We start from the raw sequence: 136088 nt of genomic DNA, 5'->3' as shown, positions 1-136088 counted from the left end.
TGCTGCGAGATAAAGTTGGGGTTGTGCATGCTAGGGTTCACGCCAGAGTACATCTGATGCGCACCTGGATTCCACATGCCTTGGGTCTGCTGCTGTTGATAGTACAGACACTGCTGCAGCTGCTGATGCATTGCCATCATCTTCGCGTCTGGGTGGGCCCCACCGCATTGGTTCTGGCGATACGGGTGCATGCCTTGCTGCTGCTGTTGCCGCCACGTAGACCCATCACCTCTTCTGTCGTTGTACATCTCTTTTCCTACAAACAGTGGCACTGTGATTGACAAATAGCGGATTTCCCTGCCGGCTTATCGCGCCTGGGAATTCCCGTCTGCTGCAGCTTGCAGTGGCAGAGGCTGGCTCGCGCACACTCCCACACTCGGAGATACGGATGTGCGGATGGCTGGGTGATCGAGCAAGGGGGTGGCAGCAGCAAGTCTTACTCTCTTCACACGCCGCACGCGCACGTGTGTGTGTGTGCACCAAGGCGAATGAAGCGCTTCTCCGACTTCCCTTTCTCCGAGTCTGTGGGTAGGCGCAGAGGAAGGGCCGCACAATCTGACGTTGGCCTTTCTCAAGTCCAAAGGAAGCAAGAGAGAACGAGCAAGAAAAGAGAAGAAAACACAACGACAGCAGGCAAACGAGAAATGTGGAGAGATCACTAAGATGCACCACACAGCAGAAGCACGACGAGCTTTACTTTGCAAAGTGAAGAAAAAACAACAACAGAAAAGCAACAACGTCAGTCCATCATTATTGTGTGTGTGCGCGGGCGCATGGAGTCGATTGGGCAGTTTATGCGTGCATGTGAGCGAGAGAGAAAGAGAGGAGGGGGGATAGGGCAGAAAGGGAGGTGGAACAAGTGCACATGACAGAGATACAAAGCAGTAAGAGCGAGACCCGCAGAGAACGGGTGCGAGAGGCACAGTTCAACGACGGGAGGGGAGGGGGAGGGGCAGGAGGAAAGATCCCGTCATGGCCATCTTTTAATCTTCCCTTCTTCACCTGCGTTTGTCCCTCATTTAGGCACGCAAGAACTAACCCTCACTCCCTACCGTTGTTGCTAGGGGGCTCGTGGTGCTGATCTACACAAAGAGGTAACGGTGGGGGGGCATTCACTTTTAACACGTCCATTCTCTCTGCAGTACAGCACATGACGTCAAACACCACTCGACTCCCCCACAGCCCTCTCACAGACCCCATCGCGGCGTGCGAAGCAGCGCTGGACACGCACGTTGCAGCAGTGCGCTGGCTCAGTCATCGGTGTACGGCCTCTTGTCCCAAGCTCTGCCCGCCCCTCGCTCCGCAGGCCGCCTCACAGCCGCTCTTATTCTGCTGGTCGCCACCGCCAGGCGTGGCTCGGCATTGGCAGGGGGTAGGGGGGCTGCCTGGCTTCGCCACACAGAGAGTGGGGGCACTGGGCCCTGAGAGGCCACGCGCTGAGGGGTGTCCCGGCCCCGCCGTCTTCAGGGAAGGACGAGGAAGGAGTGTAGAAGAAAGCAGCAAAAGGAGCAGTACAAGCGGGTGGGCAGCAGGGCAAAGGTGCCTGGGGGTGCACACCCGCCTGTGCCTGTCACCTGCACATACTTCGAGACGAAGCAGATGCGTCACACGAAAAAATAAAGTGAGAGAGGGAGATCCCCCCACACCCACACACACATACACACTCAAGGAAAGACTCCGAAGAGGCGAATAAAAAGGAAATGAAGTGCTTTACACATAAAGGGGGCTGTACACCGGATTTCTCAAACGCGCCTTCTCCTTACACAAACACACATACGTCGTCACATCGCACTCACGAAGAAGTGCTCTGGGCACACCTTTTGTTTCTGCTTGTGCTGGGCTCACTTTGCAGTTCGTAGTGCGTTTTCCCTTTCGTCCTCGTCGCTGGATTGATGGCGGCGTGCTAGCGGAGGCAACACCAGCCGATGCACGCTCCTCAGCTAGGAAACAAGCTTGTGTGCGGGTGTACGCAGGAGGGAGAAGTGAGAGGAGTTGTCGTCGTAAAGCGGGAATGGCCAAGAGAGAGCGAGAGCAAAGAACTGGTAAGGATGACACAGTAAGAAGAGAAATGAGGGCAAAAAAAAAACAGCAAATACACTCGCAGTAGTGGGGATGGCGAGGAGGGAGGGAGCACAGGCCTCCGGCCCTGCTCCCCACAACACAAAATAAAAGAGCGAAAAGGCATGTATTGCCTAACCCTTCAAAGATAAGAGACTTCACATTGATGCGCGGCTCTGGGCAAACAATCCAAAAAACAACAACGAGAGGGAGAGCGCGCGCGCGAGAAAAAAATAAAAAGGAGTTTCCCAACCACCCACAGACCGACCAGCATTTTAATGTCTGTCTGTCTCTGTCTCTCTCTCTCTCTGTGGGCATGGACGTGGGAGGGGAGAGAGGTGCGTAGAAAGCGGGAAGCAGCAGGCTAACACAGCAATGGTAGAAAAGATAGCCATGGGCACATTCAACGCAGAGCGTAGCCGCCAACATGGAACCCCCCTTTCCCCGCATGTGCGCATCAACCCAAAGGTATCATCTTTAAACTGACGCGAAAACACGTACTACATGGAGAGCCAGGCGACCGCAAAAAACTGACAGACTCGGGAAGTAATCAGGGAGAGGAGGAGGGCGAAAGGGAGGGGGAGGGGGAAGAGGGCTTGGCGTTCGTGGCAAAAGACACGCATATATATACACACACACACAGCCGAAGGTGAGATTCGAGTCCATCCATATCATGGATGGACTCGCTCCAGTGCGTGGACGGTAGCGACTTCGACCATCTTCTTGCCCCTACCCTACGTTTCCTCACCTCATGTTCCTGGTAGCTCGTACGCAAGCGAGGTATACGATTTGCCTCCGACAATGTCTCCTAGACCTGGTGTGATGCTCGCATTCGCCAAGTCGCGGAAACTTGACGTTGAAACGGCGTTCTTATTGCGCTGCGCCGGGGTCTTTTTTGCCGTTGGGGTGACAGGCGGCGTGATGGGGGGCAGGTAGCCACCTGGGTACACTGTCTTCGTTCCACGGGCTAACCGCTGCGGGGATGTCGGTGTCACAGGTACACGCAGCCTCTGCGCAGCGCTGGGAGGCCGACTGTACGTGGCGGGACTAACACTTCCGCGATCAATGAGTGGCAACGTTAGCTGTTGACTAGCGGCGTTACATGTCTTCACAGCAGAACCGCAGCCGACCGTCAGAGGTGCTGCGGGACCTCGACTCACAACGCCGAAAGTTGCAGGGGTTACGGTTTGATCCCGGTTGTCGCGGTAGACTCCCCTAGTAATGAAGGCTTCACCGTCCCCACCCATCATGGAGGTGCCGGAGGAAATCGTATTGGGGTTGCCACTGACCACCCCATATACACTCAGTGACGCGGAGGCGGCATCGTGAGCTTCATCGCACGGTGTTGCCAAGTAGGAATTGTGCCGACTTCCCAAGCCAAAGGAGCTTCCGTAGGCCAGCTGCTCCCCCAGCCCGCAGCCACCACCGTCGTGGTGGTGGCTAGAGCTGCTAGTACTGCCTCCATGATGCGATGTGTTCTGCACCGTCGCAGAGCGTATATCAGTTGCGTTGTTTACCCGACGTTGGCCGCGTCGGGAAGTGACGGCAGCTCCATTGCCCGACGGCCCCACGGCTGACCCCCGCGCCACCGAGATTGAGGGGCTACCGTGCCGCTCCTGCGACTGAGATGGAATAGATGGTGAGAGCGGGGGGTGAGGCTTCATCTTTACCGAGGTTTCCGCTGATTTGGTACTTACGTGACGCGGTGTGTAGTTCAACACAAGATCCCCCGCTGCCGCCGCCTCACCACCGTCGTTGTAGTCGTCGGGTACGTAGAGCAGGTTTATCCCGGCGCCGCCACCACCGTCCGGCATGTGTGACACAAACGATTCGTTCATGGTGAAACTGTTCATAAAGTCGTACTGGCCATACTCAAGAACGCTTCGACCCATTCCGGCGCTGGCGTGAATTGAGGAGCGCTTCTTCCAGCTGTGCAGGTGGGTCAAGTTGCCGTGGGCGTCGTTGTCGTTCCTGTGTGGGCTGACTGCGTCGCCTGAATCAACGCTCTCATCGTCATCGTCCGAGCCGAAGCCGGAGGAGCGCTCGCCTGTGTTGCACTCATCGCTGTTCGAGTCATCATCGCTACTGTCGTTGTCAGAGCTTCCAGAGGATGAGGACGACGATGCCACCTCGTGTGCTACCAACCTATGTACGGAAGTCTCGGCCACACCCCCAACAGCTCTTCGACCTCCGGTCAGCGCAGCTGGCGATGTTGCCTTGACAGTGGATGGGACACTGCGCTGTTGATGTTGAGCGCTGACTGCCACTGGTTTGTGCACCGCTGTGGCGCGTGGGGCAGGCGCTAGTGTTGAGTCCTCGGCATTGTCCTCGACCCGTAGCACCGCAAGATCACCGTCCTTGAAGTAGAAGGACGGCGACCGGGCTGAGTACTGCTGACGACGCTGCCGCACCTTCTCACGTGCCGCCATGGCCGCCTCGTCAAACTCGCGGTTATCGTTGTTCGACTCGATGTTGCTAGTGCTAGAGCTGGTGCCGCTTGCAGAGTCGTCGTTCTCGTCGTCGTTGCACGACAGGCCTGGGGAGTCGACGATGCGAGCATCACGCAGCAGGTTCACATCGCACCAGAGCTGCGTGAGAAGCTGAATGCTCGTCTCTTCTCGCTCAGTAGGTCTTCGAGAGGAGCGCTCCTTGTAGGCTCTCTCCGCTGCGCCATCCGTCCCGCTTTGCTGCTCAACGGCACGCCGCTTGCAGGAAGCCTCGATACCGATGGAGCCGATGGGGCCATAGAAGGAAAGGGTCCCCGTCTCGCAATTAGGGGGTGTCAAGGGAACCGACTGCGGCGCCGGCGGCGGTGACGGGAGAGCGTAAAACATAGAGTAGCTGTTGTGGCGACCAGAGACATGCAACTGCCCCTCATTCTGCTGCTGCTCATGCTCAGGGGAAGCCACACCGTGCAGCAGCTCTGGTGTCTCGTCGTCCGGCTGCTGAGCATCGCTCAACGGTGTTGATGTGTTCATCCAAGGGGTTGGGAGTATTGACGCTATGCACTCCTGCTGCGGTTGATAGCGAAAGTTCATGAAAGGGTTGAAGCCCAGACCGCCGCCGCCTTGCTTCGGGACCCAGCGAAACTGCGGCATCAGTGCCAGTCCAGTTGGTCCAACAGACGACGCGCCGCTCACGCTACTGCCAATGCTAGCAGTGAGGATGCGGTGCGGATTTCCTTGAATACTTTTTACAGCACCCTCGTATAGGGAACCGACGTGACCAATGCCGTGGTGGCGTTCCTGATGCGTCTGCTGCGCTTCCGCATAGCTATAATCGTCGACTCCAACCTCCTCGCCCATGGCGCCGTAGGTGTGGCCACCGACCTCTCCGTCATTGTTGTCGCCACTACTCTGGCCAGGCTTCTGGTGACATCCCTGCCGCGGCGTGAGGGACGTGAAGGAGGACGGCTGCAGTGGCCTACATTGCTCGGCCAGTGGCAGGTAGCTGGGGTGATTCGCGAAATGGGACTTCTGGTCTGGTAGAAGGTACTTGGAGCGGGAGGGTATCTCGCCTAGGCGATGTGCGTCGCCATTACTGACCATGTCATCGCGGGTGTGGCAGTTATCGCCAGTATCATCGTCGCTGTACACCGGCTGCATCAGGCGCTTGAAGACTTTACTCTCCGCAAGTTTCTGCCTCCACTTTTTCTCGCCCCTTGAGGAACCACTGTCTCTATTGATATGCTGGTGCGTGCTTTTCAGCGGCGACGTCGTCGTCCTGGGCGATCTGGGGTGTCTACCTCTGTCCTTCCGATCGCCTTTCTGCTTTCTGTCCTTCCTGTTCGCCTCGATCTTGCTGGCGGAGCGGCGCAGTAGCTCGAAGGCCTTGTTCATCTTCGAGGCCTTCTGCTTCTTGCGTGTCTGCCTCTCTTTGCGTGGCACTGGCAGGATGGTGTGATGCGCAGGGGGAGAGGGTCGGGAGGGGGAGACGCTAGTTTGCGTTCGTCCTATTCTTCGGTCACTGCTGCAACAGAGGTGATGCTTCTTGCGTGTGGGTGGTGTCAATGACGCGAGAAAAGAAAGAACGGGTGGGAGAGGTAAGATGAAGAGGGGGGAGGGGAGACGGCGCCAGCCAACGACGAAACCAAAACGAGCGTTGCACATTCGCCCACAGAAGGGCCCATAGACGTCACTTTCCATTCTGTAATTTTTTTCATCATCTTACACAACCCCTGATGACGGCGGGGCCGGGACACCACTCAGCGCGTGGCCTCTCAGGGCCCAGTGCCCCCCACTCTCTGTGTGGCGAAGCCAGGCAGCCCCCCTACCCCCTGCCAATGCCGAGCCACGCCTGGCGGTGGCGACCAGCAGAATAAGAGCGGCTGTGAGGCGGCCTGCGGAGCGAGGGGCGGGCAGAGCTTGGGACAAGAGGCCGTACACCGATGACTGAGCCGGCGCACTGCTGCAACGTGCGTGTCCAGCGCTGCTTCGCACGCCGCGATGGGGTCTGTGAGAGGGCTGTGGGGGAGTCGAGTGGTGTTTGACGTCATGTGCTGTACTTCAGAGAGAATGAACGCTTTGGAAGAGGAAAACCTCTTAGAAAAACACCTATGAACGCGTCCGCACCGACAGAGGAGAAGAGAAAGGGGGAAAGAGGGAAGTGAGTTGGCCAGACGCACGCACCCGCACACACACACACAAAGCACAAATTGCCTGCATGCCAAAGCAGCTGTGGGGGTGAGAGGGGGAGGGCTCACTGCGGTGCAGCTACACCACAGCCGCGACACACAGACACACCCATGTAAGTGTTCCCGTGAGTGCAGTGGCCGAAAAGAGAAAATGATCCCTGCATGTATTCCTGAGTCGCTTGTGCTTGGATGTGCGCGTGGGTAGTATGCGTAGGAGAGCTGTACTGCTAAGCAACAACAGAAGAGTGCTGTACAGCTGTGCCCAATAAATCCTCAGCAGCGAAAAAGAGTGGCGTCCAGAGAGAGAGAAAAAATACTCCAAATCAAGCAGAGGTGACGCTTTCCATTAAGTAATTCCTCACGATAGGGTGTGTGTACATACATACACATGCGTGTGTGTACCAGTGCAGATGCCGTGTCGGGAGAGGCGGTACATGGGGATAATGGGGCAGATTGGTAGAGAGCGAGAGACGAACGAGGGGGTAGTGAGGGAGAGGGGTAGTCAACGATGGCGAGTGAGGATGAAACGGAATGTGCGCACACCAGCGCCCCACCCTATACGCACCGTCTCACTACGCACCGCACCGCTCAGAGAGGCGGGTTATGTGCTGGCTTGGATGTCGGGCTTCTCGGGGGCACGCGAAGAAGGGAACGGGAAGGTTAGGGGGAGATCTTTAGGATTCACGAAACAGGTGCCGTGTCAGGGAGTCGGTATTCCCCTCGAAAGTTCTCTTTTTGCTAAGGGGGTACAGAAGTTGTCTGTGCAACTGGTTCCGCCGTCACCAACCCACACAGGCTTTCTTCATCTTCTCGGCACTGCCTTTCTGCGAAGCATTGCCCCTTCCCTTATCAGCAGCTCCACCGGGTGCTCCTGCTATTGATGCCCCATCCCCTTTGCCTTCTCCTGTCTGAAAAAAAAGTGTGCAAAGGCTTAAGGGGGTGGATGAGTGCCACGTGCGCTACAGCGACGACACACACACACACACACACACACACACGTACTTCTTATTGGGGATGAGAAGGGGCACATGGGCCTTTTTGTCCTTATCGGTAGCGTGAAATGAACCGAGGAAAACGTAAGAAGGACGCTATCAACGCACAGAGAGGCCGTACTCTCGGGAGTTTCCACGCAACTTCACACTATTGACCTACCCACACATACAGACTGGCGTATGCACACGACGCCGAAGACGGAGAGAAAGAAGCACACACACCCACAGACACCCACACGCAAGCAAAAGAGAAGTGTGTGCAGCGCACAACCGAATGAAAGTGCCTTCCTTGTGTTTGCGCGTGCGTGCGTGTGTGAGGCGATGAACAACAGCAACAAGAAGATGGAAGGCATACTAGAGAAAAAAAGAAAAGGGTGAGCAAAGTGCAAAGCCAACGGAGGTCAGAGTGAGTGAGTGAGTTACTCAGAGGAAGAAAACAAAGGACAATCACCATAGTGACGGCTAAGGTTCCCAGAACGCACCAAAGATGAATCGAATGGGCGAGGAATAAATGATCAAGAGGTCAAAGCACACCAAAGATATCCGAATGAACACCCACGTACGCAAGGATGTACACACAACATGTAGTTCGTATAATGCAAGAGTGGGTGCGCGGCGATCAAGGGAAGCAGGCGAGGGGAGAGAGAGAGCTAGAGGAAGGGACCATACACCCATGTTCCTGTATATATATATATGAGTGCGAATGCACCATGAGGAAGCCGAATACATAAAGAGAAATGAGAGAAACAAGAGATGCAGCGCACCTTTGTACAGACATGTGCAGGCGTACACATACATGTCTGCCCAGCTGCAGCGGCAAAACAGCAACAGCAACAACGACGACACCCCCGCGCACCCACAAAAGAGAAAAGAAAGCCGCGAAAGAAAGGTGATTCGATGCGGCAACAAAGAGACGAAAAAAGCCCCCCTCCCCCCACCCCACCACCACGACGGCGACGGCTGCAACGACACAGCCATCCTGGCAAAGGTAGTGGGGGAAACAAACAAAAAAAACAATGAAAAGAAAGCGAGAAACACTTTAACACAGGCAAGAATGACGAATCGAGGAGAGGGGTAAGAGGAAACAGCTCAGCACAAGATGGGGCAAGGAAGAAGGGAGGAACATGAGAGGGGAGATGACAGTGACTGCTGTGCGCACATAACGGTTAGCAGCAGAGAAACCGAGTTCCCCAACAAGCAAACAATGGAGAAGGGAAGAAGTAGGAAATGACGGTGGGGGAGGGGAAGGAAGGGGGAGAACCAGAAAAAGAGACATACAGAACAAGAGAGTGAGCGAAAAGGAGAAGACCATTGAGCACACATCAGGGGACGCACACGCACGCCCAGGAGCTTGGAATTTGCATGGCTTTAGGTGAGTGTGTGTGTGTTTCTGTGCGTGATGATAGGAGGACCGACGAGCTGAACTATAAAATGGCAAGCGAAGGCGCGAGAAAAAGTAAGAACGTATACAGAAAACAAGTAAAAAAAAAGGACACACATGCACGCACAGAGATGGCGGAGGTGCACGAATAGCGGTAGTAGAACTTGAGAGAAGAAGAGGTGGGGATGCGAAGAGTGAATGGAAAAGACTGGAGGAGTCGAGTAGTGGGAGCGGTGATGGTGATGGTTGTGGAGAAGAGATCGCGGGTCTTGAGGGGAATGGAAAGCAGGAAGAGTAGCTCTTTACACACACACGCTCCCTCTTCACTCGCTCAAATTACGTGTAGAAATACAGCCTCAAACAGGGTAGCTGCACCGTTGCTTGACACAACAGAGAAAAGAAAGAGACGTCGAACATCATAAGGTGCAGATCCTCAGATCTCAGTTCTTGCTCTCTCTCTCTCTCTACGTAACGCTTCTTAGATCAACTAGCGTGTTCTTTTTCTCCTGCCTTCATGTATATGCACATAAGGGATCCGTTGCTGTCTTGAGCTCATTTTTGAACAACGTCAAGGTCTCTATTTCTCTCCCGCTCGGCCTTCAACTTCATGTGTGTGGGACTAAGCGCCAAGTTCTCCCGGTTTGTTTGCCGTCTCACCTGCCCGTTTCGATTTTTATTTTTTTGTCCTCTTTCTCTCGCTGTCTTTGCCTACTCGATGCCGATCCATCCAGCGCACACTCGCTCTGTTCCACTCACGTGCCCTCTCCCTCTCTCCCCCTCCCCCTCATGTATATATACATGCACATGGGGCGGGGAAGGGGGAGAGAGGGAGAGCAGATACACACGACAGAAAGTAAAAACAAACAAAAAATGGTTGTGCCAGTGAAGTGAAAGAAAGATACAAAGGCCACCACCACGGGCTCGCGGAGGGGAGAGAGAGAGAGAAGCAGTGAAACCGACCAGAGCAGACACCGAAGAGAACATAAAAGAGTACGACACCCCCTCATAGAACAACAAGAGCAAAAATACACACACGCACGCCCAGGCACCAAAGAGAAGAAATACAGAGAGAGAGAAAATCACGTTAGTTGTTGTCGTCGAGTGATGGGCGGGGGTGGGGTGGGGTGCTGGTAACGGCTATGACAAAGCAGAGAAACGATAAAAGAGGATTTTCTAATGCACCAGAGCAGTCGCGGATACCAAAGAGGAAAATAAAAACATCCACCAACACAAGAGAGCAACAGAGAGAGAAGCTCATGTAGGGCTGAGAGAGGAAAGTGAAGAAGAAAGCGCGGAAGGACAAACAGAAAAGAGAGAACAACAACAACAACAGAAGAAGAAAGTGAATAGGCGTCTGAGGAAGAGCATTACATCGACCTCCTCCAAAGGGAGCAAAGCAAGTGGATGTCTACACCCCTGTGAGAGGGAAAGGGGTGAAGGGGGGAGAGAAGGTGGAGGGCACGTTAATGGAGCGCGCAAAATCAAAGTTCATTGAATCAGGTCAACTCCCCCCCACACGAAACAGTGACAGTGAAAAGAAAATAGAGTATCACACGGGAGGTGACGTGATGTATGAGGGGAATGGGCTGACCACTGGGGTGGGTCGGTGGCCTCAGAGTTAGGGCGTACCCAAGACAACGAGGTGGCGGTGGGGGGGGGAGGGAAGGAAAAGAAGATGGAAAAAGGAAAAGGAGGAGACGGATGCCCCAAGCGCAAAACAGAAACCACAAGCGAGACATGCGGAGAAGACCGTAACAGAAATGGGCAGAACAGAGAGAGAGGAGGCAAGAGAAAAACAGATCCAAAACACCGAAAGAAACTGTGCGCTGAGAGAGGGATAATAGGCGCACAGAGAGAGAGAGAGTAGTGATGAGTGAGAAACAAAGTAAGAAGAGGACGGGGAGAAAGGGAACGAGCAAAGCAAAGAGGCAGAGGGAGAGAGGGCGGAGATGGGTGAGGGGAGGAGGGGTGGCGGTGGAAAAGGAATAGCAGTCAAGAAACAAGGAAAAGACCCCATCGAAGAAAAAAGGGGGTCGAGGGGAGGAGGAAGAGGCAGAGAGAGGAGGAATGCCGGAGGGTGAAGGGGAGTGCTGCTAGTCGAGGAAAGCGCCTGCTGTCTTTCTTCCTTGGAGGAGAACGAAAAGGAGCAAGAGCGGTTTCTTCTGCATTCCTTCGCGTAGTCTCTTTCCTCGTCGTCTGTTGGGCTTTTGCTGAGATTGGGGGCAGTAGAACGAAGGAAAAGAGAGGGAGAGAGAAGGGCATATATTATGGGGTCAAAGGCTCAAAGAGGAGAACAATGGTCAGACACAAATCCCCGCCAAACGTCCACACATATATGACCAGTGCCGTTTGCACATTCATGAGGAAACATCGTAGAGTTAACGAAAGCACACAGAGAGGGAAAGGAAGAGAGGAAGATGGTTAGCAAGACGTACAGACCACACAGAACAGCGTACACCCACATACATGCACAGACTACAAGCCACACGTGAAGCGAAGATGGGGTGGGTGATGCGCTGGTGAAAGGCGGAATATGTGTGTGTGTGTGTGTGTGGGAGGGAGGGGAAGCTAGCTCAGAGGAAAGTGGAAACCTAAAAGGGGAGAAAAAGTCAAAGCAAATGAAAGCGTGGAGATCCAGTCACCATACACAAACACACACAGAACGGTGTGCGGGTGCGGCCGTAGGAGGGTGAAGGAGTCGTGTGTGTGTGCGCGCAGGGGAAGAGGACGAGGGTGAGGAGTAGTGGTTCAACCCGTCATTTCGTAGCGGCGAGAGTACGAAGGGAGAGAAGGGGGGTGGTGAGGAGGGAAAAGGAGAAAGTGTAGAAGGAAGACAGGAAATAAAGAGACGTCTATACAATGCTAAGGCACACGGAGGAGGCGGAGACCATCGCATTGGTGGTATCCGATGTCAAGCTGACGCATAGTCACACGTGTCGTCACACGCCGCGTTGTATCGACGCACTGAGGCAGTAGTGCTACGAAGAAAGAGCGAGGGGCAGTGTTGTGAAACCACTTCTCCTCCTCTCACCTCTCTCCTTGTAGAATCGCGACTCCCGTTCCCACATTTTTGCACCCGACTTCTGTCCGTGTCGTCCAAGTGGCGAGTTCCACGTCCGTCTCCCGTGTTAGTTGTTTGAAAGTTTCGTTTCTTCTTGCTTCAACGATGAGAGCATGCGGATACACCGGCAGAGAGACAATATACAAGTGCCGAAAATAAAATAAAACGAAGGAAACAGTGAGGAAGAGGGTGGGGGAGTGGGGTGAATCGACGCCTAAGAGCGAACAAAGCCAACCAACCAAAAGGAGCGAGGGCAACGTGAGGTACTTAAGGAAAGCGGTGGATGGGTGATGATGATAGCAAAGTCACGTCCGCCTAGGAGAAAGGAGGTAATATAGCAACGAAACGAAAGTGAGAAGCAACCCAGAACGCTAACAAGAAACAGAAAAAATGGGCAGCAGAGCACCCATCGAGCACACACACACACACTCCCACGCACTCAAAAAACAAAGAAAAAAACCACTAGAGAGCGAGGGACGCCCAGACGCAGACACCCACGCACAAGCGCTCCATGAGCGAGAAGCGCCATTGCACTACTAAACATGAGGATTCCTTAAGATGGAGACGCAAACGAGCAAATGCCCCTATAAAAAAAGGGGAGAGAAGCGGGAGAGGCAACCACCAAAGCAACAACAATAATAACAGCCAAAGATGCGTGAAGAGGTATACGCCGCGGGTGAGGTGCGCTATGCTCAGGCGAATGGGGTCGAAAAAAGAAAATAAAGAAGCGAAGAAACGTGAAGAGCGAGGAGGAGGAGGGGGGAGGAAGGAAGGGAGGGAGGGAGGCGGTTCAGGTAGTTCGCCACACGGAGAGTGGGAAAAGGGGGACTCCCCCACCCCCAAAGATGAGGCGAGATGCTTCACGAACACACAAGAGGGGAGAGGAGGAGGCGTTTGTGGGACACTACAGTCGTGATCGCGGGTGTACACATATGCGACGGTGACGGTGGCGGGAAGAGCGCACTGCAGGACGAGGGAGTAGGAAGAAGTGGAAGAAAGAGAGCGACAAAGGAGAAAAGCAACGCACACACACACACACACACAACTGAGAGGTCCACGAAGGCACAGGTGCACCACTCACTCAAGTACCGAAAGCGAGGGGGGAAAAGAAGGGAAAGACCAGACACACGAAAGACGACCAGCTCATGGGCAAACACAATTAGCTTAACGAAGGCCCAGGTGTGAACAGAGGTGAGTGGGTGGAGATGGGGACGTAACTCGACAGAAAGCAAACAAATATCAGTTAGAAGAGTAGACTCCTGCATACACGCCTATCCCTTTACACTCCATACACACTCCCCCCGATGCATGTGCCTGTTGTTTAGGGTGTCTGTGTGCGTGACATGGGCACACAGAAGCCTCGGTGCCTGCATGCTGCAGCTGCAAGGTAGAAAAGATGTTTTTTTTTAATCTATTTACAGCGCATTCAGTGTCCTACAAACGAGCTCTAAACTCTGCCCTTCCCGACGGCCCTCTCACAGACCCCATCGCGGCGTGCGAAGCAGCGCTGGACACGCACGTTGCAGCAGTGCGCTAGCTCGGTCATCGGTGCACGGCCTCTTGTCCCAAGCTCTGCCCGCCCCTCGCTCCGCAGGCCGCCTCACAGCCGCTCTTATTCTGCTGGTCGCCACCGCCAGGCGTGGCTCCGCATTGGCAGGGGGTAGGGGGGCTGCCTGGCTTCGCCACACAGAGAGTGTGGGGCACTGGGCCCTGAGAGGCCACGCGCTGAGTGGTGTCCCGGCCCCGCCGTCAAAGAGAGAACTGAAAGTGGGGAGAATGAAGCGCAGTTGCTCAATTTCCTCTTTTTTTTTTCGCAAGACCCAGAGGTAGCCCGAGGATGCTGAGTAAAGGAAGCCCTTAAGAAGTTTCGTTAAAGTGTAGGGAAGAGCGTGATAGAGCGACACGCGCAACAGAAAGTTACGAGGCTGGACAATTTGTACTTCGTCAGGGAGCTGCGAATGAGCGGTTGCATTACAGTCGGCAAACCACTGTGGCTCTGAAGGTTTTCTCAGCCCTCGGCTCGAGGCTCAGGTGTGAGATGCCAGTCTGCAATGTTGGCACGTTACAAGTGAAGCCTTTCTGGTTGCTGATGTGCTGCATTTCCTGTGTGACATCTTTTTCCCTTCTTTGCGCTTGGATTCCTTCTTCTAGTCCCCTTCTTTCAACGCCATGGCCACCTAAACACGAGTTCGCGGAGTGCAGATGTGTTGCCTGTAGCTCTACAACGATCAAACTATGAAGATCCCCAGGTGGTACGCACATACACCCGGCGATCAGCGACAAAAGAGAATGAATGCAGCCAAAGACGCGGCGGAAATGTAGCGTTGAAGACAGTTGACCTGCCTGCCTTTCCCCGTTTTGCTCGTCTCACTTTGAGGATGTTCATTTGCCACCCGTTCTCTCCATGCGCGTCCGCTTTTTCCGTTCTCTCCAATTCTTCTCCTTCCTTCCTTCCCACGTACGACAGACACACACACACACACACACACACACCACCACCACCACCACCACCACCTCCTTTCCCTTTCTCCCTCTCCTGGTAGCCCTACTTCCTGAAGTTGCGACGCAGACTTGTCATTGGTTTGTTTTGTTGTGCGCTCCCCTCTCCTCTTTTCACTTCTTACGTAGCGAAAAGTGCGGGTTTGTGGGCGAACATGCTCGCATGGGTGACGATGTGTGTGCCTTTACGGGAGAGGAAGGGGGAACGCACAGATCGTCTCCTCACCATTGTGTTTTTCTGCTTCTTCCTCGTCTGGATGTTTCCTACACCCCTGATGATGGGGGTGGGGTGGGTGGGTGGGGACACCTAGGTGTGTGGTATCCCAGGACTCAGTGCTTCTACGCTGGGTGGGGAAGCCAAGTAGTACTCCTACCCCTGCCAATGCCAGATCAGTTCTGGTGGTGGCAGGGTCAAGTACCTACGACGTGGGGAGGTCAGAGCAATGCATCGCTGCTGATGGCAGTGATGAAAAGAGCGCGAAAGCAAACCGCGTCGAATTCAAAAAAAAATACGAACGAAAGTAAAGTTCAATGACGAGAGAGATGAACTCAGGAAAAGAATGCAGAGAGCTAGAGAGGGAAGAGGGTTCAAAGATATACATACACTTAGCTAGGCACATGAGCTTCTGCGGATGACACCTGCCATCCACAGGAGAAGAAGTCAGCACAATGGGCAAACAGGCATAGAGACAAAGCCGACATACCCACAAAGAGGGTGGAAATTTAACGAAAATGTGGATAACGATGAGTGCACCGAGAGCTTGACAACAAGCTCAAACGAAGAAGATCACTACATGCACATGCTGAGATAGCATACACCCAGGAACACAAATAATCTGATAGCTAATGAGAGGGCAAGCGGTGGGGTCGGGGTGGCAGTAAAGATGCCGGCGTCCTTCTCTGTGTTTCTCTGCTTGAGTGTTGACCTGTATGCATGCTTGTGCCCACAGAGAGAGAGAGGCTTGATAGAATACCTGCACAGGTGCCAGGATACGGTGGGTACAAACAGCCAAACAATAACCACAATAACAAAAAATAAAGACTCATACGCAATCATAAAGAGAAGAGGCCAGGAGGCCGATAAAGCGACCAACGAAAAAAAGCCAAAGGAAGAACAAGGACGCACATATTTGGTTTACATCAATGTACTACCTCAGGATAGAAGGGGGGAGGCGGAGGAGGAGTAGGGCCATCGGCGGCGGCGACAGCAGCACGTAGAAAAACAAAAAGAGGGAAAGGAATAAAAGGAGCATCCTCATTGGCTTCCGCTCGAGTATATGCAGATAGAGACAGAAATGATGGGAGGCGATCGAAGGAGACATGGGGCACAAACATATTGGGGCTATATTACAAGGATACTCTACTCGCTTACCTTAATGCTCTCTTTTTTACTTCATTCTCAGGGAAACAGTTTGGCTCCGGTTGTCTTGCTTGACCACCGTTCAGTCTTTCATTTTTTTCTTTCTCTTTCCGCCGTTTGCTCCTCTTCCACACACACACGCACATTATTCGTCATCGAAAGAGGTTTCGAAGTGCCTCCACAAGCAAGCTGGACTTGCCCATACTGTTTCGACTCACGGTCCTTTTATTCTTGCGAAGGTTCCTGTTGCCCTTTGGCTGACGCTTATAGGGGCCCTCGCGGTCGAGGTGGTTCAACGTCCCTTTTGGCGAGTCTACCCAGGTCGAGTAGGCCAGCCCTTTCACCCACGAGTTGTCGTTGCCTACGGTTGTCTTGATGTGCTTCCCCGAGTTGGCGTCGCGTTGCTGTAGCTGAAGTTGTTCTTTGCGTCGCAGTACGGCACTCTTCGTCGGCCCAGAGAAGGTTTGGTGCTCGTGCGGCGCCCCTGCAATCTGCTGCTGCCGTCTCTCCACATCTTTGATCTTCTTGCCGTTCCTCAATCGTGTTGGCTCTACTGAGTTTGGCTGTGGACCACGCGCTACTGGCATGACATGCTGACCCTGTTGGACTTGCGAGGACGCCGGGGGCCAGTTCACGGGCCCTGGATTGCCAGACATGGCGCTCCAGTTCACTGGCCTGCTCATCCCATGAGCGGTGTTGGGGCTCACCGGAGGCGCCGGCCCACGGCTCTGCACATGCGGTGGAACCGGTCTAGGACCGGCAGAGCTACCGTGAGCTCCAGGCGGCGGCAAGTGCGGCGTTGTCATCGGAGGTCTCCTGTTGCTGTTGCTGTTCTTCTCCCCCATCAAGTGCGGGGGTGTGCTGTGCTGCGCGTCGCCGCTAGGTAGATGGTTTTTTTGCCCACTGAGGATGGGTTGTTCACCGCCACCAAGGGGCAGGTTGGAATACTGCAGCGGTGACATCCCACGCCATTCACTGTTGACGGGATGCCGCAAGACAGGCAGCGGACGGTCGTTGCTCTGTAACGAGTTTTTTGGCGAGTAGGTGGTGTGCTGCTGTGATCTACCACTACCGCTAATCCCGACTACGAGGGCCCCGCTACCTTCGACTCCGACTCCGCCGGCTCGACGAGCACTGGGTAGCCGCTCCATGAGCATTGACCCAGAGGAGTTCATTGACCTGCACTAATAGAGAAAATCAAAGACACACAAGGAAAAGGCCAGGAGCACGCCCTTATCGGGGGAGGGGGTGAGTGAGAAGAAGAAGGGCAAACCTCAGTCAGCGAGTGAGCGTGTCCCTGATCTTTGGCCGTGCGGGAGGGGCTGGTGATAACGTCAGTGCGTGTGCGTGTGTGTGTGTGGGGGGGGGGGGGGGGGGGGGGGAGGGAGGAGGTGAAAGGAAGGAGAGAGAGAGTTACGCACAGACCATGGGTGAGTCCGCATATTTGTCGCAATCGACTCAACCTTCTGGGTGGTGCCTATACGATCGGGTTGCTTACACCAAGGCCATACCGACAGGAGTATAGTGTGTCCTCGATACAGGGACATCGATGCGCATATAGGTGCGGTGTCTGCTTACTGACAAGAGTGCGGGGCCACCCGTTCGTCTCGTTTTTTTTTGCTCATCGAAGTGGAGACATAAAGAGGCTCGGGGTGAGCGGGGGGGGGCTCACTCGGGAGACGTGGGCAGCGAAACTAACAAGAGAAGGTGTCATAGGGTCACTGGGGCGAATACTCAAAGAAGATGAAAACTAGAAGCAGCATTGACGAAGTAGAAGAAGGAGCTCACTTTCGTTGGGAAAAGAAAACGCAATTATTCTCCCCGACCTTGCTGCACTGCTAATGCCCAGAGAGAGAGAGAGAATTATGCCAGAAAGGCTCAACAGAGCAAGCAAAGGAAAGGGGCGCAGAAAGGTTTCCCACAGCAACGGATGCACTCGCTTGCTGACTTAGGAAGAGGACAATAAGAAAGGCAAGAGTATAGAGAGAGAGAGAGAAGCTCGCTGTCAGCATTCACTGTCTATAAGTCACACCTTTATATCCACATATATATATATATATATATATATATATATATATGTATATATATACATGTAGATATTTGGTCGTTCTTGTGTGTATGTGTCACATCCGATGCGCCTACCATACGGCTTCGCTGCTGAATCACAAATGAGCTGAAAGATGGGGGCAAAAGAGAACCAGTAGAAGGGGAGGGGAGAGAGGGAGAAGAAAAGAGGCAAGCAGGGCATTCACACTAGAGAACATAAGAGCACACGCACACACACACACACACACACATATAATGAATCAGAAGAGCGGGCATAACGACAACAGTTGAAAGAGAAGAGAAAATCAGCTACTCGACAGAGGTGTGTCACCATAGCGGGCACACCTTACAGAACAAGCATATTTACATGCATAAGAGAGTGGGAAAACCTAAATACCAACTAACGAGGCGATCGCACAAGATGGGTTGGTGAGTTAGTGGGGTGGAGCTGAGAGTCAATGGGGTGAGGGAGGAGGGGAAGAAAAGAGCAAGAACCGCTGTAAGCAGCACAACTCCGAAGGGAGAAAGAGCTATGACAGCAGTGACTCCGCCAGACAAACGACCCAAGGAAGAAAAAAAAATGAAGAAGGGTTGACTGCTTGGCTGTGTATCGCCAAAGAGAGAGAGATGGGCCACACGGTGGAGGACGTAGGGTGCGAGCAAGTGGTGGCCTGAAATCCAGCCTACGGCTCAGGGCGCGGCCACATGGAATGGGTAGTTCGTGCTAATGGTGTTGTGGCGTTTGACTCCTTTCATTTCAGTTGTACGCTTTGAGTCGGCACGGAGGACGAAAAAAAAAAGGTCGAGAGACCGACCAACCAATGATGACAGTCCATGATGCGTCCAATCGGTGCGTGGCTGCTGCGTTGGCGACTCCTACGAGAAAGGAAGGGGTGGGAGAGAGAGAGAGACGGTTGCGCTCACGGTCCGTTGACTCTACTTAGAGCTATTTACGCACACAGGCACACCGCGACGGAAAGCAGGGAAGAAGCGAAAGAGGAATAGCACTAATGACGGTAATAATAAAACAAGGATCGAAGCGGCCCCAACCTGGTGTGACCCAAGTAAATGGAGAGGGGGATGGGGTTTATAGATGTGTGTGCGTGTGCAAACACAAGTTGCTCCTTGCTTCTCTCCTCTTGTCTCACGTTTTCTCTCTCTCTACGCCTTGTTAACGGTGTCCAGCATGGTAAGAGTTGAGGAGGGGAGCAGCGAAGAGAACTAGAGAAGATAAAGAAGAAGGAAAGAGTGTGCCGAGACGGGACGGGGCGGTGGATGAGAGAGAGAGGGATTGGCGACGGTGTGCGATCAACAACGAAGGCGGGCCAAACAAGAGGAAGGAATCTACAAGACAGACAAGCGGACCCCCCAGACGTACACTCAAAGTGAGCGCTGCACTGTGGGCACCAACGCTCTCTCTATTTGTCTGTGCTGAGGCCACCAAAAGAAAGGAAGGGGGAAGAGGTGCGTGTGCGCGCACGATGCTGTAAGTGACAGTGCCTCCCCTCTCCCTTCTTCCCTCCTCAACCACGCGCCGACTGCTCGGCGCAGTGGGCTGCGCTACTGAGGTCTGTATGAAGAGCTGCCGGAAGGACTTGAACTGCGCTGATGATGCTAGCCGGGTCGGCGCTGCTGCTGCTGCTGTTGGTGCTGGTGGCGGTGGCCCTCTGGCTCACCGGCTACATCTTGCGGAGGTGAAGAGTAGGCGACCTGCGGCACCACAACGGTGTGTTGTTTTGCGATGGTGCCTAGTCGACAGGGAATTTCACGCTGCTGAGGCGACTCAAAGCTGAAGAATTGGTGCGGCGCATCTTGCAAGTAGCCGTGTCGCTGCGAGTAGGACGGTACCCGGTTCGGCAACGGCGTCGCACCCCTGGAGCTGCAACGTACGCCTTTTTGAGCGCTGTGCCCCGCGCTCCAGCCGTCGGGGTGCGGCGGTTCCTCGCTGGATCTCGGCGACGCGACCGTGCTCGCACTCGCCGCTCGCAGCGAGCTCCAGCTCTGCCCCAGCACGAACTTGTGCCCCTTAGCGGTACCAGCGCTCTGTCGAAGGATCGCAGTCCCAATTGGCGAGGCAGACGCTGGACTCTCCAAGCCAAATGATAAGATTGATGTGCGCGAGGACAGCGGCCAGTGCGACGAGCTGCTGCAGCTGCTGCAAGCGTTCTCCAGCGCAGCATCGTGGTCTCGGGTTACACGACACCGACACGAAGTTGCACTCGCGACAGCCCGGCCGCTGCTACGACTTTCGCGTTTCCGCTGACCGTGGCTCCAAGTGCTGCTTCCGCTGTTGCCGCGTTTGCACTTCCTGTGTATGCCAGGATCCTTCGGGGAGGCTGTGTGCTCGGATGCCCTCAGCGGCGCGAGAGCGCCCGCACTGATGACCACAGCCGTGTCCGAGGGGACAGCCTGCATCACTGATGAGGCGCCTTGCTCGGTAGTGGTGTTGTTCAGATAGAAGGACGACTGGCTGTCCTCGCGAGATGAGTGAATAGAGTTGGTCGAAGAGGTGAGCATACTGGAGTACACGTCACTGTTCATGCGCCGCATACTGGCTCTGTAACCGGGGCTGCACGTCGGGAAGGCGACAGAGTGCAGTGTCTGTCCCGTGGCGTTGGTGAACGAGACGTTGCCCGGCGCGGTGGAGCGCGGTAGCTGCAGGCCCGTCCACGGCTCCCTGAGGCTACTGCTGCTCGTCAGCAGCTCACGGGTTCGACGCTGGCGGGAACGGGGTCTTCGACCTGCCTTGAGGTTCTCCGCTCTACTGGGCACATTGCCGGCTGCCACCGCACTCACCGAGTGCTGCAGCGACGTTGTGAAGACGCGTGACTGAGTTCTTTCACCCCCGCCGTCGCCACAAGTGCCCCTGTCCACTATCCTGTCTTGCTCCTTCAGCATATCAGGCCGCCTTTTCTCCGCCAAGACGGAGGGGTTGATCGGTGAGTGGGCAGAGAGGAAATAGGAACTGCGTCCGTGATCCTCGCTCCGTCGGATCACACTGTGGAACCGAAACGCCGCCCTCTGCGAGCCCTGCAGAGGCGTTGTCAGTGGCAACGGCGCTGGAGACTGCATTGGGTTGGTGCCTACACTCGGCACAACTGCCTTCTCGGTGGCCACTGCATCACTGCCACCTTTGTGGCCTGGCGTTCTGGCGACCTCGAATTCCGGCGACATCGAAGTGACCGTCCCAGCATCCTCGGCTTGTCTTTCCCACCCAAGAGAGGAGCGCAAGGGCTGCTGAGATGAGCGGCTGGTGGCCGCTGCCACCTTCGGTACCGCACCGGAGGCTATCAGCGGGCTCAATACGTGGCTGAGTGCGACGTTAGTTGCGCCAACACTATATCTGATTCGACAAGCACCTCCGTCGCGCTCGTCGTGGGCGGTGCCGCGACTTGCGCGCTTGCTAATGGTGCCGCTGTAAAGCTGCTGCAGTGGTTCGAGTGATATGGGTGTCATCTGTGCCTGCGGATTGCGCGGGGAGGTCGAGTACGCGGAGAAAGGCGCACCTGAGGCCACCGCGCCTGACTCGAGACCGTCTTCTGGCACCGATGGTGTCAGAAGAGAAGCAAATGCGGGTTCTGTCGAACAACACGGGCGACCGTTACACCCTCGCTCGTGGGTGCCCGAAGATGAATGTGTTCCGAAGGGTGGACCTTGAGGCATCAGCATCGCCGTCGCCGCCGCCGAGACAGGCAGCAACTGCGTGTGTGGTGGCACATCCGCAGTGTGGCACGTAGAGTCTGCTGTCAGCACTTCGCATGCAGATAGACGTGTCATACACGGCGTGGCATTCTGCCCCAGCGACAGGTGCGGGGCAGCGAGCGACGGCGCCCCCGCTGCGGCAACTGCGGTCTCCATCGCGGCGTGGTCGACGGATGCTCGCGCTACTGGAAGGGCACGAAGCACGTGAAGCTCAGTCGACGCACGAACGTCGGCGTACGCACTGCCGCTAAACAGAGCATTTACATTGGCTTCAAGAGGTCGTGCAAAAGTGTTCTCGCGCTGAGCTTCAGTGGCCTGCTCATCAATCGGAGAGAGTGCCAAGTCGGAACAACCCACCGACGCCGCCAAAGCGGGCCTGGGTGCCACCCCTACAGCCAAGAGCGCTGCTGTCGCATTTGAATTTGCACCCCGCGACAAATTGCCCAAGGCAATGCTCGCTGGGCTGTTGGGGTTGCTCATCGGCGGTGGCGATCCCCACCCCTTCGGAATTGCGCGCAGCGTTGGTGAGAGGGGGCCTTGCAGTGGTGCTTGTGGTTGAGGCAGCAGTCGCTCGATGGTGCCAAGGCCTGGCAGCCCAACCGCCAGCCCAACGGCCGGAAGCAAGCTGCCGGAGGAAACGCGTGTTGGCTTTTGATTTCTTTTGTGCTTTCCACCTCGACACTTGGTGGAGAAAGGGGAGATGACGACGGCGTGGTCCACCTCCGCCCGCGGCGAGTACGACCACTTTAAACTTGATACCAGCGGAGCGTGTGTATCGGTGCCGCACGTGCCCAGCAAGAGAGGTGACGGCGTTAAGGTACACGAGGGAGGTGATAAATAGCGGTGGTCGGTAGAGCTAGCGATGGAGAGGAGCTGCCCTGCTGAGCCAGACAGTCTCGAGTTGGGCCGCAATGACAGCGCTTGCAACTCGCCGGCGCTGGGACGTGTGTCCGTGTCGCTTGTGAGAGGGGAGGCGAGGATCGAGGCGGTGGCGACTGCTGCAAGGTTACAGTCCTCCGAGCAGCAGTTGCTGATGGGTTTCCGTGGCTGCTGCGGCTGCTGAGGATGCCAGCGGCTCGAAAAGCGTTGAGGGTCGTGTTCTAGCGCAAGGGTCCGGGGGTTGCAGGAACCCCTCGGCAGTGCAGCCGCTGCAGGGGGTGACGGCCTCCATTGCCTTTCTGCTGCCGTTGTGGGGAATGGCAGGTCTACTTTCGTTGGTTGGAAAAGTGGCACACCTGGCGGAAGCCTCGCCAGATGGTTCGAGCTCAGCTCAACATCGGTGCTCTCCTTACGGGTGTGCTTGCCTTCGAGCAATGGCAGTCTCGGGGTGACGAGAGCATCCTCCGCCTTCTCTTCCAGCGGCGACCCGCTCCGGACGGAGGCGTCCCGCTGTGCGCCTACTGCGGCGGTTTTGGCTTCCCTGAGCGACAACGAAATTGCCGTCGTCGGCGTTGTCTGTGGGGTGGTACTCGCTGGTTGCTGCAGAGGCTGCTGCTGCGGTGAGCTGGAGAGTCGTGGAGGATTTGGCGGCGCGGGGACGCGATGGGCGACCACCCGACCACCGCCACCGCCGCCGCCGCCACCGCTGTTGCTTCCATGATGGTGCCAAAATGCAGAGCACGCGATGAGGTACTCACCGCCTCGGTGCAGGCTGGTGCGCGGCTTATCGGAACGGGTATCCTCGTCGTTGGGGGAGGCGCTGAGCACATGGTCGTCACGTTCCTCGGTCATTGTAGGCGTTAGCGCTGCGGTGGCGGCCATCCTAGCGAGCGGCACGTCTAACGATTCCAACACGGGGGAATAGGATGGAGACGACTGGAAGGCGTTCTTTCGAATCGGCTGCGGAGTCTCGGAGGAGGCGTGCACTCCTGGCACAGCGTTGGATTCCACCCAGCGAACCGTCGACTGCCATAGGCGACTCGAACGGGCGCTGGTGGTCGACGCTGCAGATGGAATCCGCACGCTGGTGCCGTTGTCGCCGTCACAGGCGGCGTCCATGCTTGTGGAGGCTCGCATGATCACAAGGAGCGACCGTGCTTGGTTTATGTTTTCTTCCTCTGGATGCGCGGCCTGCGAGTTCTTCGTGCGTGTGTGTGTGTGTGTATAGATCTATCTACCACAGCACTGACACTCCAGACAGAGAAGGGAGAGGAGAGGGGGGAGAGAGAGAGAGAGAGAGTTTCCAGCGAAGAGAGAGGAGAAGAGAAATAGGGGGGAGGGGAGGGGGAGGAAGACACGATCGAGAGGAGGAAACGAAACGGAAAGGCAACTCCCGCACACCGCTACGCAGGCAAAGGGGTCCACAGCTCAAGCGGAAGGAACCAAAGAGATGGATACACAAGTGCCAAGAGCAGCAGGAAGCGGGAGGGGGTGGTGGTGGTGGTGGCGGGAGCGCAGAGGTAAAACCAGAGAACTCGCCATGTACATAAGCAGCGAGAGAGATCCTCCAGAGAAAAAGCGAAAATAAGGAGAAAAAAAAACGATCCCCGGCAGGGAGAGGCCTGCCGCCAACGAGGGAGACAACCACACTCAAAGGGAAAGACAAGGTGGCTCAATAATGATGTGCAGGACCCGCACACCGACACACACACACACATACAAGCAAGAGCGGTGTATTACAACGGCAAAATCGAAAAAAAAAAACACCGAAGGAGAGAAGAAAAGATGAGTAGTGAAGGACAGCCTATGAACCCCTCAGAGAGATGTAGAGAGCAATGAAGAGTGCTGGTAACGGTTGTGCGGATTTCAACGTGAGAGGGGGAGAACCCACGTCAGTACCCAGAGACACGCAAAAACCTAGCAAAGAGCTCCACAAAACACTTTTGCTTTTCTTGCTTTTGATAGTCGTTGGAGAAGATGTGCTGGCGAACACCATCTGCTGCTTTCTTTCGCCGCCTATGGGATGGTTTTCGTTGTGGCCTCTTCTCTCGACACCTTTGCGAGAAGCTGGAGTATAGCGAGAGTAGGTGGGAGGTTGTGGCGACGTGGCAAGGGAGCTAGAGGTAAGAGCGCTGCAGTCGTTATCGCAGTCAGAGGGGTGCAAGGCATGTGTTTGTAGGCACGTTGGTTCATTCAGAGAGGAGTGAGGGCAGAAGGGTGTAGGTAAGCATCCAAAAAGGCAGCCGAGAGAGAAAGAGATGCGATGCATTACGAATGCAAAACGCACATACACCAACATTGCGAGAAGCAGCCACAGGAAGCGGTGGGCCGCACGCGTGTGGGCACGTCAAAGTCTCTTCTTAAGAGCGACTTGCTCAGGGAGGAGAGTCACCCCTTTTTCTCCTTCTTCCGTGCCGCATCAGCGAGGCATGGCCTGATATGCCGCGGCACACTTATGCATTTTGTGTAGAAAGGTATCGCACTGGTGACGAACAACAGAGACGAGGAAACAGTCCAGCGGTGACTGACGGACACCCATGCCCAGCCCCCCTCTCTATCCCTCCCCTCCTCAGGGGAAAGTAGTGCAAACTCATATATCAGCCAAGAAAAAAATGCTGTAGGGAGGGGGGAAGGATGCAGCAATTATGTTCAGCGAAGCCGCAAGCGACCGAAGTGAGGCTTAGCGCTTGCGCGTACACACCAAACGTGCACACCGGGTAGAAGGGGAAGGACACAACGAAAAAACAAAACACGTGAGGGTGAGAGAAGCGCAGAGGTGCAACGGGGGCACATCCTCGAGGCACAGAGGCACGCTTGTGTCCAGTCGAAAACGAAACAAAAAAAGAGCTGACGTGGCAGTGCCGCGTGTTTCCTTCTCAATCAAGCATACCGCAGTGCCTTTTCCGCCTTTGCTTATCGTAGCGCGCGCCTTTCTCTCATTCGTGTGTTAGCTCACCGCTTCTCCAGCGCCTCGGAGAGCTCGCCCTTGTGATAGAGCGCGACGACGTCGTCATATCCGCCAAGGTACTTACCGTTGAGAAACACCTGCGGGACTGTGTGAACGCCGGTGCGACCCACCACTTCCTGGAAAACCTCTCGCCCGTTGGGGATGATGTCGATCTCCAGCGAGACGAAGCGGTGCTTCAGCTCAATCAGCAACATTTTCAGTTTGGTAGAGAACTGGCAGTAGGTGGCGGAGATGAGCACGATGCGGTTGCGGCGCAACATCGTGTCCAGGAACTGCGGCGCCCGTGCAGGGTCTAGAGCATAACTCATGGTTGGAGAGATCTAGCGAGGTATGTCCGTGTGTCACAGACTTTTTCGGCTTGCCCTCCGTTGTTCTAGAACCCGTCTCCTCTGAGATGTATGTGAGTTGGTGAGAGCGGAGGGAGAGAGGGCGCGCGAAAGGACGTTGGAGTGTCGGGGAAGGGTGAAGGAGGAGGATGGGGGAGAGCAGTGATGATGGTGGGTGCGCCAGAGATCAGAAGAGAGTGCGCGCGCAGTACTCCTCCCTCCTCACTCACCAGCTGCTCGGCCCCTCAAAAAGGATTATGAGGAAAAAGGGAACGACACAAACAGCAGTGCGTGGAGAGCGACACATATGCCTATGAAGAGGGGGAGGGGTTGCGTTGTAGGGCATAGCTGAGGTCCAAGGACGGCGAATATGTTTGCAGCGGTAGCTCACAGGAATCGTTTCCCTTTCCTCCGCTGTCTCAGGTGACGCTAAAGGCGCTCCCGAGCGCTGTGGCTGTCGAGAAGATCGTCGTTTCTCTATGCGCGTTGGTAAAGGTGCCAGAGGAGGGCAGGTGATTCTATCGACACGTTCTTTCTCAAGCACAACCTCACTCCTGCTTGTTTCTCCCGCTCAGCGCCTATGCCGTCATGCGAGAGAGAGAGAGACGCGAGAAGGAGAGGGCGGAGGAGTTGGGGGTCTCTACACTCTTGTCCTTACGCTGTGCCATTACAAGGAGCGAGCAGACACGCCTAAAAGAAATGTGTGAAAACGCACACGCCGACAAACTTGACTCGCAAACGCGCAGACGCCGATCATGTCCCCCCCCCTCTGCCATTAGTCGTGTTTATTGTGTGTGTTTTCTTCTTATTTTTTCCGCGGTAGGAGGGTAGGCCTCTGCATGGGGGTAGTGCAGACGGGATAATCAGCCGTGCAAAGGAGCGAGAGTGAGCAGCCGATGGGACTGCAGAGCAACACGGAGGCGGGCAGAAGGAACAAGAGGGAATCATCCTTGCAGAGTTGTCCAGAGTCACTGCCCCCCCCCTCTTCCCACTTCCTCCGCAACAGTCTACACCGGGACGTGCTGTCCCTCTCCATCATGACGGCCTCTTGGCTACTATGCCCTCCCTCCCCCTCTCGGTGTCACTCTTCCACATCGCAGAGGTACTCCGAGGCTGCCGACGACGACTCTGACTCTGACACGTCAAGGCTGAACTCTTCTGCCAGCGTGTGGTGCACCTGTGTGAATCCCAACGCAGGGCTGTCAAAAGGAAAGAAGCCACCGCCCCCGCCGCCTCCGTTCATCGCACCCTCGTGAAACCCCCTCGACCCGGCGGCGCCACCGCTGATATCACTCCCCGGAGACTGGCGCTGCAGCAGCGGAGACGGGAGAGGCCTCAGGAGACTGCTAGTGCTTGCCGATCGATTTGCGCCGGGCTGCGATCGGGTCGAGGGGGAGTTGAGTGCTGAGTGATGGTCGTGCTGCTGCACCTGCGATTGCCACTGCTGCCGCAGTTTGGGATGGGTAACAGGAGCCGCGATACTGCTGGCAGTGCTGCGGCGTGCCTCTGCGTGGCCGTCGCTGCTACGGTTGCTGTAGAGGACATCTGGGGTGGTGTCCTGCGGCACCGACGCTGGAGATCGCATCGCAGAGGAATTCGCTACCTGCTGCTGCGGAGAGGGAACAATAGAAGCAGTGTTCGTGCCTGCACGACTTGGTGTCTTCTGTTCCGGTCCGTGTGTGGCGTGCCCGGCACTCGGCACAGAGTGGAGGGGAGGCGGTGTTGGTATTTTCGAAAGAGTGGCCGTGCCAGCTGCATCCGATGTTGCTGCTGCGGACGTCGCTGAGGTTGCCGCGCTAGACTTGCGCGACTTGCGTGCGGGTGGTGCCGGCGTGGGAGCACTCTCGGTATCTCTGTTTGTGATTGTCGACAGCAGCGGAGGGCCTGCATCCGTTAGCTTAGTAGCGGACGCAGACGCGCACGCCTCGACCTCGTCTGACCTCAGATCCTTATTCTTCTGCGCTGCCTTGGCCGTTTTCTGCGTCGGCAGCGGCGACTTCTCCGTGGAAGACGACAGAAAGGACTTGGGCTGATCGCTCGGGTGCCACACAGGCGGGAGTACCGACGACTCCTCAGCAGTGAGATCATTATTGCGGCACCGCTTTCCACGCTGCTGCGGCTTCTTCGTGGGTTGAGATGAATCGGCGGCGAGTTCGGCCAGCTGCTCCGCAGGAGGTGCGCCGCCCACCGCATTGCCATTGGCCTTATTGCCGCCGCCTGAGCTGGTGCCGCCACGTGCCCTTTTCGTGCTCACACAGCTTCCTGCCGTAGCAGTCTCGTTGTCTTTGCCTTCCTCCGCGACTGCGTCAACGTGCACCCGTGAAGTCTTCTTGCGTCTCTCCGACTGCTGTTCCAGCTGCTGCTGTGAGGATTGCGGTTCTTCACACGCGACGAGGATGTCGGCTGCCACTGTGGCTGACGGCCGCGCTGAGGGAGGAATGTCCAATAATTTCTCCCTTCGCATCGCCTTAACATCGCCGACCACGCTCACAGTATGCCTAGAAGCCCCCTCCTGCTGCGGGTGCTCTTCCAGTGGCGACGCTTCCGCGAGAGGAGTTGGATTGAAGAACGTGGTGTTGATCAGCGGGAGGTTGTCAACGTCCTCTTCGACAGCCTTCGCACGTCGCGTACACTTTCTCTTCGTCGAAATCGTCCGTTGTCGCTTACTTTCTGTACTAGCACACCCGGCATCACCTGCAGGTATCAGTGCTGACGACGACTCTGCCGTCCCAGACATCGCATCCGCCGCCGCCGGAGCACTGGCAGCACTCCCCCCGTCTTGCTTGTAGCTCGTCAACTCATCTTCTTCTACCTTCGAGTGCTCCGCTGTCGATGCGGTTGTTGCCAGAGGCATCGGCGGCGAGACTAAAGTGACTTGCGTGCCTGACACGGATATGGAAGGCGGCGTTGGTGTTGCTACTGCTGCTGCGAAGGCTACCCTGGGCTCTTCCTTCACGTGCATGACCCAGTAGTGCCGATCTGCTTTCACATAGTAGCACCCGTCGGGCAGTCCATCAGAGGAGCAGACGCGGTAGACACTCTCGCGCTTCTCCTCAGCATCACCACCAATTTCGAAGCTGTTGCTGCCTGAAACGTTTCCCCCGGTACAATGACGGCTACTGTGGTGCAGCTTTGCCTTTCGCTTCTCTGCCAGGCAGTACTGTCCATCGCCGCCAAGAAGCACGCGCAGATTCACGACACCTGTCGTCAGAGCTGGTCGGCCACAAAACAGGATGCGCACCGCTGCGGCTTCGAGAGGGTGCAGCTCCATGCGTGACGCTGGTCGGTTGGCATGGGCCAGCGGCAATGGTAGGGAAGAGAGAGAGAAGGCGCTTTAATGAGCCCCTGGCGGGCAGTGGTGATGAGGGTCTGGTCCACGCCCAGGGGATGTTTGGCTCTGAACTACCAACCAACAAGGAAGGAGGCAGGGAAGGAAGAGGGCCAAATAAGGGACGGCGTTGAGCACCCGTGTCGGGTGTCCGCTTGCTGAGAGAGAAGAACGAGGTTCGTCTTCCTCCACTGGCACACTCACGCTTGGCAAGCAGCTCGATATGAAGGGGATCACGAGGGTGACAAAAAATCTTGAGAGGGCACAGCGCAAGTGGATGGTGAAAGAGGCACAGAGAGGGAAGGAGGGAGGGGGGAGGGGTCGTTCTCAATATAACAAGTGGCGTTGCTATAATCACAGCGAGCGTGCGCGCGCCTCTTCGCTCTTTTCTTTCTCTTGTGACCGGATTCCTTCTCTCTTTCCCCTCTCTCTTTGATTCCACCATACCCACACTGCGAGGGAGGCGGTAGAGGGTGGGAGACAGAGAGAGAGAGGACAGCGGCACTGAAAAGCCCGGGGGTAAGAAACACCTATGAAGAACACTCAGTCACGCACTTGCGTGGGGTTTATCTCCTCAGGCGAGCTCCCTGCATGAAAGGCGGTGCGCTGCCATGTTGCGGTGTTCGCTTCCCTATTTCATTGCTGTTGTTAGGGTGCTTCTCCGTTGCCACCCTCTGTGGCCTCAAGCGTCTGCCAGCAGAAAACCAGAGTAGGGATAGTCAAAGGAGACAGGGACGGGTAGGGGGGGAGTTCGGGTAAATTGCACCCACGCCCTCCTTTGTGCCCTATGCCGTACACACGCATGCCACGCCGTTCATAGAGGCTGACGGCCCCTTATGCCCGCTCCACGCTCCTCGCAAATATTGAGACGCAGATGCCCATGCACACCAGTGCGGTGTGGATAAACATACTTCGCTCATATCCACCAGAAACCTTGGCAAAACAAGACGAACCCATCGCTGTCACAACCGCCAAGCTCCACCGTACCACCACTGATTCCTGTCCCTCCTTTCCTCCCCTATCGCGCTCCACTGTTCGCATTATTAATTCCCCCACCCCACAAGCACCACTCGTGTGTGTGTGTGGGTGTGCGAAGACTAGTGAAAGAGGAAGAGAGAGAGAGAGATCGAACAGCGGTGAGTGTAAGGGAAGGAGAAAAAGGGAGGAGGGCGGGCGGGCGGGGGGGGGGGAGGGAGAGGACAAGACAGGTGAAGAGTGAAGTACGGAGGTGCTGGTGTGCGTTTGGCCCCTTTTGCGTGTGCTTTATTGCGTTGAAGAAGACGCAAAGAAGAATGCACATACACACACAGACGCAGACACGCATCCACAGGACAACACATATTCGAGGAGGAAGACGTCAGAGCATAACAGAGCAGAAAATATGCATCTCTCTCTCTTCTGCTGAGAGCGAAGAGTGACTTCAGTCGTTTTGTTAGGAATTTTGTGCTTTTATCTTCATGCGTCATCATGTCGACTCCCTCCCCACACATGTGCGTGCCCGCATTCCGCATTCAGACGCACCTCGTCTCGCTCGCTAGTGACACCGTAGTCCATTCCATCGAACTTCGCTCTACACTGGGGCAGAGGTCCGTCCCGAATGCCGTTAGCTTTCAGCCGACAGAACAAGAACACATTTGCTTGAGTTTTCTTTTGCCCTTGAGCTTGAAGCTCTGGCGACTTGGTTTACAGCACCTACTACACCACCCCACGCATGTCCTTATACCCACCAACACCAACACACACGCCTGCGCTGGGCAATGGATGCGAGGCGCACCTAGGTTAGCAGAGGGAGGGAGGGGAATTCCAATAGCAATGAAGAGAAAGAGGTGCAGGCGTTGATGGGGGCGGGGGAGGGAAAGGATGAGAGTCGAGGGATTGTGCATCTGGGGCCCCGCCTCAGGCTGTAAAGAGGAAGCTAGAGAATGGGGAGGTATGAGCGGAAGTCAGTTTGCGCATGTGCCACGCTTATGAAGGGCGATGCCGTTGCTCTCGCTGTATTTTTCGCTGTCTGAGCTGGCTGGAGGCTGTGGAGTGTTGCGGAGGTGGACTGGCAGTTGCATCGGTGCTTTTGCTTTTCAGCCGCATGGCTTCGTTTCCCTCCTTTCGCTTCTTTGTTTGGCAGTATGAAGAGCGATGACCTCTCCATCCCCTTGATGACACACACACACCACACACACGTACACACATGCCCAACAGTTGCATGCAAGGAGACGAGCTTTCCGTATGTGCGCATACGTCTGTCTCTCTGCCTGCATGTGTTTTGCTTTGCTTCTCGCAGTGAAAAGGCTGGCGGAGGACGTGAGAGGCAGAAGCAGAGACATATGCACTTATTTGTAGAGATCGATACCGACACACATACACACGCACACCCACACACACACCCACCCACACACACACACACACACGCACACAGACAACGAAAGCCTTCGAGTATTTGATGGTTAAGGCACCACAAGAGAAACACAAGGCAACGGTGGTGTGGGTCGGAGGAGTGCGATTTCTGAGGTTGGTGCGGAGGGGGGAGGGAGCGAGGGAGAATGAAGGAGGACAGTGGCGGCAGTTTTGGGGCACGTGACTTTCACCATCCTCACCTCTCCTCTTCCTCCTTACCGCGGCATGTAGGCGGGCGATATCCATGCATTCTCCGCCTGGCGACGCAGCCGTGCTTCCTCTTCTTCCTTCTGCAGTTGCTGCAACGACCAGGCTGACAGGCTTGACGGTGTGCTCATCGCTTCCAGTGATACGTGCAGCTCACGAAGCCGATCGGCTTCTGCCGCCGCTGATGCCACCAAGGATGGAGTTCCTGACGACTCGTTTAGCGTTGCCTGTGCGTCACCATTCGGTCTCCTTGCCGCCGGTGCTGCTATGACGCTTTCACGATCTAGCGCTATCACAGCAGCCAAGAGGTCGCGCGCCGTTTCCGCCGGCGACGATAGCGTCTCCTCCTCCCACGACTGCTCCATGATGACTCCCGAGAGAGAGGTAAGACTGCCTCGCTTGCCGTCATCAATAATTGTGCCATGCGCCGCTGCCGGCGTGCATCGTTTCCCCTCGCTGCGATACGGCGCACCCGCAGCCGCTGGAGAGACGGAAGGGCTTGAGGACACAGCGGTGGCGTCCTGGTCCGCCGCTGATGAAGCGAGCCTCTGCAGCGACTGCATGGCCAGGTCGACAGCCTCGTCGCTGCTGCTTCCGCTATCCGCCGCTGCTGCCGCAGTGCCAGTGGTCCCGTCCGCTGCAAGCAGTTCTCGTAGCAACGGTCCCGCTACCGCGTACGCCGCATCGCGTCGGATGCGCCGGTACGTGGCATGCATCAGCGTCTCCTGCTCTTCCGTGGTGAAGGTTGTTCTGGGAAGCGCGGCCAGCATTTCTGTTCGCTCGTTTTGTCGGATGCGCATCAGCACAAATATCACGTCCGCCATGGTGCAGCCGGCCTCATCGTTTTCCAGCATGAAGGTGACCATTTCTTTCGTCGTGCGAGGTCCCCAGCGAATGCCCTTCTCCCTGCAGAAGAGCGACATGGCGAGCTGCATGGTGCGGGAGCAGATCACTTCATGCAGCGGCTCGGCGATAGACACAGAAACTGGCGTGAATGAAGCAGGAACCACAAGGCCGCCCCTACTCCTCGCTCGCTGTTGCCATCGATTAAACAGTTCGGCAGCACCACGCAGCACTTCCCATTTGCGCGTGTGCTGGAGAGTCAGGATGTGGTAAACAAACATCGCGTGGACCGCCACTGGCATTGTGCCGTGGTGCTGGCTCATATCTTGGCAGAGGCGCCGCTGTAGCACGATACCCTTCGATGTCTGCGGCGCCTGCTGCAGGTGCTGCTGGACTGGGGTGAGAGAGGGGTGCAGCAAGCGGGCAAACACATCCGCGTCAAATGGGATCTTGTGCTCCTCCATGTAGGCGGCGTAAGCGAGTGCCTTGTCCAGCTTGCCCGCCGCCGTACAGATGTAAACCCACGCACTGTGCACCGCAGGGCTCATGTGCTGCTCCTGCTCCACCTTGCGAAAAAGCATGGAGGCAGAGGTGAAGTAGAAGTGATCCAGCGTGCAGTAGTAGGCCGCCCAGCAGAGAATATCCCGCAACACGGGCTCGGGAAGCGCAAACTGTTCCTCCGGCGGCTGCTGACGCGAGGAGAACGTAAGGCACTTCATGAAATCCTCGTAGATGACGTGCGGCATCGGCGCCTCGACGTTGCACATGACGTCCGTAAAGAGAAAGCGGTAGTCGTGCTCCATGATGATCTTCAGCGCCTCATGGTACGGGGAATGCAGCACAATCTCACGCAGTGCCTCGTACGGCGGACACCGCCAGAAGTCCTCCTTGTTGGGGAGGTAGCGCTCCACCTGGAAGGAGCTGGCGCTCTTGGTGGTGCTGCTGCTCACCTGGCGTGAAAGGTCCTGCAGCCACTGCTTCTGCAGACCCCCACTTCGCTCTGCGGCGAAAGCGCCCAAATCGTTCTCCGGGAAACCATAGGGGATGTCCGGTAGGGCAGCAGACCACTCTGCTGTTGCGCCGGGCGCTAGGCTCACTGTCTCCGCGGTGCTGCTACTGGAGATGGTGGTGCTGCTTCTAGCCGAGACGGTTGCTTTACAAGGGAACCCCGATGTCTCTGGGGAGGAGGTAGAGGATGCTCGCCGTATCTTTCTGGTCAGTGCGGATGTGTCCGTCTTAGCGGAGCGGCCGCTAAGGCAAGACGCCAACGAGCGGCGACAGCACACGACCGGCACCCAGGAGATCATCTGTAGCAGTCTGCGGTGTGTCTACGAGGGGGGGGGGAGGGGAGGGAACCCAAGAATGCCGACAGATGGTGGAGTACGCACACACACGCACACGTAAAAATACACAGCGGGCTAATGTGATGCGTGTGCAGGTGTTAGTAGTAGGCGAGAGAAGCGAAGCGAGAAGTAAAGAGGTGAGATATGATGGGTGAGGCAGTGCTGGCATCATGCTGATGAAGGGTGACGGATCCTGTGTGCTGAGCAGTGGTGGTGCCTTGCAGTCCGCTTTCTTTCGTTCCTTTTTTTTTTTTCCTTTGCCGCATGCCTGAGTCTGTACGCTAGTCGTCCACCAGCGCGACATGCTGAGTGATGTGGTGTGCGTTCTCGTCCGCGTTACCCTGCACGTGACTCTCTCTGTCCTGCTGTGCTCACCACGACTGGTGCAGTTGCATTTTCGGCTCTTCTTCATCGCCAGCCTCGTTGCAACAAAGCTGCACGTGAAGAGAGGAGAAGAGGAAAAAAACTCTCCTTTTCACCAGCCCTACCCCACCCTCTAATACCACTTCCACCCACGCTACGCACGCCGCGCGCATAGCAATGGTTAGACAGAGGAGCGAAAAGACAAGTAGTGAGGCGGGGGGGGGGTGCTTGCCGTAGTTCTGTGGAGTGAGTGAGAGAGATAGAGGGCGAAGGAAGAAGATGCGCCGGCAGCGCCACCAATGAGCATCCACACACTCTTTACGTCTGCTGTGAGGTCCAGTCTCCCCTCATTTTTGCTCTCTGCTTTCCACCCCATTCTCTCGCGCTCTCTCCTCAGCTTTTTTTTTCAGTCCGCCTCTCTCTCTCTGCCTGTCTCGTTGATTGCACCCCAAATTCGGCAGAGCAACGCAGAGGTTCTCAGGCCTACGATACGAGAAGGCACAAGCACGGCAGAGAGCGGAGACACACAAGCACACAGACCATCCATAAGGAGAGAGGGAGAGGAGTGAAGGTGTAGGAGGAGGTGGTGATGCTGGCGGTGTCACTCGAAGGCTGTTACCTCGGCTTCAGTGAAAACCCCTCGTCATGTAGGGTTGAGCAAAAAGCACACACGCACACAACACACAAAGATAAGTGCGCACGCACGGATACCCACGCGTGTGCACAGCCAGAGGGGGAATGTGGGGTGAGGCACAATATTAAAAGATGCTTCAGAAAAAAAAGAGCGAAACAGCCTCGGAAAGGTGTGGAGATCAACGAACAATTCATCGGCGAGACACACCACCTGACGTGCAATCAGGGGACACGTGGGAGAGGGAGAAGGTTGCAAGATGCAGGAGAGAGAGAGTTGACTGAGAAAGCTGTGAAGGGGGGAAAAAGAGTGGGGTGCAACCGCAAGGACACAAAAGAGAGCACACAAGCGCACTAAGGGAAACAACAACAAGAGCCCCACGCGGACAGAGCGTGCGAGGTTTATGAAGGGCGAGGCATGTGACATCACCGACAGGAAATGTCTGTAAAACGACCCCCGTATGCGCTCTCCGCTTTTCTCACTCTTCTGCACGTAGTCTAGCTGACCTTCTCTCTACCCATTCTTTGCCGCGCATCACCCTCTGGCGTCAGTGCTACTCGAGGCTCAGCACATCTGCCTTGTCAATGTCACAGGTGCGCATCTTGACCTCGAGTCGGTCGTACCACTGCACGTCGCCCTTTTCCTTGGCGTCCTTGGTCGGTGTCAGAACGAGCAGCGTCGGCACACTCGCTAGCTGCAGAGTCGGGTGCTTGCGGTAGGGATACTCCGGGTTGCCAAGATAGCCGGCGCGCTCAACTGGAAGCTGTAGGAAGATGGCGCGCTCCTCACCGTACTTGCCTTGGAGCTCTGCAAAGCGCTGTGCGACCTGCGGCTTCGCTGGGATGCAGTCCGGGCACCATGATGCCCCGGTCGTTGGGTCGGTGGAGCCGGTCAGGAAGATCATGAGAGCAAGCGGCTGCTTACTGTGTTGCTCGAGCAGCCGCTTCGTGATGACAGTGAGCTCCGCATCCAGCTTCAGCGGGTAGTGCAGAGAGAAGATCGTATGGCTGTTGGCGGCACCGACAGCTGTCTCGGCGGGGGCGTGCAGGCGAGCGAGGTACTCCTTGCGCGCCGGCTTCTCCTCCGTCTCTGGGCCGCGGTTCAGCGCGATCCACCGGGGCGCCTCCTTGAAGATGCGCAGGGTCTTGATGCACTTGCTGTGGTCTGTCGTGAAGCGATGGTACATGCCAGCTGGCAAGACGATGCAATCGCCAGGTTTCGACAGTAATCGAATCCACTTGTCGTTGGCATCGCGCACGTCAAAGTAGCCTTGTCCCTCGAGAATTAGCCGCACTTCATCGTCCTCGTGAGTGTGCTCCATAAAGTGCTGCTCCGCCAGAGCCTCAAACTTCTCGTCCCCGAGGGTGGCTGGGCTGAGGTTTACGACGTCGTAGCTGTGGTAGTTGAGCTTCTTGAGAAGCGGCTGGATGAAGCCCTCAATGTCGTCACTCACTTCTTTCGGGTCGAAGTGACGAAAGAAAACCCTCGCCTCACTAAGCGCCTCGTAGCTGCCGGGCACGTTTGGTGAGAGACGGTTCTCCTCGCGGCGATCCGCCACCTCCTCGGGGATGTACCAGCACTCTGTCATAGCGAGTGTGTATGTGATGCGTTGTCGAGTGTGTTGACTCGGGAGTAGGGAGAGGGGGCAGGGGTAAGTCGAAGGTGTTGCGGCGTCACTGGATTTGGTGAGGTGCAGAGGCGACAAAACAGAAAAGCAAGGGTAAAAAAGAGTCGGCAAGTACGCCACACACACGGAGGGAGAAGACGACGACAAAGCACCAATGGCGGCGGCGGGGGGGGGGAGGGGGTTGAGAGAGTTGGGCGAGTGTGTGTATGGAGAAATATAGAGGGGGCAAACATGTGGCATGAAACGTGGAAAGCGGGGTGACGGAGTGTGAAGGGTGCATGTTGCGAGGCGTGCGCGATGGAGGATATCGCAGGTGCCAAGCACACATGTGTTGCGCAGTGCATGACCCGAGAACTTTGTGGGGAAGGGCTGAGGGAAGGTGCTCAGCCGGAGACCGGCTCATTACAGCCCGCACCATTCCCCCGACTTCTGCACTGCATCATGAGCCATACATACACGCATGTGCTCGTGGCTCTGCTTGGACGAGGCGAAAAAAAAAGAAGAGAGACGTCCCGCAGGCTTTTCCACAAGTGATGACGGTTGATCGACTCCGCAGCCCACTTTTCGAGGATTCGTTCTGATGTTGTTGTTGTTGCTGTTTGCTTTGAGTGGTGGCTTGAGCAGCGCTGTCCTATGTGTAACACGTTGGATCCAAATTATGACGCAAGGCAAGTCAGAAGGCGCCACAAGCACTATAGCTGCTTTGCCTGCTGCTGTGTGTGGGTGTGTATGTGCATGTGTGTGCGTGCTTTTTACACACGTGTACACGTACACACAAACCTACACCCACCCCTCACACACACACACACACACACACACATGCACGCAGACGGAAATCAGTAGAATCAACCGAAAAGAGGTTGACAACAGCCACAGGAACACAGAGGGAGAGAGATGCGCACGAACGTTTTATCGGAGTAGGGGAGGGAGAGAGGGTGGTCGAGGAAAGCAGAGCGAAATTGTGTGGAGACTGGAGGGGAGGGTGTAGTTTGCCGATAGAATTCACACGACGAGAGAATATACGCTTTTGGTGTTGGTGCGTGTACGGGCCTCAGGCAAGATTGACTGCGTCAACTCAGATGAGCTGCTACAGCAAATAAAATGAAGAACAGGGAAACGTTGTGTGTGTGTGTGCGAGGGGGCGGGAAACATAAACGACCTGGAGGCTGTAATGGGAGAGAGAATGAAGGGGATATCATGTGCCTCCCCCTCGTCTGGCAGGGGTGGGTGGGCAACGCCCACCACATCCATAGATCAGCAGGTACACCCGCACACCCACATAAAATTCCTGTGCGTAGATGTGCAGGAGGACTGTGTGCGTGTGTGTGTGAGAGAGAGACAGAAAAGTAGAGGTAATCCCAGCGAAAAAATATAAGGGAGAAAACGAACCGAAAAGGAGGGGACTAAACGAGCAAAAAGCCCCGCATCCCTCATTGACGTTGTACTGCCTGAAGATGTGAGAGCAGGAGCGAAGAAAGAACGAGCGAGTCATCACCATCACAACCCAGAGAAGAGGTCTGGAAGGAAGGGGGGGGGGCGGGCGAGTGAGTGTATCGAGCCTCTCTTCCTTCGGGAGGGGGCGAGAGATGGAGCGTCGCCCTACCTCTGTGCCTTCGCCCACGAGCAAAGCAAGCAGTGCACAGGCAGCTTTCACAAACCCACGGGCACACAGAAAGAAAGAAAGGAGGAGGGCAAAGCAGAAAGTGAAGCATAGAACGACGACAACGACAGGAGAAGAAGCATCAGAGAAGGTGACAAGGGTGTGAGGGAGGGGGGAGAGGGTTTATTAGCCCCAATTGAGGAAAGAAGAATACACACACACATACATACACATACGCTCGCCGACCCCCACACGCACACACAAGCAAACCAAAGAAAATCATAAGGAGGGGAGAGGGAGAGAGGAAGGATGCAAATGAGGAGGGAGGGGGGATGATGAGGGGGGAGAAATAGCTTATCCATGTCACGGCAGCGGCGGCCTACTAGAGCATCCTACTGACAATAAGAGCGACGATAAGGAGCAAAAAAGGAAAAAAACCAACTGGAGAGAAGGGTGCTGCTACGTAAATCAACTCGAGGAGAGAGGGACAGAGGGAGAGAGAGACGTCGAAGGAACAACTAGCACGAAAGACGACACTGAGCTTTCTCAGCGACCGGTGCTGAGTCGAAGTGAGGAAGCAAAGAAAAGAGCGGAGGGAAGAAGGAAGAGAACTCATGGCACACGCAGACCACCGCGCACTCACCCTCATCATCACACTCGCCCAAGAAGCCCTCATCCGTTTTCCCCGCCTACACCGAAGGAAGGGTGTACGGAGGACTTCAAGAAGATCGCCCTTCGTGCGAGCTCAGTCGTCAGCTACCTCGTCATAACTGCCCCTCTCGCGGCTGTCGTTGCTGCTGCAGCTAGAGTTGCCACTTAACGACAAGTCGAGTACATAGTTCTGCGCGACTGAGGGGATATGGGCACCACTGCCGGTCCCGACTGCGCCAGGAATCCGTCGACCTCCGCTGCCACCAGCCATCCACACCGGCTCACCGGAGCCAGATTGAATGGGAAAGCACGCAAAATCGCCTGTCGTCACTGAAGGTGTAGCGGCGCCCGTCCTAGCTCCCTCCTCACCGGGTGGTGGTCGCCCTCCATGTGTCTGTTTCACTACATGGCACTGACTCGCCCCTCCTGCCGTGCCTTGTACCTCCGCGTTGCTTTGCGTCAGCTGGCACGAGACATTGTAGACCTCCCGCATCATACGCGCCATCCACTCCACATCCCATGAGACTTGATGGTCCAGCACCTCGGCTGCCGTCATGCGCTCTGTAGGATCGCGGTGAAACAGCCGATTAAAGAGCTCCACCAGTGAGGCGGGCAGCAGCGCATAAGATTCACCCATTACGTCGATACTGGACATTGTGATGCACAGGGTTCTTCGACTTCGGTTGCGCATGTCGGCCGCCGCGGTGTCACTCCCAGTACCCTCTGACTCCGTGAAGTACCGCGATTTCTCCTCGCTGGTTGTGGAGGTCGTGTCTGTGCGCTGTAACGCTCGATAGTCTATAGAGGTGGGCTGCTGGCTGCTGTTCTGCGCATTCTTAGTCTCGGTGGTGTCAATGGCGTTAACAGAGCTGTGCGACTTCGGCGAAGCACCTTGCTGGCGCTCAGCCGTGTCAACCTCCAAGGCACGCTTGAACGCCGTCAGTACGCGGTTCGTCGTCGCCTCGGTGTAGTGATTTGCAATGCGCAAGGACAGGCGGTTGGTGAAGGTGAGCGGCAGTGATCCTGTCCTGGGGATGGTACGGTAGAGCTCATTGAGAGCCGGCATGTGAAGCCCGTTCAGGTGACCCAGGTTGATGCCCATGATACTTGCTATTAGGCACCCAAAGGACCACAGGTCGCAGGACTCGGTGTACGGCTCCCCAAGCACTATCTCTGGCGCCATGTAGCTTACAGTCCCCTTCATATTGTGCAGCTTTCTCGACTCAGTCATCTTCGCCGCTGACCCAAAGTCCCCGAGCTTCGCCATGCCGTTTGAGAAGAGCACATTGGCCGGTTTTATGTCCCGGTGGACGATGCCGCGGCGATGCAGGTAACTCAGCGCACTGGCGATGTCGTGCACGATCATGACAGCGTCCTGAGGACGTGTAAGCTCTGGCGCCGTTATCGAGGTCTCATCGGAGCCTGGCGAGTCTGCCCTGTCGTCCACACACGCTGCCGTTTGCAGCACACCAGGGACGTCGCCCTTGCCGTCGGTGCAGCTGCCGCTGATGGAGTTGTTGTTGCTAAAGACGGTGCTGGCGCACCTGGCATTACCTGGGTATTCGGCCATCAGGCCGGCGCCGCTGTCGCTGCGGTTCTGCTGCCGCTCGGCAGCCCCAGGAATTGCTACGGACGGCTCCAGCAGATGATCCGCCAGCGTCCCATCACAGAGTTCCATGAATATGGAGTACGCGTTATCCTCCAGTCGTGTGTGAGAGAACGATACAATGTTGGGGTGTTCAAGTGCGCGCATAATGCTGACCTCGCGGTTGATGATTTCAAGTTGCCGTAGCTTCATGCTCTTCAGGAAGATACGCTTCATCGCCAGCTTGCCTCGCGACACGTACATCATTACCTCGAAGACGTCGCCAAAGGCACCGCTGCCGATATGACTGTGAATCTGGAACGACTGGTCCTTCCGCACACTTATCATTGAGTGCATGAGTTGGCGGCGACGGATCAGCTGCTGCACCTCTTCAAGCACGCTTCGCGAGAGTAGCCCCTCGAGGAGGTTATCGGCGTGCATGACGACCATCTCGTCTGTCATGACGTTATCAGTGTTCATCGCCGGTGCGTGCACGTCAGGCCTAGTTGAGATGAAGAAGGCGACGACGGTTGCCTCGACGGCGTGTTTGACGAGCAGATCGTGAATTTCCGCGCTAATGAGAGAGTCTGTCCACTCAACAATCACGACGTCAAAGAGCTGCATCCCGGAGCGGGCGTACCGCAGCATCTTCGCCGCGCTCGTGGCGAAGGTGGCACAGTGTCCGTAGATGCCTAATACCTCCTCTACTTCTGGGTAGGCACGGGTCGCGTAGACAAGCACGTGCAGGTTGTTGCGCGTCGTTGGATCAGCCGCCTCCCCTTCCCCCCAAACGTCGCGCATAGCGGCGTGTGCGCCAGGATTGGGGTCCTCGGCAGCTGGCGCTGCCACCACAGCGGCGGTGGTGCCAGTCGACACGAAACCACGATCACAAACGCTTCGTAGTTGCGTACTGACGCGATGCCTCAGATCCTTCAGTTGCTGTGGGCGGCTGACTAGGCCAAAGATATCCATGAAGCTGTCGGCGAACGAGTCGTCGACCTCATCGCGTAGACTGGAGTTGCCGCCGACGCCGCTGGAGGCATGCCAATCACCCCCTGCACCCAGCCCGACCCTCGCAGCCGCTAGTGTGGCCACGCTGCCCGAGCTGTCGCTGCTTCTGCGCCCTCCCTTGTCACTCGACAGCCCTGCTGGCTTTGCCTCCGGCGACGTTGGCTGCGCCGCGGCCGTGTCGGTAAGAGTGGTGGATAAAGTACTGGGCAATGCGACGTGTGTCAAGGTGCCGGTGACCATCACTGACTTGGGTACTTCCGCCGAGAGTGATCCCGAGCATGAGTACTGCTGAATGCAGAGCTCGGCATCGGGAGCCTTAGTGGTGAGGGGTCTCAGCACCGCCGCAGAGGCGCCCGTCTTTTTCACCACTTCTTTGTCTCCCATACTGCTCGCCGCCGCGCTGTCCTCTTCATGTTCGTCACTTTCCTTTTCCAGAGCGGTGCTGAAGTCGCCAAAGGCAGCGGCCGCACTGTTGGAGAGCGTGTAGCCAAGTAGCTCAGTCACGCCAGACTTCTGCGTACAGACGCTGAAGAGACCCTGCGTTTCGCTGCTGCGAGTGCTGATCAGATCTGTGTGGCTGCTGTTGCCAACAGCGAGGGGCGTTGTGCAGGAGAGAATGGGGTGCGAGACAGACAGTTGCTCCTGCGCTGATGGAGTGCCGCTGAGGCTGCTACGCATGGTTCTCTCCGCCCAGCCCTTTGCGGTAACTGATGTGCTTGACTCCCTGATTGCACAAGAGGCACTGAGGATATTGCTGCTCTGACTCACTGGTGGCGACTCCGACCCTGCGCTCCAGCTTTGTCCCATTGAAGGCTCCACATGAAGCGGTGTCTGTTGCAGCTCTTGGGAGGAAGTGACTGGTGACTGTGATACCGCGGTATGGGTAGACGACTCGATGGCATGGTGACGGGAATGCGGAGTGAGGTTGACCTGCGGGTGGTGGCGTTGTGGTGGTGAGCACACGACCACCATGGTCATGGCTCCCGCCGTATTCGGCGTGGTGCGGGTCTCACTTACCGCAGTGGTGTCTGTGCTGCTCCGTCGCAGCTGTGGTGTCACCTCCATCGATGCCATCTCTGTGTTCGTGCCCGAGTGTACCGTGAGTCGCTCTTTTTCAGTTTTCAGTACGGCAGCGGTGCTTTTCTGCTTTCCCTCTGCAGTGGCAATAGTGCAGGCTAGCAGCACCGCGGGCAGCTGCAGGCCTCTCCCTTTCTTGGGTAGACTTGTGCCACTTACGGTGAGGTCGCTGAAGGACGCCGCCCCCCGGAGTGTGTCGCCTTCGTTCGGATGCTCCGTGCGTTTCCCAACACTGCCAGAGAGTCGTCTCTTACCGTCCTCCATGCCCCTCATTGCGTCTCCACGTGCTGCTGCTTCCACGATGGTATGAGGAAAATGTTCATCCCCTCTGTCATCCGCAGTAGCCATCGACAGTATCGACGACCTTCTGTAGGTGCTGTGGTGTGTCCCGGCTGTGGGTGAGAGGTCCATCAGCAGCTGTAAGGGGTCGGCGTGATGCTGTGAAAGCGTTGCAGCTCCCGATGCTGCCGCCGCGCTGCCACGCTGCGGCGTGGCAGCAACGCCCTCAGCCTTCGGAAGCACCTCTGTGCTGGCCACACTCAGCATGTCAGCCGCCGGGAAATTGCCTTCGCTGCTGCTGGTGCTGCCGTGCTGTGTGAATGAGAAACTCGACGTATTCGCAGCCACCAGCTGCGACAGCCGCAGGCTAACCGCACCTACACTGACCGTTGCGCGTTCGCCACGCGAGCGTGTACTGAGTGAGGACATCATCTCGTTGGTGACCACACTCGTAACTGGCACGACGGTGCTGGGTGTAGCAGTGGCCGAGCTGCTGTTCCCCATGCTGGGAGCGCTCGTGTGCTCTGGGCTGGCGTCCTTCGAGCTGGTCACCGTCCACCCGTGGCTCTTCGCCGACCCAGAAGACGCCGCGGCAGCAAAAGGAATGCTGGCCGATGCCTGAAGGGCAGGCGGACGTAGCGGCAACGCTATCGACGCCACCAGTCCGGCTGCTAGTGCGGAGGCCTCAGCCGAAGTGTTGGTAACCGACGCATTTTCCGCTGCTTCCATCGCCACCGCTGTCCCTGATCCCTTACTTGCCAGTGCTACTTCCGCTCTTGTTGGGTTCGTCTCGGTTGCACTGCCATTGGCGCTGGCACGCGTCAACTTGCTCAGTGAAGACTGGGATACGTTTGTGGGCGACGCTAATGGCGAAATCACGACACTCCTGCCGCGGACGCCTTCCAGGTAAGGGCGTGCTGCAATGTCATACCGCAGGGGAATAATCTGCGGCGACGGCTGCGCTGCCTCGGCGGCGGCTTCCTCGGTCACCATGTTTACCAGGTTGGCACCGAACACCGAGAGCCCACGATACTTGGAGAGCTGCACATTGCCCAGCTGACTCAGCAGCTCCAGCCGCTGCGGAGTGGTAAAGGGGATTTGGACTTGCGCCTCGTACGTGTCTGCGCGGATGTGAATGGCACCATCGCACATGGCCAAGCTTTCCTGCACGTCTCGGGATAGGTAGTCGGAGCTTGGTACATTGTGTGGGGGGCGGCGATGAGGGTGATGCTGCTGTGCGGTTTTCGAAGCCGATCCCACCCCTGAATAGGCCCACAACAGCGACTGCTTTCCGCTACTGGTGCGGTTGCTGGACAGCGACCTAGACGAGTTCTCGGTGGCAGACTCGACAACCCCGTTGCAACCTTTCGCTTCTTCAATGCTTGCGTGTTGCTGCGATAGTGCATTGTCGCCTTCCTCAGCCGTGTTCTGTTGCACTTCAAGCGCCCGCGCTTCTGAGAACGCCGGGTCGGGCGTGTGGCTCGTCTCTGAGGTACTGCTTGTAACACTGCTCGAGTTATTGTCCTCTCGTGCGACATCCACGGTGCCGCTGTTCGTTGTCGCCGCAAGGCTGCTCGGGCGAGAAAGAGCCACAGATTTCATCCAATCACCATCTGCGACCTGCGCTGCGGCCACCCCAAGCGTCTCGAAATGGCCATTGGGCTGCACCGAGCAGCCTGCACTCACCACTGCTGGTACCGTTGCGGCCATCGTCGCCGCCGCCGCATGCGAGGTCACTGCGATCCGTTGAACCTCAGCGATCGGGGGGTTGGGAGATAAGGGAAGATTCTTCGCCTGCTGCTGCTCCTGCACTGGGTGAGAATTGTAGGGCCAGGGAACCGAGTGCCGCAAGGGGCCGTGACGTGGCTGACACGGTGCGGCATGAGAGGCGCGAGACGGCTGCAAGCCGCGCAGCGGCGTCGCCGACCGGGTTTCCTTGCTGCCACCTGAAAGTGACTGCAGTGGATCCCACGGAAGCGACGACGCAGTGACCCCGGCGTCGAGTGAGGACGCGGCCGTAGTGGTCACTGTCGCGATTGTCGGAATGACTCTGCTACAGGAGTTTGTGAAGGGACCGCTGCTGCTGCTGCTGCTTCGGCTGGCTAGCAAGTCACAGAAGCTACTGTCAAGCGTGGGGATGGCAGGAGAGAGGGCCTCCCTCGACTCCTCGTAGCTGAGCAGGTCATTGAGATCCTTCAATCTCAACCCCAGAAGCTCCAAGATCTTCTGCTGCTGTGGGGACGTGGTAGATTTTGATGAGGGTAATGAGTTCACAAGGACAGGCGCGGAGGGTTGTGCCTTACTCGCGCTCGGCAAAGCTGCGGCTAGATTCCGGCCAGCCGCGCCAGCCTCTACTGTTGTAATGAGGCTTCTGTCGCCTCTATCAGCATTCACGTGAGTCCCTCTCCAGCTCACGCTTACATTGTGACTGGCCGGACTAGTGCTGCAGCTACCGCTGTCAGTGCCACTGCTCCTGATGCAGCCACTGGTGCGCATCAGCACCTCCACAGGGACTATGTCGATGACCAGCTGCGTCTTAAGGCGCATGTTTAGGATGCATGCCACCTGCGTGACGCCGCAGCGGTACTGAAACCGCAGGACGTGTTGCACAAACATCATAAAGGCAAATGAGTTGAAAATGATGGTGTGTGGCAGTCGTGGCGACACGAGCACCGCCACGATGCTGCGCTGAGACAGCAGCCGGTCAGCTAGCTTGTGTGTCATGATGTGGTCCACCTCGTTGCACCGCTGCCACGGCGCGCCCGGCGCATTGCCAAGTTGCTGCGTAACGCTGGTCTCCATGGAGTTCACCCAGCTTGAGGGCTGCTGCTGGTGCCGGGCGCCCGTCATGGCACCGGGGAGGGCGCGCTGAGGGGGACTTTGTCCGCCAAAGTCTGCGGCGTCGCCGCCGCCCACTGGGCTGAGATGACCACCACAGTTCAGCGAGTGGTACATAGGAGAGGCATAGGAGTTAAGCGGGCTCACAGAGAACGGTGATAACCGATGCGAGCCTCGGCGAGCCCATGCTGACGGCGTTGCAACTCCTACTAACGCCGCAACCTGCGCGGACCGACTCTTGTGCCTATGCTTCTGTGCGTCGCGTGCTTGCTGGGCCAGCTCGACGACGGTCTCCCCGCTGTGCACTTCCTGTGTCGCACACCACGGTGCTGACCGCGCCACTGCGGGGATGAGAGCTGTTGTGGAAGCCACCGTTGACTGTAGGTGTGGAGACTCCGACAACGAAGCACAGCCGCTGTCGGGCGAGCATAGCGGCTGATAGAGTGGACAGAACGTGCGCGATCGCGTGCCATTGAGAAGGGCAATGGTTGCATTCGCCGCCGAGAGTGGAGCAGAGAGGAGGTTGCATTTTTGGGAAACGCGACCCGACGCTGGTTGGCGCACTGGAGATAGAGACTCCAAATCAGTTATGGCGCTGCCCGTGAACTGCGCCACCGTGCGAGTCGCATCCTTATCATAAAGGCTAACAGGTGATCTTTGCTGGCGTTGGCGGCTCAGCAGGTAGCGTTGCTTCGGCGGTGGCTGACGGGCATTCGGTGTTGTCTTCTGCGACAGCAGCGAGCTGAGGTGGTGGTGTGGGGCTTCCTCTGGTTTGTATGGCTGTGCGAAGGGCTGCTCTCGTGCTCCTCCTGCTACTGTGGCCGCTAAAAGCGCTGCGCAAGCGGGTTCGATGGCGCCGTACAGGCAGTCCAATGAAGCACTCGTCGGCTGCGCAAGATTTACATGGAAGAGTGGGTAGCTCAGATCGAACAGGCTGTTTTGGTTGGTGTGCTGCGAGGTACTTTGCATCGCCGAGGCGCCGTCACTGTTGGAAGAGGGTGTCTCAGAACTGCCAAAGGCGAGCCGCACGCCGGGCGCCGGAGACCCAGGATACCCACTCGTGCGTGAAGCGGTCCGGTTAATAGAGCGCTCCGCGCTGCTGTTCGGAAGGGGTCGCCGGGTCTGCGCCACCGGGAGTAGGAAGGCCTGTTGGCTGCGGCTCACATACTGCTCCCGAAGCGCATGCGGGGTGCCGGTGCCGAAAGGGTTGACACGAGCCGTTGCAGTGGCAGCGTCAGGCAATGGTAAGCAAGGTGATCGCTGCGGTGATGGCGGTAGCGGCTGTGAGCTGCGCACGTGCGGTGCTTCTGTAGGTGGCAGCTCAAAGACGGCCGTAAGCCGACGATCGAGGAAGGTCGTTATCGGACGAACTCCCGGCAGCTTTGCATCACCAGCTGCTCTATTGCTACTCTCTAGTCGCTGAAGGATGTAAATCGCCACGTACCGACTATGCCGCTGCTGCTGCTGCTGCTGCTTCTGCTGCTGGATTGGCGACGGCGACGTTCCACTGCTCAGGTTGGGCCCGAGGGGAGGGGAGGTGCTCGCCGCTGCTAATGGCATCGGAGTTCGTCGCTCGCATTGCTCTACCGCGGTGACCTCCTCGCTGTTTGTCAGCCTCGACGATGGGCCGTCTGCGCTGGGGTGTAATAGTTTCTTTGGAGCTGGCAAGTGAGGTTGAGTATGCTGAGTGGTGGAACGCAGCGACTGCCTCCACGTAGTCGACGATGAGTCCATCAGAGACCTCTTCGCGTTTGTCGCCAAGGGGATGGCAGCTGGCATTATCGCTGACGCCGCTGTGAGGGGGGGCGACGACAGCGTACGCTTGCCTTCCATGCTGGTTCGCTGCGATATTTTCGGTTGGTACGACGGCACTGCAAGCGCCGCGTAGTACGCGGAGGTGCGCTCGCAGTAGAGAATGATGTAGTTGTAGTGGGACAGAGCGAGAAGCTCGTCTGGGTTTTTCACCTCCCGCCATCCTGGCTGCCGCAGCGCGTTGGATGACGACTGTTCATGCTTCTTGGGCCCCTTCTCATCGCCTTCGTCGTTGCTATTCATTTCTTTTGCCTCACGGTGTGCTGCTCGCGATGACGAGGATGACGTGATAGTGAACAGTGAGGCGAGCGCGATTGGCACTGATGCCAAATCGGTTGCCGCTGCAGTGACGAAGGGGCTATTGCTGCCGCTGGAGGCATTCGGGGGAAGAGTCAGCGCGAAGCAGGAGAACAGGTTATCGAATGTACCCGCCGTCACTTCCTCCACGTCGCTATAGCCCAGCATGCTCACAGCAGCGTCGTTGGCGTATACAAGCGGCCAGGCACGTGGCGGCGTCGCGCTATCGCTGGTGAGTTGTTCCTGCGGGAATGCGCCGTGTGCAGGAGTGAGGTTTCCAGTCACGATTGCAGCGGTAGTGGTGGCGTTGGCGATGTCGCTATATGAAGATAAAGGCACACGGTCGATCAAGGCCTGGGATATCGACCCCGGTATATTCGACGCGTGCGTCGAGTTCGTCTCTGGGTCGCCTTCGTCATCGGCACTGACGTCGCTCACGTCCCCACTTGCCACCGTAGCGGTGGACTGGTGGTGGGCTCCACGGCAGCCCTCGGTCATCTTGTTCTCTTGGATGTCAAAGACGGTCGTACTTTCAACCTGAGGCTGTGGAAAGTCAGCATGATGGGGTGAGCCTGACGATGTCCAATGGTAGGGCGGCAGTCCCAGAGAGAGGGGTAAGGTGCGCTGCTGTGCTCTGGAGTCTGCGTCCTCTGTCGTGGTGTACGCCGTAGGGGTGCTAATTTGGTTGGCTGCTGGGGAGTTCGCTGGGGCTACGTTGATCGTCGTGGCCGCGGCGATGTGCGTCCCCGAATTCTCCACTATGAGCACGGGGCACATGACCTCTGCAAACGGGCAGCTGCACAGCGCCTGCGCCATGAGCAGCAGTGAGGGCTTCAGCCGCGCCATGACGTCGGCAGGGGGTTGCTGTTGCTGCGGTTGCTGGGGTGTAGCCGATTCCTGTGGAGAGGTTGCAGGGGGTACAAAGGGCGCACCCACCTCTCCGATGAACGGCACTGACACGCCTATCTGACTGGTTAGCAGCGGCGGCGAACGCGTGTCCGAGCCATGCCGCGAGAAGAGCAAAGACAACGGTGACATTACATCAGTCGCCACAGCGGCGCTGTCGTCACTCCACTTGTTATTGCAGCCAAGCGGCATCGCCAGAGGGGATGTGGTGCTCAGCAGGAGAGGAGCCGAGGAGGCGCACGAGACACCGAGATTGCTGTTCCGCCGCCGGTAGAGGTCGTGGTAGAAAGCGACGGAGCCACGATTGGTGGGGCACAACACTGAGATAGTCGCTTTATTCGTCGAGCGCTCTGACCGCTTCTCCAGAAGCGCCTCCACCGCCGGCGCCATGTTTACCTCGGCCGCGGCACTTGACCCACTCACTGGCGTGACGACGCTAAGTGTGAAGGGTAAGGGAGACCCTGGCAAGGCGAGGGGCGCTCTAGTAGGAGGCGTCAGCGGTTTTGCAGAAGGCGCAATGAAGGGCTCTGCTGCAGCAGCGGCTGGCGGCGGCGGCGAGGAAACAGCAGTCGCCACCGCACCACACAGCGAGACCGGACGAACCGATCCCCACTTTTGCCAATTGTTGTTGCATGCGAGCACACTTGTGCCTCCCGGTTCGCTTTTCGCGCTGCTCGTCCCAAGCGATGGAGAGGGTGATTGCATTGGCGACGCAGACTCCGCTGCGGTGGTTATTGCCGCCACGACTGTCACGTTCTTCACCAGATGAGGGACGCTGCCGGCTTGAACTGTGCTACCGTTGCCGTTCATCACTGCTTGCTCAGCTGTCAGCGATTTCAGTGTCTCCTCCGTGGCGCAAGTCGCGCTGCCCTTCGGCGACTGCGATGAAGAGCCCACCTTCACGGAGTCGCCCTGCATGGAGGATATGGGAAGGCACACGCAGAGAGAGAGGAGTGCAGGAGCAGCAGAAAGGACGAGCTCTGTGCGACGTGCCGGCCGTGCAGGGCAATGCGTGAATGTGAGTGTACGCGAGAGAGACTCTGGAGGAGGAGAAAGCAAGGGGAGGATAACTGGTGTACTTGCGTGCGGTTGCGTTAGATTGCAGAGAGATCCGTTACCTCACAGTGTATACAACCGAAAAAGAGATCAACGGCACCCAAACCACGTATGCGCAGATACCCACACAAGAGGAAGAGGGAGGAAGACAACGATGACAGCAGCAGTCGAACGAAGAAACGGCGGACTGACTCTCACCGCACTTGGTTGACTCAGAAGAGATAATAAAGGCGACAGAAACGAATGCAAGGCAAGGCAGTCGAACAAAGTGACGAGTGCGGACACTGCCCCCCCCTCCCCCCCCAATCAGAGGTGAGGAGCGGAAAAGCGTCAATGAAGAGAGAACACACACACGCCCCCCCCCCCCCCCCCACACACACACACACACAACGCCCACACACACCTGAACAACAAAAGCCAAAAGGAAAACAGAGAAGATGCAGAAAAAAACAAGAAAATCACTGAGAAAAAATTGACAGCGAGAGAGAGAGGGAGAGAGGGAGACTGCGGAAATAGACGAGAACAGGACGGAGTGGCCACAAGAGGAGAGAGAACAAGGAGAGATTCAGATGGCGGAAAGCTCGTGAAGACGATGGAAAACGCGCGCACGGGGTGGAGTGGGGGTGCAGATGGGCAGAGAAAGAGGGGGAAACACACCCACACAAGCAGCAAGAAAAAAGACTCCAAACACACTCATTCACACACCATAACGGGAGGTCAATTCCAAGGACGCCGGTGAGAGGCACGCACGCGTACGTGGGTGTTGTGAAGCGCAGTAACGCAACTTTTTCTCCTTTGCGTGAGCTAGAAGAGAGAGAAGGTGACGGGTCTAGATATCCCTTTTCGTTCGCAAACTGTAAGCTTGTGTGTGTGTTATGTGTGTATCAAGAAACAGTGCGCCGTGTACTTGCGCGTGTGCGCGCGAGAAAGTGATACACCCGTCGTTTCCTTCTTGTCTTTGCGAAGATGAGCTTTCTCTCCGTGGCTGATTGTGAAGGTGGATTTCGTTCCGCAGTCGATGATCGATGACTTGAGAGATGCTTGAAGAAGGGAGAAGAAAAAAGACGCACACCGAAGCACAACACACGAGAAAAACAAGCGGACTGCGAACACGTATTTCCTTGCGTCTGGATAGTTTTGCTTTGTTGCCTCCCCCCAAATGTGCGCGTATGGGTTGTGCAGAATATGGTGGAGTGGAGGGGGACACACACACACACACACGCCGTGCAAGACTTGCGCTGGCGCGGATCTGCACTAGCGGTATGCCGTCAAATACGGATGAAGGAGAATAGCGATGATGGAGAAGACCAAACACACATACGCGACACCAAAAACTTGTGCAGGATTGATGAAGAAAACAATAGAGAGGCAGATCGAGAGAGGGGGAGGGGAAAATCACACGATACAGCGAGCACTACAAGGAGGGAAAGAAGATATGAGGAAGGCGAGGGCAGAGGTATTGGTGAGGATGTCAAAGGAAAAGGCGGTGCAACACACACGAAACAAAGAAAGGCTAAAGAGAAGCAGAGAAAGACGAGGAAGAGAGAGCAGCTATGATTGTATGTTCACGTTACTGTAAAGTTCGTAGGTTTTCTTGCCTGTTTGCGAAGGCTGAAGAGAGAGAGAGAGAATAATAACGTGCGGCTGCGCGTCTAACACACAGACCCATACAGAGAGAGAGAGAGACCTCCACCTCCCCACACACGCGGTGGTAAAGAGGTAAGGGGTTAGAGAGAGAAAAGGGCAGAGCCTAAAATGAAATGAAGTTAGACAAGACAGTAAATTGAAGAGTGAAGCAAAGAAGAAGAGATGGATCCAGAGGAGGTACCAGCACAGCCATACGAACAGGGACGGAGCGGACAAGTGAGAAGGATGAGGAAGAGAACGGAGATACAAGATGAAGTAAGCGCGCACGGCTAAAAATCAACTCACCACAAAGCAGCACTATGTATAGAGCAGAGAGAAGAACTTTCTGTGTGTCTGTGCTCGCTTGCTTGTTTTGCACAGTGAGTAGTATGAGCTAAAAAATGGGAAGAGGAGCGTGATCAGGTCATGCTATAGACCGACAAACATATACACAAACGAAGAGAGAGAGAGAGACAGGTACCTCTACAAAAATTCGGCTGTGTGTTCAGAGTATGCGCCGATGGGCGTGTATGTTTGCTAGCTTGTGCAAGTGTCTCTCAACCAAGCGTCCACACACACACACCAAAGAGAGAGTTTGGGAGAGGGGGAGGAGGAAGAGCAGTAGTATTGATCCTCACCCAAGAGGAAGAAAGCGAGAAAGAGCAAATGACTGGAGAAGAGTGATGAAAACACTGAATAAAACGCAGGTGAGGACAAGAAGAGACTCGAATGGGGAGAAAATGCCTATGATGGGCAGCGATTCAGTTGTGTAAGCGAGGGAAAGAGACCAAGCACCTCTACCGCAGAATAAAAGAGGGATGAAAAGACTCCCCCCCGCCACACACACACACACAGCGACACCCTTTCTCCCCCCCGTTGCCTCGCCTTTCGCCTTTCACTGGAGCCTCGTCGGGGTTTATTTACGCCAGCAAAAAAACTATTGCTATCTGCACGATGCACCTCTTCCTACGTTATTTGCAAGTGTATAAACAGTAAAGAAAAAGAGGCAGGGAGCCTCGCAGTAATGTCTCGACGGGCAGACGAAGACGAATTGAGCGGCCTTTGCCGGCGTGTATGCGCTGAGATGTATGGGTGTTTATAAGCTAAAAAAAAGAGAGATCCCGCCCTTGTAAAGACGGCCGAGTATTGGGTTTCACGTCGAGGTGTGAGTGAGAGCGGCGCGTGAGCAGACTGCTTGTTTGCTTCTCGTGGAGCGTGCCTAAACGCCAAGTAGTCCGCGGTGTTATTTTTTTTTCCCGTGCTTCCTTCGTTGTATAAAACGGGTATATGCTGGCAGAGGTGCACGTTTGGCGAGAGGGGGAAGGGGGGGGGGGGGGGAGAAGCGCGTGCGAGCGTGTGTCAGTGATGGGGTGCAGGCACGCATTAGGGTATGCGTGTGTGTGTGTGTGTGTGTGAGGGTGGGGAGAATGCCCACACACACATAGTAGAGCACCGGAAAAAAAAGAGAAAGGCAGGGGAAATGGAGGGGGAGGAGGAGAGAGTGAAATAGTGGAAGAGTTGGCACTTTGGCGAGAGATAAGTGGAGTAAGAAGACGTACACACACACACACACACAAAGGAGGTTGCTCCATCGCGCCTCCTCTTCCGCAGCGTTCTAACTATTACGTCTCATGGCCTTTTTCGAGAAGCTGAATTGCACTACATTGCGTCACGGCTGTCTCGCCCGTCCTCCCCCCTCGCTCGGCTTCGCACTTCCTCGGAGACTGCACCATCGCGTGCTCTTTCCCTTTTCTACGCTTATGACAATGCCTGTGCATTGAGAGGAGGGGATGGGGACGGCCGAGTGGTATGGTGAGTAGCAAAGCTGGACTGTGGCAAGGAAGCCAAGGTGCGAAAATGGGAAGAAGAAGAGGGGTTGTGGGGGGTGGGGTGGGCCTTCACGACAACGCGGCACTCACAGAATGGGGATGTCGTTACCTCGGCAGTCTCAAAGACGTTATGAAGAAGAGAACACACAAGGCAACCTCAATGTCCACGTCCTTCTCTCTTTACCTTGCGTCTCGTAGCTGCGTTGCCCTTCAACGTCCTCGTACGTCCTGCAGACGAAGGAAGCGGCACTGCCATGGCAGAGAAAGAGAGGAAGAGTGGCGGTGTGTGGTACTATGAGTGGAGGTAAATGGGCGGAGGATGCTGGTGGACTGCGCGTACCAGTCTGGCGAATAAAGTGAGCTGGGCAACAAACGAAGGACTGGATGTGCATGGGCAGATGCGAATAAGAGGGGGGGGGAAGAGCGAAGGAAGGAACAGCTAAAAGGCAGAGAGGGAGAGGGCGATGATCACTTGAGCATCGGGGTACATGCTGGCCCTCACGCAAAGGAGAGCAACAACGACTACAAGTGAGACGCCGTAGTGCTGCGCTTTTTTCCCCATTTGGCGCCGCTTTTTCACCTATTTGCCTCTTCCACATCGTGTCGTTTATTGTGGCCCTCCTAATGCCGTCGTCGTTGTTCTTGACCTTGTCCCTCCACCACGTGACCTCCCCCCGCTATCTCTCTTTCTCCCTCCACACACACACACAAGGCATGGAGACTCCCCCTACCCAACCCCACCCCCTTGCAGCTGTAGTGACAGCAGTGAGAGAGAATCAAGGACAACCTTGAAAAAAAAAAACAACAGCAACGAGGAAAGGAGAAACCGCCGCGCAACACTAAACACAAAAGTGAGGGAAGATACCCAACGGCAGGAACGCAAAAGAGAAAGCGATAAAGAAAGGAGTAGGGTGCAAGAGGGGTGGTTAATGGAGCTGGAAGACTGAACGGCTACCACCTGCCTTCCTTTCCACAGACGGATGGCGTCCGCCGCTGCTGCTGCGAAGTGTGCTAATCAGAAACGAAGACACACGCGAAGGGGCCTCAGTTGTAGGCCATGCGTGCACTCTCCCCTTCTGTTCAAGCCTTTTCCGGCTGACAGTCGACGCAGTGGAAAAAAAGTAAAGCAACAGAGAGAGAGAGAGAGCGAAAGAGGGGGAAGGGTGGGTGAAGCGCTACGAGGCCAGTGGGGCGTAGATCGATGCAAAGATGTCTAAGTAATACTTGTAGAGCAGTTCCTGAAGCAGACGAGAGACCATCCGCGTCACAGACACACACGCACACGCCTTTTCTGGCATTCAGCACATCGCACTGGCGCCGCATCATTCAATGTGAGTTCCTTCTCCTCTTCCGCTTCTCAATCACCTCCTGCACCGGCAATTTTGTTTCGCATGTGGCGTTTCCGAGAGGAGGCATACCGCTTACGCTGGGTTGCGATAGCGCATCTGCGGAGGCAACGTGCATCGCTGCTTATGCACTCCGGGTGGAGGAGGTCGTAGTGGTAGGGTAGGGAGAAGACAACCGATGCGCGGGAGGGAGCTTTTATTCTCTTTTCGATTAAGTCCTGGTAAGCGAGCGAGCGAGAGAGAGAGAGAACGACACCGAGACAGGCAGGCAGACGCGGGAAGGAGGAAAGGCCACAGGCGTACCCCCGCGAAAGGGAAATCACAACGTATAAACAACACATACAGAAGCACCAAACGTACAAAGGAGAAGAAAAAACAGCGGAGGGGGGAGGGAAGACACCGACAACAGTAGAGCTGCCACACAGCCACACAGGCGCCTACAGAACGAACAAGGACGCGCGCAAAACAGCACTGACGCCGGCATACCCCCTGAAAGTACCGTCGTGGTGAGTCGCCACACATTCCTCTTACTCGCTCATCACTGTGCTGTTGCACTTGGCGTCTCTTTCTTGACTTGACGTGGCCGGGCCACTTTGCGCGGCGCTTGCGGAGCATCAAAGTGGTCAGGCTGCGCAGCACCGCTGTTGTCGGCATCGATCGACTTTGCCACCACGTTCCATTGCCTCCGCTGCGGCGCCTCGTCAGGGAGCGAGAGGCGAAAGCGGCGCGGTCGTGTACTGGTGCGTCGAGCAACCTCGCTGCACGACGCCATCAGCTCGTCACTCAGCGCCGCTGTCCGATGAGCCTCACGATGATAGCGTTGATTGCTGCTGCTGCCCGCCTCTGCTGTGGAGAAGGCCTCGCCGAGAGCAGCAATGGCAGATTCGATGAGGGATGCCGTCGTTGCAGCTCTGCCACGGTGCTTACCCGCCCCACCCGTCGTTGTATCCGATGCGCCGCGCGCGCCACGCAGCTCTGTGGCAAACGTGGCCGCGTTGTCTGCCGTGTGGGCAGGCCCGTTGCCATTGCCACGACCGATGTCGTCATCATCGACGTCATACTCAGCTGCCAGTTTCGCTGCACTCTCCTCCTCTGCTGTGGCAGCATGCCCAAACGGCATATGAACGTGATGCATCAATTGCCTGTACTTGACCTGGTGAGGGGCAGAGGCCTTCTTGTTACCGCTGTCGCTGTCTTCGACAGCGTCGGCGCCGGTCCTCATCATTGGCGGCGTCGTCTGCAGCACGTCGTCCTCTCGTAGATGAGGCGACGGAGGACGCCGAGGGTACTTGGTAAGGACAGTGGGGTGCATCTGGGATGGCGTCAGCCGCAGCGAGTCCACTTTCTCCACTTCGGATGCCGCTGTTGCCGCCACATTGTGTGCCGCCGCTTCCGCGGCGCCCGGGAAGTACAGGGCCGCGCTCGGGTCGATGTATCCCTTTGGCAGCGCTGAGTCCCTCGTCAGTGTGAAAAAATCGGTCCATGATGGGGATATGCTCTTGGCCGCAGACGATGCGGTGGCGGCAGCAGCAGAACTCAGCTGTGAGAGACTTGCCAGTACAGGTGTGAAGGGCTTTTGCTCTTTGATGCTGCTGTTGCCTCTCCGCTGACGGCAGACAAACTCGAAATATCGACCTAGCAAGGCCTCCCGCACTGTTGAGGCGGCTGCCGTGCCATCTGAAGTTGCACCCCTACGAACAGAGGTCGGCGAGTGCGCAAAGAGCTCGCGTGACAAGGCGCCGGCGAGGCGTGGCGCCGGGATCTGCGGAGATGTACCATCTGCCACATTTTCTGGCATTGCCAGTCGCGACATGCGGTCTTTCCACATGCGCTCAACCACGTGCACATCAACGGCCGTCATGGTGGCTAAAGACGGTCGCGAGGCTTCGGCCACTGCGCTTCCAGACCCGGTTAGCCATGCAGCAGCACGTGGTGTACCCACCTGGTTGCCGCACAGCGTCACAGGGATAGCACCAGCTTTTTCTGCCTCTTCAATGTGTGCGACACGGCGTATTTCATGGAGCAGCCGCCACTCCATCGCCGCCGTCGCGGCCGCCTGCTCCTCTGGACTCGCGGAGTCGTACACACACGCGAACACCGGGCGAAGAAAGCTGCGCTGTGCAGCCGAGGACGGTAGCAGCGCTGTGCGCGCGGCAGGAAGCCACCACACCGGCCGTGTGCTTGACGCCGTTACGTGAGAGGGCAGGAGCGCGCCGTTGCGAGCGACATCCCAGCGCGCAGCGAGATCAGGATGTGTCTTGTCGAGCGTCTCTCTGACCTCCACCCGAGAGGTTGCCAAGGCTGCTGCCGAGTTGCTGGCAGAAGCTTCGCCTGCTGTGCTGCTGTTGCCACCACAGTGCGGGCAAGCTGCCCGGCCGCGAGCTACGCGGGCTTGCACAGTGCACTGGTACCGCTTTTGGCAGCGAGAGCACCTCCACACCACCAGCGTCGTCGCTTCGTCACAGGAGATCTGCTGTGCAGCGACGTCGTTCAGCTCTGGCACCCAATCATCCAGGACGTCAGGGCGCACGACTGCCAGACGAAGCGAATGCACAGGGCGGGTGGCCGCCGATGGTGCTGTGGCCCCACCATCAGCCGTATTAGCGTCCGTTGTCGAGCAACGGCGCACAGGGCTGGTAGTGTCTGCCTGTGCGTCAAGCTTCCCCGTTCTCCGTGGTTGCAACAAGGCGCGCCCCGCTGCCGACGCTGCTGCCGCCCCGGTGTCGAGCGACCATCGCGTGCGCCGCATTAAGTCCAACGATACGTTCCCTTTCCCCTTAGGAGGTGGGCAGCGTCTGTTTTGCCAAACGGCGCTACACACGCGTTGCGCTTCGCTACTACAGACACTTTCAGTGTTCGGGCCAACGCAACACCGTCTGAAGGTCCCTCTATGCACCTTTCTCTTCGGCATGTGCGCACGTGATGTGTGTGCAGGAGTGCGACGGATGGTCAGCGCGGCGCCGAGATGCGGGCGCGGGAGTGCGGAAGACAAGGAGAAAAAACGCACAGGATGAGAGCGAGGGAGAGAGGGAGATATGAAGGGAGGAAGAGCCAGCGGGAAAGCCGGCGGCCATGGGCACACAGGCGAGCAGTACGCGTGAAATTAGAGGACGAGAGAGAGAGAGGTGATCGGCGGGAGTTCCTCGTGGGCCCTTGCGTGTCGGGCATGACACCAAATCCGTGCGCTGCCATCGACTAGCCTACACATCCACATAGCAGAATCCTCATCCTTTTCTTCTTGCCGCGACTTCTGGTGCAGCCGGCGGAGGTGCTTCTCGTTTCCCTTACCTCCCACTAGCCACGCTGCACTGATGTGGGAAAGTCCTGCACGGAGGGAAAGAGGGATGCACATTGCATGCAGACGCGCGTTTGCAAGCAAAGCACTCTTCCCTAACACCAAGCACCCGCGCGAGTGTCCCCACGTAATCACTTAACTCAGCACAGTTCTTTTTGTTTTCGTGTTGCATCGCTGTTTTCGGTTGAGTTGCTGTGTGTGTGGCAGGAATGTTACGATGATGGTGTTGGCAGGGGGTCACCCAGAGACATCAGCGCCCACGCCCACATACGGACGTCTTATGTGGACGTACGGTCTGTCAGGATGGGAAGAGAGTGTGTGAGGGAGAAAGCGAACCACCGAGGAGGTGGGAGGTAAACATGACCCACGCACAGAAATATAAGCCGAGAGGCGAGAGGGCAGAGTACAACAAACAAGCCAAAGAAAAACACAGCTGCTTGATATCACCACCCCCACGCCCCCACGCCCAGAGAGAGAGAAGCCTTGCCACCCTCTCTTCTGCGCTTACTTGCGCCTTTGCGTCTCGCTGGCTACTTCTTCGCCTCGACTCTTTCTTCCTTACCAGTGCTGGTGCAACTCACCTCGCCTTCGTTTTCTTTGCCTCCTTTCCGTGGTTTTATTGCCCACCCGATTTACAGGGGTGATTGGGCACAGGGACGCGGGGCAGAGAGACAACTTTGACCCCACACGCCTGCACGCACCTGAATGATTCAGTACCGCCGGGGCACCATCTTTTTTGCGCTACTTTTCGAGGACGCCCTCGATCCCGTAGCGCGTGTGCCGCTGCTGCGGTGCTTCTGCGAGCTGGCGTGCCATCCACGTGAGCTGCTCGATGCAAATGCCTGCTGGGACTTCTTTTTCTTTCCGGCTTTACAATTCAGTCGCTGCCGCTGCGCGTCCTTGATGCAGTCAATGTCATTCATGAAGGCGTCTTGCTGGGCCTTGAAGAACTCGAACGGTGCCGCAGTGCCGTCACTGTTGACCTGCTCGCCTGGCGCGATCGCAGTCGTACGGAGAGCGGGCATACCGTCATCGCCAACTACGAATGCTTCTGCGCGGCGTCGCTTCAGGGGGGAGCCCGTACCGGAGGCCAGCACTGCTCTCGGGAAGCGCGCTGACATTCTGAAAAATCCGGTGCTATGCAACGGCGCTGCGTCAGGGCCGCTGGTGTTGCCGTCGTCGCTCTCCACAGCGGTGCGTGCATCGGTTTGCTCGTCCTCGTCGTCATCATCACGGCGGCGCACACGGCCAGCGACGCGCTCGTGCGGGTTTGTGGGCTGTCGCTTCCCAACGTTTTGACTGGTGCCCTCGCGGGGACCGCCAAGTGGCAATGCAGAAGCGCCAGCTTCGGAGGAGGATGTCAGCTTCGCGTAGTCGAGCTGCAACCGGCACTCAGAGACAACCACTTTCTTCTTGGGCATCAGAGTGCATGGCTGCACCGCAGTCTGTGATGCCGCCCTTTTCAGCTCTGCCAAGCCACTTGTCACCATCCCTAGCGGTGCGAAGCCGGCGAACTCGCGCCGCTGCTCGGGAGTTGTGACAGACTCAAGAAGAATGTAATAGCGGCAGGCTTGCGTGTTTGGCATGCCGAGATTGCCGTACAGGAGCGTGCCCGCTTTCAGTGAGGACATGGTGGCTGCAATGCTCTGCTCACGCGCGGCTGTGTCGGCTGGCAGCGTCACTGGCTCATCTGGGATGAAGCCGCCAAAGATTGACTTGGTGGTGCTGCTGCCGATTTCTATCACAGACGTCTTGTCGATGCGAACGACCGCGGAGTTGCTAAGCGGCAACAGACCAGCCGCCTTGGCATTATCGGTCGTTGTGTAGGCGACCTCAGACTCTGTGAGGTGTACAGCAGCAAGCAACTCCGCTGGCAACGGCAACTGCCCTGAGCACATGAAGAACAAATTCGCCACGGTGCGCGGACGCTGGGCTAAAAGGGGAATAAAGAAGCTCACCGGCAGCTCCTTGAGAGTGTGGGGAAAGAGCAACGAGAGCTCAACTTGCATTGCCGATGGAGGGATCCTGCAGGGGGTCGTATCTGCAGCACTCGCAATGTTAGGTGGCGTGCGTGTGGCAAGAGGCAGGCCATGGATGCGCGTGAGGGCAGATAGCAGAAAGTGAGGGGCGGGCGGAGGGGGGGGGGTAAAAGAACATCGTGGCGGTTTGAGACAGCAGTCCACACATGCACCGATACACATGTTGTCATACGCGCTTTCCCCTTGCACCATCAGCACAGTCTCTCCTCTCTCTCCCTTCCCCCCTCTTGCTGTAGTCGATGTGGGGGCGGGGGGTCTCTTTATTTCCTTCTCCAGCATCACTCGCTGCGCGCGTGCGTATGTGCCTCTTTTTCGCTACCGCAGTGCTGGTTGCGCGTGGAGAGAACGGCGGCGCTGCCCTCAAGGAAAAAAACGGGAGAGAGGGAGGAGGGGGATGGGGTTACGAGGAGCACGACAGACTTGTGATGCCCACAGCAGCACCAACATTTTCGAAACGCTTCGCTACTGATGTTACCGCTGTTGTCGTTGTGCATCGCTTTAGTCCACCAAGCATACAGTTTTATATTCAGCACACCGCATGCCCCCAACGAGTCAAACACACATGCCCACGGACGCACACTGCATCACTGCTCGAGACGGCGTTTGCGCGGCGCAGGCGACGCATCTTCGCCGTCGTCACTCTTAACATACTCGTCTTGATCGTTGCCATCGTCGTGCTCTTCGTCATCATCTTCCTCGGAGCCTAAGCACGACGCGTCCTCGCCGCTTCCACTGTCATCGTTCTCCTCGTCCTCTTCCCCACTCTCTTGTGCGGAAGCCGCAGCAGACAAATCGTCGCTCATGCCCTCTACATTCACGTCTTGACCGTCGTCGTCGCTCGAACAACTTACGGCGTCGGCGGCGTTGTTCTCCTCCTGGCTATCGTTGGTGCTCTCCTCGTTCCCTTCGCCCTCCTCACTGTCTTCGTCGACTCGATGGCGTACCTGTACGTCTTCCAGCAGCACCGCCGCCTCGTTCTGCAGCAGCTGCCTCATGTAGTGTTCATTGAGACGCCACTGCCCGTGACAGGCCGCGGCGGCCATACGGACCTGTGGCATCGCACTACCGTCTTCTTCGTCCCGCACTGCCTGCAAGGTAGTGAGAGCAGCGCTTTCCTCTCCGTGGCGGAGTGCCGCAATTGTATGCTGAAGCTCGCGACGATGGCGTCGATTCCCCCGCAGCAGCTTCAACACGGCCGAGGCCAAGGCGTAGTACGACTTCGTCTTCGACGCGTGCGGCTCGACAGCACGAATAAGCAAGTCCACAGCACACAAGGTCGCGGGAAAGGTGCTCTTGTCAAGCTGCTCAAGGACGAGAAAGAGGTTGCGGTGGGCGTAGGCAGGAACGTCCTCCTCATGAGTGAGCAGCTGAATCATCGCTCTGATGAGGTACGACTCGAACTGCAACGGGACGGCAGAGAGGGTGCCAGGCGCGGCATCGGCAGCAGTGGAGGCGGCTGACAGCGACTCATTCGATTGCTCCGCCGACGACACGAGTCCTCGCGCCATTGCCAAACTCAGCAAGGACACCGGAGTGGCGCGTTCGCTGCTGTTCGCGTCATTGGCGTTGGTGAGACGAGCGTGTGGCAGCTGAAGAAAACCCTCGAAGACAGCACTACTTACAGTGCGGAGGCCGCCGCTGTTGACAGCAGCTCTGCTTCCGTGCGTTGCAGCGTCCGCGTCGCATACGGCATTTTTGCTGGGCGCCGCTGCTGCCTCTGTGAGGGCGTTCTTGTCGCCGAGCACTTGAGCCCCGCCCCCGACGGCGGCAGTGGCGTCACTACCAGGCTTTGCGCGGAAGGACAGCGCCTGAATGTACTTAAGCAGGAATGGCGACAGACGCGCAGCTGCGTCCAGGCGCTGATAATGGGCACTGAGGGCGGGTATCTGCAGGAGGTGCTGCAGCACGCACCCGAGGCGTTTGCACTCGTCATCTGTGAAGCCCACAAAGTAGGTAAAGGCCGCTGCGACAAACGTCAAGGCGAGGTCGATGGCACGACAGCGCAGCGACCACCGTGTCTGCTTAGCCTCGTCCTGCCCTGCCGCTGCTGCGGGCTCGGCCGCCGACGTTGCTTCCTCGAAGAGCCACGTGAAAAAGGCGGCCACCGTTGCCGCCTCACGGAGGTTCAGCATGGCGCGGGGCAGGAGGTATGACCCAGCCAGCTCCACGAGACGGTCATCCGCTTCAGACGCGAGCGCTGCCGTGGAAGGAATGAGCTCGCGCTGAATCAGCTCCAGAAGCGCCACACGGGCCGCAGTGGAGGAGTTGTGTTGGTGCTTGTGCATGGACTCCTCCGTATCTATGTTTTTCGCCTCGGCGTTCAACCACGTCACGATCGATGCTGCGCGACGTCCACTCACCGTGCCGGAAGACTTGTTGTCCCTCAAGCTCTGGCTCGTCAGGCTTCGTGCCCGCTCCATGCACTGGCGCCATTCGCACCGAGCGGCGTCGTAGGGATCCGGCGTGTACTCAAAGTGCGCGGCAGTGAAGTACTGCAGAAGCTGTGCAATTGGGGGCAGCGCGGGCTTGTCGACAGCTGCCACGACCCTCGAGAAGGTGGGTGCCGGTATACTGTAGACCGCGTCTGACGGCACGGCACCGCCGTTGCTGGTGGAAGCCGACGCCCACTCGAACTTGCGGCGCTGCTGCGCTTCTATGAGCGACGCCATGTGAGGAAGGGCTACTTGATGAATGCAGATGCACAGGCGTTCCAGCACCGGACGCTCAGTCGGCGGAGGTGACAGTTCTTCGAGCGCTATCAGCATGTCATTGATTGTGTTGTAGCGTCCCGCTGAGGACAGGAGGATCAACTCTGCGCCGCCGTCGAAGTCACGCTGCAGCTCGTAGATGCGGCTTTGAAGGCGGCACAGGTGAAGGAGTGTCTGTTGACCGAGGGTGAGACGATGCTCCGAAGGGGCAGCGCTGGCAGGCTGCTTCTCGTTCTCCTCATCGTCCTCGCCCTCTTTTTCACCCTGAATCGGCACCAGGCACGGCTGCTGCAAGGCAGTCAGTAGTGCCTGCCGGGCCCCGACAAAGACGTCCACTGGCGACAGCAGTAGCTGTGCACTGCTCGCCGTGTCTTTCCAGTACCGAACTCGAAAGGACGTCATGGCACCTCTACCAAAGAAGGAGGTGGTGGAAGGCGTGTAGGCCAGTGCCTTGAGCTGTGCAGGGTTATACTTCTCCTCGTGCTCCAACGTGCGATGCGTCATCACGGCGAGGAGGGCCTTACAGAGCTCCGTACCGAGCAGTATCTCGTCACTACTGTCACTGCGTAAGGCGAGCTCGACGCGCCGCACCAGTAGCACACCATCCACTGCGTCGAGGTTATCCCGCCACAGAGTCGCAACAAAGACTGCCAGGATCGCCACACGGCTCTCCCCGTTGGCTTCTGTGATCTTCTCTTCCGCCGCGTAGCGAGCCATCAACACGAGACCTTGCTGCACAACAAGCATTAGTACCGCACCGGGCAATCCGCGCAGGAGACGGGTGTGGACATCGAGGAAGTTATTGTTGTAGCCGACGGCTTGTATGAACAGTCGATGGGCGACGAGTAGCGGCTCCGCATATAAGATGGGGCGCAGCAGCGCGCGATACTCGTCCAGGTTTTCAGCGTTGAGACGCTTTAGAGACTGTGACAGGAGTGCTTCCCGTTCTGTGCGCAGCAGCGCATCGTGCGGGTGCACCAATGGAAGCGGAGGCCACCCATGCACTGCCTCCTGCTGCAGCAGCAGCTGCTGCTGCTTCGTTCGGTACGCGGTCACAAACTTCACGGAGGGCAGCAGCGCCTGGAGCCAGTCGAACATGTGCAACGGCATGGCAGCGTTCTCGCCGTACGGCACCACCACGTGCGTCTGTGCGTCGGGGGTGCTGAAGCGGGCAAAGAGTCGCAGGATGTCCTCCATCACATCGTAAACCATCGGCGCAGGCGGCAACACGCGAATGCATGGCATGACGAAGACGACAAGCAGCTGCTCTGCCAGGGCGAAGACTGCATTCGGAGTCGGCGGTGCAACGCCGCAGTTCGAGAATGTGGTGGTTGCCGCTGACGCTAGTACTGCTGCTGTTGCTGCTGCGGCGGTGGTTCGACACATCCAGGATAGTCGTGCCAGGATGCTGACGAGCAGCGACTGGTTCGCCATGTAGCTCTGTACCACTGACAAGATGGGCACGAAAGAAGAGAGAACGCGGAAGACCTCATCCCGCAGCTGCATCACTGCAGGAGCTTCGACTTGACCCGCCTGTTGCGGCTGGTCGGCAACTTCCCACCGTTGCAGCCACCGACGCAGCAGGGTCGTCACGTAGTAGGCAACACTAATGTGCTGCGGATACGCGCGGCGCGGGAGCAGGAGCACGTTCACGCTCAGTGCGTCAATGCTGGCGTCCCATGTTCTGGCCACACGAGGCGTTCTCGGCTTGGCGAGGTGGCGCATACCATCTGCCGCCAGGGCGTATTGCCCTGAAACAAGGATATCGCGCACCAAGCAGCATGGCGACAGGAGTACGTCTGGGACACCGCTACTCCCGTTCGAATACCCGGCCGGCGAGTTGGTGCTTGAGGCAGCAGCCGTTGAAGAGAGCGACATTACAGAGCTCTGCGCGACACCCGTTGGCACGGCAGTGGTGTTGCTGCCACTTCCTCCTCCAATGACAGCGGTGGAGGTCCTGCTTTGTGTTGCTGTGGCGGCTACCGACGCTTCCGCTACGGTGAGGTGATGGCGCCAATTGAGCAGCAGTGGATCGGGGTGCACAAGGCGTAGAAATCGACGTGTGTGCAGCTCTCCGCGCGAAGGAATCGCTGACGACGATGAATGCGGTAGCAATCCCTGTTGCTGCTGTTGTTGGCCATAGCCGCCCCCGCTGCGACGCATGCCGCGAAAGCGTGGACCCTTAGACCTGCCGCTGCCACCACCGTCAGCGCTGCCGTCGTGCGCGCACAGCTCTGTAAAAGGCAAGTCTATAATAAGCTCGGCATGGGTCTGCTCAACGTACTGCTGAACTGCAGCGGTATACCGCGCCAGCGCCGAGCTTGGCAGTGCAGGTGGTGGCGTCTCGGGGCCGCCAAATGGGTTTAGTGGACACTCCGCGAAGTGGTACATCAATACTGTCAAGTCCCACCCAGCCACGCCACAGTACAGCGCGGCCAGCGCCAGCATCCGCGTGTGCTCTACCTGCTGCGCTACGCTTCGGCCGACGCGCAGCTGTGCCGTGGCAACGGCGAACAGGTGAGCCTTCTGCAGCTCCAGAATGCGTGTGTAGGCGAGGAGCTGGCCGAACGGCGCGTAGTGCCTCAGCCGCCACTCGGCCTCACTCATGAGTGACTCGCCAGCCACTGACGGTGTAGCGGTTGCCCCGACAGCGATGAGCGTCGACGTGCGGCGTGGCTGCCCGTAGGCTGTCTCCATTTCCAGCACAGCCGCTTCCTCATCACGCTTTCCACGCGCACCGACTGCAGTGCCAGCGGCTACGGCACTTGCCTCACCCGCGCTCGACACGGGGGCGGTGCCGCGAGTGTGCGGCAACACGTAAAGCGCTGAGAGAACGGCGCATAGCGCGGTCGTTACCAAGTGACCATGCGGCGTGCCCGTCCCGAGCAGCAGCGTGAGACGGTCACCGTAGGCGCGAAGCAAGTCAATACACTGCTGCCATTGATGAGATGGACTAGCAGGACTGTTGCCATGAACTATGCCACGGGTATCGTAGCGAGCTAGTCGATGCGCCACATCGTCCGCCATGCACCCTGCTGGAATGCACCGAGTAAACACCGACCAACTGCGAGCAAACTCGCTGAGCACGTCGACGAGCAGGAATGTCACTGTCGGGGCCTGCGTCAGCATATGGGGTACAAACGACTTGAAGAGAAGCGCGGCTCGGCGAAATCGCGTGCGAGCAATCGTGTCGCGGAGTAGGTCAGCCGAGACGTGTGACCACGCCTGAAGTGCGGCCGTTTCACTTGCGGCGGTCGACTGGTGCATTATCGCGCCCACAGTACCGACTCCGTCGTCGATGTCGTCGTCTTCGTCGGACAGTACTGGGGCGATGGAGAGGCGCTTGCGGCACTCGTCACCACAGCTGGCGAAGAAGCGCGCGTACGCGGTTGTGTCCTTAGGCGTATGGGACGACAGCTGCTGCAGGTACACATAGAGAAACGTGAACCAGAGGTGGTGCAGATTTAGCTGCTGCTGCTGTTGTAGCAGCAGCTGTGGTGCTATGGTTGTCATCGGGGAGGAGGGCGACCCCAGCACACTCGGAGCCGCGCGTGAGGCAATCGGTGACGGCAGGGAGATGGACGAAGAAGAGTGCACGGAGGACGATAGGGCAAAGATACCGGCAGCCACCGACTTGGAGGCCTGCGCGACGCCCCATGGCAGCTGCGGCGGCACCGCTGTATTTGCCGTCGCCGCGTAAGCAGCGCCAGTCCCAGCTGTTGGGGTGGTCGTGGCCACCGCCATCTGGGCGACAGCCATCTGCGCACTCAGATGTATCGCCGCACACACTAAGAGGTAGAGGCGCTCCACCTCGACAGCAGCCGCTGCAGCGGTAGGCGAGGTTGTCGCCGAGTCTAACACACCCTTCTGTGCCTCCGGCACGATCTGCGAAGCTGTGGCTTGCTCGATGCCATGGGGGTGAAGGAGGAGGTGCGACACAACTTCTTGCATAACACCCAACGAAATCCCATTCATGGAGGATGTGCCAGGGTCCGTGCAGGCGGTGCGGAGGAGCTGGAGAAGCGCCTGTGTAACAGCCCTCTGCAGGCTATGGGCACAGCGTACATGCTCGGTAGCACCACCGCTGATCCCTGCACAGGCATCAGCAGGAGTCGACGATGGCGGCGGCGTGAGCTGCAGTACCTTCCAAAGCGCGGGCCAGACGACGTCACGGTAGAGTGACTCTGCCGTCACGTCAGACGACTTCGACGCGTGAGTCGCCATGATGATCGCCAAAAAGAGGTCGAAGAAGAAGCGGAAATAAGGCGGTAATGATGCACAAGCGAGGGGGTTTTCCTTCCGCTGCGACGGCAACTCGCCAGCAGTTCCCTCGCTTGCCCGTTTTTTTTTATTTCTCTCTGGCCCTTAGCGAGGGAATCATCAACAACAACAACACCAGACTGAGCTGATAAGAGGTAGCGAGCCACACGTTAGGCTGGTGCGTGTTCGGTAACAGCAGAAAGAGATGCTGCTGCGTAACTTAGGGCGACACAGCGCACTGGCTCAAGGCCGCAGTGCGACAGCCGACGCGAAAAGGAATCAATCAAGCGAGAGTGAGCTGCGCGTGAATCTACTCGCCCGCAACGCTGGCCTTCTCTCCCTCTCTCGCCTTCGCCCTGCTTACAGGACGGACACCTTTCTTCCAATAATTCCCCTTGCGCTAGTGAGCGTCTCTGCGTGGGTGCGTAGTTTGAATCTTCGTCCGGCAGTAGACCTCCCGTTTACGCACTTAACAGCGTACGTGTGACGTGGACAGTAGCAGCGGCGAAGTGCACCGCCGCTGCCGCCTACTGAAGGGACTTGAATAATACCAACATTACGCTCACACACGTGGAGATGAGAGAGGGGGGGAGGGGAAAGGGGAGTGGAGGAAGGATGTGACCATGAGCGCAGACAAGACGGTGGTCTGACATGAGCTGGAGAGATGATGACCGGAGGAGGGGGGGGGAGGGCCGTACCACGCGACACGGAGTGTGGACTCAGGGCACATCTAAAGCACGAGCGTTACACAGATGCAAAGAGCGAGAAGAGGCAGGACTGCCCTCCCCCCTCCTCTCCCCACCCCACTTCTCTATGATACCCACATCTCCGAACGCGCACACACTGACGTCTATCGATGAATTAAGCAGAGATTTGTTCGTTTGTTTCATCGCTGTTCTCCTTCTTCGGTGACTGGTTACGCAAGGTTATTCATTACGGTGCGAAAGAGAGCATGCGGACGCACACACACACACACACACACACACACACACACACACAAGATTATAGTATTACACGGAAGCCATGAGGGGAGAAAGAGAGCGGAGGAGGCGCGACGCATACAGGCACACAGAAATCGAAGAAAAAGAGAAGAACCCTGCTGACGTGCTGGATGCCAGCTGCACTTCCTTTCTTCAGGGAGTGTACACCGTCGGCCAGCCGCTTCCTGCAACGCTTGTGTGTGCGTGTGTGCTACATGCCCTTTTACTGAAAGAGATTTTTCACGACGACGTCGCTGCGCTGCGAATCATCAAGGGACTCGGGTATCATGAAGGCGACCAGCTTCGGCCGTGGCTCGTAGTTAACGGCCTTGCCCTTCGTCATCCGATGAAAGCCTTTGCGCGCCCCTTCACGCGACGGCAGCAACGACTTTTGCATCTCCTTCACTTTCTTCTCCAGCTGACTCGCCACTGCACCACCGCGGCGCACCAGTTCCCGCAGAAAGTCGGCGTCATCGTAGATTTCGCTGTCGACGTCGCCCTCGGCGATGTGCAGCGCGCGCTGAGCCTTTACGTCCGCCGACGTTGCTGCCCGCACGTGCTCGGGGTGGGCCATAACGGCAATGTGCGAGCGGTTCTTCTGCACTTTGGAGCGTAAGCGCGACTTGGCGGACAAGATGGCAGCGATCTGCTGCGGTAGTGGCTGCGCGATTGCTTTGAGTTTGGCGCTGTTTGCCTGCACCAGCTTGCTGCCCCAGTACTCGAGGCACGTGTTGGCGTGCCGCAGCACGCGCTCATGATAGCGCTCCACCTCGCGATACGACGGGATCGACAGACCGCCTTCCGTCTTCGCCTTCTTCGACTTACTTGCCGAGGAGGACTTATGCATATCGCGGCTGCTGTCAATGCGTTCGCTACCCGTCGCTGCGGCGTACAGGGTAGCAAGGACTTGCTCCACATCGTCCTGCAGCTCCGCGTAGTGCCTAGATACGTCCGCACGCATCTCCTGAATCTCGGCTTCACCGTCACTGTTGGAGGCCGCCGCTGCAGCATCGACGTCGGTATCGCCGTCTACGAATAGCGGGAGAGCGTAATACTGCGGCATACCGATGGCTTTGGTGAGTGCTGGCTGGAGCAACACGCGCAGGCGCAGCAGCTGTCCGTAGGCCATGATGAAGTGCTGTACCACGTCTCTAGTCTGCTTCGCATCCGCTTGCGCGGAGGCCACGACGGCGGCAGCGCTGGAGGTGCCGGCGTGCGTCGCGTCTATAGCGGGCACGAGGCTCATCTGTGTCTGTCGAAGCTCGCTGAGCTGACGGAGGATATCCGCCTCCTCGCTGTTCAGCACAGCGTCGCCGACCCCGCTTTCGCCACCACCAAAGGAGATTGGCCACCGCAGCTGGTTCGTCTTCCTGCGTTTTCTATTTTTGTTCTCCAGCCACGCTGTGTACTCCTCCTCTGTCAAGTCCTTCGCCCGGCGGTGCTTGCGACCGACAGCGTCCTTCTTTGACACGGCATCGTGTCCACCGTGCACCTCACTGACACCATTCTCGGCATCGCCGTTACCTTCTTCCCTTTCTGCATCTACCGTGTCTTCGTAAAGCTCTTCGCCTTCTGCGTCCATGTCTCCCATGTCGAGCGTGCCGAAGATGTCGTCCATGGCGGCCTCGACGTTCACCCGCGTCGCGGCGTACTTGCCTTCGCTAAGGCTGAGGTCAAGTGGTCCACGGTGGCGCAGCCGCGACGAAGAAGCAGAGGACGACAGCTTCTTTGTAGATTCCTTTGTCGGCTTCTTGGCGGCAGATGTTAGGGTCCTCCCGCAACTGGCCCACTCTGCGTCATCATCGCCGCCAAAGCCATTCGAGTCGACATCGTCGTACTCGTAGTCCTCCGCGACACCACCGTCTATGTATCCGTCGTCGTCGTGGTACGCACCTCCGGCATCGCCACCGCCGAGGGCGGAACAGTTCAGCTGCTCATTGACTGTGTCAGCCAGCGACTTTTTCTTTTGCCTTAGCGAGACGATGCTTTGTCGTCTACTCGACTTATCAAACCGCGGCATGCTTCTAGGTGTGCGTAAGCTGGTGTGTCTGTGGTGTGCTGCACGCTGATTGATATCGTTTGCACTGTGTGGGCTTTGGGTAGGCGCTACCAAATAGGCGCGGTGCGAGCGAGCGAGCAGGCGAGGGGGGGGAGAAAGGGAGAGGTATAGGGAGGCCGTGCGTGAGCATTCGAGGACGTATGTGCCTTATAAACCTACAGCGCATCGCACCGAGTTGAGGGGGAGGGAACGGATAAGAAGAACACGACCCCAAAACGAAGAATCATTGCGAACGCGGGAGACAGAGGTCCGAAGAGAGGGAGGGGAAATCCATCGCTAGCTTTGCATGTTCCACCAAACACATGATCACGACTTCCTTCTCGTCTACGCGCGCGCGCCGAGTTCACTGCGCTTCTGTCTGCACTCCTCACCTTCCCTCTTGTTCTCACTCCAAGAAAACATCAGGTCATGTGGATAGTGGTTGAGCCTCAGGGAGCCATGTCTCTCCCCCCTCCAACACATTCCGAAGCTCTAGTCAGGCTCGGAAAGACATCTTTGATTCGGCTCCCACGAAGCTGCTGATACATGCGTGTGTGTGTGTGTGTGTGTGTGTGGTGAACAATGCGGCTTATTTGAACAAGGCCATCGTCGTCATCGAGTGAAAGTGCATTACGGTACATCATGGCTCTCCTTTCTTCTTCTTCCGCCTCGACGAAGAAGAGAGGAGGGCCTCTCTGTGCGCGTGATGCGCCCGGCCCTCACACCCCATCCCTCCCTCCCTCTCTCCCCATTTGGTGTGTACGTGTGTGTGTGCTCACTTGCTCTGGTCTGTGGCCACAGGGACCAAACCGTACATCATACACACATGACAGAGAGAGGAATAAAAGGGAGCGGGGAGGGAAGACAGGTCCACTAACTACGTGCACAGGCCAAGGTTGCGTAGTTCTGCTTCCAACGCGCTCGTGCTGCCGTTGCCGCAGCTGTCGCTTTTACTGGTGCTCGGTGATCGAGCTTCGACAGCACCCTTGTGGCATCCTTGACGTCGTGATACGTTTCGGCCGCGCTTGGAGTTCGTCTGTTGCTCTTGCCTCTTTCTTGTTGGTTCTTCGCTCGAGTCTCCTCCCTTCACCATCTTACCATCAAGGCCTGACTCCATGGCCCAGCTTGCTGGCTGTGACGGCGCACTTGAGGAGGGAGCTGAGTGGTTGTCACTGCGGAACTCGTCATCGCCCACACCAAGCCTCCCAACCGCTCCCGTCGTCGTGCAGGCGTCGTGGTTGTCGTGGCCATCCTCGGTATCGGACGCGCCGCTGACGACCGACGCTTGCGCACTCGTATCCCTGATACCGTCCCTGTTTGCTGTGTCGCGCATAAGCGTTGCAGCTAGAGCACAGGTCTGAGGTGAGTACTTGCTGTACATGCGTTTCGTTCGCGGCAGAGGACGCAGTCGCACCGGCACTGTGTCGAGCAAGCCTTCGCGCTTCAGCTGCTTGTACGTGTACAGCCGTCGGTTGTTTTGGCTGTAGTAGTGTGCGCCATCGGTCAGCACAGACAATAGAGGGAGGTCACGCAGTTGCAGTTCGCCGTCTCGAAGCTGTTGCAGCGTACTCCCGATTGTGCGACCGCAAGAGAAGCGAGGCCGGATGCGAGAGAAGGTGAAGTATATGAGAAGCGGGTCAATATCGACCACCTGCTCCGCTGTTGCTGGGCCCACCCTTCGAGAAGGTGGCATGGACGTGCTTGCCTGCTCTGGAGCGTGTCACTCGTATGTGTTTGCTGTGTGCTTTGTCGGGAATCGATCAGCAAACTATGCCCACGCTCGTCGGAGGGGGAGGCCGCGCTCTGATGAGCTCTGCGCATGAGCGCCGTTGGCATTGGTGTGGAGATGGAAGGGGTTGTAGGAAAGGGGAGGGAAGGCGGAGGTAAAGAGAGAAGAGGATGAGCGGTGGTGTTCTACCGGTGAGGTTTCCCTCTCCCCATTTTCCCTGCGCCGCCTAGACGATGGACGGGAGAGGTTGAGAGGGGGAAAAGGGGGAGCTCAGCAGAGAGTATGAAGGGAGTACAGGGGGAGGGGATGATGAGGAGACGAAGAGTCGGTCGTACATTGTTGCCCTTTTAGCTCTGTTTCGCTTTGTCTTATGCTCGCGCGTGCACAGATAAACGGAGAAAAAGAAAAATACGCGCCGATATACCCGCGCAGCGCTACGAAGAAGAAGAGCGCGCCCAGCCCCTTCTGTAGCACCAAGCATAATCGAGGCAAACACATACGACGACTATCACAGCCATGCTGCTTTGCATGATCAGCACATCACCAACACTGCCTCCCAGACAAGCAGCCAACACATCAGTCTTATAATAAAGCGAGAGATCTAAGGTGGAGGGGGGGGGGAGGGTTGGAAGACAGTGGGTGGTACTATAGGGGCAAGGGCAGGCGGTAGCTCCAACGACAGCTAACAATGATCAAACGATCCCAGCGGGACGAGCACGAAAAAAGCCCCCTCCCCCCTTCTCTCTCTCTCGCAGCGCCAATTGTGACGACACGTACACCCACAGACACGCGCATGCACATGCACGCAGTGACACACACACACATTCGCAAGGTCCTCCCCTCGTTCTTCTGACTCAGTCGGAGACAACAAGCCTGGCAGAGAAGCTAGTGATGTCGTTCCACGTAATCGGAGCAGGCTGAGGCACGCTGAAGGGACTTCTGTGGTCGGCGCCGCCAGTACTCAAATGCCGCCTTCATCCGCTCCGCGTACTTAGTTGGCGACTCTTGAGGCGAGTTGTTTTCTCTGGAGTGCTGCGCCGGGTCTTCGCCAGAGGATCGCTCCACGGTGGTGGAGCCCGCCGCGGTAGCGGCACGGACCGACGCCGTGGCCGTACGCGCCAGATGCTCAGCCTTTGCGACGGCGTCATCCACACCGACAGCCAAGAAGGCAAAAACGCCGCGGCAGAGGTTACGGTCCGTCACCACACCAGCCGGTGGCGCGCAAATATCGGGTGGCACGTAGCGGGACAGGGCGAAGGTACACACGCGACCCCCCCTTTCGTCCGAGGAAGCACCGCTGACGTCCTCTCTCGTCTCGTTCGGTGTGGCGGAGAGACCAGGCAGGCCCGAATTCTGCAGCGTCCACGCAGTGCTCACCGGCAGCCGCGTTGCGTAGAGTCTCGAGGCGGCAGCAGGCGCGTACGGCGACGCTGCGAGATCGTAGAAGCCATCACGGCAGTACAGGCTTCCCTCGTCCATAGAAGCCAAAAGCCGACGCGCTACGGCCGCGTGCGCATCGTCCATGCCAGAGGCGGTCAATGCAGTTTTGGTATCATCGGTAGGTGCGGCGAACGGCGGCGACAATCTCACGAGCTGCGGCACAAGTGTGCTCACCAGCAGTGCCCACTCTGGTGGGGTATGGCTCACCACATACCGCATCCGGCTCGACTCTTCATGAAGTAGACCAAGGCGTTCGTAACTCTTCTTCACAGTTGAAAATACGTCAGAGTGTGTATGGTGACAGTACGTCATGCTTGGGATGTCCGAGAGCGGCAGGAGGCGCAGCGGGTTGGGCACGTGTTCGGGGTACACGTGCGGGGTGGTAAAGAGACGCGGCAGTGCCGGCAGGACGCGGGTGTTACCTAAACCAATTTGAGCCGACAGCGTGAGGGATGCTGCGGTGGAGAAGGAAGGGGAGGTTGACGTCACGCCCAGTCGCCCGCTCGCCACTGCAGCTGTTTCTTCAGCTTCCTCTTTCGTCTGCTGCTTGCTACTCGTACCGCTGCTGCCCACCGCGGCTACCTCCGTGCGCCTGCCCGCGCGCGACCCGTTGGCACCATTCCCAGCCCTAGCTATTCCGCCTGCGGATTTATCGTGCAGCAGCTGCTGCACGGGCGACGGTGACAAGTCGAAAAGATCCTCCAGAGTAGATACTGACGCGTTGGCGGTCGCTGCTCCGGTGCGCGATTGCTGAAAGGACACCGTGTGCCCGGCGGCAGCAGCACGCACGACCGCCGGAACAGCAGATGGAAAGGCTGGCCCATGCGGCACTCCGTTGTTCACTGCAGTCTTGCTTCGAGCCCGGCTAGTGCTGGGGCGCTTCTGCGGCAGCACAAACGGACGCGTTCGCGCCCATATTCGTTTCGCTGCCAACTCCTTCGCAAGCGGTATGGCCGATGTGACGAGGTCGCGCGCGTGCTTCAGCACGATGAGGTCGTATAGCTCGGTCAGGCAGTGCTCCACGAGTGCGACCAGCTGCACCTCCCTAGCGCCGTTCGTCTCCACGTACTCCACATCATCCTGCAGCTTGGGCACCATACCGTAGAGGTACAGGTGCAGCTCCCCAAAGATGCCTTCCACAAGGTCAGCCTTCACCTTTCCATTCCCTAGTCGCGAGTGCGCCGTGGCTGATAAGAGGTGCCACAGCTCCAGCGTGTCGAAGACAAAGTCAAGGTTGACGTTCATCTCGCACGCATCACGCACCAGCGTGAAGGTGCTGCATCTTTCGCTATACAGCCACTGCTGATCAGGGTACAGCAACATGATCCGACTCGAAATGTTCGTACCCCAGCAGTTGTCCCCAATGTACTCCAGCCGATCAAAGGCGACGCGACGCCGCCGGTAGTGCGAGCTGAGCGCACCCGCCGACTCCGTCAGCTCTGCTGTTGCAAGAGCCACGTCAAGCACTCCGACCTGCTTTAAGGCCCGCAGGATAGTGCCGATTTGTGCTGCTCGCTTTTCGATCGACCACCGCGGGTCTGTCATCCCGCGAATACGCGGAAACAGCGGGCAGTTGTACAGGATGTCGGCCCACACCGTCATCACATTGTCGATGGGGTATCCGCGAACGGCCAGTAGCGTCAGCGTTTCAAGTGCGACCTCGCGCACCGGGTGAGAAACGTGCCGTGCCCGGTCTGCGACTGTAATGTGTGCCCGCAATGCTCCATCACTGTCAAAGTTTTCGCGACATAGACGGCAGAATGCCGTGGATGTGTCGCCAGGCGCACTGCCAGCGTTAGCGGCGGGGAGTCCTCCCTTATCGTGCCCCGCGCGGGTGAGCCTCGAGGTGTCTTCCTGATGCTCACTGCAGGTACTGTTGTCGTCATCGTAGTCCGCGCTGGTGCCAGTGCTTGCAGCCCCCCCGCTGCTGCTGTTGCTGGAGACATTGACTGCTTGGGGGTTGTCGTTAGGGTTTGCCCCCGGAAAGAAGAAGTCAACGGCTAGAGACGCTGGCAGCGTGCGCATGGGGAGGTGAAAACCAATTTTGGTGCGCGGTGGCCCATTACTGTCATGAGGTTCGTAGATGGGTAGACTGTCCAACGGGAAGTCCGGTGGTGGAATGGGGCTTCGCCGTGTCATCTCCACCTCGGTGAAGCCTTGCATTGGCAAGAAGATGCCCTGAAACGGATCCTTCACTCTTTCAAGTTTGCCATTGCTTGCGCAGGGGACGGTTTCGGTGGCGCTGCGCCACCACATCCCCACCGCTGCTCGGTTGGGGTGCCGAAAGGAGCCGAATGTGTCGGAGTGGGCTACTGTGACTGGCGTAAGAGCTCGAAGTGCTCGCGTTGGGTGAAAGAGCGTACCTCCACCTGTACCCCCGTCATAGCTACCGCTGGTCAGCTTCGCGTGATGGGCGAATACATTCGCCGCCTGTGACGAGCGTACGAATGGGCAGCTGGTCGTTGCGGACGCGCTGGCGAGACGATTGGTGGCATGCGCGGTGTAGATGAGTGTGGTGGTTGGCGTCACTGTCGTTGTGAGTCTGTGCGTCGTAGAGGAGCAAAATGCCTGTGTTGAGCTGAGATGCAGAGATGACGAGGGCATAGCTGCTTGCGTGTCTTCTTGAACTCAGTTCCGAGTGCGCTGCCCTTCGATTGCTCGGCCGAGGGGCGACGCTCGCACTGCACGGACACAAAAGACGCACCCAGACCGAGTCAGATAGCACTGCACTCTCTCTGCCTGTATGAATGTGTTCCTGTCCGTGTGTCTACTGTTTCTCTCGCTCCCTTCTTCTACCGCACGACCTGCATGCGAGCAGGTGAGAAAGACCAACAACGACAACAAACAGGTGAAGGGATGGCCAAGACATCGAGGGAAAGAGGTGACAGGAAAGGAGAGAAACACACACACAAGCGGTGTGGGGCATGACAGGAGTCAGAAACGCTGTGGTTGCTTTAGACGACCGAGGGTTCACCGAAATGTGTCGGTTCCTCTCTCCTTTTTTTTTTCGTGTGTATGTGTGTGCTGTGCCACTGCAAGAGGATGCCAGCTGCACATACAACGCCCACCTTATCCACTCCCCATTCCCGTTCCTCACTTCTGTCCCGCGCTTTCTTTCTTTCTTTGCTGCTGCCTTACTCTTGTCGCCGTCATTCTTAGAGGATGTAAAGCACCTCGTAAGAGGCAACGGGGACATATGCAATGCGTTCGGGGACACCCCCTCCCTCATCCACACACACACAGACATAGGCGCCTAGACATGCCGACTCAGCTGTACATGGGCACAGAAAGGAGAGAGAAGACGGAGAGGATGTCTCTTCCCCACTCTCGTGCTTTCACCCAAGTGCAGAGAGGAGGAGCATGAGAGAGAGAGAGAGAGAATAGGAGAGGAGGCTAGTGTGGGGTCTTGGTAGGCAGCAATGACGTTCCCCATTACCCTCTCAATCATATGCTTGATCAATCGGAATCGGCAAAGAACTCAGCAACATCCGCCTCCTCAGCGACTGCCTCATCCACGCCGGTGATCATGGAAACGCTCATGAAGTTGCTCTCCGGCGCATCGGCACCGTCCAGCCGCGGTGGGGACGGCGTCGACACCCTTTTCGGATTCGCCAGGTTGGTGTCCACCACGTTGTCGCTGCCGCCGTCATCATCGCTGACGAGCATGCCCGTCGCTCCTATTACATGCTGGTCCACCGTGTTGCTGAGCAAGCAAGTGTCTATGTAAGGCAAATAATCACCAAACAACCCGTCCTCTGCTCTTGGTCTGCGAGTAGGTCCGTCACTTGCACCGTCATCCTTGCCGGCGCGTTTTCGCGTGCTATCAGCAGCTGCCGAATGTGAAGGCGGGTCGCTCGATCCACCGACGTGCCCTCCCATATGTAGCTGCAACAGCTCGGCGTACTGCTCGTTGAAGCGAAAGAACACGTCTGCCTTGTTCTCCAGCGATGGAACGAAGGCCTGAACACTCGGGTATGGCAGATCGGTTGGTACAGGCCTCAGTGAGCAGCAGTACGTGCAGGTCACCGTTCCCTGGCCGAGCCGTGGGTTGAGGGTGACACGGATCGTGTTTTTAGAGTCACACACAGGGCAGTCAAACGTGCGCAGTGCGTGAATGCCGTGCCTGTTGGCGTTCTGGTGATAACGGCGGGCATCGTAGCTGTGCTCTTTGTTCTTGCCGCTGCTTCTGCTTGCGCTGGTCTTACAGCCCCCCGTCTCACCGCGCGCTTTTCGGCTGGCAAAGTTGCCACGCCGCGGCTCGATCCCGTCTCTTGCGTCGGACATGGTAGCAGTCGTCCGGCGTCGGCGGGGTAGCACGTTTGAATCAGCACTTGTTGTTACACAGATGAGCATGTGCGTTTGGGGGATGTTAGAGTGACGAAGGGGTTCAGAGGACGAGAAAGAGAGAGCCGTAGAGGTCACGAGAAGATGAGAACTCCAAACTGAGCGCGAATCTCACTCGCGCGTTTGTGCAGTGGAGGAGGAGAAGGGTGGTAGAAAAAGCTCCTCCATCTCAGCTTCCCCCCTCTCTTTCGTTCTGTTGCGTCCCTGATAGCTATCACGGATGAGCTCATAAAGAGCGTGGGGATGGGAGAACGGGGCATCACTCAAGTGACAAGGCAGTCTTGCACCCCAGCTCCATCTGTGTGTCCACATTCTATCACCGGGTTATAGCAAAGCACAACTGGAGACGAAAAACAGAGGGAGAGGAAGATGCGCGCAGCATGGTACAGGAATAAGACAAAGGGGGAGTGCTCGACGAAGACCATACCGGCACAACAGGAGGGTAGGGATATAGTAGTACTGATGTCAGTAGTAGTGGCGCACACACACACACACACACACACACACACGCACACACACAGACATGTATGTGCCGCTTCCATCATCGGTCGTTTCTCAGGTTCCTCGCTTCGCCTACTCAATTTTCAGCCGTCTCACGGCAACGGTCACGCCTTAGACACAGCGCGGCACCGCAGCAACAGCGGCTGAGTAGGAGGGGCAAGCAACCCCACACAGACACGACTAGACCACCCTCGTTTTTCAGGTGTGCAGAGCAGATAAGAAAGGGAGAATCGCACGAGCGCGCGCTGTGCTTTATACACACAGTTTTGGGATCAGTAACAGTCATGACCCCCTATCATTGGAACAGCCGGCTGTACTCGTCATCCTCGTCCTCGGCGCTGTGCACTTCTTCACGAGGGGCGAAGTAGTGGGCTGCCGCCCCTTCTGCCTCGCCCTCGTAGTCGTCGCGGAGGTTGACACAAGAGGCGATCGGCGCCGCGGCGCAATCCAACCACGCTGGCACGGCCAACTTGCGCTGCAACTCACCCAGAGACTTGACGTGTTTCGCACGTGAGCCCACTGACGCGGTTGCAGCGGTGGCAGCAGAGGAGCCGAGCCGATTCCTGTCCGCCATGGCTGCGTCTGCTACCGAGTACGCCTCCTTTCCCAGGTTGCTCTGGTGCCCACCGTAGTCGGCGTTGGACGCGCCAGTGCTCACCCTCACCTCGCGACCCATCTCTACCTGCTGTAGATCCGCGTGGTCGCGCTGAACCAGCGCCTCGTGAAAGCGAAAAAACACATCTACAGGTTTCTCAAGGCGTAGGACATTCCACCGCTTCGTCCCGCCCGCTCCGCATACGCGGCACCTCACCGTGGCATCGCTTGTCGCACGAAAAATTCTGACGACAATGGAGGCCTTGGTATCACACAACGGGCAGTCAAATCGGGTGGGGATCTTGTACTTGCTCTCCTTCTTGATTGGTCCATTGTTTGACTTTTTGCGCTTGCCACCCATTGCTTAACAAGACGAGGGATGGAGGTGTGTGCGTCTGTGTGTGTGTGTGTGTGTGTGTACGCGCGTGCGCAAAGAAATGCCGAAAGAAAGAATGAGGGTGAGAGAGGGAGACTTGCTCGTCTTTAGTGCTGTTTTGGTGAGACCGACACGCATACAAGAGAGTGCAGCTCTGACCCACCGACAGGAGCAGCAGCAGCAACAACAACTGTGACTGAACAATGGAAGCGGACGGAGAGGTGGGATCCCCAATCAGCAGGTGCGAGGCAAGTGTGGTGGTGGTAGTGTGTGTTGAGAGTCAGAGAAGCAGAAGAGAACGAAGCTGCATCTCCGCACATAGCTGCACGTCAAAGGAAAAAAAAATGTCAGGTGGCTTCTCTTGAGCGGTGGAGCGTACCCACCCCTCTGCTTGCACACCAAACAGCTGCAATTATCAGGGGCTGAATCAGTGCACGCGTCTTCCGCTTCCCCCCCCCCCCCCCCAGCACGGCCGCTTTTGTGACAGCGCGCACAAGTGTGCGTGTGCATCGGCGCAGCGATCAGGTCTGGCCTCTTTTGTATATATTTTTCTTCCGGCATCCACGCCCTATTCTCGTATTTTCTCCCATCTCGCATTGCTTGTGGGTTAACTTAATTCGTCAGATTAACACGCACTTCAACACGTAAAGGCAACTCAAAGCAGGCGCCCAGTTTTGGATGGGTTTACCATCAAGTCGTTCGATCGATCTCGTCTTCAACCAGAAGAGAGACGAAGTCTGCCTCGCTTCTGTCCTACAGGTTCGGGAACCCGTGTGTGAAAGAGGCTGGCGTGCTTATCGGTAGGTAAATATGTATGCGTGTGTTGGTTGAGTGGAGAGCGAGTGAGGGCGACAGAACTCTCTTCTCCACGACCTCCTCCCTCCTACCCCTCCTCCAAGAGCACCATCCTTCGCATCAGAGAAAATTTCTGTGTCCTCTCATGAGTGCCGTCGTGTAGTCAAGCCGCTGCCCGCAGAAGCGGCCGTCACTGGCTTCATTCTGGTTGTGTTAGAAACGATGCTGCGGTCTCGCTTCCTCCCCGAGGATGCCTCCATGTTGTTTGCATCCGCGTCACTACGGGGGGCAATGATAGCCGCTGGTGTGGAGCTACCTTCGCGCGCGGCAGGAGTCGTTTTCGCCTTTCCAGCAGCCGCTGCTGCGGCAGATTCCAGCACTGAGGCCCACCGACGCTGTAGCTGGTGCTGGGACTGCACCAGGAACTGACCGGCTTGAGCCACCCACCATTCGGCGGAGCCGATTTCTTCAGAGACTGCCCGGCCATTGGCACTAGGTGTTGAGGTTGCCGTGCTGGCTGACGGCGCAGCGTTCACTGGCGCGTCCGTTGCAGTCGACGAGCCAGGAGCTGTGCCACTACCCACGCGCGACGGCGCTTCGGTGAATCGGAAGAAACTCCGCTCATACGACACCGGCAGCGTTCGCGAAAGTGACTGAGACAGCCGCTTGTACAGCGCCATCTCTCCGTCCTCCTGCGTGCCACTTGGCCCGGTCTTGCTCAGCAGCAGGTGCACATGTCCGGGCCGCATCGCGCGCGCCGTGCGCCCTGCGCGATGAACGTACTGCGACACGGCCTCGGGCGGGTGGTACATAATCACGTGGCCCACGTTGGGGATGTCAATGCCGCGCATGAGAGCGTCTGAGGCTACGACGCAGGAGCCGTCGGAACCAGCCTCTGTGCCCTCCGCGTTGGTCGTCCGATCCAGCAGCGCGCGGCGCCGCTCCGCTTCACTGGAGAGCGTCGTGAACTCGATGACGGACGAGACTCCGGCGGCAGCTAGGAAGTGGCTCATGACACGTGCCTCCTCTGCGGTAGCGCAGAAGATGAGGATGCCTGTTCCTGCCCTGTCCTCCACGTTCGGGTACAGCGATGATGCAGCGGCAGCGTTCGCACCCTGCGCTGCTCCTATACAAGGAAGGCTCGCTTCTCTGTGCACACGATCGTCAAGGTTATCGGCCACCATTTCGGCTGCTAGCCATCGAGCGGCAGCCTCAGCACGCCTCTGTGCAACTGTAGCTGCGATACGGCTCCGCAGAGCGTGCACTAGCTTGAGCAAGACCGCTGGCCGGTACGTGTCCTCCACAAAGATGATGTGTTCTTGCAGCGTTGGTGGAAGTGCGAACTGGGTGCGCACCACGGCACTGCTGTATGCTGTCGTGCATGTCCCCGTCGTTGCCTGCTGCGATGACGCCATTCCCTCCTCCTTGCGTTCCTCGCCGTTGCTGTCGAGAACGTAGTAGCTGCAGTTGCGCAGTTTCACGTTGGAGATTCGGGCGATGCGCGAGGAGAGCGTTGCGGAGCAGAGAACCTTATGCAAAATAGGGCCCCCACGTGCCAAAAAGGCGTTGAGATTAACGCCACCGGAGCCATTCAGCAGTTGGAACGGGTTTGGCGATGCCATGGCTGCTGGCGCGGAAGACTGACTAGGAGAAGCGGAATTTGAAGACATAACACCCGTGAGAAGTTCACACATGCGCTCTTGCTGCCGTAGCTGGCGTCGCAGCTGCTGCTGAACCTCAAACTCGTACCGCGCGTTCACTTTCTGCACCTGCGAGGCGAAGTTGCCGGTCAGCACTTGGTCCGCCTCGTCAATCACCAACAGGCGTAGAGTTGCTAGGCGCAGCCCACGCGTGTGGTCGAGATGATGAAGAAGTCTCTGCGGCGTGGAAACAATCACATCAATGTTGGAGAAGTACCGTACAATGGTGCCCCTAGCGCGGTGTTGCTGATGCGTGGTGAAGCAGTGTCTGTCCTCGTCGTCGTCTCCTTCGTCACCGCTCAACATGTCGACATCTTCGCTCTCGCCAGCATCACTGCATCCATCCGCAGTCAGCTCCTCGAAGCCGCCAAAACGAGGCAGCACGACTCGCCGCACCAACTCGCGAGCCTCTGCTGCCTCTACTTCTGTTGGTGAGCCCTTTGCTGCGCCCCCCGCCTCAGCGCAGATGCACGCAACTTTGATCGAGCTCGGACGCGTCAGGCGCTGCAATTCGCGGTACACTTGCTGCCCAAGCGCCTGCGTTGGGACGAGAATCAAGCAGCGTAGCGCGTTATCATCAATGCCTCTTTTCAACTCTGTGAGGAGGCCTACCAATGGGATCAAATAACAAAGCGTTTTGCCGCTCCCGGTGGGGGCAGTTAGGCTGACGTCGTTGGGCACCCCGCTCATGAGCGCTCGCATGATGGTTGGGATGACGGCCTGCTGAACCGGCAAAGGCTTCGGATAGCTGAGAACGTGTTGCAACGGCTCACTGAGCCACTTGGCTGGCCCAATGCAGTCCTCCCACGTCTCAAAAGAGTCCATTGCAGCGGCTGGCGACACGTCCCTCCCTCCTCTGTCCCCCTTTCAAAGAATTCTCTGTTGACTTCGACCGCGTTTACTCTTCCGAGTGGCAGAGTGGGGTGTGCCTTGCTCGCTGGTACCGTATCGCGTGTGATCAGCCACGCTCCAATGGACGCAGAGGAGAGAGCAAGCGAGAGGTATGCTGCGCTGTGGGATGCGTGTACATTTATTTTGCCTCTGCCGTATGCGTGGGTGTTTTATATGCACACGGCGGTGGGGGCACCAGAGAGTGAGAGAGAGAGTGAGAGAAGAGCTTTGCATAACAGGTGAAGATGCACGGCACCTCACTTCTCGCACGACTTCTCCTAAAGGACCAGGCCTAATGCGTGCGTACCCGCCCTCTCTGACAACCCCAAACACACAGGCGACCACCACGTGTACACACACACACACACACACACACACATGTACACACACGGGCGGGGCAGGGGGAGGAACGACCCATCAAGGAGATGCAGAGGAGAGCGGAAGAGCGCAGGCGTTGTTTTCGGTTGAGCGGCCGAGAGAGTGGCAGCAGCGACCTTTCTGTACCTCTGCGCGTTTTGGTGAGTGCAGGAGCGACTTTGTCCTTCTCTCTTACGCCAACATTTTCATTTCTATGTGTTTTTTCTTCGACAGCACATGTGCACACGAGCTTCGAATAGCGTGAGAGTGCCTCCCTCTCTCCCCCTTTCTGTATGCGCGTGTGTGTGATGTGACGTGGTAGGGGGCAGGGAGCAAACCAAGCAAACAGCGATACAAGCAAAACGAGCACAGGGATATAAGAGACATATCCATGTCCCCGAACACCCTTGAAAATAGAAGAGGGCCAAAGAGGAAGACAAGATCACGCGTGCGTGCGGGAGCAAGCTTGTGGGCAAGGAGGGTGGTGGTGGGAACCCTATCGTGCGACAGCGAGCTATCGGCGGCCTGTCGCCACTATATTCGCCCCATTGCGCGGAGTTCTTTTCGTCTTCTGCCTCGTCACATCATTGCGTAAGCGTACTCACCTTCGTCAACCTTCTCGTACACGTGAAGGTTTTGCTTCCTTGCGAGTTCGAGGAGGCGCACACGAACGCGCATGTTCTCTGCTGTGCTCGTTCGCCCCGCGCAGACCCGCTTTACGGCCATGAAGTGCATTCGTTCATCCACCGAGCGCACCTTTGCCGCGATCACCGATGGGGAGCCAAATTGATTGTACAAATCGGACTCTAAGAACTTAGCCATGAGGGACCGCTGGGTGATCGCAGCCTCGCTCAGTATGTCATGGGTGGTGAGGAGAGCCGCAATAGATGCGTTGGCTCGCTTTTTGTGGGAGGTTCGCTTGGTACTGTCGAGGCTCCCATTAGAGCTTTCTACAACAAAGCCTCCGTCACCGACTGAAGCGGCTGCTGCCGAGGATTCTCCTTTGCTATCACCGGTGCTTGTCGAGGAGGGTACCTCTGCCGCTTCTTCGGTTGTAGGGGGTCTGAACAACGTCGTTTGCGGTGTTGCCGCCACCAGCCCATCGTGCACCATGAGTCCCTGAAAGAAGGTTCCCACAATCGGCAACGCGCGCGTTGCGGTGGGCATCCGCAGTTCCTCTGGACTTGTGTAGTCCTTAAAAAACTCGCAGATCCTGTCGCGGCCAGCGCACATCTTGGACAGGCGGTAGTTGAGGAGCTGCGACTCGAGGCGGTCCTCAATCGTAAATGGCGATCCAGGGCTGGCACAGATTGCCTGCATCGCTGCAAAGGCCTCCACATCTGAGCTCAGGAGAGGCAGAAGTCGGTACATAAAGTGTGGCTGATGAATCCGCAAGAATGTTTTGTAGTTAGGGACTATAATGTCCTTCGGCAGGCGGGGAAGTCGTGGGTCTTGGCCGGGCGTGTGTGTCATGAGCGCCAAGCGGCGGTTTCGGTAACCAATGAAGAAATCCTCCATAAGATTTTCGTGGAACACGGCACCATTCATCTGCAACACCCGCACCGGGGTCTTGCGCCGGTTACGGTATCGCACAATCGCTGCGTAGGCGTCTCTCTGCATCCGCGTCTGCGTGCATATGAGCAATAGCCACCACCGGTGTGTCAGGGAAAGAAAAAGATAACAGAGGGTTCTGTGTCCCTGTGGGTGTGCAATAGGCACGTATGTAGGCGGGCGTGTGTCTATACCTTCCCCAAGTAAAGTTAGTTCCTCTTGCTTTTCGAGCCGAGTGTGGGGCAGTCAAAGTAATGATGAATGGCACACACCCATGCGCACACACACGCGTACATCGACCGAAGCGTTGACGAGCCACACAGCACCCACGTGTGATGGGGCGAGAGTGGTGAGAAGCGGAGAGAGAGAGTGGGAAGGGAGGGCGAAGAAGGGCAAGCTGAGCTTGGTGGAAGCCGTCGTAGCGAACGCAGCAAACAAAGAAATTACTAACAACAAGAACTCACGAGAGGCATTGAAGAAAAGAATGAGGGTAGGCGTGCGTGCGCGTGTGTGTGTGAAGTACACCGTGAGCTCATCAGCGTGCACAAAAGATAGCACCCCATTGCATAAGCTTGGGATGAAGAGGTCGGTGGGGTGGAGGGAGCAGAGACGCATAAACAAAAGAAGTGAGTTCAGCGCATTGACGTACTCGTCAGGAGCACAGCTTCTTCTCTCCTCCTCACAAAGTGCTCACACACCAGCGCCCTCGCATTCTCCTTGCGTGGGGGGGGGTGCTGATAGTTGTAGTCGACATACAAGCGTTCTACCCATACATATCGCTAGCGACTGCCAGGCCAGGCCGAGGGGGGGGAGAGAGGCTGTGGAGATCAACAGCAGCTGCGGGCACGAGAGAAGCCATGGTAGCGACACCAGTTCAACACCACCGTGCATTTAAGCAGAAGCAGAGAGAGAGAGCGAAGAAGAGCGTCAGTGAAGGACGAGTGCACACTTCTCGCTATTAGCCCATCATGCCCCACTACTGCCGCATTCGACACTCGCCCGCTCTCTCTCTCTGTACGTGTGTGTGTGTGTGTGTGTGTGTGTGTGTGTGTGTGTATGCGTGCACGGCAAGGCGTGGCAGAAGTGGGGGGGGGGGAGGAGCCACGGTCGGCGCTTGGGCTCTTTTCAGTTCTTTTGTCTCTTTTATTTGCTCATTTGCTGCATTTGCAGCTGCGATGATGGTGAGAATAGCGGGGCCCTCACACGATGGGCGCAACGAGCTCTATTTAGCCGGGTGGTGTGGTGAGGAAGGAGCCAAGGAAACACAAAGGAGGCGCTGTCGTCCACTAGCGTGTGCGTCTGTGTGAAAGGGATAAGACATTGCTGAGCAGCGAGAAGAACCACACGCACAGAGGCAATGTCTAGTCCATTGTGTACTACTTTGACACACTATCGTAGCTGCGCAGCGTTGGAAGTAAGCTTTGTCGGATGCCGCTGCTACGAAAGATCTGCTGGTGTAGCAAGGCGAGGCTAATGGCGCGTGGTTGCTGCAAGAACCGTCGCTGCTGACGACGCTTTGCGATCCACTTCTGATAGGTTGCCCTCTGATCTGCAGTAAGATCTTGCCATGATTGTGCACGGCGGTCGGTGCGCGAGGACGACGATGTGGCTCTGTCGAGGTCAACAACATCCGGCGTGTTCACGTCCATCTTGAGGAGCTCACGCACAAGCATGCCAGGGTACACACCGGCCGGAAGACGTAGTCGTAGTTGCAACACACTGCCATGGTGCCGCGGTAGCCATGACGGTGCCGGTGGAGCTCGACGGCGGCGCTTCAGCTGCTGCTTCGTCTCTGAGCTAGATGCCAACAAGTTTCTGGCGGACAACGGTTCTCGCAGCAGCTGCGAGGTGCCGTTCCAGCACCGCTGGTGAAGGTATCCGGCGGCCGTCCTGGCCGCAGGTGTTGCTAAAGAGCTGGTACCTCTCGTGAAGCTGTCTCTCTGCGAGGCTTCGACGCCTGTTGGAGTCACTTGAGGCAAGTTCGGTCGGCCCGCCGCGTCATCGTCGGGCCCGTCTTCCACTTCCTCTTTCTCTAGCGACACACCCGACTCCACATTTAGCAGCTGCGGCACACCACGCCCGTTTATCGAAGTGACCTCGCCAGATAACGACGGGAATATCCAAGCCGGTTGCGCATCGGCGGCAAAGCTCGTGCTTGCCAGCTGCACTGCGTCGAGTGGTCGAACCTGTGCTTGGGTGGTCAGTCCCCATCGCTGGTACGGGTCACCAACCACCCCCTTCAGGAGTCGCCACTGCATTGTGTCGGCGTTTGGCCGCACTAGCGCATGGCGGTACGATGCACTGATGGTGAGGCCGAGTGAATTGCCGCTACCAGCTCGTAAGTCAGGTCTCATGTCCACCGCATCCAGTCCAACATCCGCCTGCAGGGTGTCATCATTGCCTCCAAAGCGTCCCCCTTGACGCTCAACATACAACGGGAGTGCGTCCGTGATGGGTGTGCGCGAGCCCAGTTCCTCCTCCATCAGTGCAAAGGTGGAGGTGAGATTGTAGTACGGAGACAGGGGTGCGCCGCTGGGGGACCCTCCTTCCGCCGCCGCTCTCGCCCTCCTTGGCTCCCCTCCGTGACGCGCGAGCGGCGACGGCTTGAAGCAGCGCCACTGTCGCGACTCGGGGTCAAACGGCAGCCCGTATCGCTGCAATGTCACCACATACAAGTCCTCCGTATGGTTCTGCGGAAGGCGGATGTCGGCGCCGGGTAGCGGTAGAGCCAAGTCCCATACCGAAAACACCCCACGCTCGATCTCGCCCCGGGAGGCATAGACCAGTGGCGGGTCTATCGCTGCATCTCCTTCGTGGCCGTTGTGCAAGGTCGCGGCCATGACCCCACCGGCCCTCACGAGGTCTCCGGGAAGAAGCGTGAATGTGCCGTAGCGTTGGAACCGTTGGTTGACAATGTCGTTCCAGACGAAGCTCAGAAACTCTTGGATGAGCATCGCACACACGCGCGGCCCAATTACGCGCAGAAACGCCTCTGCGCAAGGATCATCGTTGCCACCAGGGTGGGCAGCACCGGCGGCGCTATCCCTATCCACATGGTGTGCTGCACCGGATGCGCGCGACTGGCTCTTTCCACGGCGTTCTCCAGAGGCTGCTGCTAATGCCCCCCATCCAGGCTCGCTGCTGCCGTGGCCCTGACCACGCAGGCCATCGTTACCGTCGAGGCTGTCATCGCCCCCGAGCAAGGCGGATGCCTGCAACGCGTTGTAGAGCACCCGATGCATTGGTGTTCCATGTTCAGCGATGGAGCGGGGCGTCCCAGAGCGCAGAAAATCGGGCAGGCGAACCCCACCATACCCTTGCAGACCCTTGAGGCGGGGAAACGCCTGTCCGGTGCGCTGCCGCTCCGCCTCCAGCGCGGCATCGAGATAGAACTGCTGTACTAGAACGTGCGCCGCTGCCTTGTACTGGCCCTTCAGCAAGTGGAGCCCGGGGTGCATATTCATGCGAGTGTAGGTGGCAAAGCGCTGCGGCCCATAGTAGTTGATGAACCCCTTGGATGTGACGGACACTACGGCAGGGGCGACCAGAGGAAGGTGCTTGTCTGGAATGCGCCGCAGATTGAGAAGGTAGTCGTACCCCGCACAGTCGCCAGCACGCAGGTCATGCCGCGCGCTCTCTGCCTCCATGTCGGTGCAGAGGTACTCGAAGAGCTTCTCCGGCGCCAGCCCTAGTGAGGCTGCGGCTGCCGTCTCTTTGTCGGCAGTTGTCTGTTTCGCCTTCTTCTTGCCATCCCTTTTCCGCTTCCGCTTCCCTGACGCAGGGATGTCACCCTCATCATCCTGATCCTGGTCAGTCGCGGTAGTGCCGCTGCCAGCCACGCCATCGCCTGGCGCGAGTCGACGGTTCAGTAAGGCGAGGTGCTCATGGACACGTGGAGGCAAAGACTGCCACGAATGACCGAGAGCGTCTGTTGCATCGACACGATCGTGGTAAATGCCTTTTATCTCAGAGAGTCGGTAATAGTTCTCTTTCCAAAACTGGCGCTCATCATCCGTGACGAGCGCTGAACTGTCGGCTGCAAGCGTGAGCGTCTGCGAGCGCGAATAACGGCTGCGCGATGTAGGATCACGGAGCTTGTTTCCTACAGCAGAGGCGGATGGGGCGCTGTGGCCGATAAGGCGCTGCTGACTGCTCGGCGCACGCACGGCGCGAAACGAGAGATTTTTTGGAAGCGACCAGCCGCCTGCCTGATCATTCTGGTCCTCGCTGCTGCCTGTTGCGGTGTGAGTCGCAGAGGTCATGGAGAGGGGCAGAGATCTGTCGGTGAAGTAGCTGCCAGCTTCATCTTGCAGTGCTGCTGCGAGCGCCTCAACATGAGCTCGACAGCTGCCGCGAATGCGGACTCGTTGAAATGCGTGTGTGCCGTTTTCCAGCGTTCCAGCATGGGAGACGACAATTTTCGGCTCGTACAATACCGGTACAATCTTGTCTCGACTTCGCGCTACAGAGGTGCAGGAACCGGACTTGGCCTCGTTCTCCACCTGAGTTGCCATGGCATCGAGAACAGATAGTCGTTGCATTTCCATCTGCTCGTGCTGCATCTCCGTCAAGATGGACACAATGTCCTCGACAACCATGCTATGTGGCAGGCCTTTGCGCTCCAGTGTGCATTCTACAACAACGAAATCGGCTGAAATAGGCAGGTACAGTTTGCGTGCTTTGCCTGCAAAACCCGCTGCCGCGAATTCTGCGGCACTGCTTCGGCTCAAAGTACGAGCTATGTTTGCGGTCTCTACGAGCGGCCCGGCAGACTCATCGGCGTCCCTGGCAGCCTCCAGCTTTTTCAGCTCAGAGATGTACGCTTTGTTGCCTTCCCACTCTTGCTGTCGACTGATGGAAACGTAGAGATAGTCGAGGTCACCATGTACATGAAGATCCTTCACAAGGTGGCCCCACGCTCGCCAGACGGAGCTGACGGAGGCACGCATGTGATCGACAGAGGGATTCTCATCCGAGTCCTCCGCGCTAAACACCACGCCAGTCACCGTCGATACCTTGGTCACCATTTTACGAATCCACGGAATCCGGACTTCGCCACGATCGCGCGTGGAGTCATAAATGCTGTAAAGATCACGCTCCTTCTCTCCCGATGCGGCGAGAAGTAGCGTGGTGGAGGTTGGGGTTGGTTCGTGCTGCTTCATCATGGTTTTGCCGATAAATAAGCGTAGCATGTGGACACCGTTTAGCCCAATTGTCTTCTCCAGCTGAAATAGCTCAGAGGAGAAGTAGATTTCCACCTCCACGTGTGGCAGCCGATGCGGCGGGGCCGACCCCTTCTCAGGTGTCACAAACTTGGCGAGGTGAAATGGGAAATCCTCCATAAGTTCCTCGCTCGCGACAATGCCACCGGCCACCCATAGGGAGTAGGAAATGTCTTTTTCAGCTGCTGGAACAGCGAAGGTGTCGCTATCGAATGCTTGCACTTCGGCTACGTCTTTGCGACCAAACAGCGTCACCGCCATCTCAACTGGCTCAAGCAGATGTGATGAGGAAGACAGACTCTTGTAGCTTCTTGCGCTGGAATCGACCACTCCGCTGATTAGTCGATTAACAACTGATGCCTGGTGCTCCTTTGACAAAAGTGTCCCACTTTGACGCCGCCTCTTGAGCTCCGAGAGCACATTCTCCATGACGAGCTGTAGAGCGGAGGCCAGCGTTTTCAGGATCAGTGCCTTTGTCATTCTGAAAGCATCTTGCTCTTGCTTTATTTTTGATGACACAGTTGGTGCGTTGCTGATGGCGCTACTGTGACTAAGAGCAACTTTGCTTTTCGTCCTCAACGCACCACTTTCTCCAATGACGACATCTTCATCGTCATCCCAGACTTCTCGAATTACATAGTCGTCTGGGGCGCCTTTCAGGTAGGCTTGAAATCCTGGCACACTTGGCTTCGTAAAGCGGCTGATGTGGCACTTGCGCTCTGGGGCCAGCCCATTGCGCTGTCGCTGAGCGACTTGAAGCTCGTGGTAGATGCCCTGATTATACCGCTCGTGCGCTACGCGAAGAATGCTTCGAGACTCTGGCGTGTCAAACTTGCTCTGTGCGTCCTCAACGCTGAGACCCAGAATAAGACGCCGCAATGACCATTTCGAGCGATTCATGTTATATATTCGTTTTCCATGAATGTGTGGGATGACAAACGGAGACGTCGCTATTTCTATTACAGTTCTATGTTGCTCACGCGTAGCTTGATCTGAAAAGACAAGACGCTGCGCGTAGCTTCCAAAGCTATTCGGAAAGGTAGTCTCTTGTTGATACCTTGTGCTGTTGCGATTAGAAAAGACAGAGATGTGAGACAGACTTGGTGGGAGTTGCGTGCCGACCACCTCACTTTCTCTGCCAATCAAAGGAAAAGAAGGAAGCGATGCATTAACAAGAGAAAAGCAGGGTATAACATGAGATCAGAGTGGAGGAGAGGGTGCAGCTTTTTGATATGTTTCCACCGGAGCGTGATTAGCTTTGGCGCAGACCACCTCAGCTTCGCGTCATGTAGAGATGCATTCTAAGCTTTTCGTTCAGTGATGGAAGGAGCAACAACGGGCTTTTCGCTTGACAGCCTCGTAGCATGTTCAAATGGTCTAGATGATTTTGTAGCTGGGAGCGACAAGCCGTATACGGATGGGCGCGTTTGAGTGTGACAGTACAGTATACCGTGGATAAGGATTAATCAAATAATCAACAAAAAGGTGCTGGTGCTTGATGACAAAAAGTTAGAAAGCACGACAAAGGGCAAGCAGTACTTTTGCGTGACATAATCACTTCCGCGGAGTCTGACGTGTATCACTGAAGCCGTAAATATCACTGAAATGAATACCGACTCGGCTTACAATGTCTTCCACTCCCATTTCCTTGAAGAAAAAGTCCTTCATTTTTCCATCTGGTCCGACCAGGTAAATGGCACTGCTGTGATCCAGCTGATAGGTGTCGTCAATTTCCGGCACTGCCACACCGGCCGCTTCCCGAGCGTCGCGCTCCTCAGATGTCTCGTCCACAGACGAGTAGTACACTCTCCAAGCACGTGCAGCCGCATCTACCTCCTCCCGTGTCCCGCACAGCCCGCGAACACGTGGATCGTATTTGCGCACTAATTGCTCAACGACCTCTGGGTTGTCACGAATAAAATCGATACTAAGGAATACAGCCTGAAGCTTTCTTTCTTCTGCGGCCAGCTCAGAATCAGGGCCGTATTTAGCATCGCAGACTCTCATCACCTCGGAGATGAACTTCAGTGTACTGGGGCAAATCTCAGCACACTTGGAAAAGCCAAAGTACAGCAGCGTCCACTTGTCCTGGAAGAGTTCATCATTGGTTATGTACTTCCCGGTTCGGCTTTCCCGCAATCGAAACGGACCCCCAAGCTGCGTCTTTGGCTTTAGAGACACAGACTGCATTGACTGAAAGTCCGGAGCGAGCTCCAATTTCTCTAGTTTACAGTTTTCATACCAGTTCATGATAAAGACAGAAATAGGAAAGACACATGACCCGAGTACAAGCCCCCAAAACTCTGCTCTGGATCGTGGTGAATACTTCCAACGTGCATAGGATGATCCTTCTGTGGATACAGATCGCAGAGGGAAGCGTCGTGAGAGATTTCTAAGGGGTTGCATTTTCTTTTTGTGCTGCAGCGGGACGTGGTTTGCTCGCTTGGTGCTGGTGGAACAAACACACAAAAAAGCGTTAGCAAACTTAGAGAGGAGCCTTGGCTCGGAAAAAGGCAAAGCAAAGTGAGGAGATGGTGAGATGTGCTGAGCAATTCGTAGAGGACAAGCAGAGAATGACGATCAGCACCTGAGATGCGTTCATTACAATCTTCAAAGGGCCCATCACTGCAAGGAAAGGGGGGGGGGCTTGCATTAAGTCATTTCCTCATTCCGCTAATTTTTCAGAATGGGTGGCATGGAAACGATGCGAATGGTAATGCCCTTCACAAAGCTATAAGTCATTGCTTACGCTCGCAATTTTGTGTTTAAGCTCAGGTGTCGTAATAGTATGTATAGAATAGTGCGGCTACGGGGAGTGAGCCTCTCCATATGCTAATCCTGGAGCGCAGTTTGTGGAGACACAAACAATACTTCCATAGCATCATCCACCGCCTCTTCCTGCAGCACTACTGATACCATATGAGAAGGGTCCCCGGGGAGCATGAAGCATGAGTAAGACCATCGCTGATTAGCGTTACCCCGAAGTGAGAGCATCATATGGTGCTTTGAAGCGATATGTATGGTACCAGGTTGCGCGTTCGACACGACTGAGATGTTTTCCAGCTCAATGTTGTCCAGGGAAATATCGCACATTTGCAGCTTCGTTGAGAGTCCCAAGCCGAGGGCCTTTAGCACAGATTCCTTTAAGGTCCAGAAAAGCGCAAATAGAAGCGGCCACTGCTTGCGCGGCACGGCTTCTGTTCGTACAAGTTCTTCCTCTGACAAGAAAAGTGAAAATAGTACACTGTCGTGCGGAAGTATCGTGGCTATGTCAACTCCTAGGGGAGCAGCCGGGGAACGGGCGCAGCACACCCACTCAGCCACGTGCGTGACACTGTAATGTCCGTCTCGGTACGATGCGGTGAGCGGCTTTCCATACTTTGAGATGGGCAGATGCACTTCTCTCTTCCAAAGCAGACGCTCAGCTTGCGTGTTGTCAGATTTTGTCAGCACGTGCAGTAGTAGATGCCTTGCCAGGAGGCGTGCTTTTGTGTCTGCGCACGAATGCGGTGGTTTTTGGTCCGCGACGGTGGCTTGGGCTGACTCGATTGCATGGCGAACGGAATCCTTTCTGTGCAGTTGCGCGAGTGCGCTGCGGAAATCATCTTCGGATGGCTGCCACGCGCCGGCGTTTGCGACGAGGATTTTCGACATGCGCGGTGCCGGTTCCTGGTGGGGTTAGCGTGTGGGGTAGTGGTCGTTCCGGCTTTAGGAGGGGGGGGCGGGCCGTTTGCCCCTGGGGCCGCCCGCGCAGGCGCGCGGTGCCGGCCGCCGGGTGTGGGCTGGGGCTGTGCAAGAGGAGGCCCGCTGTCATGATAGCGCCTTGCGGCCCGCGCCGGCAGTTATGGGCGCCAACCTGCCGAGTTTTTTTTTTCGGTCCTGGCCTGCACTGTATGCAGTGGCGCCGCCAAGCGGTGTTGGCTGAGCTGGCCCCCTTTCAGTCGCTTCGCAGCGGGGGGTGGGCTGTGGTTTCGTGCGGGTATTCGTTGGGCATGGCGAAGCGACAGGTTGGGGAAAAGTACGTATTTTCTCTGCGACGGAAGACGCGCGCTCGAATTCCACTCTGCCTTTGGCCCGCCGTGTGGCGGCCCCGTCGTCTGAGCACGGCCCCTGCCCGAAACCCAGCGAATACGTTCCGCAGCTTGCCACGCGGCCGCCCCCCACTCCTCCCGGGGTGTCCCTTAGCGCGGCCCAGGGCCCCCGTCCCAGAGGGAGGAGTGGGGGCCTGGGGAGACACGGTTGAATCGCGCCGACGCCCTGCCTGCCATGTGGGTGGCGCAGGCGTGTGCACTGTCGAAGGTCGCTTCGACGCAACACCATTCAGGACCGGGCCGCCGACATCAGTGGCCGTACATTGCGCTGACTTCCTCACGCTGTGGGCCTTGAGCCCGCCAGTGCCAGAGGGGTGGTTCGGCATTGGCGGAGGTAGGGGGGCTGCCTAGCTTCCCCACAGGGAGAAGATACTAGATTATGATGCCGCGCTGAGTTGTCCGCGCGCCATCGAGGAAGAGGGAAGGGTCTCGAGGTCAAGTTGAATCACGCAGCGTGTTCCTCCAGCCCGCGGGGGCGAAACGAGCGATGCGAAATACAAGCGCGGCAGAAATAAAACGCTCAGGGCAGAGATAGAACACGTGCGGGTCGAGCGCTAGCGGGCACCGGTGTGCCCTTAGTGCGGCTCTGCGTAGTGGGCGGCGGGGTTCTCAAGTGGGCGACCAAGTTCGTGGAGGCGCTGAGTCCACAAGCGCCACAACAGCGCACAAAATTTGAGCGTCTCAAGGTTGGGTGGTAACTTGCAGACAAGATTGTATTCGCACTTTTGCACGACATCCGTGCAGGGCGCGTCTTGTACTGTGTCGTCGCTGAACCTCTTGGCCTCCGCGGCAAACTTCTTTGGCTGCTTCACGGCAACCTTGTGAAGGTCTACAAACTGCAACACCGTGCTGAGCTGCACCGTGAACACCTGCAGGGCCGTCGGGGCCACAACACCACTGGGGATACCCTGTATGAAGGGCGTGACTGTTCCATGCTGCTCCAGGGAGATGGAGGGCAGAAGGGATGCCACGTCTGTGAAGAGAATACGCTCTTTTATGTATTCGATCTCATCCTCGGCATCTCCACTGTCTGCGGTGGTGTTCGAGCTAGCATCGTATTCCGCGGCTGTGGCAGCCGCTAGCGCTGTCTCTGGTGTGCAAGAACAAAAGTACAAGCCACAGTTTGTGGCAAAAAGAGAGCCGAAATGCAGCTTGCCGCCGCTGACCATGAAGCACTGACAGCTTACCATCACCGTGCTCGACTCCTCCGCCGGGTTCAGCTCGAGCTGGCGAGAGAAGGCCTTGAGGAAGTCGGCCTGGTGCATCTGCCACAGGTCGCTGGAGGCGTAGTTCACCACGTGTCTCCACGCGCGCCCGAGCCAGCCCCTCTTCTCGGCGCGAGACGCGCTGCTCCTGCTGCTCTCTCGCACCTCACCATTTGGGTCCAATTGATCCGCTGCCAGCATGAGGAGCGCCTCGAAGATGCCTTCAATCGAGTCGTTCGGGTGCGGCGCCGTGCGGTATGTCAGCACGGCGGCGCGACGAAAGTTACGCGGGGCCTGTGGCGCATCCTTGGCCGCTGCCGAAAAAGCTGGTGCAGGCGGCGTGACCCCACGCGAGGAGAGGAGGGACATGATGCGGAATATAGCTATACTTGTACGTATGCGTATGTGTATTTGTATTCACACTTGCCGCATCATGCGTTGGCGCTAGCAAGCAGGAAAAAGCAAAAAACAAAACACGGCAACCACTAGAACACAGGGAGTCCAGAGACCCGCCAGTGCAAGGTAGAAGGGGTACCTCCCGAGAGAAGCGTACGAGCGAAAAGCGGCGAGTGTTGAAGCAAAATGGGTGAGAGGGTGGAGTTGGGAGAGTGGAGAGGCGGGCTCGCTACGATGCCACTGCCTCTTCCACGTAGAAGATGGGCCGCACGATCCGCGCTGAAGAAACCTGCTAGTTTAGCCGCCTACTCACTGCGTTTCTTTGCCCACGCAACGAGGAGGCCCACCGACGAGGGGAGGATGGGGGGGGGGCCGGTCCAGATAAGAGTGAGCCATAATGACGCCCACCTCTCTCCAGCTGTGCAACGGCGCTTTTCTTCCCTTGTTTTCCGCCTTCACTGGAAGCGATGTGCATCCATCATTTGCAGCAACAGCACCGACCTTCGCGACGACTTTAGACCGCGTGCGAAACGCACAGAAACCTTCATGACAGCAGCCGGGGGTTCTCGAGACGGAAGGGCGCAGCGACCGCCAGGAGAAGACACACGGAGCACCTCGACTCCTTCCGTCGTACTCTCTCACAAACAAAGCACACAAGCACAGGCATAATACAGTAGGATGTATGCAGATTAAGTCGCTTCCTTTTCTTCGTACCTTTGGGCCACGCATCGATTGTGGAAGCACAGGCGAGCACATCCCCCAACCAAAAGGAAAAGAAGAGGGCGCAAGACACATCTGTGCTTCCACACTCGTTCCCTTACCGACTCTTGCACTCTTCCTCACGCTATATTGGACCCCCGTTCCCCTCCCTTCATGCACCCCAGTGCACAGTGTGTGACGTATACAGACATGCGCAAGCAGACCCAAGTGGTGCACTCCCTTCCACTTCCCCACTCGGGGAAAAGTAGCGAGAGACAACGAAGCGATAGTGCTGGCGCCCCGTCCGGGAGTGATCACACAGACACTTATGACCGAAAAGGCCTAAGAAAGTCATCCCGCCCTGGTTGGCGAGCAACAACAGGAGGCAGGCCCACATTCAAGATAGCAGCAAAATCACGGATGGCTCCAGAGGGGAGGGGAGGGGGGGGGGAGGCGGGGTGTCGCATGGGGGCAGCTGGGATGTATGTTTGGGCGGCTGTGGCTAACAGGGAAGAGGGGCTGCGCGTATGCCTGAACACACACCCACAATCTCTGGGGCCGGTCTGCATCTCTAGTACCCCCCAACAGACTCCTTGGCCCGCAACATGGACTGGTACGTGATGAGCGGCCGCCCACTGCCCTTCTGCTCTGAAGCCATCTCCAGAAGTAGCATCAGCTGCTTCATCGGAATATCATGCAACATGAGACTCAAGCAGCTGTCCATGTCCTGCTGAGAGGCGAAGGTGAGGCCGAGTCCCTCGCACACTTTCGGGATCGCTGGCACAGGAACACCAGGCAGGTGCAACTTAACCGAGAAGCACGCCCCTAGCTCCAGGCTGTCCATGATGTCATACTGCGCTGTGGTGCCGACCACCAGGAGTTTCTTCCCCTCCGGCGGCGGGCGCTTGATCAGCACCAGTAGTGCCTGTAGCAGCGTGTTGCTGTAGCGTCCACCAAGTTGTGAGAAGTCGATGAGACGCTCAAGGTCGTCAAGGATGACACAGCTGGCTGGCGACTTGTACGCGTCCTCGAAGACTTTACGCAGGATGTTGACTCGCTGCATCTCGCCGTAGCCCACCATGTCCTCAGCTGACACCACCTTGACGTAGGGAAAGTCAGCTATCTCCGCGAGGTACGCGCTGACCGCAGACTTGCCGCTTCCGGGGGCACCGTCGATAAGCACGGCAAGGGAGTCGATGCGCTTTCCCGCGGCGCTGAGCTGGTCGGTGTAGCGCTTGCAGCGCGACTTGACCACCTCCCACGAGTCGCCGTAGTCGATGATGCCGCCACGACGCAGGTTGGCGCACTCCTCCTTGGCCTGGCCAAACGCAGGGGTCACCTCCTCCAGCGCCTTCATGAAGTCCTCGCGCGTGACAAGTACGTTCGTGTCCTCGACCATCTTGTCAGGATGGTCGAGGTCGATGTGGCGGTTGAACGCGTTCGATGTTGCATCGCGCACGACGCCCTCAATTTCGGCCCCCGAGTAGTTCTTCGTCATCTTTCCCAGCTCTTCCAGACTGACGTCGGTGGACATGATGTTGTTATCCTGCATACCGCGCGTGTGGATGCGGAATATCTCCACGCGGCCCGGCTCATCCGGCAAGCCAATCTCCACGTGAACCTCAAAGCGACCAGGGCGCAGTATGGCCTCATCGATCAAGTCGAGCCGGTTCGTCATACCGATCAAAAGCACGTTATTCAACGAGTTCACGCCATCGATCTTTGACAGCAGCTGGTTGACGACGTTGTCATTCACGCCCGTCGAGTCTCGCACGGCGCCACGCTGCTTACAGATGGCATCGAACTCGTCGAAGATGATAAGGTGCAGCCGCGATTGGTCTCCCTTCTCGGCTTGCTCCTTCTCTGCGTCTGTGAAGAGCTTGCGGATGTTCTCCTCGGTGCCACCGACAAACTTATTGAACACCTCCGGGCCGTTCACGATCTTGGGCTCGTGGCAGTTCAGGATCTCACCAATCTTACGTGCGATGAGGGTTTTACCTGTGCCAGGGGGGCCAAACAGCAGCACACCCTTGACGTGCTTCAGAGCGAGCTTCTTAATGAAGGATGGCTTCAACATGCGGCTCGCGAATGCGCGACGGAAGACCTGACCGAACTCGGCTCGCAGGCCACCAATGCCAAGGTTTTCCAGGTTGAAGTTGCGCACGAGCTGTGGCTGCTGTGCATCCATCTGCGCATCCGACACGTTCATGAGGGCGATGCCGCTGGACTCGTTGGCAGTAATGATTACCTGTGTCACACCGCGGGAAAAGCGACCAATGTCCAAGCTTGCAGCCGACACCTCCTTCGACTCCTCCAGCTCTGTCGTCATTACGGTGGCGCGCATGCGCTCACCAGTGTCCATGACGATGGCTAGCTGCTGTGTGGCGCGAAAGTACTGCCCACTGTACATCTTCTCCATGTAGGCGATACAGGCCTGACAGTCCAGCGTAATCGCCTGCCGCGCCGAAATCGGTTCCACTTGGATCTTAAGGATGCGTAGGTCGGGCACCCTTGACGGAAACGGTTCCAGCACCACCGTGCTGCGCGCACCAGTGGACACACCAAGCAGGCGGCGCTGGATGCTGTTCATCGCCACTGCACCACGCTCCACGGCATCGCTGCGGCACACCGTGAAGGGAAAGCCCTGCACCAGCACCGCGAAAGAGCCCCCAGCGGCTGCTGCCTGAGGGGTTGCCACCTCCGCAAAGTCCAGCGTGTTGAGGAAGATGCAGTTCGTCTTTGTGTCACTGTCCGTCGGCACGGCGCACACACCGTAGTAGCGGCTCATGGCTCCGCACTCACCAGGCGAGAGGGAGAAAAATAGGAGAACACAGGATAATGGGCGTATGCGTGTATGTACGTGACCGCCAGGTTACAGGGAGAGGGCGAGTGTGAGACGCGTGGCAACTACTGAGTAGAAAAGATATGTGAAATAAAGCAAAGGGAAAAGTGCCAGTTCGATTCCTGGTGGGTGAGAGGAGCACAACTGAAATTAATGGCGACAAGAGGGCACAGGGTGCTGTGTCTGTGCGTGTGACATGGTGGACTACATTACTGAGCGAGTGAGTCGCGGAGCTCAATAATGTAGGATAGCCGAGAGGTGGTGAAACGGGTTGTCGCTCTTCGGGGTTACGAAGCGTCGAGCGGAAGAGGTCTCTGCGGTCAGGTGGTTTGAGACCGGCACCACGGAGCTTCCTCAAATTCACCCTGTGCTCTCTATTGCTGGGAAAGACATGTGTACTGCTGCCTCGTTTACTTTTGCTTTGGTTTGCTATCCTCGTAGTTCTGACTTCCTTTTCCCATCACGCTTACAGCGCTGCCCCCATATCATTCCGGTCGAAGGACAGTGAGAAACTCAACGTTGACAGCTAAGAGGGTCAGTCCAGAGATTTCCTCAGGAAGGTTTCTCTCACCTTGACCATCGATCACTCCACCCACTACCTCGCAACTTGGCCGCTCTTGCGTTCTCCACTCTCCCGAGAAGGCGCACGCACCCCATGACAATGGTGATCAGGCCAAAACTGCGGACGTCACACAGTCCATCAGCTCTCCAGCAGGGTCGTGCTTGAACACCCCACGACTAAGACATCAGTAGACCAGCGAACAAACAGTAACGCTTCTCTGACCATCGCGCTGGAACTGCAACTTCTCCACTCCGAAGCATTGAAAGCACCTCCAGTGCAATCACGGCACCGCAGCCGCGGCAGCAGGGGAGTGAGAGAGAGAGAGAGGGGGGGAGCTGGTGTAGTGGGAAGGTGGCAGCACACACAGTAGCTCCATGCGCGCACGCACTCCACATGTTTGCAACGCCCTCCTCCACCCACACGCGCAAACACGCCGCAGCAGCGACTGCCAGTCAGTGAGGAAGCAAAAGGTATGTGGGGTCATCAACAGAGGTGATCAGACGAGTTGTTCGTCGTAGACCTAGTTCATCACGCAGTCGCGTCACGCGTACAGACGTACGCACAGAGAGTACGGGGCGCCAGGCACCACGCACGGCAGGTCGCTCTTAGGCTCCACACACCCATCGGCCCTGGTATTAGGTTCGAAGGCAACAGTGATGTCACGCGCCGCAGTGCGAATGCGGTGTCCGTGGAGAGATGCCACGTTCGTCATTTGGGAGGAGGGAGGAGGAGCACGCACGCTCCAGACACACACACACACACACACACACACATACGCGCACGTGCGGGCCAGCCGATTCAATGAATGGATGCAGTTACTCAAAGTGTGTCATGTCACCGCGCCAGCGACGCGCGCCGGCGCTCGACAAGAGATTCCCTGCTTTGGTGTAGCATCACCCACGCACATGCGCGGAGGTGCGCGTACGCGCACACCACCTCGGTCCGCACAGTAGAGAAGTCTTGGAGGCATTCCGTGTCTTGTTTGGTTCGCCGAAGGTACGTGGACAGGAAAGGAGTACTACAGTAGTAGTGTTATCATCACGGAGGGTTTAGTGCATTGCGTGGACCCCGATTGAGCCGTTGCGACATCACATTGCCGTGGTTGACGTGCTTTCTGGCTGGGATGCAATGAAAGTCGCAGCAGAAGGAGGGAATTTATCTCCTGAGAGAGGGCTGGCAGTGAAAAGAGAAGTGGGTGCCATTGCCTGTGTGGGAGCTTCTGGAGCGCGAGGGTGTGGATATGGTGAGAGAGTAATACCGCAGTGTTAGTGACAGGTGAACGGAAAAGACACATACACAGCGAGTGAAAGGAGTGAGAGGAGATGGCATCAGGTGTTGTGACCAGGAGGTAGCGGAGAATGGGGAGAGAGCGGGATGTGTACTGGGGCTCTCACGTTGTGCCAGTCGCGGAGTCGATGTGGAGGAAAGTTATTCACATGCAACTCCTTGTTTATTAATGCAGGAATGTCGCTAGTTTCGGCGCGCATGGTGTGCGTGTTCGTATGCCCTAGTGGCATTAGCGACCAACAGGGGGGGGGCACACCAAGAAGGGTCAGCCCACAAGAGCGTCAAACACAACAAAGGGCAAGGAGGAGCGCAGGGTACTTCCTCTGCACTGCATCACTAGGCGTATTGCTAATACCACCGCAGCTTTCTCAATTTCTTCATGGGCTTGACGGTGTGCACGTGTGAAGGAGCAGTGGCAGAGGATGAGCATTTTCATCCACCTGCCTCAGCTGGCATCCTCTTTAGTGTATCTCTAGGAGCGCGCAAAGGCGTTTTGTTCCCCGACGTGTCCGTCCTACCACGCACAAAGTCAGCAAACACACGCCTGCACAACCACAGCTCACCCATACCTCCGTGGTGCACCACGGCTAAAGCCTCGGCGTCCAGGACGAGCCGTCAGCCGTGGAATGGGGCCATGGGGCTGGCGACACGTCCTCGCCTTCCTCGGACACGCGCGGCGCCAGACGGGCCAGGGTGGGCCACACGCCTCAACCCATGCCAGCCGCGACCCGCGTGCTGCTCGACGGTGGAGGCCAGGGCCCTCTCCGGGACCCGGCGCTCTGCTTGTGCGCCACACTCCCCCCTCTGTCGCTTCAAGCCGCGGCATCCCGTAATGTGGCGTGGGGACCCCTATGATTGCGTATTAGGACCTACACCTGTACACATGTCCGGCGGTGCGAGCACAGAGACGCCACGGTCGGGCTGCTCTCCTCTTGCGACACCGAAGTGCTGAAACTTCCGGGAGGCCAACTGCCCTGCAGGCCTGTGGGGTGGGCGCGAGAGAAGAGTGAACATAAGCGACGTGAGGCCAAACAATCAAGCAAAGCAAGCAAAAAAGAGCGATTGACGAGCAGCAAAAAGAAACACCAAAAATCAGCCGACAGACGCTGAGCGTGGGCGATGGGTGCAAACACGCGCCAGAACTAACGCACAGACGCATACACAATGCCTCAAGTCCACGCAAAGGTAGGCGGGGACAGAGACACACACACACGTGATCATACACTTTTTCTCCCTCTGTGGAGGGAGGGCGTCAATCGAGATCGTTGTCAGTCCTCGCCCGTGCTACGGAGTTGCTTCTCTTTTTGTTCCCGAAGTGACGCCAGCGTTGCTCTCACCGCCTCCAGCTGACTCGCAAATCCCTTTGCTTCCTTCAGCAGCGTCAGCGCCGTAGGCTTGTCGCCGTCGTGAAGAGCGGCCAAGGACTGCTGTTTGCGTGTCGCGACGAGGTTCTCCAGCTCGACGATCTTCGTCTGTTGTTCCTCGATCTGCACACGAAGCGGGGTCTCGTGGTCGCCCAGCAACTTCTTGATGTTTGCTTCGATCTGCTTCGCCTTTTGTAGTTCTTGCAGTGCCGCCGCCTTGTCGTTGTGCTCGCGCAGGTACACGAGGGACTGCTTCTTGTGTTCGGCAACCTGGTGTTGCATGGCGTCGATGCTATGCAGGAACTCCTGTTCGAGCTCCTCATCGAGGTCGTCGAGGCCCTGCATCAGCTCCTCATCCGCGTAGTCGGAGGTGTGCACGGAGACGTTCGCAATTGCCTCATCATCGTCTCCGTCCCCAAGGCTGCCGCTCTTGGCAGCTTTCAGTGCCGCTATCGTCGCGGCATCACGGTTAAACATGCTGGCTGGGGTGGCGTCAACGCTGTCAAGGTCCTCCCCGACATCAGGGTTGTTCTGCATAAAAGTTTGAAAGGCGGCTAACTGTGCGTTAATCTGCGCCTGAATTAGCATTGCCTCCGCCTCAGCGTTCGGAAGATGGTCATCATCGCTGCTGCCGCCGCCCCCGCCTCCCTGCACACCGTCGTCCAAGTTGAAGAGATTCTCTTCGCATTCAGCTTGCTTCTGCTGTGCTACCAGTGCGGCATGCAGAGCATCTTTCTTCCGCTTGCGCTCCGCCGCGTTCGCCTCGCGGGCGGCGGCGTTTGCCTCCCGCTTTGCTTGCCACTGCTCCTTCAGCGTCGGCTGGTGGTGTCGCACCTGCTCTGTAGCCTGCAGTGGCTTCTGCATGTCCTGTTGCTTAAGCTGTTGCCGCCGCTGCGTGCGCAGACTCGGCGTTGGTGCGCTTTGGCCCATGTCTGCGTGCGTCAGGAACGCTGTGGCGTCACGCGCCTGGTGTATGGGGCGTGTGATGGGAAGGGGCGCGGGCAGGCGTTCTCTCGAATACAAAAGGTGATGCGGAGGGCGGGGATGCAGTTTGAAAAGAAGAACAGCTTCGGTGCAGCGTTGAGAAATGCCACTTAAGGAGGATGAGGAGGATGCGTGTGTGTGTGTGTGTGTGTGTGTGCGTGTGTGTGTGTTCCTCGATAGAGTGGCCAGGTCACCTGTGAGAGACCGACAGGCAGAGGGGAGAGAGAGAGAGAGCGAGGTAGAGGGAGGAAAAGATCAACAGTCATTCTGTCCGCGTTCACCTTGCATCTCTCCCTCTTGTTCCCATCCTGTTTTTCCTCTGTGGTGTACTTCTCCATGCACCTCGCCTCACCAGAACGCATGCCTCTGCAAGAACAACACCAATCGAACACGCCGCGTTGGCTTTGTGTACCGGTGCCTGTCTTTGCACGCGAAAAGATCGTGTCTATTGTCTCGCTGACGCTCCTGTGGGGGAGCACAACGTGCGCCGGCGCCCCGTGTTGCACGAACGCACACTTGTTGAGCGAACGTGCGAGTGGGAGGAGCGAGTGAGAAGGGGAGAGGCTCGCAGCACGGGTGGGAAGGTTACCGCAAACATGCTTGTCAATGTTTGCGCTTTCGTAGGGCGTTCATGAGTTAGAAAAGTGCATTCCAGACTTCGTTTCAGGGCCTCTTGTCACGGTGAAGACGCCAGCCAAGAACTCAGTACTGCATCGAGGCGGGACGGCGCCGCTGTAGGCGTCCCATTCTCCTCCGCTACCTCCATCAAAGCCTTGTACTTACTGGCAGAGTTGCGTGTCGGCAGGAGGCGTGTGAAGTTGTCGGCACGTCGGTGCTCCTCTTCCGTGGCAAGACACACGTTCAGTACGTCGCTGTCACACAACCCGTCTAGGAAGGCGTCGTTGTAACAGCTCCGTTGACTCCCCGTCGTGTTCTGGACCCCAGCAGTGGAGAAGGCCACCTTTGGCAGCGGCGGTGGCGGCATCAGGCCCACCAGCGTCAGCGCGTCGGCGATGAAGTTTGCTTTGATGCGCTGATCAAAGAGCGAGTAGTGCGTGCTGAGAGAGGGCATAATGTTTACCTCGAGTAGCACAGGCCGCAACGTGCAGGCACTTGCCGACACGGCTAACAAGTCATGGGGAAAGTTTTCCTCACTGTCGTCAGTGAGAAGAAGCACGTCCACACCAAATATCTCGAAGAAAGGCGATGTGCCATTGGTGGTGGCATGCGACGACACGGCAGCCAAAGGCGGTAGTGACGCTGCTGTGTTGCTAGCTGCGCTCTTTAGCCGGGTCGCCGACGACGCGCGCAACGCTTCTCGGACTTCGGGGGTGACTGAGAGAAACACAAGCCGGAGCAGCTCGTGAATGCGCTGTAGCGTACCGGGCCAGTCATATCCCATCGAGGCAACATAAACTTCCAGGCTGCGCAGCGACCATTTTGTGTCCGATCCGTTGGCTGCAGCGCCAGCCGTGGCCGCGTCTGCGTCACTTTCCCCAGCCATCACTAGCGAAGCCCCTTTGTTCAGGGTGAAGTTCGTCAAGTGCGCTCTCAGGTCGGATACATCGGCGAGTGTTGTCACCGCCGCCGCCGCTGTTGCAGTGGTGCGGATGTAGGGCAAGGAGGCGATGCGCACGAGGCCTTCCCGGTAGAGGTACATCCGCACAGGATCGTAGGAGGTCACGACAACGTACAGCCGCAGGTCAAACTTTCTGCCCTCCAGCAAAAAGGGGTTTGCCATGTATCGCTGCACAATGTAGTTGCTTCTCACCGTCTCCGCAGCAGGGGCGGCGGCCACGGCGGTAGAGCCGACAGCACTAGAGTCGAGTGATCCAGTGACGGGCTCCTTGCGGGAGGTGCTGCTGGGGCCGCCGCCAAGCCCGCCGACAGCGGCCATCAGCGACATAACCCCCGCCTCACTGCTGCCGCGTATTAGGAAGATGCCTTGGCCACCAGCTAGGTTCGTCGGCTTCACGATAAAGAGTGGGGATGCTGCCGCGGAAGGGTGCGGCTGCCGGATCGCACGCACGCACGCTTCCACTTCTTGTGGAAGAAGCCAGCTCTCAGGGGTCAGGGACGCCCACACCGCCGCGCGCGTCGCTGCTGCGCTCCTCGCGCACGTATCGCTCAGCGCTGTCGACAGATTTCCACTTGCCTGCCAACGCAATCCAGCGCGTCTCAGCAGCAGGCAAAGCTTGTCCTTTCGGCCGAGGGCGTGGGTGGCTGGAAAGTGGTTCACCTTCCGATAAGCGCCAGTCTGCGGCTGCAGCGCTTGATTCACCATGCTTGGCAGTAGGCGCTTTACCCAGAGAAGCGAGTGCGTTTTGTGAAGCAGCGCCGCGCGGCCGGAGACGCGGGTGAAGCCGGCCACGCGAAGGGTGGCGAGCAGCGCCGTGAAGGGTGTGCAGTTCTCATCCATGATGTAGCTCAACCTGCTGTACGGACCCGCAGAAGCGCGAGGGATAACGCGACGCTGCGATTGGGTAACATCGAGCGCGGAGGCTGCCGGGCCGCTTTCTCCGCTTCTGCCGTCCGCGGGACCGAGTGGAAGCCTGTCTGGTTGAACGAGGACATCGATGTGCATCGATATGCTCTCATCCTCAGTTCCCCTGTTACTGTGATGGCGCTCATCGCCTGTCGCCGGCTTGTCGTATGGCACAAACGCGATGGTAGGGCGACGCCGATTGTACGGAGAGTCGACGAGGTACACATCCGTCGAGGTGAGACCGGCGCTCTCGTCTGTTGATGTGGTGGTGGACGAGGGGTCCAGCACGACACTGGGCGACACCAGAAACGGCTCCAACGCACTTCGCGCGCGTCGGGCCGCTGCTACGACATCACCATCGCCGCAGCGGTGCGTCAGGGAGGAAAGGGGTGCTCCAGTGTTCCATACCACATGCTGATCAGCTTCCCCTGCAGACATATATGCGGGTGTGTAGTGTGCTGAGAGGGCCTGTGCAAGTGCAGCCGAGCGAAGAGGAAGGAGTGCCAGTGAGACGGAGGAAAGTTAGGCTGGGCTGGTGGCGCGGAGGATATCATCCACGAGCGATGCTGCCACGCAGACCCACATACATACAGCGTCGGTCACCGCTTCCCCATAACGGAGGCAACGTTCTGGTAATGCTGAGCTTGGTTGCACCCCCCCTCCGTTCTCTGTCTCCCTCTTCGGGGGTGAAAAAAAACCTGCATCGTGACCCAAAGCCCTTCGAGACATCGTGCTAGCGAGGAGCTCGTCGACGTTGTTTTGCCCTCTTTGTCTTTCCACATGAGCACAGAGGAGACGCAACGCGGGAGATGGAAGGAGCGGGGCATAAAGAGAGAGAGAGGGTTGGAGTGAGTGGAAAAGCAAACAGGCGGCTCTTTTCTGCCCCTCTTTCAGACACATCCGGGCTTCACGCATACACCGCGGTGCTCTCTCTCTCTCTCTTCTCTTCTCGTAGCAGCGCGACCCTCCCCCCCTCATTATTCCACTCCCTCTTCCTCCACCTCCAAACCGTTTGTTGCTTAGTTAAAGTAGAACTGTTACCCGCATCTTCTCAATGCCGCAGGAATACCATGACAGAAGCACACTAAGATACATGCACATCGATGAGCCCACAATAGTGCAGCTCAGCTCGTCTTCCTCTCTGTGTGCTCCACGCGCCTAGTAGTTATCCCCGTCGCTGCTGCCGCCGTCTTCGTCGTCTGACGGCGGCACGTGGTTGTAGTCATCGAAGAGCGCCAGTCCCTCGTCCAGCGCCTCACGCCAGTCGTCCCTCTCCATTACGTACGCGTCGCAGTAGCGGTCCATCTTGTAACGCAGCGCTGCCTGCGCCTTGGCGTTGATGTCGCGCAGCATTGACGCCGTGGTGTACGTGCTCAGCACATGGGCCCCGACATCTACACTCTGCAGAACACTGCGCAGCGAGGCGGCACTAGCACAGCCACCGTTCCCAGCAGCACCACCCAGCGCCTTCGCCGTCGCGGCGGGATCGGCAAAAAGGAGCTCCGCTGGAAAGGTGTCGGAAATGGGGTAGCCTACCCTTGTCAGGAACGGCAGGTAGGTGGAAGTGCGAAGAGGGAGGGCGTAGCGCAGCATCGCCTCACGCGCTGGGTACAGTGTCGCCGGAAGGCATCCGGCACCGCGCAGACTGACCGCATGACCAAGGACTTGGCCGGCCGTCTGGGCAGGCGAGTAGGTCGACATGCTGTGTGTCAGAGGAAAATACTTCGCTTGCAGCCGCGTCTGCCCAGAGCTGGCGTCGTCCTCTGCGCTGTCTTTTGCACGATCCACGTGTTCGTCGAGCTGCGGCGCGTCGGGCAGGAGCGGGTTTGCCTGCAAGAACTCCCACAGCTCCGACGAGGCCGATACGGGCTGCGGCAGAGCCCCCATCGCAGCCGCCACCCGCAGCGACGGCGCTGGCCGCACCACACGGCACCACTCATCCATGTACCACTGCGGGCCCTGTGACGAGGCCCCGCTCGTACAGCTACCGTCGCGGAGTCCGTAGAGAGCCGTGTCCACGACAGCCGCCAGCAGCTGCGCTGTCGCTCGCTCGTCATGCAACCACTGCGGTGCCTCAGTCGGCGACGCGGCGGTTGCGGCGCCCTTGAACAAGACATCCCAGTCCGACAGAGGCACTGGGATGTACACCGCTGATGTGTGGCGTGAGAGGCGTAGTGTGGCTAGCAGCTGGTTCAGTGCAACTTCGTCCATGCGGCGCTCGCGGAACGCGACCTCAGCGCGGTAGTCTGGATTGGCCACAAACATCGGCAGACGGGCAAAAGCACACGCCTGAACAATCGGCGTCTTGGGACCCGCCTCCTCCCACAGCTGTTCGAGCACGTTTGCGGCTGCCCCACCGAAGAGGCCGTCACCGTCGATGAAGCACTGCACGCCTTGTAACTGATCAGCTGCCTCGAGCTTGCGGCGCAGAGCGTCGTTAAAATCTGCCACCTCGCTGGATCTACCACCGTCCCGGAGGTAAGCGAGGCCGTACCCGAAGCTGTGCAGCGCTGGCAGATCACCTGCTGGATCGATGTGCTGGAGTGGTTTGACGGAGGTGACACTGTCGGGCCCGAGGCCGGTGGTAATGTACTGCCACCACGGGGTCGCAGTGTTTTGCTCATCGAAGAGCTTCCGCTTTAAGCAGGCTTGACGTTGCGCTCGACGGTGGGTCGCGATAGCGCTGCTGTGCCAGTCAGCATTGTTGTACACGTCGCCTTGCTCCTCTGCGTAGAGCAAGTGTGCATCTTCATCTTCGTCATCGTCGTCCTGCACATCGACCACATCCCCAACGTCATCGCCGTGGTCGAGGCCATGCTGCTCAAAGACGCGACGCTGCACGGCTTTAGCCACGCGTGCGAGGCGATGGTCCTCTTCTTCGGCGCTGTCCCGGAGACCTCCATAAGACGAGGGCGATGAGGCCTTTCTTCGGAACCCAGGCGACGACGAGGCTGCGGAGGGGCTGTACGCGGCGTCGCCACCGTCGTCGCTTTCGGCCTCCTCTCTGTATTTGTGCGCCCAGGCATCGACGTCGTCGAAAGTGCTCGCGTAAGGGGCGTCGAGCAACAGAAGACGCGGCACCTGGACACACCCATTTCCGCTGCTGCTTCCGCCTAACACGTTCGCGCTGCGGCACTCGGAGTAGAGGGTGGTGTGATGGACATCGTAGTGCGAAGTACCGTTGGCCCACTGTGCCGCCACGAGAGAGCTGTAGTTACCAAAGGCCAACGTTATCACCTCCCGCTCTGCATGCATCCTCTCTCTAGTTGTATGCAGCACTGAGACTGTCTACGTGTACGTGTGTGGTTGGCGGCAACAATGGTACGCAGGGTAGCGGCCAGTAGGAGCCGCTGCACAGCAGAGTCGGAAGCGAGAAGAGAAGAGCGGAGAAAGGCGGAAGTTGCGTACCAGAGTGGATGGAGAGAAGAGGGAGAGGTAGTGGGGGACGGGTTAGGGGACATGAACATACTGTCAAGAAGGTGGAGAGGGCAAAGCACCACCACCCACACGACTTGGAGACGGTAAGCGCAGACAGCTGCGCACTGAGATTGGAGGAGGAAAGGGGAGAGGATGGCTGTTCCGCGCGAGCGCCAGTGTGGGCGCACGTCGATCTTCACCAAGGTCTGTTGCACGGCTGTGTCTCTGTGTGTCCCTCTCTTTTTCCCCGCATCGCTCTCGTTCGGGCAGCATGACGTTCGATAATCAAGGCATCGATGCTGCTGACCATTCACCTTTGTTCGTGTGTGATGACCCTCTGCCGTCACTAGAGAGGGGGAGAGGGCAATCAGGATAGAACAAAGAGTCTTCGCTGCGACCGCCTTTCGGGCTGCGCGCGCATTACGTGCCACTGTCTCTCCCCTTCGTTCCTTCACTAGAGAGTAATATATATGTATGTACTTCGTTCCTCTTTCACACTGAGACGCAGCACAGCTATGCGCAACCGCAACAGCAAATTATTCGTACATGCCGCCCACCCGCTCAAGCACTCAGATTCAGAGAAATAGTAGAGAAGCAAAAGCAACCCGAACGCAAGTCCCGCATGGCGGCTACCTCCCTTCTTCAAATCACGCCGAGAAAACTCAGAGGGGCGTTGCATGCGTCTGCATCTTTCTCACTGTTTCTCTCATGCTGTCCCGAGCATTGGCGTATGGGGCGGCGTCCAAACAATGGAAGCTTCAAAGTCTCGCCATAGAGAGAAGCTCTGAAGGGGAACTCTGTGCGCGAAAGGGAGGAAAGCGAGAGTTTAGTGAAGTCAGGGAAGAGTGCCAGAGGGCGTAGCTCAGACAGGCAGTGTAGCGCCGTGATCCAGCCCTCGCCGAATTCCCTGCCGCGGGCGTATATTGACAGCCCAGACCAGCAAAGCAAGACGCGCAGGGCACAAGCGTAGCGCTTAGCCGCCCCTCTTACCACATACGCATCTTTGCTGATTATTACGTTTTATCTCACCATTCACCGTTTCACTTTTTCTCATACCAAGAGCGGAGAGGTTCAAGTAGCGGCGGGCTGCGGCTGATTTCGCTCTTGCTCCTGATGCACCCTCGGGGCCCTGTTTTCTTCTATCACATCCTCGATGCTGTCGTGCTCACTCACCTCGTCATTCTCTTCATAATCGTCGACCTTATCCTCGTCATCATAGTAATCCTCTTCTTCGTAAACGGTAGTGTCGTCGCTGGAGAAGAAAACGCCACTGTCGTAGAGGCTGCTGTGGTTGCCATCGCCATCCTCCACCTCTTCTTCGCTTTCCTCCGGATTCTTATGATCTCCTCCCCGTACGGCGCCACCCTGGCCGCCATCACGGCCACCGGTACCCCTCCCCACCCTACCACCGCCGCCGTCGGCGCGCATCGCGGCGTACTTGTTCAGCTTGTAGAGCATCTCCGCGCGCCGCACCAGTCGCTCCGCTCGCTGACTCGCCACGGCGCCTTCCAAGATGTCAAAGTGCAGCAGCTCCTGCGCCGTCGGGCGGTTCTGCGGGTCGATGTCGAGGCAGCTTTTTACGAACTCGTACACGAGCGGGTTGCCGGTGAACAGCGGCGACAAGTCAGGAGTATCCGTCAGCTCTGTGAGGTATTTAATGATCCCCATCCCCTGCGCGCACTCCACGTGCGCGAACGGCGGGCTGCCCGTGGCCATCTCCAGCACGATGCAGCCCAGAGACCAAATGTCGGCCTTGAAGTCGTAGCCGAGCCGCTGCTCCACGTCCGCATTGAGTACCTCCGGCGCCATATACTGCGGGGTGCCGACCATCGTGTAGAGCAGCTGATGCGGCGCCAAGTGCTTCGCGGTGCCAAAGTCGCCAATCTTGGTGCGGTTGTGCGTACCAAGCAGAAGGTTTGCCGTCTTGAGATCGCCATGCACGTAGTTCTTCTCGTGCACGTAGGCAAGGCCATGACAGATGCAAGAGAGGTGGTGCACAATCTCCGAGAAGGGCAGCGGTACCCCCGGCAGCTCCCGGATCTTGTCGCGTAGGGTGCCGCCAGGGGCCAGCTCCATGTAAAGGCGCAGAAGTGTGTCGCTTTCTTTTTCGCAGTAGAAGTGCTGAATTATGTTGTTGTGCGTCAGCGTCGTCATGGCTAGGATTTCCTGCACCACTTCGTCTGCCAGCAGTCCGTCATGCAGACGCATGCGTTTCATCGCCATCTTGCCGCCCGTCAACGTGTCCTCCACTTCGAAGACGTCTCCGAAAGCGCCTTTGCCGATGCGTTTGCCAATTTTGTGGCGCTCGGCGGAGCTGTTTGTAAAGGTGCGGCGGATCAGATCCAGCCGCTCCTCTTCATCCCGCATTTCCGTGACGAACTGCTCGGCCTCCTGCATTGCAATGTGGACGAGCGCACCGGAGCCGACTTTGGGCAACTCCACAACGGCGTGCCGGTTCAGCAGCTTCTGCACGCGCCAGTCGCTGAAGTCAGACGCCATGACTACAAGCGCCAGCCGAGCGGAGAGAATGCGGATGTCGTCGAAGGGGTCGTCCCCCACGAGTGACTCATAGTCCTCTGACACGATATCGATGTGAAGCGGGTCAATGAGCAGGATGTCGGCGGTATTCATTTCCAGCTTGCGCCCCAGGTCGCGAAAGCTTGTGACGGGGACGACCGCGTGCTGCCGCGCCCAAAGCACGCGGCACAGCTGCTGCTGATGCAGGCGGTTGCTATCAGCGACAATCACCGTCAAGGTACGAGTAGCACTGGACGGCGGCGCCGCTGCTCCACCTCCGGCTCCGCCGCCGTTCTCGTCATCCCGCCCGTCATCGGTCGAGCCCGGGACGACAAGTAGTGGCAACTCAACCCGCACCAGGTTACCAGGGGCCTCTGGTCGTGTGAAGCCGTACAGGACTCCGCCCAGGTTGATCAGTATCTTCTCCACCTGCTCCAGTACTGCGCCACGACGCGCGCTGGCTGCTGCAAAAGTGAAGTTCTTCCTGCTGGGGTCGGGACCAGTGCCGTTTCCGCCCCTGTCACCGACACCTTCACCAGAGGCTCGCTCGCTTGTGCACGAGGCCGACCACGGCGATGTCGAGTGGCGGGCTGCCGCATCATCCGCAGACGCGCTCTCTGGCGACGCATCGCTGCGTGTGCGCTCACTTGCCACTGTCTGGGGGTCGCGGAGGCTGAGTATTGTTGGGCCGTCGTCGCGAATCTCAAACCGAATGCGCCGCAGCGTGGAAGTAAGTGTGTTGGAAAAGGGCGCACTTGCGAGGCCTCGCATTCCGGTTCCGCTCGACGTCTGAGAGCCAGCCGCAAGTCCCGCAGGAACGGAGGTTGGTGAGCTGTCCACCCCACCTTGGGCGTTGCCACCGCTGCTGAGGTTGGCTTCGTTCACCAGGGCTATGAGAGGAGAGTCATAGGCATGGTCGGACCGTGCCAGTTCACCTCCGTGATGTTGATTCGACTGCTGTGAGTGCTGTTGCAATGGAGAGCCACGTGGCAGAGACCGGCGCCGCAAGTGATGTGCCGTGGTGGCCATCTCAGGCTGCAGGCTAACAGCTGCAGGGACAAGGGCGGTGTCATCTGTGCTTGATTCCACCGTGGAGACAGGGGTGTTGGCCACCGGATAACTGGGCTTAGCCAACGCGGACGGTGAGGCCACCATGCTACGCCGTTCATCGATGGCGGCGCTGCTGCTGTGGTTCTCTGGCAGCGTTATCAGCGACGTGTTCGACGGGGCGAGAGGAGCGGCAGGTCCACTCACGCCACTGCCGCCCCCACTCACGCGGCTGGCAGGACTTCCGATGTTCAGAGGCAGTTGGTTCGTGTCCTGCGGTTCCACCACTGTTACCCGCAGCTCCGCGTGCACGACGATCGTCTTCCCGTTGTCGTCCACACTGGGGCATTGCAGTGCGTCGCCAAGCAGAAGCCGCAAAATACCAAGTACCTGCGGAGCGTCCAGGAACACCTCTGCCTTGGGCTCCACCAAGTCGATGTTACAGTAGTACTCGTGCTGTTGCTGTCGGGCAAATGCAACCGCCTCCGTCGCGAAGCGGCGCAGCAGCGCTGGAAGTCGCAGCGGTCGCCACGACTGACTCACCACGTCCATGTTGAGCAGCGAAAACTTCGTGAACTGCTCCACCATGGACATGCACACGTCGAGGTTGCCGCGTATCTGCAGCGCGTCCTCGGCCGTCAGCTGCCAGTCGTGCGACTCAATCTGCGCCATGCGGCGCTGGAACTGGCGCAGTTGCGGCTTTAGCGACCCCTCCAACCACCTGGCCACATCCGCCGCGTACGTGCTGGCCGCCCGATACTTTCCCTCCCGACCGATCAGCAGGAGGACCTCCGCCGTCTTGGCGCAGTTCGACGGGATGACAGATAGCGCCAGCCCGATTTGGTAGAGTCCAGTGTTTTGGCGAAACGGGAAGAGGTGCTGCTCCTGTAGTCTTTCCATGGTGTACTGCTCCCACTTGCCGGCGAAGCGCGCGGCGACGGCGAGGGTGTCGCGCATGCGCTGCCGTCCATCCTCTGAGACGATGAAGTCGAAAATGCTCTTGCCAATCGCCTCAAACGGTGCATAGCCGGTGACGCTCTGCGCGACAGAGTTCCACCGAATGATCGTGCCATCCGCCACGACGGCAATCGTGATGCTCTCATTCATGCTCATCGCTTCAGCAGTGAAGTGGTACAGGTTGCGGCTGCCCGAGAATACAATCTCGCCCCGCGTGCTAACGCGGTGCCGGTGACTCGTCGTAGTGGAGGAGTGCTTGGTGAGGCTGGCGCGCCGGCCAGGCGTGGTAAGACGCGCGGTGGCGTGCGAATGGCGGTTGTGGTCACTATCGCTGCTAGCACCTCTACCCTTCACGCTACTCATGTGGCCCATGGTCACCGGCGGCGGAGGGGTGAGGGACACCAACTCTTCTCCGGCGTTCGTGGATGAGACGACAGAGGTGTTGGCCACTGCCAGGGCTGAGAAGGGGTCACCACACACGGTTGGTGCTTCGAGATAGTGCAATTTAGAGGATTCCATTCCCGCTGCGTCAGCGCTGTCAGCTGTCGTCCTTTCCGTTAACGACTGCGCTATCGTCGGGCTGTTCTCCAGTGGTGCAGTGCAGAAGCGACGGTAGCCGCTGTGGTCCCGACTGCTCCCCGTCTGCGAGTTTTTACCATCCTCACGTTCGAGAGCACTGTCCTGCACGTACACCATGGCAAGTGGCGACGACGTGCTGTGACTGTTGCTACCGCTGCTGCAGGCCGTTCCATGTAGAACGCTGCTGAAACCGCCTGTCCCGCCTGTTATGGCGCCCATGAAGGAGACGTGATTATGCTCGTGCTGAACGCGGCGTGATGACACCGCATTCTGCTTGCTACGTGGGCCACTGCCTCTGCTGCCCTTGTGCTCTCCGGTAGTGCCGCTGCGGCTGCGTAAGCGTGACATTGTGCCCTCCACCCCTGTCACCGACTGTCGAAGATGCTGCTGCTGCTGATGATGAGCAAGCCGGTTGCGCCGGCGTGCCGCCGGCCCGACGTTCAGTCGGAACAGCATGCGCCGCATTTCCTCCTTCAACTCCTCGGGGACGGTGAACTCATAAAAGTAGTAGTTGGGATTCACCAACATACTGCGCTTCATCTCCTCGACGACGGGTCGTGTCATGATGGCCTCGAAGTGCAGACGGCTGATGCGCGCTGCCTGCACAGATGTCGTGGCAACGGCGGTAAAAAGACCCTTGCACTTGAACACGAACTCCGTCTCACCAACCAGCTTCCCCTTTGAGAGGTCCAACACAACCACGGCGGCGTTGTTACCGCTTCTAACAATAGTGCTGTGGGTGTGGCCACTCGCCAAAGTGTCGTTGGCGTCTGCTGCCCCTGCGTGGGTTGCTGCTGCGTTTGCGAGGAAGGTTGTCGGCGCGCTTGCGGTGCTGCCGTGAATCGTGGCGTCGAGAAACGTATTCGCCGACCGCTGCAGTGAGGTTGAGGTGGGCAGTGTCGAGGGCGGCTTGTTGCCATAGGTAACCAGCGAGGGGGCTGCCGACGCGAAGGCCGGCGGCGAGAGAGTGGATGACGGTGTACCGGTAATGCCGCTGTGTGTGGTGCCGTAGTGTATCACGGAAGTTCCAGCGACTGTCGAAGCTGCCGCGGCCGACGCGACGCTGGACATGAGTGCCTCGCTGGGCGACATCGAGCCGGCGAAGTTTGAAAAGGAATAGGACGTGGTGGCCATGTGGCGCAAGTCGTCCTCTGATGCCGCAAAACCCTTTGGCTCCGGATGATGGCTCGTTTCTCGTCCAGAACCGCACGGGGTCCGGCATGTCATGCGTACACTGCCCGACATGAGGAGGTACATCCACTCCACCGGTGCGCCTTGCTCCGCCAGCTTGACCCCCTTGCGCAGCCGGCACACACGTAGGGAGTCGGCTAGCCGCACCTTGATGTGGGGGGAGAGTCCTTTGAAAAGCACACACTCGTTGACGTACTGCAGGAACATATACCGCCGAGCGTCCTTCTCATGGATGACGAGCTTCTGATAGTCCACCTTCTTCAGGGCGTAGAGCACCACGATGGGTGTCGCGGCTGTCAAGGTGACGTGGCTGCGCTCCACGTGGTACGACATCTCCATTTCGCCGTAAAACTGCCCCCGCGCCAGTGTGCGGGTGACGAGTCCTTTGCGCGAGATCGCCAGCTTGCCGGACACGATGAGCAGCAGCTTCTCCAGCGTGCGATCGCCCTCGCGCACCACGGTGGCGCCGCGCTGCAGCTCCGCCCGCGTCATCGTGCGCACTAGTGTCTCCAGCTGCGTCTCATCCAAGGCGGCAAAGGCATCGTAGTGAGCTACGACCTCGCGAACCACCTCCAACTCCTCCGGCGCAACCTGGTCCTCTCGGGAGAAGAACGAGTTCATGGCGACCACGACGGATGACGCGACCAGCGGCGGTTCCGAGAGCAGTGGCGGTTCCGAGAACAGCGGCGACGGTGTCGAGGGCTCGGGGGTGATGGGGGTCGTCGTCGCTGTTATAGACGTGCCAAGAACCATTCCCTCTGCGTCGGCCGCCATTGGCGTTATTACTGAAGGCGTTATGGACGCGGTCACCGCGGACACGCCAGTCCCTGCGTCGACGGAGCTACTGCGCGTGATCGACGAGACGCGACCGCCGCCAGCGCCGTTGTCCTCTATCATGCGCTGCAGTGAGTTGTCGTTGCTGGCCTGCGGTACTAGGGAGCTCTGGCTCGAGTGGGCCGCGAGGGGATTGCTGACATATGCTTTGTCCGCTACGGCAAGACTGCTGAGCCCTTCGTTGGTATCCGCGCTGGAAAAGGGCTCCGTTGCCACAGTGTCTCCCTCTGCAACGAGGGTCTGGCCGGTAGGCCGGCCCGAGGTGCTGTTGCTGATGACACGCCTACTCTGGTTATCCTTGTCATTGCTGTCAGTGTCATACACTCTCGACACCGACTGAGTGCCAGCGGCAGCGGCGAGAGCCACAGCTGTTCGCAAAGTGGAGCCAAGATCGACGTCCTCGAACTCCAGCTCCGTACCGGCGCTGCGCAGATTCTGCAGGTGCAGAGACAGGGTCGGCGAGTTTGCTGCAGTGCTGTCCCACTCCACCACCCTGGTGCTCCTCCGTGCCGATGCAGAAGAGGGTCTGGTGGCGTTACTGTGGAGTCCTTCACTACGCCGCTGTCGCTCTGGTGTAGTTTCCGCGGGAGCTACGCCAGAGCCTTGAGGGTCTTCAAAGGTCTTCAGAGGGTATCCCGGGGAGTCGCCGACTCTAGCGTCATACGTAGAGTGTAGGTGACGGCGCCGGCCTCCTTGGCGATCATACACGTGCCTGCCAGCGCGTCGGCTGCCATTGCCATCGGCACCCGAATTGGCGATCGACTCGGTGCCGCCCAGCAGTGATGGTTCCTCGGGTCGAAGTGAGCTAGCACGCGCGTTCGATGACCATAACGACGCCGACTCAACTGGCCGCATGCGCAGGCTAATGGGATTCTCATCTACGTCGGGCGGGAGAAGTTCCTGATGAATGCCATACGATGGATGAAGGGTGCTCTCGTTGACATCAATACTGACACTCTCGTCACCGTTGCTGTGCCTTCGCTGTGCATCCTTCAGGGCCTTTGGTGAAACTGTTGTACTCGACTCCGCAGTCTCAGCAGCAGCAGCAGCAGCAGTCGCTAATCGAGTAGCAGTGTTTTTTTGGCTCCCTGCATGAGCGGGGAGTCCCTGGTGGGAAGAGATCAGCACGTCAGCATCAGTGACATCGGTGAAGGAGGGGACGAGGTGTGGATCCTGCTGCTGTGCCTGCTTGTGGCCCTGCTTTGCCAGGTAGGTGCCCATATTGCAGTGGTTTCTTCCGCCAGACGCTGAATCGCCATCGTCCTTGTTGCCGTTGTCGGCCTCTTGTACATTAGTGACCGTGGTAATGCGTGCAGTGCTGTGCTCTGGCGTCGTGGGCTCGTCGGGATCAGCACTGCAGCGTGCACCGAGTCGCGTCGGTGCAGGCACGTACATGAGTTGTTGCCCGCGCACAGAGATGTCCCTCGCGGCGCGACTAGAGTCATCAGAGGACAACGGCACTGTCCCACTGAGCGACTGTGGCAGTATGGCGGTGGCATCGCTGCTGCGACGGACCTCGGTTGCTTTACTGGGCACCGATTGTAGCTGTTGCTGCGACTGTTGCTGCCTCTGGAGCGACGTGGCAGTGAGCACCTCGCCGCCCGGCGGCGGTGGTGAGGACGATGCACAGCGCAGGTTCGACAGATGGGCAACAGACGGCTGCTTGTGGAAGGTCACGTCACCACGCTCTGACTGCGATAGAGGAAAGCGTGGGACGAGGGCTCCGTCCCCGACGCCAGGGGCGACGGGGACGGGCGAGCTTGTCCGAGACGTGTTGCCGCGTGCGGCGAATGTAGCGGTGTTCGCCAGTCGCTCGCCATATGCACTTTCCAGCCGTACAGGAGAAGACAAGCGATGCACGCCGCTGCCGCTGCCGTCGCTGGCGACCCACCCTGAAACCTCGACGCCCAAGGGCAACGATGGCACGCTGATAGGGACCTCTTCGTGGGTTGGCGGCAGTGACCGGAGCACGCTTTGGCTGAGTGCATCTCGTACCAATGCCTCCACCGAGGCGGACCCGACTTTGGAGAGAGACCTCGAGTTGTCGCCCTCCGACGTTTGGCTCACCTTACCCACAGCACCCATACCATCCTCGTTGCCGCTCGTTGCCAAGGCAGGCGCCTGGCTACTCCCACCGACGACAAGGTGTGCAAAGCTTGGCGCCCGTCCTGTTGGACTCAGTTCATGCCCCAATGTACCCGACCACGTCCGGGCCGAGGTGTACGACCCAATCAGCGGTGACGACCCCCCACCCGAAAAGCCCAGGGCGCCCCGCGTTGTGTCGGTTACGGTGTTTGTCATGTTCAGGAGGCCTCGATTGTGGTTCGATGCATCACCGACTGCTGCCATCATGTTGATCGACGCGCTCTCCGGTGTTTCTGCCGCATCGCTGCTGCCACCACTGCTGCTCAGCAGGCCCTCCAAAAAAACGATGGCAGCGGCATACTTGGCGGCGGGAAGCTGGTCGAGCAGCTTGCCTAGTCGACGCGCCGACTCTAGCTTCACCGTAGCAGAGAGTGGCGGGGCGGTGGGTGGTAATGCGGCTACCGGTCCCAAAGTATCCTTGACGAGCAACAACGCCGAGCTCCTTCCGGCCTCGGTACCGTCGTGCAGTGCCGCGGTATTGGCATCTGCGTTATTAGCATTTTGCATTGCCTTGCGCTCCGACACAGAAGCGAGTTCTCCAACAACATCAGCGGAGCCGCTTGCCCGAACACCAGCACCCGATCCGACAGAACCGATCGCCAAGTTCGCATTCAGCTTCGGGAAGCCAACCAGCTGCAGGCTTGCCAGGGGCCCATCGTCCGCGACGCCGCAACCACCAGCACCATGCGTAGATAGATCCATCGGCGCACACGATGTGATGAACGGTGCCGGTGGTGACGAGCCCCCAGTCATGGCCCCAACTGCCGGGTCTGTGTAGCGAGCAGCTGCGCTGGTTATGTTCGCAGGACGCCGACCAAGGCTGCTGTTCGGCACCCCGCGGCGGCCAAAGCTCGTGTTTGTCAGCCCCCCACCACCCAGCAAGTCGGCGAGCATCGGTGTGGGCAAGACATTGAAAGCCGAGGAGGCGGGTCGCGCTGGATAGGGAGGACAGACCGACGATGGGGTGACGGACATCAAGGTGTGGGTCTGCGTAAGGTGGCTGCCTCCGACTCCACCTGCGCTGGCGGTGGCGTAGGGCTGCAGTGCACCGGTTCCACCGCTAGGCGCGGAGCACGCAGGCAGCGATGACGGCGGCACCCCAGCTGCGCGGTAGTCAATCACTTCGTTTGTCGTCGCATCCACAGAAAGGATGGGAGCGAACATGGCGAAGCTGAAATCGCTGTCACTGTCATTTCTGTTCTCCCCCGCTACCCCTGACGCTGCAGACGCAGCGTCTTTCTCGCCTTCGTGCGTGATACTCTTCCCAGGGACCATATCCCCAGCCGCCCCATTGCTGCCGTGACGATCTATCTCTAGACTTTCATCGGCTCTGCTGTCGCTGCTTGAAAAATCCGCTGTGGCTACGTGAAGGTTCGCCGCCGAGGCTGTTGGGTGGATAGCCGGGAAAGCAACAGTAGAGAGTCCGGAGCTTCGGCTGCTGGTGTGATCAATTCCACCGTGTACCACCGCTGCCAGCCCGTTTTCCTCCCCATATTGCGGCTGCTGAGCAGCCAGACTGAGATTAGCCTCAGCGCTGGTGCCAAGGGGACCTGCGACTGAAGTCACCGTCGGTACGCTCGCCATTGAGGGCGTGGCTGTGAAATCACGCCGTAAGGGGCTGGTGAAGGCACCTTTATCGTTAGTATAGCAATCGCCAGCGCTTCCACTGCTGCTGCAACCCTTGCGAATGCCCCTGTCGTGGGTTGTCCCATGCAGCGCTGGGAGTGCCTCCGCTGAGATGCAGGAGGCGCCTTCCATTGTTGTCCTGCAATGAAACGACGGAGTATCGATATCGGCAGAGGCTGAGGAGCCAGCGAGTGTCGTCCGGCGCGACCGCAGCGCCACTCGTGCCCACTCCACACCATCACTTCCGGGAGAGTTGAAGGCAGTGAAGGAAGACGACGATGACGACGAGGAGGTTTTGGGAGTGGGAGGAAGACTTCTCAGCGCAGCTGCAGTAGCCTTTCGTTCCCTCTCTTCACTTCTCTGCAGCGGACCGCTCAATTTATGTTCGATTGCTCTCGACTCTCCGTCCTCACTGACCTCTTCGGGGAAAGGCGGCAACATGGTCAACAGCAACCCAGATCGCGGCGAGCCGCCATCAGCGCTCTCGCTTGCGTTACTCCTCGAGGAGGCGGGCGCTTTATATTTGTGCAATCGCCCAGGATTGCTAATGCGGCGGGTACCGCGTTGTTGCGACGTCGTCGGAGCCGCCACGCTCTTTCGAGCACTCCGCTGCCCTCGTCGATTGGCAGCCTTGCGCTTGCCTGTGGTGTGCCAGCCGTAAGCGCTGCTTGAGTGCTGTGGAAGGCCCAGTAAGGAGGGAGCCAGGGCCTCGTGCCGCCCAGACGCAGGTCGATCAGTGGCCGTGTCGGTTTTGTTCTCGTCACCGTCGCCGGCGGTCGCCGATGCTGCCTTTGCGTTATCGTCTTCTTCAACTTCACCCGATACGGTAGCTCGGCGGCGCTGCTGTGAGTGGCGCTCTAAGCGACCTTGGCGGCACGAGACCACCCCCGAGTGTGGACTCTCGGCGCCGCTGTTACTCGCCAAGTCGCCAATTGTGCTGCCGCTGCCGTGGAGGGCAAAACTGGTGTTCCCGGGGAGCTCTGTGAAGAGTTCCAGGACAGCTGTGTCGTTCGGCGGTGGGTGACTCTCCCGTTCTCGGATGCCGTTGCCACTGTTGATGCTGCCACCACCCTCGTCCATGTTATCGTCATCGTCATCTTCACTCACAAGGCGGTCAGCCAGCCAGTCACGTGTGAACGCACGAGGGTCGAGAGGCTTCACCGCCATCAGCGATAACGAAAGCTGCGCAATGAGGGCCGGAATGTGGAACATGTCGAGGTAAGCCTCGTCGCTTAGCAGGCGAACGTTAACAGGGCTGGTCGTCGGCGACGCCGAGACTGACGAGACGGCACGCAAAGAGGTGGTGGCAGCACTGCGTAGGTATTGGCGGCGAGCGCCGCCTCCGCCACGACCACCTGCGCCTCTGCCGGTGGATGTCGACAGGGTGCTGGGCGACGCTGGCGCTAGTGTAGCAACTCCAACGTCGCCATTGCTTATGGAGTGCACAGAGGTGCGTCGTTGCGGACTCGACGAGAGACTGGGTGGTGGGAGTTCCGAGGAAGGCCCAGAGGCAGAGATCAAGGAGCGACACCTTCGCTGCGGTGTTGGTTCTGTTGCTGGCACGGTGGCGCTACTCTGTGAGTCTTTGGTTGGTGGGGATCCAGTCCCTGCAGCACGGCGACGGGGTCTCTGTTGAGCTGGTGACTCACCAGAGGTACTGTTGACCTCGGACTCCGTAGAAGTGTTGCGCAGGGCTGGCTGGGTAGTGTTCCTCTCCGACAGCACCACTGCCTCGGCCTCAGGCCGCGGTGAGCGTGTACTGCTGGTGGTTGTTGCTGTTGTAGTCGGTGCATTCAGCGCAGCCACCGTCAGAGGTGGCACACTCTCGGATATAATTGCTTCTGCCTCACGAGCGGCAGACAAGTCGGGGGCTGAAACACGAGGTGAGGAGGAGAATGCCCCATCGTGCTGTTTTTGAAACGTTACTCGTCGCGTGAATATGCGGTCATCACTGCTGCTATCACTCGAGGAGGAGGAAGAAACGTTGGACATCTTGGCTTCACTCAAAAAAGGTGTAGACGTACACTCACACCCAGCAGCAGCAGCAGGAAGAAGCAGCACGTTTACAGCAACAATCAGGACGTGTGTGTGTGGGGAAGGGGGTGAGGGACAGGATGTGCCGAGTCTTTGCTTTGCTTTGGACTGTTCTCCCTGATTTTGCTTCCTTTTCGTGGCCTGAACGCTTTGGCCGTGCCTTTCCTTGCAACACCGCCTCTTTGACGCCTTTGGGACGGATGGCTGTGCACCTGAAAAGCCTTCTGTTCCCTCCTGCTCCGTGCGGCGCGGGGTCTGGGGGGGGGGAGGGGAGGGGAGAACGCCCTCCTCTTTGGCTCTGCGTTTCACCTCTCGTAGCCACGAGCAGCACTGCAAGGCAAACACCAACACGCGAGAGAGAGGCCGTGCGAGGGTAAAATAAGCACCACTACAGCCAATACAAGACGAGCAAAAGAGAAAAATTGACTCACCACGCGTGAGCAGCGAAACCCAAAAGAGAGGGCACCCACGCACGGAAAAAGCGAAAATAATATGTGCCTGTGTGCCAGCGCTCGTGCGAGGGGGAGGGGGGAGGAAGGGTGGTGGTGGAGGCGTACGCCCCAAGAGGTATACCACTACGAGGATCACACGAGAGTAACAAGCTCGAGGGAAAGAAACTACCTGGCCGTCGAGGGCAAGGATGACTGCTTCTCTCTCCTTCGTGTTCTCCTCTTAGATGTGTGATTTGCCTGAGAAGTGAAGGAGGAGATCAGCAACGCCGGCAAAAACGTTTGCGAAACTCTGGCGCCTCTGCTTCTCCCGTCTGCCTCCTTTTCTATACTTGTAGTTGATGTGTGCAGCGAGAGTGTGGCTCGCTGCTGCCATCGCTGCTTGGGGTCTTTAGGTCCTTCTATCACTTGGGTAGCACAGTAGGGTGGCAGGCCGGCAGACACACTAAGCAAAGAAAAAAAAAAAGAAGCAAAGAAACGCAGACCGCCAGTGAAGGGGAAAACAACAACAACAACAGAACAGTGAAGAGGGCTGTGCGCTGAGGAAGAGGGGACTGGCGGAGGGAGCCGAAAGGCACGTGTGCGCGTATTCCCTGTCTACAGTACAATGCAGATAAGAGAAGCGCGAATGGGAGACTCAACTGACAGGGAGGGGAGGGAGCACGCTGTTGGCTGTGATGAGAGAGAGAGAAGGCAAGATCGATCACACCGAGAAAGGGGGAGAGGCAAAAGAAACGAAATCACCAACGGGTGCTCACACAGCAAACAGCAGCAACAAAAGGGTGCTGGAAATAGAGAGAGCCACGGCGAAGACGAAGGGGAGAACAAAAAGGGCGCGGAGGCAGACATACGCGCGCGCGCAGACACAAGTATGGGGGAAGGAGAGGGAGAGGAGGAGAAAGCAGAGAACGCAAGAGAGATCAAGAGCGATGAGGGTTCGCCGTTAACAGCCTACGCGCTCACACAGCTCAGAGGGAAGCAAAGCAGCAAGCTAAAATGAGAACAGAAGGAAAAAAGAAGATAGAGATACACACCCACAAGTCAAAGTAGAATCAGAAGCAACAGGTGAGGGCGCTAATCAAAGCCAGAGCAAAATTATGCACGGGAGACGGCGAGGACAACAAACAAACACGAGCAAAAGGAGAAGAGAATGGCGAAGACAACAACGATAGAAGAAGAGTGACAGCTCGAAACCAAAGGTGAGAGAAGGTGCAGCGACAGCGACACCACACACGCATACATACAAGCAAAGAAGAGCTCACTCACTCATTCACTCACTCACAGACACTCTACGTGTCTGCGTGTGCGTTCTTTGTCTTCGCTTGTTGAAATACAAGAATATACGGATGGAAGGGCTGAAGAAATGTTTTTTTTTTTTTTTGGGTGACAAGAGAGAGATTGTGGGAAAGAGGTGGAGTGGTAGGGGGTAGTGAAGGAAAGGAAGGAGTAAAAATGGGAGATGAGATGAGAGCCAGTTGGAACGATGCGTGATGGTTGCACCTTACAGGCGCGTGCGTGTGCGTGTATGTCCGCGATGTCTCTGGCACTGCTGATGGCTCCGAGCACAACAAAGCCAAACTCCCCAAAAAGAGCAGCGAAAGACTCTCTTCCCTGTCAAGCAGAGAACTCGCACGTATTATCGTGCGAGTACGTTTAGTAGCCGCTGTGGTTGTGTAGCTGCACTAACAGTGCCATGAGTGAGAGAGAGAGAGGGGCGCGAGAGAAGGAAGGAAGGAGTGAAGACGAGTAGAGCTGAAGGAAGGGTGCTGCTTGCGACGGAGAACAAGAGTGCAGGTGCCCTCTATACTCACCCAGTCCAGGCTACGGGGCAGGGGAGAATGAGAGAGGAATAAGAAGCATTCGCTTCCACACCCGCGGGGGCCGCGTGGCTTTCCTCCCTCACCCCATACCCGGAACATAGTGCCAGCTAGAAGAATAGAGTAAGCAGCCCTGCAACAACGAGATTGTTTTTACTCCTCTTTCGAACTCCCCCTTTTTTCCTGTGTTTTCTTGACCCACACACACACATGCACACATACAAATAGGCCGTTCCAGTGCCTTTGCCGCTTCTCTCTCTCACTCTTGATGTGTACGTGAGTGCCGCCCTCGTCACTACGAGGGCGGCCATGCCCCTCCCACTCCGCTGGGCTCCGAAAGAAGCTTAAAAAGTACAAGCCACAGCAAAACAAACGCAAAACAGAAATACGAGGACGACGATGTCGTCATTGTAGCAAAACACAACCACAACCAAAGAGAGGGACGCAACCTAGGCAGTAGCACGCAACAAGCCGAAACAAGCTGAGTTAGATATAACACAGAGTGAAAGGAAAGAGGAAGGGGAGGGGAGCGTGGTGGAGCTTCATCAGCGTGAGAGAAATGTTGAGAAAGCAAGCGAGAGAGTTAAGAGCAGAGAGCCAACACCGATGCAGTGCTGCCACAGTTACTGTCATGATCAGCTTCGCCCATAACGTCGTTTTTTTTTCTCCCTTTAACCTTTGTGGTGATCGCTGTTGTTGCCCCCCACCCCCCTCGTTTTTTTTTTCGTTTTCGCCTCGGCATCGAAATACAGACGGGGAGAGGGGCGGTAGGGCAACAACAACAAGAACACTGTGCCTCCACCGAAACACCTGGTATGGGAGCGACGGATGAGCCAGCGAGTTCAAGTTCTACAAAGAGAGGGAGAGAGAGCGAAAAGATAATTCCCTAGAGGTAAAACCCTCAAAGGGTGAGGAGAAAGGGAAAGCGGGAGAGAGAGACAGCACGTGGTAGGGAGAACGACAGATACCACCGCAGGTACAACAAAACTTCGAAAAAGCAGAAAAATAGCACAGAGCACTCAAGTAAAAGGGAGGAGAAGGGAGTGGGGGGGGGGTGGAGAAAACAAAGATGGAGAGAACATCCACCCCAACAGCGAAGCTCAGATAGGCGCAAAGGCGTTTTGTTCCCCGACGTGTCCGTCCTACCAAGCACAAAGTCAGCAAACACACGCCTGCACAACCACAGCTCACCCATACCTCCGTGGTGCACCACGGCTAAAGCCTCGGCGTCCAGGACGAGCCGTCAGCCGTGGAATGGGGCCATGGGGCTGGCGACACGTCCTCGCCTTCCTCGGACACGCGCGGCGCCAGACGGGCCAGGGTGGGCCACACGCCTCAACCCATGCCAGCCGCGACCCGCGTGCTGCTCGACGGTGGAGGCCAGGGCCCTCTCCGGGACCCGGCGCTCTGCTTGTGCGCCACACTCCCCCCTCTGTCGCTTCAAGCTGCGGCATCCCGTAATGTGGCGTGGGGGCTCTCCACATGGGAGTCTGCAGGGCCGATGGCGCGATTCGGGGTGCCCTCTCACCCACTCCCGCCCCGACAAATCCTCGCTGCCGCGCTTGACTGCTATAGATGCCGCAAGATCTGCAGTGAGCAGCTAGAGGAGGTGCGGCGGCAGTTCCCGTCAACTTCCGTCGTCACGGAAAGCGCGCAGGAGACGGTGCTTAATGTAGATCATGCGCTGCGCCTTGGGGCTGGATGACGCCATTCGCGCCTCCCGACCGCGGCACTGCTCCGTGCGGGGCAATCGCGAATCCATTTTCGTTGCCGCTGTCGAGGTTGTGCAGGCTGGCGGAGTCGGTGTTGGCCCATCCCGCGTGCGCCGCCAGTGACGTGTTGTCACCGGGAAACGTGGGCATGTTGCTCTCTGCTGTAGCCTTGGTGCTACCAGAGCGCTTTTCCTTGGTGCTCACCGCCGCCATTGTCGATGACCCGTTGCCGGCTTTGAAGGCGCGCACGCCGATCAGCATGGTACCGTAGCGGCTCTGATACAGACCGTACTTGCGTCCGTCTTGGTTAACGTACAAGGGTTGTCGCATCCAGTGCTCTGCCGACAGCGCGCGCGCTTCCTCTGTCTCCGCCTGCAAGGCACGCACGTGCTCGAGAAGCCGAGGGGTGTGCTTGCCGAGGTAATGAGCGGCCTGGTCGACATCTGTTTTTCGCCAGTGAGCAATGAGCATGTCTTTGTTCTGTAGCACGTGTCGGAGCTGCTCACACTCGTCCTTGAGCTTGTACTTCACCCAGCCACCGCTGGGAAGGAGCGTCGGGCAGTGAAAGAAGGAGCTCGCCCACATGGTTGCCTGACACACGTGCAGGGGGTCCAGTTTGATGAGCACCGCAGAGGACGGCGGGAAGCGAGGTTGCGATAGTCGCTCCATGTTCAACGGCTTCGTCTCGTCGTCTGCCGCAGGTTGAGGGACAGCTGTGCTGGCCCGCGTTCCATCAGCAACGGTGGAGCTGATCGTCGTCGTCACCGTCGTGGCAGACTCTGATGGTTTGAAGAAGGGCGTCTCCACCAGCGCGGGAAGTTCGATCAGTTCCATTGTGGTGAGGCTCTGGTCCAGCAGGATTTGGCAGCACAGGAACGCAAAGTTCTCCGTCAGTGACTTCAGGGCTGAGTAGTTGTTGCTCGCTGTTTCAATGACCACACGACGACGCCCTATGCGACGGCACAGTGCAAGCGTGATGACGTCCTCGTCGGACTGGCTGAGTGGAAGCGGGCCTAAGGTGGGTGGGGTCGGAGTTGGTGCATTATTAGCTCCAAGCGATCCACCACAGCCGTCCATTAGGAGCGCGCACGCGCCCTCTGACCCGGGCCCCGGCACGTTGAGAGCGATGCCTAGCACGCCACTGACGTTCTGCTGCGGGCACAGCAGGATGTGCTCTCTGCTGGCGCCAGGCGCGCTGAGTGTGCCGCCCATCGATGCCGACTGATCGTGTGGCAACGACCGCATATTAGGTGATGATCCACTGGAGACGTCAGCGCAGGGCCCCATCGCGGCGTTCTGAAACTTCCCCTCGCCGGGGAAGCTAGCGAGTGCAGTGCGGCCGCAGCTGCTAAGGGAAGAGGCGTGTAGATGCTGTGATGCTTCGTTGTAGGCGGCGTTGACGTAGTGGGTAGGCGTGTAAATGCCGGATGGGATGCTGGGCAGCGGGATCTCCAACAGGGGATCGAAAAACGGCTGGTTCTCCGCCCTCGGTGGGAGTGTCAGCAACGTTTGCAAGTAGTGCACCATGTGTGGGTCGACGCGGAGCTTCTGCTCCCGTTGCTCGTACAGAAGCTGGTCAAGCTTCGTCTGGAGCACGTGGCGACGCCCAATCGTGTGAAACTGCTGCCGGAGCATCACTGCGGCGAGCACAAGCACGCGCTCGAGGGTGCGGTTACCAGCAGATGTAAGGATAGCGGTGTTGAGGAACAGGAGAGGCTCTGATGTACTGCTGCCCTCCTGTGCTTGCTGCTCCTGCTGCTGCTTCTCCGCCTCGCTAGGAAGCCGCTTCACAACCTTGAAGGCATCTTGCATCTCCCGTGTCATGAGCCCAAAGTAGCCAATGATGTTGATCACGCGCCCTTCCAGCGCAAGGGCGCCCTCTCGCTCCTTGCCTTCCGGGTAGGCGAGGCAGAGAGCACACGGAACAGGTATAAAAGGCTTCGTGCTCGACGCATCTGTCGCCGCGGCTGTGCCGGGGAGGACAGGGTCGGCAGAGAGCAGCTCGTCGTTTGTATCGAAGAGCGCCGCGTCTACAAGGTCAAGGAAGCGGTCCAGGTCCGCCTCGGTGAAGTTGCTGTCCGGCATGATACTCCAGTATTCGCTGAAAAGGAGCTCCTCCGCACAGGAGTGCACTGCGCCGCTGCCATCTTGCTCGGGCAGCGGGAGACTGGAGTCACTTCGCTCGCTGCTTGAAGCGCCTGTACGGCTGCTCTCTTCCTGTGCTGCGGCACAGTTGTTTTTGTGCGCGTTGTGGTCCACATCTGTTTGGACGACAGTTGCCGCTGATGACGAGGTCGCCTTCGCAACAGGGGTTACGGGCGATCCGCTGGTTGTCTCTTCGGAGGTCGTGTGCGCTTTGCTTCCGCTGTTGCTCTTGTCATGATTACTGCTCTTCCCTTGGCGCGACAGGCCCTGCAGTATGTTCTCCGCATCGCGGGCGTTGGCGTACAGTACTGCCGGATCACGTCGCATGAGCAATAGCTGTTGCCGTAGCTGTTGTCGTATGTGGCTGCGCGAGTCCACGTGCGATGGAAGCGATGACAGCTGCGGCTGTGGCTTACGACTTGCGGTAGTCGCGCGCTGTAAAGGGGCATTCTGAGCGCTACCATCAATATCAACTGGGTCGGGGGAGGTGTCTGTATCCTTACCAAAGTAGTACTTGGTAAGCGGCACCATGCCCACCTCGTAACTCCCGCGGAAGTACGAGAATAGTGAAGTGCATTCACGCGACGGAACTGCTCCCATGCTTGCTACTTGAACAAGCGCTAAATGGTAGGAGTCCGTGGCAGCGCACGCTCTGAATAAGACGCAGAGAACGACAGAGAAAGTGTGTGGGGGGAGGGGAGGGGGAGGGGAGGGGAACAGATCTCTCGAAAGAAGAAAAAATCAGGAGGTGCACACGTGCGAAAGGGCCACTACTACGATGGCAGTAGAAGAAAATGTAAAAGTGTGCGCGTGTATGTGTATGGGTGGGTGTCGAAAACCTGAAGTACGAGGCCCTTTCTGTTCTTGCTGCTCTTATCGTTCCTGTCAGCGCTCTACTGAAGCTTAGGCGCGGACGATGCGTTGCAGACAATACGTGTGAGCGGGTAAATTAAGATATTTTGCAAGGAAGACTCACAGAGGGGATACACGGACAAACAGTCGCGTGCCTGGCGGGCAGAAGCAAAACGAAAGGCAGTGGTCCGACGAAAGAAAGAAAACACACAAGAGTGACAGGGAGGAAAAGAAAAAGAAGACTGGACACGGATGCGCACACGCACACTAACGCACACATAGCATGCAAAGAGACAACAGCACTGCCAGCAAAGATGATGCCAATCTCGTGTGTGCGTGTTGCTACCTGGATCGACACTATCGTTGTTGCTGTTGTTTTATGCCCTGCTGCTCGACAGGTGGTGATGGTGTGGCTTTGTCCTGCCAAGTCGGCGAGCACGCGGTGTTCAGAGAGAGAGAAAGAGAGAGAGCCAAGCGAACGGAAAGAAACAGCGTAGGGCGAGAGAGAGAGAACAGTCAAAAGAGGAACTAGAAGCTACAGAAAAAGGCAATAAAGGTTGAAAAAACGAGGGCACGAGCACAGGCAACAGAAGGCGTGAGTGAGGCTAGTCGTTATGAATATGAAAGAGAATAGAATCACTCGGCAAGAACTCGCAGCTGAGTGGTGAAAAGAGGCTCCTTGATGTCTCGTGCTACTCGTTGGTTCTCTTCGACTACTATTTTCTCGTGACGTGCACACAAACACCCCCACCCGCACCCACACACGGTGCTTCGATTCTATGGAACGTTTTCTATTTTTTGTTTCACCTTTACTGCTGGTGCTCTTGCAACCCTCCCCAGTTGTGCGGTTGAGCTGCGTTGTATTCTCGTAATCAGACCCCGCTTGTTGTTCTCCTTTCCTTCCCTGCCTCAGAAGGAGAAGTTGAGAGAAAAGGGCGAAAGTCTAAAGGGCCCGCACGACAACGGTGTAGGCTTCAGCAGAAGAGAAGCAAGCAACCCAAAAAGGTGTGGAGTAAACCATAGAGAGAGCGAGAGCAATGGAGGTGGAGCCAAGTAGTGCGTCCTTCGATGAGTTGGCGGTGGTGAGGGAGGGAGGGAGGGAGGGAAGGAGCAGAAGGTGAAGAGGAAGAAAGGGAAAGGGAAATGCAAAAGAAAAAATGGGAGAGAATGCAGACGACAACAACCGCGAGGGAGTAAAAAAACAAGCAAACAAAAGCAAAAAGAGGGAAGTCACACACACACGTGCAGACAAAATGGCACCACAGGGAAAAAGAGGGCGGGCGAAGGAAAACGCCAAAAGGCACGAAGCTTAACGCTTCAAGATGAACCGCAGAACTCGAAAAGAACACCGACGTCAGTGCAAGAGCGAAAAAAAAAGAAGAGGTGGATGGTAGTGGTGGTGGTGAAAGAGACCTCAAACAAAGCCAAGGAGGGAAGCATCAACGAAATACACACACCCACACACACACACGAAATCGAAACAAACAAAAAGGCGAAGCGCAGATCAGCCACAAGTACAGACCGAAGAGAGAAGGAAATAGAGGGCAATCAGGGGAAAGCAAGAACAGATACACGGGAAGAGAAGAGGAAGGTCGACATGCAGACAGAGAGAAGCTAATTTGTATTTGTTGTCTTTCCTTTTCTAGAAGCGGACACACACAAAAAAAAAAAAAAACAGAAAAAAAAAAGAAAATTACTCAACGAGGAGGAGACAGACAGACAGACAGAAGAAAACAAAGCACACTCATATCCACCCCCACACGCACGCACGCACAGGTGTATCAGAATAAGACAAAGTGTAGTGCAAGCAAACTCGAAAAAAAAAAGGGTAAGACAATACACACCTAGTGAGACGCAAAGACCAGAGAGAGAGAGAGGGAGGGAGGGAAATATGGAGAGATAGCAGAAAGAAGTGAATTTGATTATTGGTAGAAAGCGGAAAATGGAGAGAGTGAGTGTGTTAGAGAAGAGAGCAAACAATCATGTCATAGGGACAACTGGAGAGAGAGAGAAGGAAAGAAACGTACAGACGCACACACCCACCCGCACACAGCACCAACGACTTTGAATATCGCAAGCTGATTTTGTTTAAGTACTCTTTTTTTTTTCAGTGTGTGTGTGTGTTCAAAGTCTATTTTGTGATTTGTTTTCGGTCGGATGTCTTCTGCGGCGCCTTTTGGTTAAAACCTTCGCTCTTTCTTCACGTTCTCCTTCGCTTATTCCGCAAGTGTGCGGAAGTTCCGTTTATTACTTTCGCCTGCGCGTTAGCACTCCTTGTAATGCAAGCGGCCTTCCCACGTCTTTTCAGTTATTCAGTGCGTCTGATCCCGCAATGAAGATGCGTTTGACGAGGCTGCCCCTCTTCAGCTCCTTTCCACACTACAGGAAGAGACACACGGACAGAGAGACCCTTGATTAGTTTCGTGTGGTGCGTTTCGCTCTCCCTCTCTCTATTTTTTTTTTTCCCCCCTTTTTTTTTTTCGCTTTGCCGTTGATGCTGTTGCCACTGTTGGTAGGCCACCTAACTGCTGATGAGACACCGTCGTGGGTTGGTTACCGTGTTTGCCGTTCGCGTATGTGCGTGTGTAGAAGTGGGTGTACTAAGAGTGGGGATGGGGGTGGGGAAAAGAGAGCAACAATGGTATGGAGGAGGGCGACGACGAGGGTGCTTGGATAGAGGAGGAGGGAGGGGGAGAGGCGGGGATGAGCTATTACAAACGTGCAACCGAGAAGAAGAGGAGAGGGAGTGGTGTAACTCCGTGAACCTTTTCGTTGTTTTGCTATAATATTCTTGTTGGTTGTTTTCCCTTTAAAGTCAACTCTTATGGAAGCTAAGTTTTGTGTTCTTTGAGAGAGAAGGCTGCCTAGCTTTCGCTCGTTCGGAAGGGATTCGATTGCGTGTGGTTGATAATGTTGTGTTGGGGGGCTGCGGGTGTGTATAGTGGTCAAAGTGGTGAAAGGAGGAGAGAGCAGACGGGAGAGTTGATCAGCAGATGGGTGTGATGGGAGTGAGGGTTGAAGAGTTGTGGTAACGGTGGGGAAGGGCAAAGAAGATGGGAGGAGAGGAGCAATCCCGCCATCCTTGCCGCCATTAGGAAGGGAAGATGGAGCGGGCGTTCCTTTTTTTGTGTGTGCGTGTGTGCCTCTGGCATCGCGTGACATGCACTACTGCTCTTCTTCAATCGCCCCCAGGACTCCCTCCTTCCAAACTCCACTTCATGTCTTCACCGTTCTGGAGGACCCTTGCGAGAGTGTTTGCCTGCTTCTTCAAACGTTTTTTTCGCCCATTGTTGCTTGTGTTATTCCGTTGGGGAACGACAGGATGCGAAGATAACCAGCGAGAAAAGGGGGAGGACCAAGAAAAAGCGCCGCAAAGTTTTCGACCAAATGGGAGAAGTGCCCCCTTTTTCCCTCATGCTCTCTTCTTACGGTCCATGTGCTCCTCTCTCCTTTTCTTCGTCCGGGCTTTTTCTCCTTCCAGAGAGATGGGAAAGGTAGCATGGGGGACGTACATACTCGCCTAACAGGACTTATCCCTTTGTGGAGCTAACATGCACGCAGAGACAACAACAACAACAACGAGAAAAAAAGTAACAAGGGCACCTTCTTTGCGTGTGCGCTTTGACGAGACCTAACAGCTGAGTTGGAAATTCTTTTTTTTTATGTGTTGTTTTTTGTGCCCTTTCGATGGCCATGGCTTCATGTGCCGGCTTTCGTGGCTTCGAGTGTTGCTGGTGGTCAGTGTTGAAGGCTTTTCCTTTCTTGGTGGTGCGGATGGAGGCAAATACGACCCCCAAACAGGAAAAACAGTACAGCGACACACAACTGTATCTTTGTTCGTGGGGGGAGGCGGGGAGAGACGGAGGACGCGAGGGCGACTGAACTTCGCTCCGAGCATCACAACCTCGATTCCTTTGGGGGCGAGGAAAAACAAAAGCTGACGAATAATAATAATAATACTTTGTGTTAGAAATTTGATCGTACGTGCATGATTGTATGCGTGTCTGTCTGTCTATCTCTGTGCTGCCCTTCTCACCTGAGAGGGGTTACTGCAGAGCTACATGGAAGGGCGCAAGCACCTCTTTTTTTCCTTTTCGGTATATCTTGTTTATTCCACTGGTACGCGGCTCTGTGCCGACCACGCGCCACTACCACTACCACAGACGTAGCCCGCCCTCTTTACTAATGCATCGACACACAACTGTCCATTCGGCCCATTGTTTCGATGTTTGTCTGGAGATAGCATTGACGCCTAGAGAGTCGGGCAGTGCAACTGAGACACTTCATGCGAGGAAGCTGAAACAGGACAGAGAAAGAGGGCAGGAGACCAGCAACATGAAAGGACTCATGCCCAGTCACGTGGAATACCGAGGAACGGAAACAACGAGGTCGCCACGGTGTATTCATCAGAGGAAGCGTGTGTATGCGCCGTCAACGTCGTCCCCCGCGGGATGTTTAGGTGTCTTGAAATCTTAGCGGCGTTGAGTCCCACGTCAAACCACTATTACGTACCCACACGACCTTCTCTCTCCCCTCTCCCTTTAGCGAAAGCACCGAACAAAGCAACACCACGCACATATGCGTATACGTGGGGACTAACGAAGCGAAGAAGCGCATGTGACGTGCACACTAGCGAAGATAACCGAAAGTAACATCGAGGAGAATAAACGAGACGCGGAGGAGGAGGAGGAGGGAGGAAACAAGGAAAAGGAAGTTGAACAGGAATGAGAAACAGAGAAGGGAAAGGGGGAGATTCTCATCTGCATTGCGCACGGCGCGAATCCCTCTTTTCTTGAGCGTGCAGTGGGTGGGTGGGTTACAGGCAGTGAGCATGTAGACACGGACGCACAAAAAGAGGTAGGCGAGAAGAGACGTACCACAGCCTGTACAACTTCTATCCAGATCCATCGTGTTCTGTGTGTACTCTTGGTCTCGTTTGCTTCGTACCGCTTCTTGTCCAACTTACCGCCTCGTGAAGTGGGTGTGTCTGTGAGCTTCTACTCTCTTTGTACGCTGTGTGAGAGCACAGGGAAAGAGGAGCACACACACACATACACACTTCCACAAGAGAAGAGGGAGTGGGGGTTGAGAGAGAGAGAGAGAGGAAAAAAGGGAGAGGGTGATAAAGATGGTCAACAAGACCCACTGCCCCTCAACGACACGCGTCAAGAGAGAGTGTGTGTGTGCGTGTCGCGCGAGAGTAGAGGGGGACTAACATCCAAGATAACACACAAACGCGCTACGACTCACATGAATCACGCAATCCTGAAAAAGACAGTAGTCAAAAAAAAAGAAAAAAATCGTGTGACACTCGCGTCTTTCTATGGGAAGAAGAAGAGTGGAAAGGGCGGTGGCGGTGACGACGGCAGTGGTGAGGAGCACCAGAGCAATTGCTCTCCAAAAAGAGCGAGAGGAGGAAGAGAGACAAAGGGCAAGAAGGGGGGACAGTGGGGAGGTACAGAGAAACACACACCCACACACGTGGTGTGCTGCCCCCGATGATGATTCCATCTCCTTTTTTCCTTTGTTGTTGTTAGTGATCCCTTCACACGCATACCCACACACGCAGAGAGCCTTGTGCGGGCTGTAGAGAAGAGGAGAAAGGCATACCACACTGAAAAGGAGCGGCTGACACTCAAGAGAGCGAAAACAGGCAAGCCAACAGTTAAAGACAGGTACGATGTACAGATTGCCGCGACAACACACTTCCCCCCACTTATAAATATACATCGATACGCATTCAAAGTCGGATCTACGCACCGACGGAACGAAAAAAAAAAACAAAAAAGCGTCACGATCAATGGGCTTCTCTGCAGACACAAGTGCGCAGAGGATATAGAAGAGAGGCACGGCGTGGGTGGAGGGGGAGGGAGCGGTGGTGCCTGGACATTGGCGATGAATAGGGGAATGATGAGAAAAGCAGAAGCAAAAAGACGAAAACATGAGTAACAACAGAGCCTGGAATGTGCCGTAGTAGTGAAGCTAACGAAAGAAAAAAAACACACACACCGACAAAAGATATCAGCAAACACCGGCAACAAGGGAGCAACTGCCAAAACGGCAGCATTGACGTACTATGTCGGTATCGCCAGGTCTTGTCGCTGGGGAGTCGCATGTTGTGTACGTCTTCTCTGATTAGGAAGTGTTCGTAAAAGCTGAACACAAACTCACATAAACCAGGAGAACCAAATGAGAGTCCAAAAAATGAGATAATGATGCGATCGATGAGAGAGAGGAGGGGGGAAAGGGGAGTAAGGAAGATCCATGACATGCCGTAGGCACTGGGGGTTGGGGGGGGGGGGGAAGGGATGCGGAAAAAAGGGGGAAAACACCAGAACGAGAAAAAGGCACGACACCGTAGGGATTAGAGCCTAACAGGGAAAAAAATTAGGTGTGAGATAAGAGCATTGCATACAAAAGAGCGCAGGGAAAGGGGTATCCGCAGAGGACGTTTAAAGGGGTAAAAACATGCGAGGTGGTTGGAAGAGAAGTCGAAGGAAAAGGAAAGGAAGCACAGGAGATGTGGCGCACGTGTGTGTGTGTGTGGGGGGAGGGGGGAGAGAGGACGACCAAAGCTGCGCACGACTACACATTTCTTTTGTGCGACCCCGAGTTAAACTTCGCATACCTTGGGAGGATGGTAAGGTGAGGCTCTGATGCTCGTGTAAGTGCGCCACTGACATATAAACACCAGATAAGGGCTCTTCAACTCAGATAAACACAGATATATCCATACGGATCGACATTGTAAGCACAGGGGGTGGGGTGGGGTGGGGGGGGGTCACTTAAGCTGCTGTAACGCATATTAGCAACCCTTATTTCTCCCTTTTTCTTCTTCAGGCTTCCCCCCTCTTTTCAAGTCGTATAGCCTCTTCAGAGAGAGAGAGAGAGAGCGAGTTGTATGTGGTTTGTAATGCGAAAAGCACAGACTTCTGGTAGTACGTACATATCTCCGATCAAATACAAGGACAGGCACAGGTGAACTTCACCGAAAAGAAAACACAACAAGGGTGGCAGTGACGATCTGAGAGGGTACCTGTGAGCGACTGCTTGGCTGGCTAGAGGTCTTCGGCTTAGATCGTAATTTCTGCCATTACCTACACCGCAACCCAAGGCCGACAGCGGACACGAATTGGAAAAAACAACCACAACCACAACCGAAGAAAAGACATCTCCGAAGAGGGAGAGGCAGAAGAAACAGGAGGTTTGTTCACAACTGTCACTGTTGTGTTGTTCACCAAAGCTAAAAAGGCTCCAGCGAAGGGGGAAAACACGAAAGAGACATGACAAGTAGGTGGTGGACCGAAGAGAAAGACCAGTAGGGCAGCACAGCTCTTACAAAGAGAGAATACGTAATCGAACAATTTTCAACGTGGCCGTTCTACCAAGCACAAAGTCAGCAAACACACGCCTGCACAACCACAGCTCACCCATACCTCCGTGGTGCACCACGGCTAAAGCCTCGGCGTCCAGGACGAGC

General features: G+C 57.2%; 29 protein-coding genes across 29 annotated transcripts in view; all 29 read right to left on the bottom strand.

Annotated features, from left to right (window-relative positions):
* Positions 1-191, bottom strand: part of LBRM_20_5220 (hypothetical protein, unknown function) — a gene marked incomplete at both ends in the record, with an annotated part of 3969 nt that extends 3778 nt beyond the window's left edge. Inside the window, one exon of the mRNA XM_003723023.1 lies at positions 1-191. This exon is cut by the window's left edge and continues 3778 nt beyond it. Coding sequence (XP_003723071.1) covers positions 1-191 — 191 coding nt within the window.
* A 2616-nt stretch (positions 192-2807) lies between these two features.
* On the bottom strand, positions 2808-5897 carry LBRM_20_5210 (hypothetical protein, unknown function; the record flags this gene model as incomplete). Its single annotated transcript, XM_003723022.1, has 1 exon — positions 2808-5897. One exon carries the CDS (start codon positions 5895-5897, stop codon positions 2808-2810), a length of 3090 nt encoding a protein of 1029 aa, XP_003723070.1.
* Positions 5898-16136: 10239 nt separating this feature from the next.
* On the bottom strand, positions 16137-16790 carry LBRM_20_5200 (conserved hypothetical protein; the record flags this gene model as incomplete). Its single annotated transcript, XM_003723021.1, has 1 exon — positions 16137-16790. The coding sequence occupies one exon, from the start codon at positions 16788-16790 to the stop codon at positions 16137-16139; it is 654 nt and encodes a 217-aa protein (XP_003723069.1).
* A 2854-nt stretch (positions 16791-19644) lies between these two features.
* On the bottom strand, positions 19645-23748 carry LBRM_20_5190 (hypothetical protein, unknown function; the record flags this gene model as incomplete). The annotated part of the gene is made up of 1 exon (XM_003723020.1): positions 19645-23748. One exon carries the CDS (start codon positions 23746-23748, stop codon positions 19645-19647), a length of 4104 nt encoding a protein of 1367 aa, XP_003723068.1.
* A 1815-nt stretch (positions 23749-25563) lies between these two features.
* LBRM_20_5180 (putative glutaredoxin) lies at positions 25564-25887 on the bottom strand (the record flags this gene model as incomplete). The annotated part of the gene is made up of 1 exon (XM_003723019.1): positions 25564-25887. The coding sequence occupies one exon, from the start codon at positions 25885-25887 to the stop codon at positions 25564-25566; it is 324 nt and encodes a 107-aa protein (XP_003723067.1).
* Positions 25888-26986: 1099 nt separating this feature from the next.
* LBRM_20_5170 (conserved hypothetical protein) lies at positions 26987-29176 on the bottom strand (the record flags this gene model as incomplete). The annotated part of the gene is made up of 1 exon (XM_003723018.1): positions 26987-29176. The coding sequence occupies one exon, from the start codon at positions 29174-29176 to the stop codon at positions 26987-26989; it is 2190 nt and encodes a 729-aa protein (XP_003723066.1).
* A 2663-nt stretch (positions 29177-31839) lies between these two features.
* Positions 31840-33477, bottom strand: LBRM_20_5160 (conserved hypothetical protein; the record flags this gene model as incomplete). The annotated part of the gene is made up of 1 exon (XM_003723017.1): positions 31840-33477. One exon carries the CDS (start codon positions 33475-33477, stop codon positions 31840-31842), a length of 1638 nt encoding a protein of 545 aa, XP_003723065.1.
* Positions 33478-35564: 2087 nt separating this feature from the next.
* On the bottom strand, positions 35565-36599 carry LBRM_20_5150 (conserved hypothetical protein; the record flags this gene model as incomplete). The annotated part of the gene is made up of 1 exon (XM_003723016.1): positions 35565-36599. One exon carries the CDS (start codon positions 36597-36599, stop codon positions 35565-35567), a length of 1035 nt encoding a protein of 344 aa, XP_003723064.1.
* A 2384-nt stretch (positions 36600-38983) lies between these two features.
* LBRM_20_5140 (putative protein kinase) lies at positions 38984-49612 on the bottom strand (the record flags this gene model as incomplete). Its single annotated transcript, XM_003723015.1, has 1 exon — positions 38984-49612. The coding sequence occupies one exon, from the start codon at positions 49610-49612 to the stop codon at positions 38984-38986; it is 10629 nt and encodes a 3542-aa protein (XP_003723063.1).
* A 5477-nt stretch (positions 49613-55089) lies between these two features.
* On the bottom strand, positions 55090-57300 carry LBRM_20_5130 (conserved hypothetical protein; the record flags this gene model as incomplete). The annotated part of the gene is made up of 1 exon (XM_003723014.1): positions 55090-57300. The coding sequence occupies one exon, from the start codon at positions 57298-57300 to the stop codon at positions 55090-55092; it is 2211 nt and encodes a 736-aa protein (XP_003723062.1).
* A 1256-nt stretch (positions 57301-58556) lies between these two features.
* On the bottom strand, positions 58557-59855 carry LBRM_20_5120 (conserved hypothetical protein; the record flags this gene model as incomplete). Its single annotated transcript, XM_003723013.1, has 1 exon — positions 58557-59855. The coding sequence occupies one exon, from the start codon at positions 59853-59855 to the stop codon at positions 58557-58559; it is 1299 nt and encodes a 432-aa protein (XP_003723061.1).
* A 614-nt stretch (positions 59856-60469) lies between these two features.
* Positions 60470-66817, bottom strand: LBRM_20_5110 (conserved hypothetical protein; the record flags this gene model as incomplete). Its single annotated transcript, XM_003723012.1, has 1 exon — positions 60470-66817. The coding sequence occupies one exon, from the start codon at positions 66815-66817 to the stop codon at positions 60470-60472; it is 6348 nt and encodes a 2115-aa protein (XP_003723060.1).
* Positions 66818-68056: 1239 nt separating this feature from the next.
* On the bottom strand, positions 68057-69853 carry LBRM_20_5100 (conserved hypothetical protein; the record flags this gene model as incomplete). Its single annotated transcript, XM_003723011.1, has 1 exon — positions 68057-69853. One exon carries the CDS (start codon positions 69851-69853, stop codon positions 68057-68059), a length of 1797 nt encoding a protein of 598 aa, XP_003723059.1.
* Positions 69854-70748: 895 nt separating this feature from the next.
* LBRM_20_5090 (conserved hypothetical protein) lies at positions 70749-71564 on the bottom strand (the record flags this gene model as incomplete). The annotated part of the gene is made up of 1 exon (XM_003723010.1): positions 70749-71564. The coding sequence occupies one exon, from the start codon at positions 71562-71564 to the stop codon at positions 70749-70751; it is 816 nt and encodes a 271-aa protein (XP_003723058.1).
* Positions 71565-72485: 921 nt separating this feature from the next.
* LBRM_20_5080 (putative nuclease) lies at positions 72486-75296 on the bottom strand (the record flags this gene model as incomplete). Its single annotated transcript, XM_003723009.1, has 1 exon — positions 72486-75296. The coding sequence occupies one exon, from the start codon at positions 75294-75296 to the stop codon at positions 72486-72488; it is 2811 nt and encodes a 936-aa protein (XP_003723057.1).
* Positions 75297-76496: 1200 nt separating this feature from the next.
* On the bottom strand, positions 76497-77324 carry LBRM_20_5070 (conserved hypothetical protein; the record flags this gene model as incomplete). The annotated part of the gene is made up of 1 exon (XM_003723008.1): positions 76497-77324. One exon carries the CDS (start codon positions 77322-77324, stop codon positions 76497-76499), a length of 828 nt encoding a protein of 275 aa, XP_003723056.1.
* An 856-nt stretch (positions 77325-78180) lies between these two features.
* On the bottom strand, positions 78181-78840 carry LBRM_20_5060 (conserved hypothetical protein; the record flags this gene model as incomplete). The annotated part of the gene is made up of 1 exon (XM_003723007.1): positions 78181-78840. One exon carries the CDS (start codon positions 78838-78840, stop codon positions 78181-78183), a length of 660 nt encoding a protein of 219 aa, XP_003723055.1.
* A 953-nt stretch (positions 78841-79793) lies between these two features.
* On the bottom strand, positions 79794-82175 carry LBRM_20_5050 (putative ATP-dependent RNA helicase; the record flags this gene model as incomplete). Its single annotated transcript, XM_003723006.1, has 1 exon — positions 79794-82175. One exon carries the CDS (start codon positions 82173-82175, stop codon positions 79794-79796), a length of 2382 nt encoding a protein of 793 aa, XP_003723054.1.
* A 1002-nt stretch (positions 82176-83177) lies between these two features.
* LBRM_20_5040 (conserved hypothetical protein) lies at positions 83178-84218 on the bottom strand (the record flags this gene model as incomplete). The annotated part of the gene is made up of 1 exon (XM_003723005.1): positions 83178-84218. One exon carries the CDS (start codon positions 84216-84218, stop codon positions 83178-83180), a length of 1041 nt encoding a protein of 346 aa, XP_003723053.1.
* Positions 84219-85525: 1307 nt separating this feature from the next.
* LBRM_20_5030 (conserved hypothetical protein) lies at positions 85526-90271 on the bottom strand (the record flags this gene model as incomplete). The annotated part of the gene is made up of 1 exon (XM_003723004.1): positions 85526-90271. The coding sequence occupies one exon, from the start codon at positions 90269-90271 to the stop codon at positions 85526-85528; it is 4746 nt and encodes a 1581-aa protein (XP_003723052.1).
* Positions 90272-90925: 654 nt separating this feature from the next.
* LBRM_20_5020 (cytochrome c oxidase assembly factor-like protein) lies at positions 90926-91621 on the bottom strand (the record flags this gene model as incomplete). The annotated part of the gene is made up of 1 exon (XM_003723003.1): positions 90926-91621. One exon carries the CDS (start codon positions 91619-91621, stop codon positions 90926-90928), a length of 696 nt encoding a protein of 231 aa, XP_003723051.1.
* Positions 91622-92203: 582 nt separating this feature from the next.
* On the bottom strand, positions 92204-93025 carry LBRM_20_5010 (phosphopantetheinyl transferase-like protein; the record flags this gene model as incomplete). Its single annotated transcript, XM_003723002.1, has 1 exon — positions 92204-93025. One exon carries the CDS (start codon positions 93023-93025, stop codon positions 92204-92206), a length of 822 nt encoding a protein of 273 aa, XP_003723050.1.
* Positions 93026-94037: 1012 nt separating this feature from the next.
* On the bottom strand, positions 94038-95036 carry LBRM_20_5000 (conserved hypothetical protein; the record flags this gene model as incomplete). Its single annotated transcript, XM_003723001.1, has 1 exon — positions 94038-95036. One exon carries the CDS (start codon positions 95034-95036, stop codon positions 94038-94040), a length of 999 nt encoding a protein of 332 aa, XP_003723049.1.
* Positions 95037-96333: 1297 nt separating this feature from the next.
* LBRM_20_4990 (putative vesicle-fusing ATPase) lies at positions 96334-98550 on the bottom strand (the record flags this gene model as incomplete). Its single annotated transcript, XM_003723000.1, has 1 exon — positions 96334-98550. The coding sequence occupies one exon, from the start codon at positions 98548-98550 to the stop codon at positions 96334-96336; it is 2217 nt and encodes a 738-aa protein (XP_003723048.1).
* A 3171-nt stretch (positions 98551-101721) lies between these two features.
* LBRM_20_4980 (hypothetical protein, unknown function) lies at positions 101722-102747 on the bottom strand (the record flags this gene model as incomplete). Its single annotated transcript, XM_003722999.1, has 1 exon — positions 101722-102747. The coding sequence occupies one exon, from the start codon at positions 102745-102747 to the stop codon at positions 101722-101724; it is 1026 nt and encodes a 341-aa protein (XP_003723047.1).
* A 730-nt stretch (positions 102748-103477) lies between these two features.
* LBRM_20_4970 (putative tubulin-tyrosine ligase) lies at positions 103478-105724 on the bottom strand (the record flags this gene model as incomplete). The annotated part of the gene is made up of 1 exon (XM_003722998.1): positions 103478-105724. One exon carries the CDS (start codon positions 105722-105724, stop codon positions 103478-103480), a length of 2247 nt encoding a protein of 748 aa, XP_003723046.1.
* Positions 105725-106444: 720 nt separating this feature from the next.
* LBRM_20_4960 (conserved hypothetical protein) lies at positions 106445-108541 on the bottom strand (the record flags this gene model as incomplete). The annotated part of the gene is made up of 1 exon (XM_003722997.1): positions 106445-108541. The coding sequence occupies one exon, from the start codon at positions 108539-108541 to the stop codon at positions 106445-106447; it is 2097 nt and encodes a 698-aa protein (XP_003723045.1).
* Positions 108542-109774: 1233 nt separating this feature from the next.
* Positions 109775-121591, bottom strand: LBRM_20_4950 (putative protein kinase; the record flags this gene model as incomplete). Its single annotated transcript, XM_003722996.1, has 1 exon — positions 109775-121591. The coding sequence occupies one exon, from the start codon at positions 121589-121591 to the stop codon at positions 109775-109777; it is 11817 nt and encodes a 3938-aa protein (XP_003723044.1).
* Positions 121592-125566: 3975 nt separating this feature from the next.
* Positions 125567-128356, bottom strand: LBRM_20_4940 (conserved hypothetical protein; the record flags this gene model as incomplete). Its single annotated transcript, XM_003722995.1, has 1 exon — positions 125567-128356. The coding sequence occupies one exon, from the start codon at positions 128354-128356 to the stop codon at positions 125567-125569; it is 2790 nt and encodes a 929-aa protein (XP_003723043.1).
* Positions 128357-136088: the final 7732 nt, after the last annotated feature.

This window comes from Leishmania braziliensis (assembly GCF_000002845.2).
Source record: "Leishmania braziliensis MHOM/BR/75/M2904 contig, possible fusion of chromosomes 20 and 34".
Taxonomy (NCBI): domain Eukaryota; phylum Euglenozoa; class Kinetoplastea; order Trypanosomatida; family Trypanosomatidae; genus Leishmania; species Leishmania braziliensis.
This window is presented reverse-complemented; position numbering and strand designations above follow the sequence as displayed.